This window comes from Aquarana catesbeiana, linkage group LG13 (genome assembly GCF_042186555.1).
Source record: "Aquarana catesbeiana isolate 2022-GZ linkage group LG13, ASM4218655v1, whole genome shotgun sequence".
Classification (NCBI taxonomy): Eukaryota; Metazoa; Chordata; class Amphibia; order Anura; family Ranidae; genus Aquarana; species Aquarana catesbeiana.
Window position 1 is genome coordinate 55,777,346 of NC_133336.1, and position 144,179 is coordinate 55,921,524.

Sequence of the window (144,179 nt, forward strand, 5' to 3'; positions counted from 1 at the left end):
ACAGCTGAAATAGGATAAAGTAATACTATCTATACTACACTGAACCCTTAAACCTATCTGTTGTTGTTATTATTATTATTATTATTATTATTATTGTATTTTCTTTCTTCTTTATGACTTGTACCAGTAATACCAGTGGTGCCATGGATGTTTTTGGCCCAGCATGGGTAGATTTAAACCCCCTCCCTTTTAGAATGTAAGCTCTACGAGCAGGGCCCTCCTGTACCTTTTGTATTGAATTGTACTGTAATTGTGTGTAATTGTAAAGCGTTGCGTAAACTGTTGGCGCTATATAAATCACGTATAATAATAAATAATAATTTCATGTCAACCATTCAGACAAGCTGTCTAAATAGCCAAAAAACAGAGGATGAAACTAAACTATTTTTGGAAAGGATGTTTAACCTCCTTAAGAAAAAGTCTCACCTGTATTGCTGGTTGCTATGGCAATAGTGTTTTTTACCTTTCTAGCTGATCTCTCATGTAGAGGGCCCCTAAATTTCCTTCTAAATCTAAACAGCCTTGTTGTCATAGCAACCGGATTGTTTACAAATCTGAGCTGTAAAACAGACAGCGGGAGAATGTTTGTGTTTTTTTTTTTTTTTTTTTTTTTTTACAGCTCAGATTTGTAAACAAGTAAACAACATGGTTGCTATGACAACAAGTTTGTGTTACCTTTTAGCTGACAAACCTTTTTAGGCTTGTAAACAAGTAAACAAACCGGTTACTATGACAACAGTGTTGTTTACCTTTCTAGCTGAGCTCTCATGTAGAGGCCCCCTATATTTCCTTCTAAATCTAAACAACCTTGTTGCCATAGCAACCGGATTGTTTACAAATCTGAGCTTACAACTCAGGTTTGTAAACAAAATGGTTGCTATGACAACAAGGTTGTTTACCTTTTTAGCTGACATCTCATGTATAGGGCCCCTATGTTCTCTAGAACAATTATACATACATGTAACCAATGGCAACCAATCAGAGGTTGAGTGAAGACATGGGAGTGTTTGCTATGAGGGTAGTGGCGAAGGGGGGCATCTTGTAAAGCCCCTGGATTGTTTATTATGGAAGAATACAGAGACTGAATCTACTCATTGCCTGGCTGTCAGTCTGATGCTTTCTGTCTGTTCTCCATCACTGATTGGGAAGAAGTTCTAAATGAACATGCAGTAATGCAGAAAGCATGGAAGCCAGAGCCAGCCAGGAGTATAGCATTTTCAGAAGGCGACCAGCAATGGCAGCCTACATATTTCTCTCAGTATGGGTTCCCTTGTAACCATTTGGGGGATTTCTAGTGGTCCCTGAAAACATTCATCCCTGGAAAGAGACTCTGCAATCCAAGATGGCCACTGTCTGTGGAGTAGATGCTTCTCCCGTTATTTATTGCTATGGGAGAGATTCTGCTCACTTCCTGCTTTCTGACCCCGGAGGAAGTGAGGGCTAAATCTCCACTATGGGGACCCCAGACAGTGATAAAGATCTAAACCACTTCCACTCTACTATTGTGACCAATCAGATTCTGGGATTACACCATGGAAACAGAAATACATTTATTATCCATTATGGTTGTATCCTTTCCATTGAAATCCACTTCCCCAAATGTATCATATCGATTGAATGGGTTGTCATCTATCGATCGATTATTCCTATTGGAGGAGATCGATCAGAAAATAATTTGATCATTTATCAAAGTGATTATCTCCACCATTAGGGTTTAACCTCTTCACCTTTGGAAGATTTACCCCCCTTCATGACCAGGCCATTTTTTGTGATATGGCATTCCTATAAGTGACAATTGCACAGTCGTGCGACGCTCTACACAAATATCATTCATCTAATTTTTCCCACAAATAGAACTTTCTATTGCTGGGATTTCATCGCCTATAAACAAAAAAAAATCTAGAAAAAAAACAATATTTTTAACTTTCTGCTAGAAAACATCCAATAAAAAATGTAAAAAATAAAATTTCTTCCTCTAAAAATGCCAATAATCATATATTGATCGATTGTGTTTACAAACTATGGGAGAGATTTATGGAATTTTTATTGTTTTTCATTTTTCTTACTAGTAATGGCAGCAATCAGCGATTGTTAGCGGGACTGTGACATTGCGGCGGACAATCTGACACTAAGTGACACTTTTTGGGGACCAGTGACTCCAATACAGTTATCAGTATTAGAAATATGCACTGTCACTGTACTAATGACAATAAGCAATTTCAGGACAGGAGAGGATCCAATACAATTGTGCAAGACTGAAGGGAGGGCTGGGGTGCTGCTTTAAGTCATTGGGGTTCACTAGAGACTCATTTACTGCCTAGCAACTGTGCAGCCCAATATGTCTGTATGGGAGTGCCGAGCAACTGTGCAGCCCAATATCTATGGGAGTGCCAAGCAACTGTGTAGCACAATACTTCTGTATAAGAATGCCGAGCAACTGTGCAGTAAAATATCTCTATGGGAGTCCCGAGCAACTGTGCAGCACAATACTTCTGTATGGGAGTGCCGAGCAACTGTGCGGCACAATACTTCTGTATGGAAGTGCTGAGCAACCGTGCATCACAATAACTCTGTATGGGAGTGCCGAGCAACTGTGCATCACAATATCTCTTTATGGGAGTGCCAAGCAACTGTGCATCACAATACTTCTGTGTGGGAGTGCTGAGCAACTGTGCATCACAATAACTCTGTATGGGAGTGCTGAGCAACTGTGCATCACAATATCTCTTTATGGGCGTGCCAAGCAACTGTGCAGCACAATAATTCTGTTTAAGAATTCCAAGCAACTGCAGCCCAATATCCCTATGGAAGTGCCGAGCAACTGTGCAGCACAATACTTACTGTATGGGAGTCCAAGCAACTGTGCAGTAAAATTTCTCTATGAGAGTGCCGAGTAACTGTGCAAAACAATACGTCTGTATAGGAGTGTCGAGCAACTGTGCAGGCCAATATCTATGGTAGTACTGAGCAACTGTGCAGCCCAATATCATCTGCATTGGTGTGCCGAGCAACTGTGCAGCACAATACTTCTGTATGGGAGTGCTGAGCAACTGTGCATCACTATATCTCTGTATGGGAGTGCCGATCAACTGTGCAGCCAAATATCTCTGTATGGGAGTGTCGAGCAACTGTGCAGCCCAATATCTCTGTATGGGAGTGCCGAGCAACTGTGCAGCCCAATATTTCTTAATGGGAGTGCTGAGCAACTGCAATAAAATATCTCTGAATGGGAGTGCCGAGCAACTGTACAGCTCAATATCTCTGTATGGGGTTTCCGAGCAACTGTGCAGCCCAACATCTCTGTATGGGATTGCTGAGAAACCATGTCTCAAAATATCTCTTATGGGAGTGCCGAGCAACTGTGCAGCACAATATCTCTGTATGGGAGTGTCCTTGGATGTATGGATTTCATAGGTTGTTACCAACATGTGGGGAACATTTCATGTCAGTAGGCTCCTATGGTAGGTTCATAGTTATCTCCAACCAGGACATAGCCAGGAAGGGATCACATGAACCCTCTGGTAGGTTCATAGTGATCTCCAACCAGGACGGGATCACATGGCTTCTATGGTTACAGAATTTGTTCACACCTGGCTAAATCGTTTGCATAGTACTGTAGAGATGACATTGTATATACAGATATGATGGGAAGGGGGGGTTGACACGTACCAGGTGAGGCAGTCATCTTGTGAGATGGCGGTGGCTGGGAATCGAACCCGGGTCAGCTGCTTAGAAAGCAGCTATGCTCACCACTGCACCACCAACGCGAGGTAGCATGTCTTTGGAGTGTGCGAGCAAACCAGAGTACTCGGAGGAAACCAACGCAAACACAGGGAGAACATGCAGACTCCATGCAGACAGTGTCCTGGTCAGAATATGAACCAAACACCCCAGTGCTGCAAGGCAGAAGTGCTATATACTAAGCCTTTGTGCTGCCCGATCTTAAAGCAGAACTTTACCTATAAAGAGAAGTTCCACTTTTCCTCCTTCCTCGTTTGGCTTTAAATTTCTTAAAGGACCTGGAGATACAGGTCCATGTTGTAGAGTTATGAATCTTTCATATTCTGTCCTGTAGGGGGAGTTTGTATGAACTGTTCTCATTCCACCAACCCTACAGATGAACTGTCCATGCCTCCCCCATATTCATGAAATTCTTCTTCTTCAATATTCTGTCATGTAGGGGGAGACTCTATGAACGATTCTCATTCCACCCACCCTACCCACGAGCGTCCATATTTCCCCTTAATTTTCCTTGGGTTACGATATTCTTAAGTGACCTAGAGATGCAGATCCTTTTTGTAGAGTGACCTGGAGCTACAGAGTCCTTCAGCTATTGTAGGCCTCAGTGGTCACTACGCCAATATTGGTCATGAGGAATGGGACAAATACGTGTCCTCTGGTCTGTATAGTGTCTCTACTCCATGGATAAGCTCTGTCTTAGCGGACATGAGCTAGCCATGGGTTTGACCTGAAATGTAGACAGGACAACTCAGCTGAATGTGGAAGCCTGGCTCTTCATAGATGGAAGAGATTCCATTCCCAGTATGGTGGATTGGGCAACAATGATGTCCTGATAGTCCATCATCATTGTCTATGATTGTCTGTGGAGCTGCTACCAGCTCCAACTACCATGCCCAGGTCTGCTGGCCGGTCTATAGTAGAGATAAATTCAGTCCATTCATAGAGAATTCAGTGAAGGTACACCAATCACATGGAGGGTAATCACATATCCACAGTTCGTTTAAACACAACCCATATACGTGAAGAGGGAGGAAGGGAGTGTGAAGAGAAATCCCAGCAACCGGTGAATCCAGGGGACAATAAGGATTGACCCTTACCAGACATGGTGGACCTCCTTAATAGCAAGGTCTTATGCGCGTGCAGATACAGCCCTCTGCGGGGACAGATGGATGGCGCCGTCTGAATCCTCCGATGTGTGCCGAGTTCCGACAGGAGGCAGTTCCAGCGTGTCAGTCTAGAGGAGGGCACTCGGTTCTCAGCTCCATCAGCATGACTCCATCGTCATGCTGATGGGGCACCAGCGCTACTTCTTTGACGCTCACCTAAAAGGTATTTCCTCGTTTGCAGCCATATTGGGATGACACCTACCACCTTATATCTGTTACAAGTTTTCATTCACAGAGTAAAATTGAAAAGAAAATTAAAGTTTGCTGCTCACCTTCAAAGAGGGAAGCACATGCAAAAAATGAAAAAAAAAAACATGGCCCCCACAAATCTGATACCAGAACCCCAACCAAGCATGTAGCCTGGCAGGCCAGGAAAGGGGGTATAAGCATGCACCCATCTCCACTTCTGAGCCATACTGGACCACATGCCCTTAACACGGGGAGTGGTAAGGGGGACCCGCCTCCCCCCTGACAAGGCAGCTCCCCGTGTCAAGGGCATGTGGCCTGGTATGGACGAGGAGAAGAGGGCGGTGCATGCTCCCCCCCCCTCCCCCCCTCTTCTGGCCTGCCAGGATGTATGCTCAGGAAGGGGTCTGGATTTTGGGTGGCCATGTTTTTATTTTTTAGATTTTTCATTTTTTCCATGGGGTTCCGCCTTTAATGGTGAGCAGCAATTTTTACAATTTTCTTAAAGCTATGCTATGTGTATGTGAAAACGTAACAAATATAAAGTAGGTGTAAAAAATGTGGCTGAAAAATTGGAAATACCTTTTAGGTGAGCTCAGTAGATGAAGCGTTGGTGCAGAGACCTGTCTTGATACAGCCATACCTGGTCCCTGTGAGGGTTCCTCAGACTTTTTGTTGAGTCTTTTTCTAGGAACAGCCAATTGTCCAACTACATTGATAGTTGATTCAGAAGCTGCAGAAAGGGAAATAGAGGGCTGATATTAATGCTAATATTCCTGCTGGCGGGAGTATGGGTGTAATATTCCTGCTGGGGGAGTATGTGTGTAATATTCCTACGGGGGGGCGAGTTATGGGTGTAATATTCCTGCTGGGAGGGTATTGGTGTAATATTCCTTCTGGGGGGAGTATTGGTGTAATATTCATGCTGGGGGGAGTATGGGTGTAATATTCCTGCTGGGGGGAGTATGGGTGTAATATTCCTGCTGGGGGGAATATCAGTGTAATATTCCTGCTGGGGGGGGGGAGTATGGGTTTAATATTCATGCTGGGGGGTTATGGGTGTAATATTCCTGCTGGGGGGAGTATGGGTGTAATATTCCTGCTGGGGGGTTATGGGTGTAATATTCCTGCTGGGGGGGGGATATGGGTGTAATATTCCTGATGGGGGGAGGTATGGGTGTAATATTCCTGTTGAGGGGTACGGATGTAATATTTCTGCTGGGGGGAGTATGGGTGTAATATTCCTGCTGGGGGGAGTATGGGTGTAATATTCCTGTTGGGGGGGTATGGGTGTAATATTCCTGCTGGGAGGAATATGGGTGTAATATTCCTGTTGGGGGGGTATGGGTGTAATATTCCTGTTGGGGGGGTATGGGTGTAATATTCCTGCTGGGGGAGTATTGGTGTAATATTCCTGTTGGGGGGGTATGGGTGTAATATTCCTGTGGGGAAGTATGGGTGTAATATTCTTGCTGAGGGAAGTATTGGTGTAATATTCCTGTTTGGGGGGTATGGGTGTAATATTCCTGCTGGGGGGAATATTGGTGTAATATTACTGTTAGGGGGGGTATGGGTGTAATATTCCTGCTAGGGGGAGTATGGGTGTAATATTCCTGTTGTGGTGGTATGGGTGTAATATTCATGTTGGGGGACGTCTGTGCAGGAAGTTCTTGTCATATGATGGACACGGCGAGGATCTGGTCACACCTAGGTGTTCCGGATTCCCAAATCGCTGCAAAACGTGGCACACGCTTGCGATCCCTTTACTTTCAACATCACCCCAATCGAGGCGTGATTTTGCCGCGATTGACCCCTGACAAAATTGCAGGACTGCTTTTGGGAAACAGGCATCCCACAATTTTGTTTGCGTGATTTTTCAGGTGACAATATTGTTGCGTGATTGGGGTGCCATTGAAAGTAACTGGATCACAATCGGGAATTGCAGTAATTCCGCCCGCGATCCGGAATGCCTAGGTGTGATCGCAGCATCTTCTATCAGTTGCTAAGTTCACCTTCTATAGATTCTGGGGGAACATTTTCTTCCTCAAACATTCCACACATTCGCTTCATTCTTTATTCCACCGCAAATATATACTCCGCATTGACCTTGTATAGCGCTTTTCTCTCTGAGGACTCCAAGTATTGGAGATGGCGGACCCGGGTCAGCTGCTGGGAAGGCAGCTATGCTCACCACTGCACCACCAATGCAAAGTAGCATGTCTTTGTAGTGTGGGAGGAAACCGGAGTACCCGGAGGAAACCCACGCAAACTCCATGCAGATAGTGTCCTGGTCAGAATCTGAAACAGCATCCCGTGTAGGCATTCCCATTGCTGTCAACTGGGGTGCAGTGGCTGTACCCAATGTGACATCTGTGTGGGTGCCGGTGCACGGCCCTGAACGCACCCAGGGTGCGTCCGCACAACTGCACCCACATGGATGTCCTTTTTGGGGTAAACACAGCCCCCACACAGGGTACAAATTCATACACCTCGTGTGAGTGAGGCCTTGGTCTTCTCCACAAAGGACCTCACTGGTGGGAAGAGTTCTCATTTCTCCAGCAGAGAAAGCCTAAAGAAAGCTGGAAAGACTCCTCCCGCCTCTGAAACAAAAAGAGTTCCAACCTCCCCTCATAGCCGGTCCACCACACGCCTCAAAAACACACCTGCCTTCAACCTCTCCTTATAGCCGGTCCAACACATGCCTCAAAAACATACCGGCCTTCAACCTCCCCTCATAGCCGGTCCAACACATGCCTCAAAAACATACCAGCCTCCAACCCTACCTCATAGCCGGTCCAACACACGCCTCAGAAACATACTGGCCTCCAACCTCCCCTCATAGCCGGTCCAACACATGCCTCAAAAACATACCGGCCTCCAACCTCCCCTCATAGCCGGTCCAACACATGCCTCAAAAACATACAGGCCTCCAACCTCCCCTCATAGCTGGTCCAACACACACCTCAAGAACTTACTGGCTTCCAAACTGCACAACATAATCAATTACTTAATGTAGATCGACATTCCATTCACACGGGGGTATGAATCCGTACCCCATGGGAGAGCCGTGTTTACCTGAATGGGGATGCACAGGTGTTCCCAGCATCCTGTGTAGGCAGTCCCATTGCTGTCAACTGGGGTGCAGAGGCTGTACCCAATGTGACATCTGTGTGGGTGCCGGTGCACTGCCCCGAACGCACCCAGGGTGCGTCCACGCAACTGCACCCACATGGATGTCCTTTTTGGGTAAACACAGCCCCAACACAGGGTACAGATTCATACACCTCGTGTGAGTGAGGCCTTGGACTTCTCCATAAAGGACCTCACTGGTGGGAAGAGTTCTCATTTCTCCAGCAGAGAAAGCCTAAAGAAAGCTGGAAAGACTCCTCCCGCCTCTGAAGACAAAAAGAGTTCCAACCTCCCCTCATAGCCAGTCCAACACACGCCTCAAAAACATACCGGCCTCCAACCTCCCCTCATAGCTGGTCCAACACATGCCTCAAAAACATACCGGCCTCCAACCTCCCCTCATAGCCGGTCCAACACACGCCTCAAAAACATACCAGCCTCCATCCACCCCTCATAGCCGGTCCAACACATGCCTCAAAAACATACCGGCCTCCAACCTCCCCTCATAGCCGGTCCAACACACGCCTCAAGAACTTACTGGCTTCCAAACTGCACAACATAATCAATTACTTAATGTAGATCGACAATACATCAATCAAACATAATCACCTGTAAAAAAGTACCTGAGATGTTGGTTGTAAACAGTCTGCTAGGCCCGGGGGGAACCGAACCATGTCTTCCAAAAACTGCCTCATATCCAAGAGTTGCCAAATGTAGACATTTAGCTTTAAGGTTAATCAAAAATATCACATTCTAAAGGGAAAGGTAGAACAAGGAGGAGGGGGAGTATGGCAGAGGGAGCGAGGGAGGAAAGTAGGGCACATCCAATACTTTCAACGTTATATTAAGGAAAAATACACATCCAGGTGTTCCCCACTATCAGAGACCGCCCCCTTGATTTTAAAAAGTCCTCGAAGGAGTCTCTGACAAAATGCAGTATTGAACTCATGACCCAATTGACCTCCCTATATCACGCCAACATGATTACCCTTGACGGCAAGATTGAAAGGTTAAACACTCAATTTCCAAAATTTTTCGGATCCATCTCCTTCGTCGATAAATGGAGGGAGATGAAGGAATGCCTAGAGGTCTTAAACAAAGAAATTATTGTGAAGAAACAAGGCAAGTTTGCCCAGGACAAACTTGTCTTCTCTGAAGGCTATGCCTATAAATGGGGCGGTAAACAACGCCCCAGGAGATCTAACACACGTACCTTGTGGTTACCTGCACAACCCTTTGGAGTCACTCTTGGAGGTCCTTGGGTTCCTTGGATTGCTCTGGAGATCTGCTGATCTAGGCATCCCTGCTTGATTGACTCGTTGCTGCTGACACCCAAGTCCACCACTTCTGGTGAGAGTACATATCCCTTACTTTCAGTGGAGGATATACTATCCCTGATGCTCTACATGCCTGCCAAAGCCATTGTACCCAATTTCTGAGTAACAACTACTCTGTGGTGGACTTTACAGATTCATCACAGGATTGTTTCACTGATTGGACTTTTTTCACTTGTGTTTTCACTTAGTGTAACTGGCCGCTTGTCAATTTAAACCTTTGTTCAGCACTGACTGACAGGTAGAACCTTTATTGCCTTGCTCTTGTTTCTACTGGGAATGTTTTAATCACCAGACACTTCCTGCTTCCTCTAGTTTTGGAGAAAGGGGCTTTCATTTAATTCAGCATTCACAGGCAATACAGCAGTACCTCGTGGGAAGGCGACAATTTATGGAAGTTTTCTAAAGTTTAAAGTTTGCACCCTTTGGCAAGCGGCACAAGGTATGCAGTAAAGGTGCATTGTCATTGTCAGTATAATATGTTTTTAGTCATAAATTGAGTCTATGCTGTTAAAAGATATGCTGTAGACAATCCACATGTTTGAACATATAGTCATGCTTCCTTAAATGTTTAATGTTAATTTAGATATATGTGTATAGATAATGGAACACCACTTTGTAACTCCACATTCGTAATTCTGTTGTAACCCCCTGTTTGGTAATCTCTGTAAACCAATGTATTGTATGTCATTTTACAGTTTTCACAGTGCTTATGGTGCAAATGGTGCTTAAGGTGTTAGAGAAGTCAAAGGGATTAACCTCTGTGGTGTTCAACCTTAATGCACACCTTTGAGGCGAAACAATAAAAGTACTGCACCCGTCAGAAGCTCTCCTCTCGTTATTTACTCAAGCCAATGGGGCCGCTACACTTAGTATATACATAATTGTTATATTTGAGATTGATTTCCATCACAAAGTCATCATTTGTATATTTGGTGCATAATCTTTTTCATTGTTTTTAGCGCTACATTCTTTACAATCTTTCACTTTGAATCTTTGTCACATTCTTATGTAGCAGCTTTTATATTAATTTTTTTTCACTTATTGGGTTAGCGCAGTAATATTTTTTATTTATATTCTTCACAGAGTTTACTATACTCCGCAACACCTAGCTAAAGCCGGCCATATTTAAAGCAATTTTGAATTTCAGGAAAGAAAATTGCTCAGTTTCCCCATCAACACAATCAGTGTTGATGGGGGAATCCCTTCTGCGAAGCTATTGTGTTCTCCAGAAGGGCGTGCGGGGTGCTGTTCCAGCCCAGGGAGTACACGCAGGGATTATTGTTAGCGGCTATAGCCACTGGCAATAATCGCATGAAAAATGTAACAGGCTGGTTGTACCCAAGTTGATCGATTGCTCATCTTGGGTACAATCAGCCTGCCCATACATGGTTCGAATCTTGACCAGTCACTGCTGAACCTGTTGAGATCGAACTGTCTATGGAATGCTTAACATACGAGTATACCTGACTTCCCACCTGTGTGAGAGATGCCTATCATCATCGGGTACGTTTTTGCATATAGTCTGGACATGTCTACTTTTGCTACCCTACTGGGATGCAGTGATCCAAACTATTAACATCTGTGGTCTCCGTCTATGGTCAGGTCCCAAATTATTCTTATTGGGTATCACTGACACCCTAGAGGTAGATAGATATGTTAAGTTGTTTGTTTTATATTCCTCCTTTTATACGAGAAGGGAAATACCCATTGCAAGAAAATCGTCCTCCCCACCCACTTTGTCGGCCTGGCGATCCTCCATCAATACTCCATTGCATTTGTATAAGCTTACTTATGAGAGCAGACAATGCCCTAGAAAATATGATAAGATCTGAAATGCATGGATTGATGCCTCAGGTTCATAGATTATTATGTGACCAATCCCCAAGCTGATCTTGAACTTGTTCTGACTCCATCCTTCTCTGACCCTCCCTTCCCCTTGTCCATCTCAGTTGCTCAGTCTATGGTAGATTGTACAAAACTATGTATCCTGAGGCTGTGCTGTGGGCTCGATCGACTGTACCCCCTGTGGATATGATGTATTGTCCCTGGTAGTTAATGCTTTATAAGTCTCTGTGTTGCTTCCTTGACTTACTGGTAAAATGAAAGTCGATGACTTTATTGTTCTAAAGTGCCTTCAATGTATGTGATATACAGCGGGTAAAATAAGAATTGAACACGTCACCATTTTTCTAGGTAAATATATTTCTAAAGGTGCTATTGACATGAAATTTACACCACGTGTCGGTATTGTAACAATCCAGAAGTGGAAAGAATATAATTTCACCATAAACTGACCACGACCAGGTGCTCCTTGCAAGATTTCTGACAGACGAATGAAAGATGAAAAGAATTATCAGAAGAGTTCTCTAAGAGCCAAGGACCACTTGTGGAGTGCTTCAGAAAGACCAGCAGGTACAGACTAGGGGGGTACCCTCAAGCACCGATGGCCTCCTCGGCACTCCTTCTCTCTAATGAAACATCCCACACTCTGTTTGAGTGCTTTTGTCATATACCGCTTTCTCCCAGTCTGAATATAGATATCAGATATTCAAACTGCTCCCAACAACAAACAAGACAATACTCGTTTGGTTGCTGAACATGGACTGTTTATTGAAAACACATGTACACAGATAATACTCTGGACAATCCCCCCCCCTTTGCATTCCGGGCGGGGTAGACAGTCTAATCAGCAGTGAGAGCTGTTGGAGGAATTCGCCCCCACCAATCTCACAGCTAATTTACATACACATCCCATAATATCCAAGGCAGACAGACACAATAGAACATTGGAATACAGCCACACCCAAACGACCCAGCAAAGAGTTCACAACAAAATGAGACAATATTCCAACCACCCCAAGCTGGCAGAGACCATCATAGCCTCCTTAATAATGTCCTTTTGCATTACATAACAGAATATCTTCCTAAAGGCTTGTAGCTCCCTCAAATGTCAGGGCCCATAGTTGGTAGGCAAGAAGCTAGCATTCAGTTCCCTCCAAAAGCCTCTGTCCTGGGTGAGTCTATCACATTCTCCATCTTCTGTGCAGCTGCTGGCATGACCTAAGAGTATTTAAGAAGTGCCTATCTGGATAATGGGTGTGAAGCTATGCAGATGGCAGCATGAATATTGGTACAGCCCAGTCCTAATCCCAGAGAGGCAGGCTCTGATGGCATGCTGGGAGAGTATATATATTCTGTGAGCAAAGTGAGCTCAGGGTCTTTTGCCAGAGTGGATTGGTCCAGCCTGGAGGGGTTCGCTGCCCTTCCCAGGCAAAGTTGCTGCTTTGTCTACTGAGGCCTCAGGTGGTGTGAGTACAGACGCTTAAAAGATCTTGGGGGCTTTTTGCTAACCCACTGGTGCTATAGAAAGTCAGCTGCGAGTCTATTTAAAGGGGATGCCGGCTGGTGTCCTGAAGAGCTTTGTCCAGATAATCTTCTACTTAAAGGGACTCTGCTCAGTTACTACTCAGAAAGAAATGCTTAGGTCCTCAAGTGTACATAGTTTGTTTTTTGAGTATCCAACCAAATTTCCTCATACTTATCCAAGTTCTCCAAAAATAAAAACAACACTCCTAGACTGGTATTTGAAGAATTTGAATGAGCCTGTGTGCCTGGCAGGGCAAAGCCTGTGGGGAGGGCCTGGACAGTAATTGTGTTGCTCCTACAGGAGTAGCTCTACATCTCTACAAAGCCTCCCCTAGATCTCCTTATACTCATATCTTATACACTCTACCTACCTTATACACTTACCTGCACTCCTTCCTTTGTCACAGCTGCCATTTAAATCAGTGACCGGGGGAACAGTGACTCCATTGGTTATGTGACAGTACTTTGCCGCTAGGCTCAAGCACTGTCATAGGGGAGGAAGTCACGTGCGTCCCCATACCCAAAATCACCAGGTAGTGTACACTGGTTGTGATGAAGAAAGGAGCTTCAGAGGAACGCTAGTGAAGTAAGTGAGAGAAAAACTTCTGTAGTGGCTGCGCAAATAGCAATAAAAACCTGACAGAGGTCCTAACTTCCCCAATTTATCTAAAAGTAAAAAAAAAGATTTTGCTAGGATTTGTTCTTTAATAGCACAGGTCTTTATCTGACACTGCAACACCACTTATTGAGGCACCAAAAATGTGTTACAAAAACCCGCATAAAAGAAGACAATAAATAAAATATAAATACACATAAAAATATTGATTATCACACATATAGTCTTTTGATTAATTATTTTGACCCTACTCCCAGTCAATGGGAATAATATCTGTCCTGACGTTTGTCTATTATACCGAGCCCACTGTGTGTCGAGCAATCCTTATCCAAAGGCAGGTCCCGGGAATTGTGGTTATGTGGGTAAGTACTGTTGTCGCTTTTGGTGTTAAGTGATAATTGTCTTCTCCAAATCCTCATGGCTCTACAGATGTCCTTCCTGACATTTTCACTGACTAAGACGTAAATAAAAGGATCAGCAATGCTGTTTACCGTCAAAAGACAAAGGAATATAGAATAGACAGTGTAAATCTTTTCTTCAAAATCACATAAGTTTTTGTCTTTTAAGAAATAAGCGACTCCTCGTATAAGCAACACCACATGATACGGAGCAAAACAGATCAAGAAGATGATGATGACGGCAATGGCTAAATACTTTACTTTGTTTTTTTGCTGACTGGTGAAGCTGCCGCTTGTCTCGATCCTCCTTTTGATGATGAAGTTGGTGTACATCAAGGTCAACAAAGGGACCAAGAAGCCAATAATGAACCTGGCAACATAAAAGTAAGCAATGTGTGATGGTACCGGCAAAGTTTCAAAGCAGGTGGTTTGGTTTCCTGTTTGGTCACCGTCACTGAGCCTGAATACTGGGGCGTGGATAAATGCCACCAAGCTGCAGATGGTGACAGTGACGCCGATGGCGATTTTCTGGCGCCGAACCCCTCTTGATTCCAAGGCATATTCCACGGCCATATAACGATCCACAGAGATACAACACAAGAGGAGAATGCTTATGTATATGTTGTTGAAGAATATAAAGCCTGTTATCTTGCATGCCAAGGGGCCCCATTGCCACTCATGACCATTTTTTACATAGAGAATCCAAAGTGGTAGAGTCCCAAGATACATGATTTCACTTAGGGATAGGCTGAACAGGTACACCGCCAGAACATTCTTCCTATATATTTGAAGAAGTGTCAACCACAAGGTCAAAATATTAGCTGGCAGGCCAATAGCCAGGACAATGCTGTACATGATAATCACAAAGAACTTGCTGTCATCATATGGTGGATTGCACTGTGGCTCAAAGATCGAGCTGTTGGATGAGTTCACCATTGTGAGGCTTAGATTCCCAGAACCATTCATCTTCAGGTACTGGAAAAGAAAGCATAACAGAAATCAATATTACAAAATCTGAAGCCTCTACAAATCCACTAGAGCTAAAGCCATAAGAAGATACCTCCCCTGTACTGAATACTAAACTGTGTGGTTAGTGCAAAAGCCTAGGGCCTCATGCATGCTGGGCCAAAAAAATTCGCCTATACAGGCGTTTGGCTTCTTTTCTTTCAGCACGTAGAAGCAACACTATGGGGGTGATTTACTAAAGCCAAATAGACTGTGCACTTTGCAAAGTGCAGTTGCTCCAGAGCTTAATATATGAGGCAAGGCTTCACTTTGCATAGAACACCCAATCATGTGCAAGGAAAATAATAGGAGCATTTTTGCTTGCACATGATTGGATGATGGAAGTGAGCTTCTGCTCATTTACTACGCTCTGGAACATCTGCACTTGCAGAGGGCAACTGCACTTTGCAAAGTGCACAGCATTTTTGCCTTTAGTAAATCAACCCCTATGTCAGCCTATGGGGTTGATTTACTAAAGGCAAATAGACTGTGCACTTTGCAAGTGCCGTTGATCCAGAGCTTAGTAGATGAGCAGAAACTCTGCTGACTTCCATTATCCAATTATGTGCAAGTAAAAATGCTGTTTTTCTTTATTTTCCTTGCACGTGATTGGGTATTCTTTGCAAAGTGAAGCTTTACCTCACTCTCTAAGCTCTGGAGCAACTGCACTTGCAGGAGGCAATTACAAAGTGCACAGTCTATTTGCCTTTAGTAAATCAACCCCTGTGTGTCCATGCAATTTGGGCATTTTCAAGCATATTTGTAGGGGAGCATTTATAGGCCAAACAAAACATCACCAGTGCATTTTTGAGAGGAGCTTTCAGACAGAAAACAAATGCTTGCTGAGCCTAAGCATGGCGTTTAGGTGCTTCAAGTGTTGTTAAGTGCAATGTTTTTCTAGTGTTTTGGGAAAAAAATGCTTTTATACACAAATGCTGGTAAATGTGTGTACAACACACTCCATAGGCATGTTTTTTATTCTGCTTTTTTTTTGCCAGCAGTTCTGGTATCTTTTCTGCCACCTAGTGTTCATAGATACTAAATGCATTGCACAAAATTTTAACACAATAAATATATGTTGTAATTTTCCAATATCTATAAATCCAGACCACCAGATGGCAGCATAAAATCATAAAGGGTTTGAATTTTATTAGTGATCCTGTTAGTTGCTTAACAAATTCCAAATGAAGGTCCCCTGCAAAAGAAGAGCAAGAGCTATTATACTCACTTCACTGGCAGCCTGTGTCTCCTAACTTCCTAACATATCTTGTCTGCAGCCTCTGTGACTCTTCTGCATTGGACATTTGTGGGAGTTTACATGTGTCCCCTGTGGTAAGTTGTCTAACCCCTACATTGCCACAGGATACAGCAGTAACGTAAGGGTTAATGATAGTACCATGGCGTGCAGAGGAGGACATAGACATCCAACTCTCTCGGAATTTTCAAACTCTAAAGAGGTTGTTAGAGGCTGCAGAGCTTAAATAAAAAGAGATGTCTGCCATGTTAAATTTTAGTTTTGATTATTACTGGTATACTTTTAAAAGTGTTGTAAACCCTCGTGTTTTTTCACCTTAATGCATTGTATGCATTAAGGTAAAAAAAAAAACACCTGGCAGTGACCGGCCCCCCAGCCCCCCCATTTTACTTACCTGAGCCCTAGAATTTCCCATGGCGGAGACACGCTCTTTCTCTGCCTGGGGTTCTTGGCTCTTGATTGGCTAGATTGATGGCAGCGTAGCCATTGGCTCCCGCTGCTGTCAATCTAATCAAATTACGCGGCGCCGGGGGGGGCGGGGCCGAGTCCAGCATTCTGCGTCTATGGATATCTAGTGTGCGGTGCCACACTGTGCAAAACTAACTGCACATTGGAGGTAAGTATGACATGTTTGTTATTTAAAAAAAAAAAAAAAACTCGAAGCTTTACAATCACTTTAAGTTTTATTAATTATTGTTATAATAAAGCTGAATCTTCATAGTAGTCTGGTTTAATGGCTTTTGGGAATATACAATATATTTCTTTTTATTTCTACTGAGATTTAGTGTGGTATATTAGAACTGATATATTGCCTAGAGTAGGGAAAATACCTATTAGAGAAACATTTCGCAACATGTATATCAATAACATTTATACCAGGCTTATTTAGAGCTGTATTATAGAGCAGAATGCTTCAACTTGGATAACAATCAAATACTATGAACGCCAAAGTGCTACCAGCAAAGTGTAGAAGTCAGTAGCAGTCAGTCAGGAGTTTGTCTGCTCATTGTTTAGACTGCTGCCTCTAAAAAGTAACATCTGATTGATTATGATGGGTTAGTGCACATTACTTATCACCAATTCAGACTGTGGTGCCTTGTCAAATTGCACCTTTCATTACAAATTTCAATACAAAGTGGCAGACAGACAGCCCCTATACCCAGTGTTCTCCTATATACCATTAATGCCTTCTAGTAAGACGCTAAAACCTGGCCTCCCTATGCATATCTATTGGTGTGGAGGTCAACCTCAAAGACCAATGAAGAGGCTCGGGAAGTGGGAGGGAGTGGAGCCATGAACACATTTTTGGGTTGGGTTTAGGGGCTTATGAGTTTCTCTGCAATAGTGGTCTCCAAACTGTGGCCCTTTGCTTGCCTGTATCCAGCTCTCGGGCACTATTTCTCCATATGACACTAATGATGGACCACCATTCCTTCCACAGACACCATCAATGGGACAATGGAGCACTATTCCTCCAAATGACATCATTAATGGGACACTGTACGTCCAACTGAACTATCCCCCCTTCAGTCCATCATGAATGCTGCTGCTAGACTCATCCACCTTACCAACCATTCAGTGTCCTCCACCCCTCTCTGCCAATCCCTCCACTGGCTTCCGCTCACGCAAGGAAACAAAATTCAAAGCACTAATAACAACTTTCAAAGCCATCCACAATTCTGCCCCCAGCAACATCACTAACCTGGTCTCAAAATATCAACCAAACCGCTCTCTTCGGTCCTCCCAAGACCTCCTGCTCTCTAGCTCCCTTGTCACCTCCTCCCATGCTCGCCTCCAGGACTTCTCTCAAACTTCTCCCATACTTTGGAACTCCTTACCCCAATCTGTCAGATCTGTCAACTCTCCTAATCTATCCATCTTTAGATGATCCCTGAAAACCCTTCTCTTAAAAGAAGCCTTTCCTGCTTCTAACTAATTCACTGTGTTTTTACTTTCTCCATCAGCTCATCCCCACAGTTATTACCTTTTGTATCACTCAACCCTCCCTCTTAGTTTGTAAACTTTAACAAGCAGGGCCCCCTGATTCCTCTTGTATCAAATTGTATTATAACTGTAATGTCTGCCTTCATTTTGTAAATGCTGCGCAAACTGTTGGGGCTATAGAAATCCTGTATTATAATTAGGGATGGGCTGAACCCCCCAGATTCGGTTCGCACTAGAACATACCGAACAGAAAACATTCGGCAGAACACACGAACACTGTTAAAGTCTATGGGACACGAACATTAATAATCAAAAGTGCTCATTTTAAAGGCTTATATGCAAGTTATTGTCATAAAAAGTGTTTGGGGACCCGGGTCCTGCCCCAGGGGACATGTATCAATGCAAAATTAAAAAAAAAAAAAACGCCTGTTTTTTCGGGAGCAGTGACTTTTTTAATGCTTAAAGTGAAACAATAAAAATTAAATATTCCTTTAAATATCGTGCCTGGGGGGTGTCTATAGTATGCCTGTAAAGTGGCACAGTTTTTCAGTGTTTAGAACAGTACCGCAGCAAAATGACATTTCAAAAGAAAAAATTGTCATTCAAAACTGCTCGCAGCTGTAATGAATTGTCGGGGCTCGGCAATATAGATAAAAATATTGAAAAAAAGAGCATTGGAACCCCCCCCCCCCAGTCCATTACCAGGCCCTTTGGGTCTGGTATGAATATTAAGGGGAACCCCAAACCAAAATTAGAAAAAAAAAAATGCGTGGGGGTTCCCCTAAAATCCATACCAGGCCCTTTGGGTCTGATATGGAAATTAAGGGGAACCCTGCGCCAAATTTTTTTTAAAAATGGCGTAGGGGTCCCCCCCAAAATCCATACCAGACTGGTATGGATTTTAAGGGGAACCCTGCTCCAAAATTTTTTTTAAAATGGCATACGTAATGGATGGTTACATAAACGGGTGGCCCCGCCCCCCTCTGATGCTAGGGGAAGCCATGGGGAAGTCCCCGTGCGTCAGAGGGGGGCGGGTCACCTGGGTACGTCACCATGTGGCCCCGCCCTCAGTTATATAAGAACTATCAAAGGCGCTGAAGCATCATACGAGGCGGATTGGTGGCGTTTTTTTTTTTTTTTTGGTCCGTCGGCGGAGCGATAGAAGAAGATGAATGGACTTCGTGGGACATTTTTATTTTTTAATTTTTTAATAAAGGACTTATCCCAAGCTGTGTTGTTTTTTTAAACATTTTGATACTTTTTTGTGAAATGGTACGGGTACAATGTACCTGTTACCATTTCACACAGGGAGGGAGGCCAGGATCTAGGGGCCCCCTTGTTAAAGGGGGCTTCCAGATTCCGATAACGGTTCAGATGTGAAGTTTGCAATTACAAAGCTGAACACTGCCAATTACCAGCTGTGGAAGTTTAAACTGGAAGTGTTTCTCACCAAGGATGACTTGTGGCAAGTGCTGAATACAGACAGACCCACAGACGGAGAGACGGAGGACTGGGATAGGAGAGACAGACAGGCAAAAGCAATTATACACATAAGAACAGAGAAAACGGGCAAAGGTATGTTGACTTCATTACAAAAGCTGCATGAGCGTTCGAGTCTAAACAGCAAACTGTTTTTGCTAAGAAAGTTGTACAAGATGAGACTACAAGAAGGTCAGCAGATGTGTGACCACGTGAATGCTATGCTAGAGATCATAGTGCAGCTACGTGCCATCAGAGAGGACATCAAAGATAATCATATTGTTGCCCTGCTCCCCTGCAGCCTTCCAGAGACATATACTGCTCCAATTAACGCTTTAGAAACCAGACCCAAGCCGGAACTAACACTGGAATATGTCAAGGGCAAATTAATCAACAAATATGAAGGAAGGAAAGAAAATATGCACCATAATGATAAAGCACTTAAGATGTACAAAGGCATAAAGCACAACAAAGAAGGCAGAGCCTGTTTTCGCTGTAAGAAGACCGGTCACTTAAAAAATGACTGTTCTATCTGGAAAGCAGAGCAGCGAAAGCTAGAGCTATTCACAAAAGAAAGAGTCAAAGCAATCTCAAAAGAAACTGCAAACACATCATGGAGTGGCACCTTGAACCACTTCAGCCCCGGAAGGATTTGCCCCCTTAATGACCAGGCCCTTTTTTTTGTGATACGGCACTGCGTCGCTTTAACTGACAATTGCGTGGTCATGTGACACTGTACCCAAACAAAATTTATGTCCTTTTTTTGCCACAATTAGAGCTTTCTTTTAGTGGTATTTGATCACCTTATTTTTTGCGCTTTAAACAAAAAAAGACCAACACTTTTTTCTATAATAAATATCCAAAAAAAATAAAAAAAACAAATTTCTTCATCAGTTTAAGCCAATATGTATTCTTCTACATATTTTTGGTAACAAAAAATCGCAATAAGCATATATTGATTGGTTTGCGCAAAAGTTATAGCATCTACAAAATAAGGAATAGATTTATGGCATTTTTATTAAAATTTTTAATTTTTTTTTACTAGTAATGGTGCCGAGCTGCGATTTTTAGCGGGACTGAGACATTGCGGCTGACAGATCGGACACTTTTGACACTTTTTTGGGACCAGTGACATTTTTTTTCCATGAAAGTTTTTATTGTGAACAGAAGATGTTACACAGTTTTTACAATCAATAGGTTGGTAGACAACATGTATCTTATTAACATGACATATGTTACTACAATATTGTGAGTCATTTATATATTCAACTTTAAGTCGTACAGACGTATAACAAAATAAGAAGGCCTCGAACTCGAGGTTTGCCACATCATCTGAGATCAGGAACCATTTTAGGTAGGATTATCACCTTGATTAAGGTTTCAGAGGTATGGGGTTAATTGGGGGAGTGTATGGGTGTAGTCACCTAAGGGTCAGTAGGTTTGTCCCTGAGCACGTGAGAATGTATCGGGCTTGTTACGTAGGGTCCGTCTGTGAGGTAGGTTAATCTCGTCGGTTCTTGAAATGTGAAGAGTAGATGGGGAATTAAACATCAAAGTTAGGGTAGTCATGGGAGTAGGTTTTTGGTTGTCTTTGTCAGTTCAGTTGGGGTGGGGATAAAAAGAGGGAGAAGGGCATAGAGATGAGGGGGAAAGGGGGGATGAGGTAAGAGATAGAGATAGATGGGGAAGGTAGGGGACTGGGGTACCTCCTCCCCGGTCTCCATCGGGTCTCAAGGGTAAAGATGTTTTCGTGTGTGGATCCCTGTCTGAAGGGGGGATCCCCCCGGGATCCGCAATGAAGCAGGAGTGAGCGAAACAGCGAGTTTTGGTGGGTAAGTGTATGTCTCACTAGGGTTTTCGGCTTCTTCGATCAGTCGCTATGGGAGGATTGGGGACAGTTTGGCTTCATAATGGAGGAATATCTCTCTGTGGTGCAGAAGTGGGTCCAACAGGCCCATGTTCGGGAGTATTTTGACGGCTTATCTTTTGCAATGTGGATTAATTCCTCCATTTCAGCAATTTTGTTTACACGGGAAAACCATTCAGATAGGGTTGGGCTACAGGGGGATTTCCATTTGGCTGAGATACATAATTTGGCTGCGTTGATCATGTGTATTCCCAGAGACTTTCTGTACATGTGGGTTGAAGTGGAAGAGTGGTGGAGAATGAGTCTGGTAGGAGTAAAGTCCATGGGGTATGTGGTTACCTGGGAGGTGATGTCATGAACCTGTTTCCAGAAAGTCTGGAGAAAAGGGCAGGACCCCCAGATGTGTAAAAATGTGCCTATATCATTGGAGCACCTCCAACATTTGTTTGACGTATCCGGATTAAATTTGTTTAGCAATTCAGGAGTACGGTACCATCGGGATAGGGTTTTGTAATTGTTTTCTTGTAACGTGACATTGAGGGAGCCCTTGTGTGCTATTGTGTAAATTCGTTCCCAGTTCTCTTCCGTTAGGTCTATTTGAAGTTCCCTTTCCCAGGCCTGGCAAGCTTTAGTATCTTTGGGGGAGATCAGGGCAAAGAGCATGGAGTGGGTATTTGCAATCAAGTGCTGTTGCGGTGTAGTTTGGGTGCATAGGTTTTCAAATGGGGTTAAGTTTCTAGAGACAGACGCGTGTCGGTGTAATGTTACCAGAAAATGGCGAATCTGGAGGTAAGTCCATAGCGGAAATGGTTCACCCCCTGTGTTTGTGGGGAGTGTATCGCGGTTTGTGAAATTACCATCTCTAAAGAAGTGTTGGGCTAGTATGTCTGAGTGTGGCCAGGTATCTTTAAGGAAGTTAGCGGACATTCCCGGGATAAAGGCTGGGTTAAGGCGGATCGGCGTAAGGGGTCCTGGATTAGAGGAGATTTGAAATTTTTTAGACACTTCCCTAAAGCTCCTGAGGGTAGCCTCTATAAGGGGGTGTTCTTTTAGGGTTTTGGGAATGTGACATTGGAGAATCCATGGGGTGCTTTTAATGGGCATGTGGGAGAATGAGCCTTCTAGTCTCACCCAGTCTTTAACTCTTTCGTGTACTGCCCAGTCTACAATTCTTCCCAGGTGGCAAGCTCTGTAATAATTCTGCAAATCTGGTAGCCCAATACCCCCTTTGCTTTTGGGTTTCGAGAGTTGGAAGTAGCTTATCCTAGGGCGTTTGTGTTTCCAAGGGACCAGTGACATTTATACAGCGATCAGAGCTAAAAATAGCTCTGAAGGGAAGGGGTTAACACTAAGGGGCGATCAAGGGGTTAACTATGTTCCCTGGGTGTGTTCTAACTGTAGGGGGGGTGGGCTACCTAGGACATGACAGAGATTGCTGTTCCCGATGACTGGGAAAAGAAGATCTGACATGGCAGAATGGGGAATCGCCTTGTTTACATAGGCAGTTCCCCGTTCTGCCTCTGTACACCACGATTGCAGGTCGCCTGCGGACATCGAGTGGCGCGTGCCCGCTAGCCTCCCTGCACAGACTGCCGTACACCTAAGGCGGTTTGCGCAGGAGAGCCGACCTGCTGCAATATAATGATGGCGGCTGGTTGCCAAGAGGTTAAAGTAACACAAAGCGGTAAGCCACGTGGCTGATGCATAGACTCAGGTGCGACAAGCCACGTGACTAGCGATGAGACCTTTTTTACAAACATTGATTACAGTGCAAAAGACAAAAAACCCTATGCTAGGCTTTGATTCATGCCACATTTCAAATGGAGTACCTTTAATGGCTCTTGAGGGTAGTCTGTTCTGTAGGTAGGTTGCAGTCATAACTGCTTCTCCCCAGTACTTGTGAGGTAGGTTGGCATTCGACAACATGCATCTGGCCATTTCTATAAGAGTGCGATTTTTCCTTTCTGCTACACCGTTTTGTTCAGGAGTGTATGGTGTGGTTGTCTGGTGTACTATTCCTTGTCTCTTAAGATATGAGGCCACTTCTTTGCTTATTTTTTCTCCTCCATTGTCAGTATGTATTATTCCTGGTTTGCGTTGGATCTTGTTGTTAGACATGGCAACAAACTCTTGAAGTTTCTCTGATGTTTCATTCTTGTGTTTCATCAGATAAGTAGTTGTGTACCTGGAATAATCATCAATGAAGGTCAGTAGATATCTGTTCCCGCCTGACGTGGGAGTTTTCATTGGACCGCATACATGACTGTGTATGAGCTGCAGGGGGTGGGTAGTTTTTCTTTGAGATGCCTGTGGAAGGGGGGCACGTGTGGCTTTTGCTTCAACACAGCACTTGCATTTCATGAGCACTTTGCAAGGCATTATTGTCAAATCTTCTGATAAGCCTCTCTTTATCATGTCCTGTATAGCTCCTGGACTTCTGTGTGCCAGCCGCCTGTGCCACAAGTGAATACATTTGTTGTGCAGGTCATTAGAGACTACATTGGCTTGCTGATCTGTGGTGATGAGCCTGCATAGGTGATCATCTAGTTTTCCTTTTGTGAGGAATCGCTTATCATTGTGAATTGTGCATTCATCACCCTGGAACTTAAAGCGGAGCGCCGCCGAAATTTTTTTTTTAAAAGTCAGCAGCTACAAATACTGCAGCTGCTGACTTTTAAAACATGGACACTTACCTGTTCAGGGCGCCCGCGATGTCGGCACCCGAGGCCGAAGCGTCTCTCCGTCCTCGGGTGCTGCCGCCTCCATCTTCGGTAAGGGAATCAGGAAGTGAAGCCGTGCCGCTTCACTTCCCAGTTCCCTACTGCGCATGCGTGAGTTGCGCAGCGCAATACGGATGGTCCCTGCTGCCTCTGGGACCCGTGTGTTTCCCAGCAGGCAGCGGGGAGGAAGCAGGAAGTGGCGTAAATAACCGCAGATTCTGCAGCTATCTATGCCGGAAGTGGGTACAGATACCTGTAATATACAGGTATCTGTACCCCCTCCCCCCTGAAAGGTGCCAACTGTGTCACCGGAGGGGGGGAGGAATCTGATGAGTGGAAGTTCCACTTTTGGGTGGAACTCCACTTTAACTGTGAGACCATTGTTTGCAAGACTTTTCACTGATAGAAGTCTGCCTTCTAGTTCTGGAACATATAACACTTTCTTTACAAGGATACTCTGCTTGCCTTGTGGTGTAATGCAGTTCAGGAAGCCCTGAATATTGTTAGAAATGTATGAGAAAATAAAGTAAATAAGCCTGAAAGAACACCTTTAGTTCAATGTTTTTTTAATCTAAATTATATGTGATGGATCAGAACACAATAGTCTAAGTTGGTGAAGTAAAATTTGAAAAATTTATACATAAAACTATATACCGGTATATAAAAAGCAGAAATAAAAAATGATAATTGGCATGCGTGTATGTATTCACCCCCTTTGTTATGAAGCCCATAAAAAGCTCTGGTGCAACCAATTACCTTTGATTACCTTCAGAAGTCACATAATTAATGAAATGATGTCCACCTGTGTGCAATCTAAGTGTCACATGATCTGTCATTACATATACACACCTTTTTGAAAGGCCCCAGAGGCTGCAACATCTAAGCAAGAGGCACCACTAACCAAACGCTGCCATGAAGACCAAGGGACTCTCCAAACAAGTAAGGGAGAATGTTGTTGAGAAGTACATGTAGCACCCTCTACCATAGATAGGTGCTAGAATGAGGATTTTGTAAGGGAAACAGTCAGTGCAGGTAAATTTGAGCAGGCCTATGCTTCAGGCTAGGCCTGCTTGTTTTGATCTGGGGGGCAGGTAGTGGTTAGTGCAGCAGTGGGTGTGACCACCTGTGCTTTAGTTCTGAGGCGCCTCCCCTGCTTCCAGGAAGAATGATCTGGAAGAGGGGCAGGGCCTAGGACTGGAGTGGCAGGCAGCTCATGTGAGAAGCCCTGACCAATCCCCAACTGGAATTGGCAGGGGGCAGGCCTCCCATATAAGCAGAGGTAACAGTCCACTGGGGGGAGTTGTCAGCCGGGAGACGTGGAGAATGGAGTACTAGGCAGCAGAAGGGGCCCATCTCCATCTAGGGGGGGTGCAAGGCCTAGCGGAGGAGCCCGGGAGAGCTGGGAGGGAGCTTCATCTCTACACGGTCATGGATGAAATATTCTGGAACAGAGGGGCTGGAGAAGCTGCCGGAACGTATGTCCAGTTAAAGTTCTCCATCATGGACTCGGGGCAGAAGAAGGTCGGTGAGTGGACCACAGTGGAGTTCTGGATGAGGCATGCCAGGGGAGCTGGGTGTGAGGCCAGAGGAGAGACTGTGGGGAGAGTGTCAAATCGCTGCGGCCTGAGGGCACAGGATTTGCAGGCCAGACTAGCTGGGAGCAGTAGTCCACCAATCAGCACATGCTACTAAATTACTAGGCTGCCGGGGAGGGGTACTGCGGACCTCTGGCCTAGTAACAGTGCAACCAATTCTAGCCAGCACCTGAGACTGTTCAGAGTGGTCTCTTTTGTCAAAAGAGGATGATGTGACAGGAAGAGTAGTGATCTACAGTGGAAGTTTGTGCAGGAGGGTGGAAGTCCTGGGAGCAACAGTCTGCAGGAGATATGCAGTGGAGGAGAAAAAGTCTGTTCACAAGAGCAAACCATCCAACTTGAAGGAGCTGGAGCAGTTTTGCAAGGAGGAATGGGCAGAAATCCCAGTGGTAAGATGTGGCAAGCTCATAGAGACTTATCCAAAGTGACTTAGAGCTGTGATAGCCGCAAAAGGTGGCTCTACAAAGTATTGACTTTAGGGGGGTAAATAGTTATGCACATTGACTTTTTCTGTTATGTTGTCCTATTTGTTGTTTGTCTCACAATAAAAAAAAAACATCTTCAAAGTTGTGGCCATGTTCTGTAAATTAAATGATGCAAATCCTCAAACAATCCATGTTAATTCCAGGTTGTGAGGCAACAAAACACAAAAAATGCGCTAGTCTGGAAGGTACTAAGTACCATCTGGTCAAAACCTTAAATGCAGATTCAAGACTGGTGACGCTAATGCCGCGTACACACGGTCGGACTTTTCATCTACAAAAGTCCAACGGACGCCGACGGACTAAAGCTGGCTGGTAATCCGATCGTGTGTGGGCTTCTCCGGACTTTCAGCAGACTTTTTCAGCCTCAAATCCGACGGACTTTAGATTTGAAACATGCTTCAAATCTTTACGTCGTAACTACGACGGACCCCGAAATCCGCTCGTCTGTGTGCTAGTCCGACGGACAAAAACCCATGCTAGGGCAGCTATTGGCTACTGGCTATGAACTTCCTTATTTTAGTCCGGTGTACGTCATCACGTACGAATCCGTCGGACTTTTGTGTGGTCGTGTGTAGGCAAGTCCGTTCGTTAGAAAGTCTGCTGCAAGTCCGCCGAAAGTCCGCCGGAAGTCCGCCGGAAGTCTGTCGGACAGGCTGTCGGACTTTTGTAGACGAAAAGTCCGACCGTGTGTACGCGGCATAATTGTGCAAGTAGCCCTAGTAATCCAGGTGTGTCTCCAGTCTTCAGGCTTTTTAGCTTTTATGTCTTCTTCCCATTTAGTAACATGTGTGCATTGTTGGTAATAGTAGTTGATTAAGGTTAGAATAAACCATAGAGATCAGCTTGGGTACTAAAGGGGTGTAGTTAGTGATATGAAAGTAGATATATGTTATTTTGCTCATAGTTTTATTTTAATTTTATTGTATTTGTGATTGAAGCAAGTTTTTAAATTCTTCATTAATTGTGGCTTTTTTAGTACAATTAAAGTGAAAAAAGAAAAAAAACACATCTGGGTGTCAGACATTTGTGTTTTATCATTAATAGAAATACCAAGAAAAGAAAAGAATATCAAAATCGCAACTGCTGAAGCAACGGTGCTGAAGAAACGGTGCTGTTGCAACCACAGCTTTGGGCGGGGCGTGGGGGGTTGGAGATTTATAGAGACACAGCAGACTATTATGACTATCTAAGGGACTTAGAATGCAGCAAATGTGAATGGCAGAGCAGCACAACAGAAAGCATAGGGGACTATTGACAACAATTTACTGGTAATTGAATGTGTTTAAAAATGACTGGGTCAGCATATGCAAAATGGGCCATATTGTAGGTATGGTGACCTGGATTTTCCAATGAAGAATAGAAAAGTCCAAGGCGGGGGAGGGGGGCCTTGATGCCCTGGGCGCTCTGGACTCATAGGAAGCAAGTTGAATGGCGCTGGGCCTCATTCAACCTGCAACAGGAACAATGCTGGATCAGTAAGTGGGTGAGTCTGCATGGGACAGGGTCAGAAATAGGTGCATTGAAGCCGTAGCTGCCTGGTCAACTTTGTTTATTGGTTGCCCAATTTGGACTTTAAAAGGGTTGAGTTTACCACCTTGAAGACCAAGCCTTTTCTGGCACTTTTTGTTTACAAGTTTAAACTAGTATTTTTTGCTAGAAAATTACTTAAAACCCCAAAAAGATCAAAAAGATAATCAAAGATTTACAACCCATTATAACAGAGGATGAAACTCTGAAAGGAATATTCCAACAACCCCCATTATTGGCTTTCAGACAACCACCCAACCTCAGACACAAACTAATCAGCAGGAAACTTCACTCTGATTATGAAGTCACAAATAATGGAAGCAAACCCTGCAATAAAAAAAAAAGCTGCAAACTATGCAACCAGATCAATCTATCCAAAAGTGTTACACACACAAATGGGACTTTCAATATCATGGGATCTTCCAACTGTACCTCTAGTAATGTTGTGTACCTCATCCAATGCAAAATGTGCAGCAAAGGATCTTATGTTGGTGAAACAGGACAGAAGTTAAAAAACATAAAGAAGACAGTTTATTCTTTTTGACACGAAAAATAATGGCCTGAATTTAGATATTGGTTTCCTTACACATTATGCTAAAGTTTTACGACCCCTCTGTGACTAGTATCCCCCCCCCCCCCCCCTGCATTCTATAGCTCTCCCTCTGTCTTATCTCACTAACTCTGCTGCTATCTTTATTACCATTGATTTGTAAGGAAACCAATATCTAATTTGTGTTTGTTTTTCTCTTTTTTTTTTTCTTTCTTCTTTAACATTCTTCAACAAAATTTGTGAATCAGTACTGCTTGGACTTTGAAGAAGGGGACATACCCTGAAAGCTTGTCCTGAAAAATGGTATGTTAGTGCAAATAAAAAAAGTATCACGGACAGTACTCAATTTTCTCTGTCACTTATAACCCCCAAACATTATATATATTTTTTTTTTGCAGAGACCTTAGGGAATAAAATGGCGATTGTTGCACAATTTTTTTGGAAAAATAAATTTTAGTGAATAAAAAAAACCCAAAAAACACAATATATATACCCCAATTTTTTGTATAATATGAGAGATTCTTACGCCAAGTAAATAGATACCTAACATGTCACGCTTTAAAATTGCACACGTTCCTGGAATAGTGGCAAACTACGGTACTTAAAAAATCTCCATAGGCGAGGCTCTAAATGCCTTTACAGGTTACCTTATCTTATTTATTTTATTTTTTAATTTTACACTGTCCCTTTAATCTATTTTTTTAATCACTTTTATTCATATTACAAGGCATGTAAACATGCCTTGTAAAAGAAATAAAGATAACAGGTTCTCTTTATGGAGAGATCTGGGGTGAAAAAGACCCCAGATCTCTCCTTTACCTTTAAAAGCAAAAGTTAAAAAAAAAAAAAAAAATTATTTTTAATCTTTTGCTTTAAAAAAAATAGTTTACTTCCACCCTGGACCAGAAGTGACGTTATGATGTCTTTCTGGTCCTCCAAGGCCATAGAGGCAATCATAGACAATCTAGTCTCTCACTGCCTCTGTGACCAGCTGGCCACACCCTTGGATCATTTGTCAGACGAGCCGGCAGGAACGGTAAATCCGAGAGACAGTGGTGAGCTTCAGAAAGCGATCCAGTGGCTAATGAGCCGCTTGGATCGCTTTCATGAGAAAGCCAGATGCCGGGTGAAAAAAATGATACCGGGGATATGGCTGATATCTTCAGCCATAACCCCGATAAACCACTTGCAAACCACAACGTATATATATGTATTGGGGTCGGCAAGTGGTTAAAGTCCAACTCCAAGCAATGTTTTGGATAAAGTGGGGAAGGGATAGAGAGTGATGGGGTTCTTACTGTCATTTGTGTCTTGCCTTCACCTGTTAGAACAGGAAGTTATAGGAAATGGCTCCAAAGGGGATACAGACAAAAAACATATTTAGTAGCAGGGAAGGGTCGGAACATCTGTTTTCTTTTTGCTGTCTGTGATTTTCTATCCCTCTGTGCCTTCAACAAATGCAATCTCCCTTACCCTTCACATATTGGACAGGAAGTGAGGAAAAATCTCCTCAATAGGGACACTGACAGAAAAACCTGACAAATTTTTCCTCTTCCTCATTCCATCTAAAAGTAAAGAAACAAGATTGGCGTTTTAAACTGTATCTTCAGCCTGTCTTGCCTCTTTAAAAAGATATACAGTATCAGCACTTAGCAGCCAAATTTGTCCTGGTTTTTCCTTTGGTGACATGACATGATGGACAGTGGCAGGAAGGAATCTGAAGTTGACACGATCGTTGGGCAAGGCAGTCAGCCTCAAAGTCCACGTTACTGCTGACACGTCGTTCAGTAAGCATGGTCAGGGACTATATATTTCGTTCACAGCACACTGGGTAACTCTGCTTGCAACTCAGAAGGATGAAGGACAGGCCTCAATGCTGCAGCTTGTTGTGCCACCACGTCTCCATACAGCTAGTGGTGATGATGCGAGATTTGTCAGCTCTACCCCCTCCTCCTCCTCCTCCATGCCCTTCTCTGTTGGATTGTCCTATGTACCACAAGTACCCCCTAAACATTCAAGGGGCTATTCAATGAGTCAGGCTAAAAGGTGCCATGCAGTGCTTCAGCTGGTGTGTCTAGGGGACAGGAACTACACCGGAGCAGAGATTATGGCACAAACCTCCTGTCCGCCCTTAGACAGGTAAAGTTGACACATGTGCCATGCCTGGCACATGTGCTCAATTCGGTGGTGCAGCATTTCTTAAAAAGGTACCCAGGGTTGGAAGATCTGCTAAAGCAGGCCAGAAGAGTCTGTAGCCATTTCAGGTGGTCATACACAGTCAGTGCTCGGTTGACTGAAATTCAGTGGGAATTCCACCTGCCCATAAACCGCCTGATTAGTTACATGCCCACCAGCTGGAACTCGACTTTGGCAGTGGCTGCACATGAAGTAAAGGGCCATCAACGAGTACCTGTGTGAGTATGGCACAACGACAGGCTCAGGGCGGCTCAGCTTTTTTTTCCCCAACGCCAATGGCTACACTGTACTGTACTGTACTGTTCCTGCTGGAGCGGACTCTGCATTGCATTATGGACAGGGCACTTGAGGCAGAGCAGTGGGAGGAAGAGGAGGACTTCCTTTCCTCTCAAGGCCCGCTTTATGCAGACACCATTCTTCCTAAGCCACAGAACACACAAGAGGAGAGGGAGGAGGAGGATTCTGGCAGTTTTAGAGGCATTGAAGCAGAGGAAGACATATGTCAAACATTCAGAGATGGTTTTCCATCCCCAGAACTCTTGGGAGTAGTACGTGACTAGGAGGAGGCAGTACCAGATACTATAATTCTTAGTGACTCCGCGGAGTTTGCTTCTCATGCCACCAAACTTGCGGTGCATGGGCTCCCTCATGCTTCAAAGCCTGCGAAAGGACCCACAAATACGTGGCATAAAGGAGAAAGATCACTCTTGGTTGGCAAGGGGAAAGTCTCAGAACTCATCCCATCCCCACAGAGGGTGCAAAAGATAAAATCTCTTGAGGACACCTTAAAGAGAAGCTTATCTAATGCTTTTCCAGACTGTAGGTTACAGTGTTGTGGAAAACGTTGTTTTGAGGCTTCTGTTGGTCAGGAGAGAGGAGCGGTGGAGAGGGGGTCCCCTAAGTGATGCATTTTACTATTTTTTTAGTCCTTGCCTCCCAGGGTTGTCAGCTTCCACATCCCATCGGCAGCTTCTGCATCATTCGGTGGACGATTATCTAGCAGTGAAAACTGGGTCATGAGAATAGACCACTGGCCAGAACTTGCCCAGTATGCAATTGAGCTGCTGGGCTGTCCTGCATCCAGCGTATTTTCCGAACGGCATTCAGTGCTGCTGGAGGTTTTGTTACTGATAATAGAACGTGTCTGTCCACAGACTCCATGGACGTTTATCAAAATGAATCAGTCCTGGATTACCAACAGCTATGAAGCCCCTAATGCCAACTAGGGATGAGCCCGCGGTTCGAGTCGAACGTAAGTTTGACTCGAACATCAGGTGTTCGTTTGTTCTAAAACCAACCGAAGATATGGGGCGTTCGTGGGAAATTCGAGCGCCGCGGAACGCCCCATAATGCACTGTGGAGATCGCAGTGCATTGCTGTGTGATGATTGGCCAAAGTATGAACTTGACCTGTGCTCTGCTGAGAGAGCCATAATTGGCCAAAGGCAGGGTGCCTTTGGCCAATCATGGCTCAGGGGGACCAAGACCATACCCCACACTATATAAGGCTGCTTACATAGCGTCCATGTATAGTGTGTGGACAGAGATAGATTGAGCTAGATTAGGCAGGCAGGTTAGTTAGTGGCAGTGTATTTGATTGCTAAATATATTTATATATATATATAGATATATATATCTATATATATATATCTATATAGATATATATATATACACCGTATTTATCGGCGTATAACACTCAGTTTTTTCCCCTTAAAATCGGGAAAATCGTGGGTGTGTGTTATACGCCGATCCGCACGGATCTCCGTTGATTGTGAGCGGAGTGGAACGAGCGCTGCTGATATACACATAGCCGAGTGTACTCGGCTAGGCTCCTCTCGGCTCCGCTCACAGTCACGCCCAGTCCCGCCATTGGACCTGTGTTATGTCCATCATAGGATGGGGCTGGGTGTGACTGTGAGCGGAGCCGAGCCTAGCCGAGTAAACTCGGCTATATGTATATCGGCGGCGCTCGCTTCGCTCTGCTCACAATCAGCAGAGGTCGGCAGGGATCGGTGAGAGGAGCCGAGAGGAGCCGAGATACACAGGACATCCGGCTCTGTGTATCTTGGCGGCGCCATATTTAAACTGACAATGACACTGACAAGGCTGCAAATGACACTGACAAGGCTGCAAATGACACTGACAAGGCTACAAATGACACTGGACAAGGCTGCAGATGGACACTGATAAGGCTGCATTGATGGGCATTTAAATGTAAGGGTTTTTTTTAAACTTCCTTCCTAAAAGTTTTTTTCCTTAAAATTCCCTCCTAAACTTGGGGTGCATGTTATGCAACGGTGCGTGTTATATGCCGATAAATACGGTATATACACATACAGTCTAGTGTGTGTGTGTATATATATATATATATATATATATATATATATGTGTGTATATATATATATATATATATATATATATATATATATATATATATGTATATACACATACTCTGCATTTAGCGATTTAGCGTAGGCTAGATATTCAGTATAGACTCTATATTCATCCAGTGCAGGCAGTGTATTTGATATATACAGTCCAGTGTATATTTTTAAAAAAAAATGGCGTGGGGGCCCCCCAAAATCCATACCAGACCCTTATCCGAGCATGCAACCTGGCAGGCCGCAGGAAAAGGGGGGATGAGAGAGCGCCCCCCCCTTCCTAAACCGTATCAGGCCACATGCCCTCAACATAGGGAGGGTGCTTTGAGGTCCCCCCAAAGCACCTTATCCTCATGTTGATGGAGAGAAGGGCCTCATTGTCAGGGCTGGCTCAGCCCTTCCTTCTCTGAGCTGGCCGCTCAGCTGTCGGCTAATTGCCAGCTCTCATCTTTCTCCACAGATAACCAGCTGTTGTGGATCTGCTCATCAGTCCTGCCTACTTAGAGATCTCCAGCTCACTTCATTCCTGCCTTCGCCCTGGTCACATCACAAGAAACCATCTCCTGCATTCCTGTTTAAAGACTGGCTTTGCTGACATCCCTTCTGGCCCCTTATCCTCCTTGCTGTTCCTCTACTTGGATCCCTGACTTCTGGCCTGGCTGATTACCTGATCTGGTTACTGAACTCTGGCTTGGCTGATTACCTGATCTGGTTACTGAACTCTGGCTTGGCTGACTACCCGATCCAGTTACTGGACTCTGGCTATGCTTTGACTACACTTACTCTATTTACCTTTTTATTTTTATTAATAAACAAGTGCGATTTTACTGTACTTCTGTCTCGGTCTGGTTCATGGTTTCTGACACTCATATCTACAACCCTTGCCCGGTGGTTGTGGGGGTCTGCGGGCAGGGGGCTTATTGGAATCTAGAATGTAACAAAGGGGCCCCCAGATCTTGCCCCCCCCATGTGAATGGGTAGGGGTACATTACCTCGGTGCCTGACCTCACAAATGCACTTCTGGAAGAATGGTCAAACATTCCCATAGATACAATCCTAAACCTTGTGGACAACCTCCCCAGAAGAGTTGAAGCTGTTATAGCTGCAAAGGGTGGGCCAACTCAATATTGAACCTTACAGACTAAGACTGGGATGCCATAAAAGTTCATGTGCATGTAAAGGCAGGCGACATAATACTTTTGTACTTTTGACAGTATAGTGTCTCGTACAAGCAATATCATAGTATACCATTAGTACCATTAGATATAATTAAAAATGTATTTATTTCCATTGAACACTATTCACATTAAAGCAAAGCGCCACAGTATGTTTAATATAGCGGGGAGATTTACTAAGTTTGAGCATGCAAAATCTGCTGCATCTCTGCATACTGTAGAAACCAATCAGCTTCCAGGTTTTATTGTCAAAGCTTAATCAAACAAGCTGAAGTTAGAAGCTGATTGGCTACCATGCACAGCTGCAAGAGATTCTAAGTGCTCCAGTTTTAGTAAATATCAAAAATGCACTAAAAACACACTACATGCTTTTCTGCAGCGTTTCCATTGAAATCTATTGAAATAAAAAAGCAAAAAAAAGCAGCGTTTTCTGTTTTAAAAAGTCCCCGACCCTTTCCAAAAACGCGAAGATACAAAAATGCATTGATGTGAATGTGTTCCATAGGAACCCATGTTAAAAAAAAGTCCTGTGTTTCTGCAAAATGCATGAAATAACACATTGGTATGAATGGAGCCTAAAAAAGGATCAGCCCTGCTGGAATTTATACATTTGGGAACTATACTTATTTAATTCTTTAAATAAATTTCTCTTTTTTGGTCTTTTCTTATACACTCCTAGGCAGAGAGGATACAGGAAGAATAATATATATTTTTTCTGCTATATTTATGTTTTGTATATTTCTTTATTTTTCAGCTGTGAGAACAGAAAGCTGTAGCTGACTACTGCTTTTATTGTTCTATCTGTAAAGGCAGAAGACTGTTGGTTTTGGCAATTTTTCAAGATTAGCAGTTCACATCTTTGTTTTTCACACGTTTAGGCAAAACTTTTGTGGTTGTGATGAACTGCCCAAATTAAACAATTTACACCTTCACTATATAGGAAAGCTGCAAAAACCTTCCTAAAACCAACATTGGTGCTGACAGTTAATACCTTTAAGAGAAAAAGAATATATGTACTGTATATATATATATATATATATATATATATATATATATATATATATTGTTACTATATAACATTTTAAAGTTTTTCACGTCTTCATCTATTTTTTGGTACAGTGTTACTTTTATGTGGTATAACTGAGACTGTTACTTTCCTCACTGAGCTGACTAAAATTTCCTCTTCCTTTTTTTTTGCCTCCCTACCTGCCCCTTCCTTTTTTTGCCACCCTACTTACCCCTTACTTTTTTTGCCTTCTTAATTTAAAGGGTAACTCCATCTTTGTGGGGAAAAAATAGCAAATCGTGTATACAATTGTAATTGAATGTTATTAAAAAATATACGTTTCTTTCTCAATCTGCAGCTCTGTAATTTTCTGTAGGGGGGGGGGATTGAACCACGGATAAGGGGGGATGAGAGGGACGGACAGGTAAAGGGAAGGAGGTGCATATATACCTGGTAATTAAGAGGTATAAACCACCTGTTGGGAGATCTTTAACCACTTGAGGTCCGGGCCATAGCCGAATGATGGCTACAGCGCGGACCTCAATCTCCGGGAGGACGTCATATGACGTCCTCCCCTATGCACGCGCACCGCGCGCACCCTGCAGGGCGCGCGGTGTGCGCGCTGTGATCACCGAGTCACGGAGACTCGGATGATCACAGATCCGAGTAAGGGGCCGGTCCTGGCCCCTTACCATGTGATCAGCTGTCAGCCAATGACAGCTGGTCACATGATGTAAACAAAAGCTCGGTGATCGGTTTCGTTTTCTCCTCACGCTGACAGCGTGAGGAGGAAAAAAAAGCCGATCACCGGCTCATGTCAAAGGGACATCGGTCCCGAAGAGGAAGGAGGCACAGATGCCTCATCTGTGCCTCCAAGTGCCATCTGCCAGTGCCCACAGTGCCCACAAGTGCCACATATTAAAACCCACAAGTGCCACATATTAAAACCCACAAGTGCCACCTATTAAAGCCCACAAGTGCCACCTATTAAAGCCCACAAGTGCCACCTATCAATGCCCACAAGTGCCACCTATTAGTGCCACCTAGCAGTGCTGCCATCAGTCAGTGCCCAATCAGTGCCCAACACTGCCACCCATCAGTGCCCCTAAACCGCCACCCATCAGTGCCCATCACTGCCACCTATCGGTGCCCATCAGTGCCGCCCCATCAGCGTACATCAACGAAGGAGAAAAATTAACTGTTTGCAAAAATTGATAACAAAATATAAAAAAAAATATAATTTTTTTTCAAAAATTCTGTCTTTTAAAATTTTTTTAACAAAAAATAAAAACCGTAGAGGTGATCAAATACCATCAAAAGAAAGCTCTATTTGTGGGAAAAAAATGATAAAAATTTCATTTGGGTACCGTGTTGTATGACCGCGCAATTGTCATTCAAAGTGCGACAGCGCTGAAAGCTGAAAATTGGTCTGGACAGGAGGGGGGTTTAAGTGCCCAGTAAGCAAGTGTTTAAAGATCTATTGGATAATTGTATACAAAACTCCAGGGGGGAAAAAAGAGAGCATGGCAGGCAGGAGAGGAGAGTGCAGGCGACGAGACCATATATAATGCACGGGTGTCATGAAAGGTGATGACTGGACTATATAGTCATCCTAGAACAACAGTAGATAATTATCGGCTGGAAGCTTATTGGACATGGGACCGGTGCCTAGTAAGGGGTCCCTCTGTCTGCGGCCAGGCCGGAGCCAATAGGCATCAGATAAGTCTGTGGAAGCAAAAATGAATGCAACGTTGGTACAAAGAGGTAAACCCACACAGACTGGCCACAGGGTCCCGGTCTTACCTTACTGCTGTCGGCCGTTCACGACCCCCCTGGAGAAGGACATCCACAATGCTCACTAGCGGGCCAAGGCTGGCTAAATGAGCTCCCCAACCCGGAAGCCGTGCACACGGCACCTTACGGCTGCGTGACATCAACGGGTCTGGCTCCCCACACTGCGCATGTGCGAGATACCGCGCTACTGAGCAAGCGCACGCCGTCTATGCTGAATGAGCTGGGGGGCTCAAAGCTCAGACAACACAAGAGAGGGGTGGTTTCTAAAGGAACCATCTTCACCAGGGGGGTCACAAGTCCGCCGCTGGGGAGAAAAAAAAGTAAACAGCCAGGAAAGAACTGGCTAAACGCACAGGGAAAGCAACAACTCAAGTTAGTTATATCAATAATACACAGAAATAATACAAAACAAAACATTCATTACAAGAAGAGATGTGGGGCGAATTAGTCCCAATTCTAAAGTAAAGCTTTATTAAAAATAAAAATAAAGAACAGTTTGGAAATTTGACTATGACTGATCTAGCTCCAGGACAGGTATGGATGGCCGGGTAACCCAAGGTGTCATAGGCCAGTGGAGAATTACCGCAGTGATTAGCAGGGGCCCACTTGTAAGACAGTCAACCACATTGATTGGTACTGGGTATGTGTCATTAAGACAATATTGCCGCCTTTGTCCGATTGTTTAATAACAAGTTCGGAACATATTTGTAAGGACTTAAGTACTTTAATTTGTCTAATGTTGACATTGGATGGAATCTCATGCCAGTGCTGATTCTTAAGGTCTCTGATAGCTTCATGCAGAAAGGCCCAAATGGCCAGGCGGGTCATGAGATCAGGAAATTTAAGGGATCTCAGTCAGAATTGTCTAGTCGAGCGAATCTGAGATGAGGAAGAAGTGGGAGCCATGGGTACAGAGGGGAGGGGGGAGGTGGAGAAGGAGCAATGTCCTCCGTTGCCTCTTCAGCTTAGAGAAGCACTAGGTCACAAAGTGCCCAAAACTCCTCCATAGTGTTTTGTTCGCTCCACAAGCCCACGCTTAAGGTTAAGCTGTCGTTGATCCTTGTCAAAGATAAACTTAAAAGTGAGGTTGCGGACAAAAAGGTAGAGATCCTTGATGGTCTCTGTGACGATAAGTGCATCAAGTGGACAAAAGCCCAAACCCAGCTGAAGTACTGAGGACTCATCCTCTGTCAGCTGGTAGGGAGGAGTCAAATTTATGATGTTGTGGTGGGTGTCGTGTTGGGTGATGGGAGTGGGGGGGTTGAGGACATATGTGTCCAGGTTGCCCTGTTATTTTTTGAGGTAAAACACAAACACACATAATGGAAGAAATATACCAAACATAATGTAAACAGGTAAAGTTCAGCAGTAACATTGGAAAGTTGCTTACCTAACAGGTCAATTGCCAAGTACAAGGCCCAGCCGTTCAAAAGGTTCCCCCCCGCGGCGGACAAGGGGGATTGTGCAGAATTAGGTCTAAATAAAGATAAGAGTAGATGTATACAAAGTGATGGGTCAGATAGGGAATAAAAAGTGCACCAGGGAACGGGGAAGGAGGGGGGGGGGGGGGGGAGGAAGAGGAAAAGGGGAGGAAAGGCAAGTGGGGGGAAGAGAAATGGGGGAAGGGGAAGGAAAAGCGGGGAAGGGGGGGTGGAAAAGGGGGGGTTTGTTAAGAAAAGAGGAAAGGAAGGAACAAAGGGAGGAAAAAAGGGGGGTAGGGAAGGAGCGGAAGAAAGGGAAGGGGGGGGAGAGTGGACCAGGGATAAGGGGGGATGAGAGGGGCGGACAGGTAAAGGGAAGTAGATGCATATACAGTGGGGATGGAAAGTATTCAGACCCCCTTAAATTTTTCACTCTTTGTTATATTGCAGCCATTAGCTAAAATCATTTAAGTTAATTTTTTTTCCTCATTAATGCACACACAGCACCCCATATTGACAGAAAAACACAGAATTGTTGACATTTTTGCAGATTTATTAAAAAAGAAAAACTGAAATATCACATGGTCCTAAGTATTCAGACCCTTTTGCTCAGTATTTAGTAGAAGCCCCCTTTTGATCTAATACAGCCATGAGTCTTTTTGGGAAAGATGCAACAAGTTTTTCACACCTGGATTTGGGGATCCTCTGCCATTCCTCCTTGCAGATCCTCTCCAGTTCTGTCAGGTTGGATGGAAACGTTGGTGGACAGTCATTTTTAGGTCTCTCCAGAGATGCTCAATTGGGTTTAAGTCAGGGCTCTGGCAGGGCCATTCAAGAACAGTCACAGAGTTGTTGTGAAGCCACTCCTTCGTTATTTTAGCTGTGTGCTTAGGGTCATTTTCTTGTTGGAAGGTAAACCTTTGGCCCAGTCTGAGGTCCTGAGCACTCTGGAGAAGGTTTTCGTCCAGGATATCCCTGTACTTGGCCGCATTCATCTTTCCCTCGATTGCAACCAGTCGTCCTGTCCCTGCAGCTGAAAAACACCCCCACAGCATGATGCTGCCACCACCATGCTTCACTATTGGGACTGTATTGGACAGGTGATGAGCAGTGCCTGGTTTTCTCCACACATACCGCTTAGAATTAAGGCCAAAAAGTTCTATCTTGGTCTCATCAGACCAGAGCATCTTATTTCTCACCATCTTGGAGTCCTTCAGGTGTTTCTTAGCAAACTCCGTGCAGGCTTTCATGTGTCTTGCACTGAGGAGAGGCTTAAAGCTCTGACTGGTGGAGGGCTGCAGTGATGGTTGACTTTCTACAACTTTCTCCCATCTCCCGACTTCATCTCTGGAGCTCAGCCACAGTGATCTTTGGGTTCTTCTTTACCTCTCTCACCAAGGCTCTTTTCCCCCGATAGCTCAGTTTGGCCGGACGGCCAGCTCTAGGAAGGGTTCTGGTTGTCCCAAACGTCTTCCATTGAAGGATTATGGAGGCAACTGTGCTCTTAGGAACCTTAAGAAAGCAGAAATTTTTTGTAACCTTGGCCAGATCTGTGCCTTGCCACAATTCTGTCTCTGAGCTCTTCAGGGAGTTCCTTTGACATGATTCTCATTTGCTCTGACATGCACTGTGAGCTGTAAGGTCTTATATAGTCAGGTGTGTGGCTTTCCTAATCAAGTCCAATCAGTATAATCAAACACAGCTGGACTCAAATGAAGGTGCAGAACCATCTCAAGGATGATTAGAAGAAATGGACAGCACCTGAGTTAAATCTATGAGTGTCACAGCAAAGGGTCTGAATACTTAGGACCATGTGATATTTCAGTTTTTCTTTTTTAATAAACCTGCAAAAATGTTAACAATTCTGTGTTTTTCTGTCAATATGGGGTGCTATGTGTACATTAATGAGGAAAAAAAATGAACTTAAATGATTCTAGCAAATGGCTGCAATATAACAAAAAGTGAAAAATTTACGGGGGTCTGAATACTTTTCGTCCCCACTGTATACCTGTAATTAAGCGGTATAACCCACCTGTTGGGAGATCTTTAAAGATCTATTGGATAATTGTATACAAAACACCAAGGGGGAAACCCCCCCCTTTTCCTCCCCCCCATTTCTCTTCCCCCACTCGCCTTTCCTCCCCCTTTTCCCCTTCCTTCCCCCTTTTTACCCCCCTTCCCCCTCCCCTCCTTCCCCCATTCCCTCTTCCACTTTTATTCCCTGTATGGGCAATATCTGACCCATCACTTTGTATACATCTACTCTTATCTTTATTTAGACCTAATTCCGCACAATCCTCCTTGTCCGTCGCGGGGGGAGCCTTTTGAATGGCTGGGCCTTATACTTGGCAATTGAACTTTTGGGTAAGAAACTTTCCAATGTTACTGCTGAACTTTCCCTGTTTACATTATGTTTGATATATTTCTTCCATTATGTGTTTTTGTGTTTTATCTGATCATTTGTCTTATAGATTACTCCTCCTGACAAAGCGGTGTTTGTAACGTGAAACTAGACTGGTTAATCTATGAGAAACATTCCATCAACAGATATCTCTTGGGGAAACCTTTGAGTATTTGTACATTGTTTATTCAAACCATTTTAATGTGATTTATGTATGTCTTTTGATATGTAATAAATGAATAAATTTTTATCTAAGAATTACTTTTTTGTTTATCAGTACTGAGATCCACCACAAACTTTGTGGGTTAAAGCATATGTTTGGCCAGCCTCAGCAACTGTCCTCAAGCTCTTACCCCTCCCCTTCTTCTCCCATATAATTTTTGGATGATGGTACTAATTTATGCCTAGGTTTAGGCCTTGTTACTTGAGGCTATACTCAAAAATTTTCTATATCTATCGGGTGGATAACACACCTTTCTCTCGCTTGCGGCTGAAGACGGACGTGTGGATTGTTCCACATACTATCAACACCTGCAGCTTCTGAGTGCCTCTTTTTTGTTGTGTTACACAATTTTGACCCATTCAACGCTTATTACCTCTTGAAATTTGCCTTCTGGCTAGTTCCTTTGGACAGGATGGACGCTGTCGGTACTGATTTGGCAGGATTTATGACCAATATACAGACCTCCTGTCTGAGTGGTCATAAAACAGATAAGGATGTCAAAGTATTTTTCAACAGGATGTCTCTAGTCTATTGAAGCGACAATCCCATTTACACTGGCACATTGAATATTTTAAACTATATATCACTGAAAACACTTGTCCTATGGGTTTAAGAGTCCAGATATTCCCTACTATCAAATATCCATCCCTGGATTTTAAAAAATCCTGGGAAAACACACTTAGTCATTGTAGCCTTGGAATTATGAGATCTCTCATCATACAGTATACTGAACGGCTCAATACCCAATATTCACATTTAACCAGTATCACCACCTTTTCAACTAAATGGAAGAAATTAAAGATCGGCTAGAATTGATCAACAAGAAGATAATAGTCAAAAAACAGGGCAAATTCAGTAAAGACAAACTAGCCTTCTCTGAAGGCTATCCCTATAAGTGGTCTGGAAAAAACCCCGGTAGAAGGGGACATCCACGAGGCAACTATACCTAGAATTTTAACCCACAAAGAAAATGCAGCGCTAACATATACAATCACAAAAGATAATAATACTGATTGTGTGACCAAATATAAGTGATTACACAATATGAGTGTAAAAACACAGATGAAATGTAAAAACAAAAATTGATTCAACATTTGAAAAACGCAGATAAATGTATAAATAATGTCCACCAATGTAAAAAAAAGGGAGTGTACAAAACAGGAGAGGAAGGGTTAAGCCAAAAAGTTCTGATGTAAATAGATGCTATCAGTAAGTTGACATCACTGAGGCGTCAAATAGGAGCATGAGGCGTCAATGGAAACCGTGACAGAAAGGGGAACTTAAGTCCTGCTTCACATACAGGATATTGAGCGTGGCCGTTTGACGGCTAACATGCCAGAGTGAGGTGTGACTCGCACGTTCTGTCATTCATCGGATACACGAACAATATAATAATTGATCAGTGCCTAGCCAGTTACATCGGTTTCTCGGCATGCTTTTTGTATTATATCAATTATTTTAACCTTCGTATCTAGGCTTTAATCATAATGTTTATTAACACTCATCGCCCGGTAGTGACGCATTTCTATGCGGAAACTTCCGGTCGGAATGTGATTCAATTTGGGGCCACATAGTTTATATAAGTGCGGTGTTTGTGGCAAGGACTCATACCCCAGATGGGTCGAGTCCTGCCAACATCATTACACTATTCCATGCCTCTGTAAGAGCCTTTATCTACATTTGAAATGTGAGAGTTCCTGTTTACCCTCTTTTTATTAAATCAATTGTATACCCACTGTATACCTGGTAATTAACCGGTATAACCCACCTGTTGGGAGATCTTTAAAGATCTATTGGATAATTGTATACAAAACACCAAGGGGGGAAATCCCCCCTTTTCCTTCCCCCCATTTCTCTTCCCCCACTCGCCTTTCCTCCCCCTTTTCCCCTTCCTTCCCCCTTTTTACCCCCCTTCCCCCTCCCCTCCTTCCCCCATTCCCTCGTGCACTTTTATTCCCTCTATGGGCAATATCTGACCCATCACTTTGTATACATCTACTCTTATCTTTATTTAGACCTAATTCCACACAATCCTCCTTGTCCGTCGCGGGGGGAGCCTTTTGAATGGCTGGGCCTTATACTTGGCAATTGAACTTTTGGGTAAGAAACTTTCCAATGTTACTGCTGAACTTTCCCTGTTTACATTATGTTTGATATATTTCTTCCATTATGTGTTTTTGTGTTTTATCTGATCATTTGTCTTATAGATTACTCCTCCTGACAAAGCGGTGTTTGTAACGTGAAACTAGTAGAAGACTGGTAATCTATAAGAAACATTCCATCAACAGATATCTCTTGGAGAAACCTTTGAGTATTTGTACATTGTTTATTCAAACCATTTTAATGTGATTTATGTATGTCTTTTGATATGTAATAAATGAATTAATTTTTTTATCTAAGAATTACTTTTTTGTTTATCAGTACTGAGATCCACCACAAACTTTGTGGGTTAAAGCATATGTTTGGCCAGCCTCAGCAACTGCCCTCACGCTCTTACCCCTCCCCTTCTTCTCCCATATAATTTTTGGATGATGGTACTAATTTATGCCTAGGTTTAGGCCTTGTTACTTGAGGCTATACTCAAAAATTCTCTATATCTATCGGGTGGATAACACACCTTTCTCTCGCTTGCGGCTGAAGACGGACGTGTGGATTGTTCCACATACTATCAACACCTGCAGCTTCTGAGTGCCTCTCTTTTTTGTTGTGTTACACAATTTTGACCCATTCAGTGCTTATTACCTCTTGAAATTTGCCTTCTGGCTAGTTCCTTTGGACAGGATGGACGCTCTTGGTACTGATTTGGCAGGATTTATGACCAATATGCAGACCTCCTGTCTGAGTGGTCATAAAACAGATGAGGATGTCAAAGTATTTTTCAACAGGATGTCTCTAGTCTATTGAAGCGACAATCCCATTTACACTGGCACATTGAATATTTTAAACTATATATCACTGAAAACACTTGTCCTATGGGTTTAAGAGTCCAGATATTCCCTACTATCAAATATCCATCCCTGGATTTTAAAAAATCCTGGGAAAACATACTTAGTCATTGTAGCCTTGGAATTATGAGATCTCTCATCATACAGTATACTGAACGGCTCAATACCCAATATTCACATTTAACCAGTATCACCGCCTTTTCAACTAAATGGAAGGAATTAAAGACCGGTTAGAATTGATCAACAAGAAGATAATAGTCAAAAAATAGGGCAAATTCAGTAAAGACAAACTAGCCTTCTCTGAAGGCTATCCCTATAAGTGGTCTGGAAAAAACCCCGGTAGAAGGGGACATCCACGAGGCAACTATACCTAGAATTTTAACCCACAAAGAAAATGCAGCGCTCACATATACAATCACAAAAGATAATAATACTGATTGTATGACCAAATATAAGTGATTACACAATATGAGTGTAAAAACACAGATGAAGTGTAAAAACAAAAATTGATTCAACATTTGAAAAACGCAGATAAATGTATAAATAATGTCCACCAATGTGAAAAAAAGGGAGTGTACAAAACAGGAGAGGAAGGGTTAAGCCAAAATGTTCTGATGTAAATAGATGCTATCAGTAAGTTGACATTACTGAGGCGTCAAATAGGAGCATGAGGCGTCAATGGAAACATGACAGAAAGGGGAACTTAAGTCCTGCTTCACATACAGGACATTGAGCGTGGCCGTTTGACGGCTAACATGCCAGAGTGAGGTGTGACTCGCACGTTCTGTCATTCATCGGATACACGGACAATATAATAATTGATCAGTGCCTAGCCAGTTACTTTGGTTTCTCTGCATGCTTTTTGTATTGTATCAATTATTTCAACCTTCGTATCTAGGCTTTAATCATAATGTTTATTAACACTCATCGCCCGGAAGTGACGCATTTCTATGCGGAAACTTCCGGTCGGAACGTGATTCAATTTGGGGCCACATAGTTTATATAAGTGCGGTGTTTGTGGCAAGGACTCATACCCCAGATGGGTCGAGTCCTGCCAACATCATTACACCATTCCATGCCTCTGTAAGAGCCTTTATCTACATTTGAAATGTGAGAGTTCCTGTTTACCCTCTTTTTATTTAATCAATTTTTAAACTATATCACACTATGTAGAATTTTTCTTTAATTTTTGGTTACATCGTGTGAGCACTTGGATACCCTTTGGTCCTCCTTCCCTCCATGTGAACTTCACACGTATGTTTCACTGTGAACTTGCTGATGACCAGTGCTGTCCAGACCTGGAACTGTGATCGTAGTGACCTGGATCTGTGATTGTCTTCACTCTAAACGGTGAATATCACCACAAGCCTGCATGACTTAAGAGGTATATGCCCCTTTAAGTCCACTATTTCCGGTAAGCCGCCCCCCCCTGGTAAGCATCCATTTACATCAGGACTTTTTGACTCAACCCTTCCTCTCCTGTTTTGTACACTCCAATTTTTTCACATTGGTGAACATTATTTATAGATTTATCTGTGTTTTTCAACTGTTGAATCAATTTTTGTTTTTACATTTCATCTGTGTTTTTACACTCATATTGTGTTATCACTTATATTTGGTCACCCAATCGGTATCATTATTTTTCGTGATTGTATATGTGAGCGCTGCATTTTCTTTGTGGGTTATTTTTTGCTATTTGTCTTTGGCTGTGCTGGCTGCTTTATATACTTTATTTTGAGCAACAGCACGGTATATTTTTTTGTTATACCCAGAATTTTGACACTGAAGTTGAATCTGACTCCCTGTCATCTTCCCTTTCTCAACAAAGTAATTTATGCTCTACAACTGCACTGTTCACTAATTCTTCACGTAAAAGATTACAATATGGTGGTGGGACTCCACCTGCTAACCCTAAAAGAGATAAGAAAGCTCCTAAAGCTCCTAAAACCCCACCAGCACTCCCAACATCCTCCACAGTAGGTAATCAGGCCCCAACTGATGGGACCGCTAATAACTCTACCCTACATGGAACCATCCCACAAATCCTGGGATCATCACTATTAACTCGCAAAAGCACTAAAGTTAATGAAGATCTTATTCTTTTAGATTTAAAAAAACAACAGGGTAACCTGGACACATATGTCCTCAAGCCCCCACTCCCATCACCCAACACCCCCAACACGACACCCACCACAACATCATAAATTTGACTCCCTGCCAGCTGACAGAGGATGAGTCCTCAGTACTTCAGCTGGGTTTGGGTTTTTGTCAACTTGATGCACTTATCGTCACAGAGACCATAAAGGATCTCTACCTTTTTGTCTGAAACCTCACTTTTAAGTTTATCTTTGACAAGGATCGAGGACAGCTTAACCTTGAGCGTGGGCTTGCGGAGTGAACAAAACACTTCTCTATGTCGAAGCCAGGGGCGAATCTGGGGGGGGGGGGGGGCAAGGGGCACTTGCCCCCCCCCCCCCCCCCCAGAAAACAGTACTGACTCCAAGGCTTTCTCCCTCCGCCACCTCACCAGATTTGCGTTACGAGGCATCATCTAAATGCAGCTGCAGGGACTTTATTTCTGCTTCCCCTGGCTCCCAGGTGGCCTAAAATATATTCCCTGGGCCCCATCAGTTCATTTAGAGAGGGCCAGTGGCGTCACTATGAGGGTCTGGATCAATGTGACACCAGGGCGCTGCTGCACGCTGGCAGAGTTGCAGCAGAGCGGTGCGAGTGTCACTTCACTTCCCTCTCAGGCGGAGAGATCTCCACCCTAGTCCCAGCTGGTGTGAGGTCACGATTCAGAGGCCGGGATTGAAGACAAGATGCTGCGATAGGACTTGTAGCCAGAGCTCAGTGCACTGCAAGTGAGTGATCACTTAGCTAAGGCATTGTTATGTTAATGAGCTACGGCAGGCATTGTTATGTTAATGAATTAACACCTTGTCTTACATGTGAAGTGGTTAACGCTTTGGGGGAGGGGGGTTAAATAATTTACAATGGTAATTGTAATATGGTACATGGAGGGGGTTAATGTACTCACTCATGTATTAGTGACCAGTGGCAATTAACCCCTTTGTGCTGCATTAATAACAGTGGCACCATCAGTGTTAATTAACCCCTTTTATGCTACAGCATGAAGGGGTTTATAAACACTGCCACTAATGCAGCACAAAGGGGTTAATTAATTGCCACTGGTCAGTAATACATCAGTGAGTACATTAACCCCCTCCATGTACCATATTACAATTACCAGTCATCGTCACTATAGTCATGATAATCAAACAGTACAGGTGCGTTGAGCCACAGCACCTGTATTGTGTGATTATCATGATAATAATGATAGTATAGAATGACAGAAAAATTCATCTTTAGGCTTCATTCACACAGGGCATGCTGCAGACATGCGTCTAACATGCAGGGCTGTCTTTTATTGGCTTGGGGATACATAAAGTGTTACATGCATCCCAATGCCAGCATCCCATTTATTTCTACTGAGACACACAGCCGCTATATCCCAATATGTCATGTGTGCGGATCCCAGAATGCATGCAAGGTTCATTCAAGGACCCGCACCAGCATGTCATATTGGGATATAGCGGCTGTGTGTCTCAGTAGAAATAAATGGGATGCCAGTGTTCTGTCAAGAAGTGCCCGGTATGTACTGCGCATGTGCTGTACGGAACATCACAACAGCTGATTTACCGATCAGCTGGGCTGACGTAACCACGGCGCATGCGCACATTGTAGGAGGTATCTCTCGATGGGAGATACCATTTCACAGGCACAATCTAAACCTATACAAACAGCAGGGGAGACCATAGTTCTCAGATTAGGCATCGCTGCTGGAGGGCGGCTAGTGGTTGTGTTGAAGAGCTGGTTTTGTCTGTTTTACAAGCCGACCTTTCACATAGGCAAAACCGCTCGTTCAACACGGCAAAACCACCCGTTCAACACAGCAAACCCGCCCTGCAACACAGACAAAGCCGAAGCATCGGCACACTGTAAAGCCGCCCCGCAACAGCGAGGCACAATGTGAGAACTATGGTCTCCCCCCCCCCCCGCTGTTTGTATAGGTTTCAGTTGTGGCCGTAAAATGGTATCTTCCATCGATTGATGCCTCCTACGATGTGCGTTAGCGCCCTGGTCACGTCACTCCAGCTGATCGGCAAATCAGCTGAAGTGCGGCTCCATCCTGCGCATGCGCAAGCACTATTCGATGGGGGACACTCCTCGACAGAACACTGGCATTGGGATGCATGTAACACTTTAAAACAGTGTCACTGTTTTAAACAAGGTTAGGACTGTATGATACGTTAAATACAGTTCTGTAAACAACACCTTAAGCTACTTTCACACTGTGGCGTATCTTTGCAGCGCTGTAGGAGCGGTGTGTACACAGAGTATCCCACACCCACCTAACAACCCCGTCAAATCATTCCCCGCATCTATTACCTTTTGTACCACCACCCCCTCCCTTTAGAATGTAAGCTCTACGAGCAGGGCCCTCCTGTCCCTTCTGTTTTGAACTGTACTGTAATTGTGCTGTCCCCCTCCACATTGTAAAGCACTGCGTAAACTGCTGGCGCTATATAAATCGTTAATAATAATAATAATAATAATAATAAAAAAGCGCCCCTGCCCATTGAAGACAATGGGGCAGCACCGCCGCACCGCCAAACCGCCAGCATTGCGCCACTGCAGCGGGCGGATTTAACCCCTTTTCAGCTGCTAGTGGGGGTTTAAACCGCCCCGCTAGTGGCTGAATAGCGCCGCTAAAAATAGCGCCACTTTACCGCTGACGCCCACCCACCCCAATGTGAAAGAAGCCTTATTTTCTGGCTGTGCCGCTGGTTGAAGGGGCAATGTAGGACATTGCTTCTTCTCCACTTCCCCCCTCCCCCTGTGTACGCACAGCTCCCACTTCTCCTCATCTCAGATTCGCTCGACTAGACAATTCCAACTGAATTCCCTTAAATTTCCTGATCTCATGACCTTTTGGCCATTTGGGCCTTTCTACATGAAGCTATCAGGAACCTTAAGAATCAGCACTGGCATGAGATTCCATCCAATGTCAACATTAGACAAATTAAAGCACTTAAGTCCTTACAAAAATGTTCCGAACTTGTTATTAAACAATCGGACAAAGGCGGCAATATTGTCTTAATGACACATACCCAGTACCAATCAATGTGCTTGACTGTCTTACAAGTGGGCCCCTGCTAACCACTGCGGTAATTCCCCACTGGCCTATGACACCTTGGGTTACCCGGCCATCCATACCTGTCCTGGAGCTAGATCAGTCATAGTCAAATTTCCAAACTGTTCTTTATTTTTATTTTCAATAAAGCTTTACTTTAGAATTGGCAATAATTCGCCCCACATCTTTTCGTGTAATGAATGTTTTATTTTGTATTATTTTTGTGTATTGATATAAATAACTGGAGTTGTTGCTTTCCCTGCATGTTTAGCCAGTTTTTTCCTGGCTGTTTACTCTTTTTCTCCTCAGCGGTGGACTTGTGACTCCCCTGGTGAAGATGGTTCCTTTAGAAACCACCCCTCTCTTGCGTTGTCTGAGCTTTGAGCACCCCAGCTCATTCAGTATAGATGGGGCGCGCTTGCACAGTAGCGCGGTATCTCGCACCTGCGCAGTGCCAGAATTGTTGACGTCACATGCCGCCGTTAGGTGGCGTGTGCAGAGTTACTGGGTTGGGGAGCTTATTTAGAGCTGTCGCTCATTTGGCCCGCTAGTGAGCATTGCGGATGTCCTTCTCCAGGGGGGTCGTGAACGGTAGACAGCAGTAAGATAAGACCGGCACCCTGTGGCCAGTCTGGGAGGGTTTACCTCCTTGTACCAATGTTGCATTCGTTTTTGCTTCCACAGACTTATCTGACGCCTATTGGCTCCGGCCTGGCCGCAGACAGAGGGACCCCTTACCAGGCACCGGTCCCATGTCCAATAAGCTTCCAGTCTACAATTATCTACTGGTGTTCTAGGACGACTATATAGTCCAGTCATCACCTTTCGTAACACCCCTGCATTATATGTGGTCTCTTCGCCTGCACTCTCCTGCCTGCCATGCTCTCTTTTTTCCCCCCTGGAGTTTTGTATTCAATTATCCAATAGATCTTTAAAGATCTCTCAACAGGTGGTTTATATCTCTTAATTACCAGGTATTATATGCACCTCCTTCCCTTTACCTGTCCGTCCCTCTCATCCACCCATATCCGTGGTCCACTCTTCCCACCCCCTTTCCCTTTCTTCCGCTCCTTCCCCCTTTTTTCCCCCCTTTTTTCCTTCCTTTCCTCTTTTCTTAACAACCCTCCCCTTCCAAATCCCCCCTTTTCCTTCCCCTTCCCCCATTTCCCTCCCCCCACTTGCCTTTCGTCCCCCTTTTCCCCTTCCTTCCACCTTTTTTCCCTCCCTTCCCCTTCCCCTCCCCTCCCCCCCTCCCCTCCTTTCCCATACTGCACTTTTTATTCCCTGTATGGGGGGCAATATCTGACCCATCACTTTGTATACATCTACTCTTATCTTTATTTAGACCTAATTCCACACAATCCTCCTTGTCCGCTGCGGGGGGGAGCCTTTTGAACAGCTGGACCTTGTACTTGGCAATTGACCTGTTGGGTAAGCAACTTTCCAATGTTACTGCTAAACGTTACCTGTTTACATTATGTTTGGTATATTTCTTCCATTATGTGTTTTTGTGTTTTATCTGATCATTTGTCTTATAGATTACTCCTCCCGACAAAGTGGTGTTTGTGCCGTGAAACTAGTAGAGGACTGGTTAATCTATGAGAAACATTCCATCAACAGATATCTCTTGGGGAAACCTATGACTATTTGTACATTGTTTATTCAAACCATTTTAATGTGATTTATGTATGTCTTTTTATATGTAATAAATGAATTCATTTTTATCTAAGAATTACTTTTTGGTTTATCAGTACCGAGATAGTCCACCACAAACTTTGTGGGTTAAAGCATATGTTTGGCCAGCCTCAGCAACTGTCCCCATGCTCTTACCCCTCCCCTTCTTCTCCCATATCATTTTTGGATGATGGTACTATTTTATGCCTAGGTTTAGGCCTGTGTTGAAAAGGTTGAGAGAGGCTGTACTGTTGGCTGGGAGGACAGGAAACCAGACATATAATATCAGTTACTTCCAGTTAATCATCACTGTTACTAATTCTGTCATTATGATTTAGGTAAGCCAAGTGGTAATAATGAAACTTACAAAAAGAGTACCAACAATTCAGTTAGAGATTCAGTTAGAGATGAGAGCTACACGTTGACTGTTTAACTGTATTAACCTCATAGTGCAACTGTGTTTTCAAGTATAGGTTGGCTTTTTAACAAATTTTACATTATTAAGGATGGTGTGATAAACTTTCCATATAATATTGCCATAAAGCCATCTAAAAAAAGCACAAAATATAATCACCAAATGCAGTCCTAATTTTACAATGCATAGAAAATAATACTCACTGGAGAGCTGCAGAGAGGAGTTGACATTTAGGCCTGGTTCATACCTATGCATTTTTAGTGCTTTTTGCATTTTGCAGATTTGCACTACAGAGAGTGTTCCATAGGAAACCATGTTGAATGGACTGTAGTGTGTCTCTGCAAAACTAAAAATTCACTAAAAAATGCATAGGTGTGAATCAGGCCTTAAGAGCTGCGGATTACCTTTACCTGTGGGAGAGTTATGAATACCTAGTTGCCTTAGGCTGGGTTCACACTATAGAATGCTCACAGCAGGAGTCCAGTGTGTCACTATTCACCATATCAGGTCCGATTTCAGCCTGAATTTTGGGCTGAATTTGGACCTGAAACGGACCAAAAGAAAGTTAGGCAGATCCAGTCGGTGTAAATCCATTGGACTTGGAACACTTCTTGGAACACTTCGTTGTGTTGTGATGAGACTAACATGGACTGTCTATGAAGATAGTTTACACTGTGGTGGACTTTTAATTTGATCTATTTGATACATTGTTTAAAGTTGGAATGAATGCATTTCCTAAATTGGATATTTTATATGTTTTGGCACTAAGGGCTGTGTATTGGGATTAGACTATTTGTTATAATCATTCTGTGGGGAATTTTAACACATTGTTTGGCAATATCATTTATTTGTACGCTAAGCACATTTGATTTTGTTGTTGTGTGGTGTACACTTTTAGCATGGAGTGGGTAATATAACTTAATAATATGGATTGGACAGCAGCTACAGTGCCTTGAAAAAGTATTCATACCTCTTGAAATGTTCCACATTTTGTCATGTTACAACCAAAAATGTAAATGTATTTTATTGGGATTTTATGTGACAGACCAACACAAAGTGGCACATAATTGTGAAGTGGAAGGAAAATGATAAATGGTTTTCAAATTTTTTCAAAAATATCCCAAGCTTTGAACTTCTCCTGGAGCACTGTTCAATCCATTATCTGAAAATGGAAAGAGTATGGCACAACTGCAAACCTACCAAGACATGGCCGTCCACCTAAACTGACAGGCCGGGCAAGGAGAGCATTAATCACAGAAGCAGCCAAGAGGCCCATGGTAACTCTAGAGGACCTGCAGAGATCCACAGCTCAGGTGGGAGAATCTGTCCACAGGACAACACCACAAATCTGGCCTTTATGGAAGAATGGCAAGAAGAAAGCCATTGTTAAAAGAAAGCCATAAGAAGTCCCGTTTGCAGTTTGTGGGGAAGCCATGTGAGGGACACAGCAAACATGTGGAAAGTGCTCTGGTCAGATGAGACTAAAATTTAACTTTTTGGCCTAACAGCAAAACGCTATGTGTGGGGTAAAACTAACACTGCACATTTCTCTGAACACACCATCCCCACTGTATAACATGGTGGTGGCAGCATCATGTTGTGGGGATGCTTTTCTTCAGCAGGGACAGGGAAACTGATCAGAGTTGATGGGAAGATGGATGGAATCAAACACAGAGGCAAAGCTGGTAGAGACATCCCCAAAAAGACTTACAGCTGTAATTGCAGTGAAAGGTGGTTCTACATTGACTCAGGGGGGCTCAATACAAATCCACGCCACACTTTTCACATATTTATTTGTAAAAAATTTGGAAAACCATTTATCATTTTCCTTCCACTTGACAATTATGTCAAACTTTGAGTTGGTCTATAACATAAAATCCCAATAAAACACATTTACGTTTTTGGCTGTAACGTGACAAAATGTGGAAAATTTCAAAGGGTGTGAAAACCTTTTCAAGGCACTGTAAAAGCAACCACTGACTTCAAGTCTACCACAAAGTAAATTGAAAGAAAAAAAGCCTCCAATATTAGAAAATAACAAAAAAAAAAAGACAGGAAAGGTGTTGGCAATCACAATTACAGAACAGTTTTCAAACTGACCCTAATTTTTTCCTATGCAGTATGGCACCTTTTCCTATGTTTTCCCTACAATTCAGTGATGCTATGGGTGCTCTGTGTCCTTCCTTTTATAAGCGAGAAGGATGAATTATCCAAAAGCTCCTTTATTGGACTTTAAAAGCCTGCTGGTCATAACTCAAAGTCCATGCAGTGCATTTAAACATTTCCCGGGTGAATCTGCACATAAACTTACCAGGACCACCAATTTCTAACCTGGTAGCAGTGAACACAAATCTCATCTTATGTATGCTTAATAATAAGCCGAACTGTCCTGCGTTCAGTTTTCCAGGGATCCCACACCACATTGAAATAAACGGGAGCTAAATATGTCAAATTAGAAATGCCCATATCTGAGCTAATAGGCAAGGGGGTGTCAAAATAATAGCATGGGCACTGCCCTGGGGAACATGTGCCAATGCAATAAATAAACAATAAAAAAAACATTTGGCCAGGAGCAGTGATTTTTTTAGCACTGACATCTGCAAAAAAAGAAAAGTTTTAAAATTGCTGGCAAATGACTTTGACAGCTGTCATTGACAGCTTCTTTGTTTTTTAAGAAACTGACAATGAATGTAATTTGGTGGCAATTTAAACTGTTTCATATTTTTCTTTGTAAATGTCATTTATACAACAAGAATGAAAAATCAAAAATGTGTGGAGTCTCACCCAAAATGCATACCAGAGCCTTCGAATCTGGTATGGATTTTAAGGGGGACTCCACACAAAACAATGTGTGTGGGGTCCCCCTAAAAATGTATGCCATGCCCTCAATCTGAAAATACAGCCTGGCTAGCTAGTAAAGGAAGGGGGGCAAGTGTACAGCCCTCCTCTTCTGAGACATAGCAGGCCACAAGCCTTAAACATGGGGGTATCTTACCGGGGAACAGGAGGACCCGCTGGCAAAGCACCTTGTCCCTATGTTAATGAGGACAAGGGCCTCTTCTCCAGATACTTTGCTAAGTGGTTGTGGGGGGCTTATCAGAATCTGGAAGCCCTCTTTTACAATAGGGGGGCACCCAGATACCATCCACTCCCTGCGAATTAGTATGAGGTACATAGTACACTTACTGATTCACATAAAAAAAAAAAGTGTAACCTAGAAATAAAGGAACCCAAGTGTCTGATAAGTCCTTTATAAAGAAGTATTCTCCTAAAATTCCCAGCCATGTAAGTGAATGCACCCGGTGACATCACTGGTTGTTAAAAGAGAAGTATGTGGTTGGGAAAAAACATTTGTGTTCACCTAGGCTCTGCACTAAGGACTAACAAACAACCACTCCAGCACTCAAAGGACACACACCAGACCAAGTTATGTAACTCTGTGGAGTCTATGCTTTTTCCAGGGTAATACTTCAAAGATGCAGCCCTCCTCCTCTGGGGGAATCCAAAATGGAGCTACAAAAAAAATGCACACAGGAGGGCGCAAATGCCTAGCGCATTACCTAAGATTTATTTGTGCGAGAAAAACAAAAAGCCAAATGAATTCTTAGAGACAATGACAGTAACAAGCATAACTTGACTAATACACAGCATTGTCTGCAAGCTGACCCCTGAAGGAAGGGGTGCATCCCCGAAATGCGTCAACTTGCTGGTCAATGAATGAACTCTTTGTTATGCTTGTTATTTCTGTTGTCTGTGGGTATCCATTTGGCTTTTTGGTTTGTTGTACAAATAAATCTTGGGTAATGCACTGGGCGTTTGCGCCCTCCTCTGTGCATTTCTCTTAGTGTGTACACTAAGAACTGAGCGATCAAACACCACTGAACGCTCAGTTCTGCCCTCTGCTCTGAGCAGAAAGCTGGAACTGTCAATCACCAGTTCTCTGCTCTGCCCCACCTGTGCTTAGTGGAGTGTTGGGTTGTGGAGGGGGCGGAGTGGCTGACTCAGTCTCTCAGCGGGTCATTGAGAGACTGAGCCAGCGGTTGATCCAGGCATCTGAGTGGATCTTGACTGAAAGTCGGGATCATGCCAGAGCCTGGACCGGTTGAGTGACGTCAGCCTACAGCGGGCTTTAGCCTGCTGTCAACTGAAAACGGGTCACAGGAGACCAGTACTAACTGCACTCCTGTGATCCATAGGAGAAATAGGGCCAGAAAAGTTTTGGCTTAATTCTCCCTTAAGGACTCTGCAGTGCCTCCACCTGCCATTGTCTTTAACAGCCATTGAGAGTGGGAAGCTGTGACGTATAATAGCAGTAGTAATACTGCTATTATACCTGATGTTTCAGAGGACATATGCCCTAAAATGTTTTGTCTTGTGAGCTCTTACATCAGTAGTAATAGAGGTCAGTCCAACCAAACATGATATTTTAGCAATCAGTGGATCTTAGCAGTCTGAGTCATTTGTTACAAAATATCTCAAAGGTACTAGGTGGAGCCATTGGGTTGGTATAATTTCACATTAATATTGAACTTCTACATACAGTTATTTGAGGTAAAAAATCTATATTCTAGATATACTGTAGGTTAGTGGTCTCCAAACTGCGGCCCGGAGGCCATATGTGACCCTATACTTGCTTTTATTCAGCCCTTGGGGCACTATTCCTCCCACTGATACCAATGATGGGGCACTATTCCTCCTACTGACACCAACGATGGGACACTATTCCTCCCACTGACACCAATGGTGGGACACTAGTCCTCCCACTGACACCAACGATGGGGCACTATTTCTCCCACTGACACCATCAATGGGGCTCTATTCCTCCTACTGACACCGATGATGGGGGCACTATTCCTTCCCTTAATACCATAGAGGAAATGCTGTTGACTCCCACTGACACCAGCACAGCCCCCTAAAGTTCAAAGGACAGTAAACTGGCCCTTGGTTTACAAAAGTTTGGAGACCCCTGCTGTAGGTGATAAATCCTGGCATATTGTAAGTCTCGGATTCTTTAAAGCAGAACTTCACTGAAAAACTGAAGTTCTGCTCATCCTCCTCCTCCCTACCCTTCTATTGCCAATAATGAAAACATTTTTGGGGGGACCAGATACCTTTTTCTGTAGGTACCCGCTCCCAGTTCCACTGGAATTGTCTAGGTGATCTCCACAGAAGTTCACCCCCCTCCCTCCCTGCCCACAACCTCCTTGGACACTTCCCCGGTCCCAGGAGGCTGTGAGACCATTCACTCACTGGGGAGCTTGCTGTGGAGCAGCAGGGAGTCACAGCCAGCTTCCCACAGTAAACTTGGGGAGCCTGCAGAGTGCAGACCAGTGAAGAACTGGCCTGGTGAAGACAGTGCTGGATCCCTGGACTGGTAAGTGTCTTTTTATTAAAAGTCAGCAGCTATAGTATTTGTAGATGCTGACTTTTAATTTTTTTGGTTCAATTTGTATTGGGTTTTAGGTATAAGCAGTACAGTATCACATACATTGTACATTGAAAAAATCTGAAAGATTGCCAGTGCTACATTTGCATTTTAGAAAAAACAAAGTCCAAATGCATCAGTCAAAAGATATACAATCTGCGTTAACCACGCGGAAGGCATTTAGTGGTTGAAACAAGTAGTTCAATTTGACGGTCTTAATTAAAAAAAAGGTAAGGAAAAAAGGGAAAGAAAAAAAAGGGAGGGGGATGGTTTTGTGGATAGATCCATTGACTCTGTCAAAGGGTCAAAAGGTCCTGGTCAAACCCCGCAAGAAGGTAGTGAAAAGTCTATGGCCTCCAAAGTACATGGAGCTTCTTGAATCTATCAGTGAGTTTTGTGTGAATTTTTTTTGTTTAGGAGGATGTTATTGATCCTAGATGTTTTTTTGACCAGAGATAGCGTAGGGGGTTGCTATGCTTTTGCGATTGTTTGTTTTGTTGCTGTAAAAACATACAGTAGCAATCTGAAGGTTTATTTGTTTAAGCCTGGGGGCTTGATATTCAAGAGAGCAGCAGAATTCAAAGGGGTGTCTAAAAGTTCCCAAATCATCTGATATTAAGGAGACCAGCAGCTGTTTACTACAGAAGACATTCACAAGATGTAAAAAAGTGTACCAATCTGTCCACAGTTGCAAAAGCAATGTGGCGGGCATCCTAGATTGTAGCAAGACACTTAAGAAGGAACAAGATATCACCTAGTTAAAACTTTGTAATTCGTCTCCACTTCCAAAACATTAGTAGAACAGGATTTAGTGGTTTTCCAAATTTGGGCCCAATCACGAGCATCTAACCCAATTTCTAGATCTGATGACCATTTCTGAGTGTAAGTGAGAGGATGTTGTGATGAGGGTTCCATGAGTTGTGAGTAGAGAAAGGAGATCAGACCGAGGGCATGTGGATCTGAAGCACATTTGGATTCAAAAGATGTCTTTTTGAGTCCTTCCGGGTATCATGTACTGGTTTGCAAGTGGTGTTTTATCTGTAGAGATAGAAAGAGTTCACTGTGTGGCAGCTCTTTTTCTTGATGTAATTGTGCAAAGGGTTTTACCCCTTTTTTAGTTAGGAGGTATCCTAACTGTAAGGTTTTTATTGACCCATTTGTGATATGTCCAGGGGGTTAAGAGGCCCTGGGGAAATGCAGGGTTATAAGTAAAGTCCATAATAGATTTATGCAGAGCAATTATGTTGGCAGAAAACTTAACTGACTTTTCATTTTTTTTTAAAGTGACTAAATGCCATAAAAAAACAAAACAAGGAATTAAACTAAGCCCAGTGCTTGCAAACTAACCTCCTAGGGGTGTATTTATGAAAAAAATGCATAGCAAATCATCTAGTGAAGGGCATGTATGTTCATTCTGTGCAAATGTGGCTAAAAACATATGTTATTAGGCTATTTCCTGTGCTGGGAAATTTCCGCATTTGCCCCCTAGATGGTGCTAAGTATCATAGGAAAATCCTATGATACTTAACACCGTCTAGTGGACAAATTTGATATTTTCTGTTTTAAATCAAAGAAATACTTTCGTCCAAAACAGGACATAGCCTAATATCATTTGTTTTTAGCCCCATTTGCAAAAAGCAAATGTATAAGCACTTTCCCCGGGCCAATTGCTATGCACATTTTTCTATAGAAACTCCTATGTGTTGCCTATACTATTTATTAAGCAGATGGTGGGCTAGAAAGAAACTATCTCATGGTTTGTAGCGCTTGCAAAGTAAATTTTTTTTTCATTTTAAAATAACAATATTTTATACTTACCTACTCTGTGCAATAGTATTGCACAGAGAAGGCCCAATCCTTTTCTTCTGAGGTCCCCTGCCTGCACTCCTGGTTCCTCCTCTTCTTGATGTTCCACATAAGAAGTCGCTTCCTTCTGTGGCACACCTGCAGGCTCGATCCTGAGCCTAACTGCCTGCGTCCATAGACACAGACAGTGAGGCTCGGCCCCGCCCCCTGCTCCCTTCTCACAAGATTTGACTGACAGCAGCGAGAGCCAATGGCTCCCACTGCTCTCATCAAAGCCTGTGACAGAGGGAGAAAAGGGGAGAGCCATTACAGACAGGCCCAGCACTGGACTGAGATCGGACCCAGGTAAGTATAATTGGAGTGAGAGGCGATGCACATACTGAAACATTTTTTTTACCTTAATGCATGCAATGCATTAAGGTAAAAAAGGTTTACGCTTTACAACCACTGTGACTCTCCAGCATCTACTTAAACATGAAATACCAGTTTTAAATAGACTGACCCTTCCTTTGATAATCCTTCTGCTTTTTTTGTTGGTAGCCATTGTGTCTGTGTTCAGCTGTCCACAGCTATCAACAGTTGACAGTGGAATGTCCTCATAGACATAACATTCCACGTGTCTAGCAATCCATGTGGCAACAAGGAAACTTTGAGCATTTCAAGCTAAACACAATGAATATGTAAGAAGCCTTTACAGGCATAATGGAACAAGAGAAATACCCAATGATACATACCTAATGATACCCAATGAATACCTAACACCTTACCTACTAAAAGTTTACATGAACTCAAAAATTGAAGATCTGCTTTCTTTTAGGGAACATCTAGAAATGTTATTTTGTTCTTGTGATTCTAGTGATTCTGATTTCAAAGGAACAATAATAAAAAAAAAACAAACAAAAAAACAAACATGTTGTACTTATTAGCTCTTATTAGCTCTGTGCAATGGTTTCGCACAGAGCAGCCCAGATTCTCTTCTTTTTGGGTCCCCTGCCAGCAATCCTGGCTCCTCCCCCCTGCCACATGCCCCCAATAACAAGCCTCTTGTAAAGGGAGCACTTGAGCAGCCTCACTCCCGAGCTTCGCTCCTGTGAATAGACATTGTCCATTCACACACAGAGTGTGGCTCGGCCCCACCCCCACTCTCTCCTCATTGGCTCACTGGCTGTGATTGACAGCAGCAGGAGTCAATGGCTCCCACTGCTGTGTGAACAAGTGAGGAGAGAGAGACCCAGGAGAGCTGCTGCTCTCCTGCACATCACTGGATCGAGATGGGGCTCAGGTAATTATAAGTTTTATAAGGTAGAAAAAAAACCTTCTACCTTTAGAATCACTTTAAGCAGCCTTGAATTCCCCTTTGAAAATAGCAGTGCACTTCCTATCATGTAATTGGGCCTAGGTATTCCTGTTGCATAAATGCATAGTTGTATATCTGCAGGTGAGATCTAAGGCATTGTTTCCTATGACTGCTAGTCTCATGAGATGAAGAGTGAGATTTGGTGAAGTCCCTACTGTGCCATTGATTGTTTTTCTTGATTGAGGGGAAGCTGTGGAAGCTGTACCTGAGATCATGCAGTGCAAGGGTCTCCCTGCTTCTGCTTCATTAAATCTGTGGATCTATGCTTTCTGTTCCCTTTTGCTGCTTCTTGGTCATTATCACAGTAATTATTATACAATCAATTGTCAATGGAAAAGCCCTAACAAAATCTTTCCTTTACCAAGATGGCTGACTTCACAGAGAGACACAGTGCAGTAAAAGGCACAGTAATTCAGTAATGGGGAAAGGATCAGCTGCTTGGAGCCTACAGGCAATACTGGTGACTAGTCATTTTTGCTCTGTTTGCCTTTTTTAAACACAGCTTCCACAGTTTAGGTCCTCTGTATATCTTTTTGAAATGTAGCAGAAATAACTAGAGCCAAAAGTTGCTCTCGTGCCCCGTACACATGATCGGAAATTCCCCCAGCAAAAGGCTGATGTGAGCTTTTGGTCGGAAATTCCGACCATGTGGATGCTCCGTCGGACTTTTGCTGGCGGAATTCCCGCCAGCAAAAGATTGAGAGCAGGTTCTCTATTTTTCGGTCGGAAAAAGTTCCGATGGGAAATTTCGATCGTCTGTACCAATTCCGACGCACAAAATTCCTACACATGCTCGGAAACAATTTGACGCATGCTCGGAAGCATTGAACTTCATTTTCTCGGCGCGTCGTAGTGTTGTACGTCACCGCGTTTTGACGGTCGAAAGTTCAGAGAACTTTTGTGTGACCGTGTGTATGCAAGCCAAGCTTGAGCGGAATTCCGTCGGAAAAAACATCCAAGTTTTTTCCGATGGAAAATCCGCTCGTGTGTACAGGGCATTAGTGTATCTCAAACCTCATTTTTATCTTGTGCATTTTGGGAACAATTACTACTTATGAGTAATGTGGTGAAGAAATCGTTTTTATTGTGTTGTATACAGTATCGTTCTTAAGAGGAACAAGTCATAAGCATACCTCCCAACTTTCTGAGATGGGAACAAGGGACACCTATTAGCAAAAGTATTCAGGCATAGGATACACCCCCTGCCCCCCTGCCACACCCCCTTAAAGGAATATTGTCAAAAAAAATGTATTAAACTCACAAGTGATTTTTTTTTACCACTACTATTAATTTATACTGGCTTTTTAAAGCTACAAATGTAGCAATTTAGAAATTGGATAAACGTTTTATCACTGGGAAACACTTTTTGAAAAACAATTAATGCATTTTATATACAACTATATAGATCAGACCAAATTGAGGGACAAATAAGGAGGAATGAAGGACAAAAGGACTTTGTTCCAAATCAGGGACAGTCCCTTGAAATCAGGGACAGTTAGGAGCTGTGCAAAGGTTATACTGTTGCAGGACTATGAAGAGGCAAAAATCTGTTAAAACTGAACTTAAGAAATACAAAAAGACAGCTGTGTAATCATTAACCACTTGCCCACTGGGCACTTAAACCCCCTTCCTAACCAGACCAATTTTCAGCTTTTAGTGCTCTCACACATTGAATGACAATTACTCAGTCATGCAGCACTGTACCCATTTTTTTTGTCCTTTTTTTCCACACAAATAGAGCTTTTTTTTTGGTGGTATTTGATCGCCACTGGGTTTTTTATTTTTTGCGCTATAAATGAAAAAAGACCAAAAATTTTGTAAAAAAAAATGCTTTCTTCGTTACGGTTATAAAATTTTGCAAATTAGTAATTTTTCTTCATAAATTGTGGCCAAAATTTATACTGCTACAAAATTTATACTGCTACTTTGGTAAAGATAACCAAAATAACTGTATATTATTTGGTCTTTGTGAAAGTTATAGAGTCTACAGGCTATGGTGCCAATCTCTGAAAATTGATCACACCCGATGTACTGACGGCTGATCTCATTTCTTGATACACTAACAAGCCGCGTGATGTCACTTCCCCTCCGCCGGGTGGACCACCGGAGAGGCTTTTGCCCCCCTGGTGAAGCCTCTCCGGTGGTCCACCCAGCGGAGAGGAAGTGACGTCACGCGGCGCCCGGCTTGGAGGGAGCACACGTGGTTGTGGGGAGTATACTGTGGAGCCTGAGATATGGATGGTATGATGGATCCACGCAGCTCCATACCAGGAAGCCGGTTCTGTGGTTGTATTAGTCTGCCTATATAGAGTCTGCTATCTGGTAAGCAGGACTTTCATGTGGTTTGCTGCACTTTGGATATTCCTTTCTATTTATCATCCGGTGGATAGTTATATGTTCATTTCTATTTAATTTCTGCTAAGCAGCTTTGGATACCCCCTTTTTCCATTTATCATCTGGTGGTCAATCACATGCTTCTTTGTTTTTTAACATCTGGTATAACCTTCGTGGATCCAAATCGGTCTACAAGTGCGATTTGTCCAGGATATATCGGGATTGGTTCCCCAAAGGCCAAGGCTGGGTTTATAGCCACCTGTTTCACTTGGCTTGCTATCTGGTAAGCATTTCATCTAACAGGAATTTGCGTTACCTGAACCTCTACCATCAGCTATTGAATATCGAGGAATTTTTTGTATTCACATTTTTCTTGTTGTTGGACATTTAATCACAAGGACTTTATTCATATTTTTTATTTTATTTGATGTATTATATTATCATATCCTCCACAAAGTCCAGCTCCGATCTGCCCTAGGGCCCCACAGCCACGCTCCAGTACTGGGCTTCCATTTTGCCTTCCACAGTCCACACGCCTCTGTTCTCATTGGCTGGGGAGAGGCTGTGAGCCATTTCCTGAATGGAGAGGAGCACGAGGTGAGAACAGCCCAGGATGGGGAAGTGTCTGTGCTGTGTGCTGGCAACATGGAATGGTAACCAAGCTCAGCGAGTTAAGAGGAGGAGAGTGCCATCCGGTAGCCACAATGGGACCGATGTCACTGGTGAGGTATGACACCGCTCAGTGTCTTCTAGTCACTATCTGGGATTCTCTGTACCCCCCCCCCCACCCGGAGATGTCCGCTTACCCCACTTCCCTGATAACTGGGAAAAGATACGCACCTCCGAGAGGTGACCTTCCCCCAACACCTGCCAACACTGACAGAGAAATCTTCAGAAATTGCTAAAACAAATCCCTTAACACCTCCTGAGGGGCCCCTGAGGGTTGGCAGGCTCCATATTTCGTGTCACATAGCTTTGCCCCCCCAGATCCAAGTTGTGTCGCCCCCAAAGCCCCCTGACTACTCCCTCCACCCTGGATGCTATGCCTGCTGCTGAGCTTCTTTCCCAGTACAGCACTCTATACTGCTCCTCCTCCGCAGGGCTGAAATCACATTCCTTTACAACACAGCCAGTCAGCCATGATCTGCACAGGGTGTATCTGCCTACTGCAACTACACTGCCTTTCCAACCATCAGATTTCACAGGTCAGAACGGCAACATAAAAGCCAGATACACCCTGTAAAGGCTAATAGACTGTGTGTAAAGAATGTGATTTCAGCTCTGTGTAGTGGGGGGGGGGGGGGGGGGGCTGTTTACAGTGCTGGAATGGGAAAGGAGCTCTGCCAAATGACCTGCCAGGGGTCCCTGTCCTCTGATTCTCCAGGGGTGATTCCTGTCCTCTGATTCTCCAGGGGTGAACCCTCTAATGTAAGGAGGAACTCTGGGAACTCTAAACTCTTAAACCACTTTGAGTATCTTGGTGTGCGGTGGGTGTATCTGCACACATGGTTGAAGTGGTGGGTAGTAGTGGAGTAGTGAGGGGGGAGCCCAGGTCAACTTTTGCATCAGGGCCCACAAGCTTCAAGCTATGCCTCTGCTCTCATACCCAGGTTAACCTGAATCCTAACGGTCCAGTGATGGTGAAAAGCCTGTAGTAAGATACCATTAGCATTATCAAAATGTGTTGTCACAACATCTGGTCAGAAGTGGTCTGAATCTACAATCAAGAACTATGAGTAACCACAAAAAGCCTATATCCTCTTTACTAGCTATAGGACAATGCTAGCCCTCAGCTGCAGTGGTTAAATCTGAACTCTAGGCAAACCGCTGAATACACAGAAGAAATACAAATATGTAAACTGTCTTATCTGCCAAATAATCTGAAATTCTATCCAACCACTTATTTTGGATGCACACACCAAAGCAGGGCCCTGCTTTCTTTGTAAGGCCTCTCACACACAGATGATTGCAGACATAAAATATGCCTAGCATAAAATTCCTGCCATTTCCTTGCACCCAAAGTGCCGCTGGTGGGGCGTAGAAGTGACTGTAAACACAGATGCTTCTGTGCAACGGCATTTACCTGCATACACATGTACAATGTCTTTTCCGATAGTTTCCCACAGAAGAATCAGCATTTACATGTGTACAGGGGCGTACCGCCTTTGGCGGTATGCCCTACCTGCAGCACTTTGGGCAAGGGAAAATTATGCAAATTTCATGCTGGGCATAGTTAATGCCTGCTATAAACAAACCTGTAACAGCGCAAAAGACAGCCAGTAAATTCTGGAATGCCAATCAAGTCCAAAGTCCAAGCTGAAAATTACATTATGTCCACACAGGCTGTATTACTGGTAAGCTCAGCGGGCCTCAATAACTTAGTGCAGCTCCTCAGCAGATAGAGGTAATATCTGTAGCAATGCAAAGAAACACAAGAGGGCACTCCTAAATGCAGTAAGTAAGATCAATTTATAAATAAAAAGCAAATAAATCACTCACAAGTAGTAGAATAAAAAAAAATGTCATAAGCTCTGTTTTTGTCATCCAGAAACCCGGGCAGTGCAAAGATGTTAAAGAGAAGAAACTGCCAATAACAGAGGATATACCAGCTCTGGAGCTGATCTGACAGCATGTGAACTTGGCCGATGACGTCACACTCCGGGAGGCATGAAAGAGGTGTGGCTATACATTTCAAGGTGGTGACGCCTCTTTCTCAACTTAGAAGCACCCTCTTGTGTTTCTTTGCATAGCTTATGCCTGCAAATGGCCGTGTGCATTAAAGGGGTTGTAAACATACGTGTCTTTTCACCTTAATGCATTCTATGCCCGCAGTATAACCCCCTAAAGCTGAGGCCGCATATCTGCGAACACTCGGCGGGAAGGGGATAAAGTCAGTCCTGTAATTATTGAAAAGAATGAAAGATCGATAAAGCAGCATTTTCATAGCACCAAAAATGTACTCTACACAGTCACTGCTCCCAAGGAGCTTACAATCTAAGGTCTCTATCCCACATGCATGTGCCAATTTCATTGGTGTATAGGAGGAAAATCATGTAAGCGCAGGTAGAATGATCAAACGCCATGCAAGTAGTGTCCTGGTTTGAATGTGAACCAGTGAACCACATTCTGCATGGCCGATGTGCTAGCCACTAAGCCACTGTGCTACTCTGTTTCCCCTATGGGGACACACAGTTTAAAAAATGTTTTTCAAATTTTAATGCAAGAGATGGAACTATGAACGATGGATCCCAGTCAATCTCAGAAGCAAGCAAGAGAGGTGATTACACTATATTGTCAAGAGTATTGGGACACCTGCCTTTACATGCACATGAACTTTAATGGCTTCCCAGTCTTAGTCAGTAGGGTTCAATATTGAGTTGGCCCACCCTTTGCAGCTATAACAGCTTCAACTCTTCTGGAAAGGCTGTCCACAAGGTTTAGGAGTGTGTCTATGAGAAGGCCTGGCTCACAGCCTCTGCTCCGTTCAATCGGGTTGAGGTGCAGGCCAGTAACAAACAAATGGCCACTGTCCCCACCTATAACTGGCCTTCACAGCAAGGTGCACATGGAAGGGCAAACGCATGAAAGACAAAAACAGAACATTCCATAGCTCAACTCACCAACCAGTCTGCTGAGTAACCGAATTAACCTGTCCAACAGTTTGCATTAAAAACAGGGGTTTAGTTAGCACACATTTGCAAATGCATGCGTAAGCTGCAAGGCCTCTTCACGGCACCCTGTGTATGCTTGCAGTCCTAATGCTACTGAATTTATGAGCATCTCCACACTTGGAGCACATGCATTCTAATGGATAAATGAGGGGCAGGTCGGCCTGGAGGTAGCCCAATCCCCCTTAAAGGAACAGGAGCACACTGGACACCCAGCACATAGCACAATAGCAGCAAAGGTGCCCAGTGTGTCCCCGGGCCATATTTACACCAGTTAGGGCCATCTTTAAGGCAGGGCAAAAGGGGAAGCTGCCCTGGGCCCCATCATTGTTGTGGGGCCCAAAGCAGCTGCCTCATACTTGCCAACTATCCCAGTTTAAATTCACTTGTCTCAGTGTAAAGTCATGTTACTAATGTTGCCCAGCTCTGCCCTATTGTTGTGTACAGATGACTCACCTGTACACCCTGTGTTTACATGTATATAACCGTCATTGATATGTAAATAGCGGTGGCATTAATATGTAAATAGCCGCAGACCGTGGGATTGATATGTAAACAGAGTATATGAATATGAATGGCACATTCATATTTATATCATGCCCCCTGAGGTCATATCCACCATCACTTCTGCTGAATGCTGCCCACTGGGGAGGTTAAGGGGCACGCTTGAAAGTCCTGCCTACAACTGTGGTCATTAATCCTAACATCAGCCTGTTCTGCAAAGGTAAGCAAATTGGAGATGGAACCCTTTTGCAAAATAACATGGTGCCACAGCACTGTGAATTTTGATGGCTGTGATTACGCACATATCAGCAGATGCGTGAGGGTGTCATTAACAATTAAGGAAACTGCTGTGTATCTATAGGGGCAGCACGTTTCTGTGGTGTCAGGAAAGTGATTCTGCATGTGTTCCCGACACACACAAATGTAAGCGCAAGAAATATGTATACAGGCTAAATGTCTTAGTTACATTGGTGGTCAGTGTAAATCTTCTCGTTACATTGGGGCTTAGTGTACAATCCTTCCATTCACACTAGTGGCCAGTGTGAAGGTCCCCTTTACATTGGTGGTCAGTGTACATTCTTCATTACATTGGTGATCAGTGTACATTTCCCTTTACATTGGTGGGCAGTGCAGAATTGCCCTTACACTGGTGGTCAGTGTAAATACCCCTTTACATGGGTGGTCAGTGTAGAAGTGTCACCTTACATTGGTGGTCAGTACAAATCTCCTCAACAATGGTTGTCAGTGTATATTCCCCCTTGCATGCAGGTCATTGTATATTCCCCTTATGTTGGTGGTTGGTGTAAATGCTCCTTTTACATTGGTGTCAGTGTAGAAATCCCTCTTTATATTGGTGGGTGGCGTAAAATCCCCCGTTGCATGGTGGTCAGTGCAAATTCCCCCTCACATTGGTGGTCAGTGTAAATTAGGGATGAGCTTCGAGTTCGAGTCGAACATTGGCTGTTCGCAAGTTCGCCGAACAGCGAACAATTTGGGATGTTCGCGGCAAATTCGAATGCCGCGGAACACCCTTTAAAAGTCTATGGGAGAAATCAAAAGTGCTAATTTTAAAGGCTTATATGCAACTTATTGTCATAAAAAGTGTTTGGGGACCTGGGTCCTGCCCCAGGGGACATGGATCAATGTAAAAAAAAGTTTTAAAAACGGACGTTTTTTCAGGAGCAGTGATTTTAATAATGCTTAAAGTCAAACAATAAAAGTGTAATATCCCTTTAAATTTCGTAGCTGGGGGGGTGTCTATAGTATGCCTGTAAAGGGGCGCATGTTTCCTGTGTTTAGAACAGTCTGACAGCAAAATGACATTTCAAAGGAAAAAAGCCATTTAAAACTACTTGCGGCTATTGCATTGCCGGTCCGACAATACACATAAAAGTTCATTGATAAAATCGGCATGGGAATTCCCCACAGGGGAACCCCGAAACAAAATTAAAAAAAAAATGACGTGGGGGTCCCCCTAAATTCCATACCAGGCCCTTCAGGTCTGGTATTGATTTTAAGGGGAACCCCGCGCCAAAAAAAAAAACGTCGTGGGGTCCCCCCAAAAATCCATACCAGACCCTTATCCGAGCACGCAACCTGGCAGGCCGCAGGAAAAGAGGGGGGACGAGAGAGCCGCCCTCCCCCTCCTGAACCGTACCAGGCCACATGCCCTCAACATTGGGAGGGTGCTTTGGGGTAGCCCCCCAAAACACCTTGTCCCCATGTTGATGAGGACAAGGGCCTCATCCCCACAACCCTGGCCGGTGGTTGTGGGGGTCTGTGGGCGGGGGGCTTATCAGAATCTGGAAGCCCCCTTTAACAAGGGGACCCCCAGATTCTGGCCCCCCCCTGTGTGAAATGGTAAGGAGGTACAAAAGTACCCCTACCATTTCACTAAAAAACTGTCAAAAATGTTAAAAATGACAAGAGACAGTTTTTGACAATTCCTTTATTTAAATGCTTCTTCTTTCTTCTATCTTCCTTCATCTTCTTCTTCTTCTTCTGGTTCTTCTGGCTCTTCTGGTTCTTCTTCCGGCGTTCTCGTCCAGCATCTCCTCCGCGGCGTCTTCTATCTTCTTCTCCTCGGGCCGCTCCGCACCCATGGCATGGGGGGAGGCTCCCGCTCTTCTCTTCATCTTCTTCATCTTCTTCTTCATCTTCTTCTTTTCTTCTCTTCTTCTCTTCTTCTCTTCTTCTCTTCTTCGTTTTCTTCTCCAGGCCGCTCCGCACTCATGCTGGCATGGACGGAGGCTCCCGCTGTGTGACGGCATCTCCTCGTCTGATGGTTCTTAAATAACGGGGGGGCGGGGCCACCCGGTGACCCCGCCCCCCTCTGACGCACGGGACATGACGGGACTTCCCTGTGGCATTCCCCGTGACGTCACAGGGAAGTCCCGTCAGGTCACCGTGCATCAGAGGGGGGCAGGGTCACCGGGTGGCCCCGCCCCCCGTTATTTAAGAACTGTCAGACGAGGAGACGCGTCAGACGAGGAGACGCATCACACAGCGGGAGCCTCCCTCCATGCCATCATGGATGTGGAGCGGCCCGGAGAAGAAAATGAAGAAGAGAAGAAAATAAGAAGAAGAGAAGAAGATGAAGAAGAAGATAAAGAGAAGAGCGGGAGCCTCCCCCCATGCCATGGGTGCGGAGCGAACCGAGGAGAAGAAGATAGAAGACGCCGCGTGGAGATGCTGGACGAGAACGCCGGAGGAAGAACCAGAAGAGCCAGAAGAACCAGAAGAAGAAGATGAAGGAAGATAGAAGAAAGAAGAAGCATTTAAATAAAGGAATTGTCAAAAACTGTCTCTTGTCATTTTTAACATTTTTGACAGTTTTTTAGTGAAATGGTAGGGGTACTCCCTTCCCATTTCACACAGGGGGGGGCGGGATCTGGGGGTCCCCTTGTTAAAGTGGGCTTCCAGATTCCAATAAGCCCCCTGCCCGCAGACCCCCACAACCACCGGCCAGGGTTGTGGGGATGAGGCCCTTGTCCTCATCAACATGGGGACAAGGTGTTTTGGGGGGCTACCCCAAAGCACCCTCCCAATGTTGAGGGCATGTGGCCTGGTATGGTTCAGGAGGGGGGGGCGCACTCTCGTCCCCCCTCTTTTCCTGCGGCCTGCCTGGTTGCATGCTCGGATAAGGGTCTGGTATGGATTTTTGGGGGGACCCCACGCCGGTTTTTTTTTTTTTTGGCGCGGGGTTCCCCTTAAAATCTGTACCAGACCTGAAGGGTCTGGTATGGAGTTTAGGGGGACCCCCACGTCATTTTTTTTTTAAATTTTGGCCGGGGTTCCCCTTAATATCCATACCAGACCTGAAGGGCCTGGTATGGAATTTAGGGGGACCCCCACATCATTTTTTTTTTTAATTTTGGTTCGGGGTTCCCCTGTGGGGAATTCCCATGCCGTTTTTATCAATGAACTTCTATGTGTATTGTCGGACCGGCAATGCAATAGCCACGAGTAGTTTTAAATGGCTTTTTTCCTTCGAAATGTCATTTTGCTGTTAGACTGTTCTAAACACAGGAAACATGCGCCCTTTTACAGGTATACTATAGACACCCCCCAGCTACGAAATTTAAAGGGATATTACACTTTTATTGTTTGACTTTAAGCAATATTAAAATCACTGCTCCTGAAAAAACGGCCGTTTTTAAAACTTTTTTTTGCATTGATCCATGTCCCCTGGGGCAGGACCCAGGTCCCCAAACACTTTTTATGACAATAACTTGCATATAAGCCTTTAAAATTAGCACTTTTGATTATTCATGTTCGTGTCCCATAGACTTTAACGGCGTTCGCGTGTTCGAACAAACTTTTTTCCTGTTCGCATGTTCTGATGCGAACCGAACAGGGGGGTGTTTGGCTCATCCCTAGTGTAAATCCCCCCTCACATTGATGGTCAGTGTAGAATCCCCCACTATATACTTGCCAAAGATTTCCAGCTTTGCTCTACATGATTCAAGGCTTGCCACAGTGTACTGCCTCCTAACTAATCCCATCCCCCCACCATTGCCACTGATCCCATCAACCCCCCAGCATTGCCAGTGATCACACACACATCTCCCCCAGCATTGCAACTGATCCCAGGATCCCTAGGAGTTTTCTGTCTATTGATGGGTCCCCTCACCTCCCCAGTCCATGGTGTGCAGGCAGTGAGGGGATGATGTGCTTGATCCTTTAGCAACCAATCAGTAAGCAGTAATAATGTGCACTAACCTCTTGCAACCAATCATTGAGCAGTAAGGATGTGCAGTAACATCTTGCAACCAATTAATGAGTGGTAACGATGTCCAGTAACCTCTAGAAACCAACCAATCAGTGAGTAGTATTGATGTACAGTAATCTCTAGCAACCAATCAACAAGCAGAAGTCATGTGCTGTAACCTCTAGCAAATACAGGCATACCCCACTTTTAAGTACCCAATGGGGTTTATTTACTAAAGCTGGAAAGTGCAAAATCAGGCTCACTTCTGCATAGAAACCAATGAGCTTCTAACCCCAGCTTGTTCAATTAAGCTTTGGTAATAAAACCCGGAAGCTCATTGGTTTCTATGCAGAAGTGAGCCTAATTTTGCACTTTCCAGCTTTAGTAAATAAACCCTATTGTGTACTTAAAAGTGGGGTATGCCTGTAATCAGTGAGCTGTAATAATACACTGTAACCTCTGGTGATCAATTGCAATCACTGCCTGATTTGATTCAGTGAACTGAGTCTAGATGCTATTTATTGCATGTCTCAGAGCAGGTGCAGAGCAAAATGACATGGAAGTGGGGCCCAAGAAAATGTTTGCCCAGGGTCCAATCAATATTAAAGATGTCCCTGCCACCAGTAACAAACAAATGGCCCCTGCCCCCACCTATAACTGGCCTTCACAGCAAGGAGCACATGGAAGGGCAAACGCATGAAAGACAAGGTGCAGGCCAGTCAAGTTCCTCCACCCCAAACTCGCTCATCCATGTCTTTATGGGCCTTGCTTTGTGCACTGGTCCAAATCATTTGGTGGAAGGGGGATTATGGTGTGGTGTTCTTCAGGGGTTGGGCTTGGCCCCTTAGTTCCAGTGAAGGGAACTATTAAGACGTCAGCATACCAAGATATTTTGGACAATTTCATGCTCCCAACTTTGTGGGAACAGTTTGGGGGTGGCCCCTTCCTGTTCCAACATGACTGCGCACCAGTGCACAAGGCAAGGTCTATAAAGACATGGATGAGCAAGTTTGGGGCGAAGGAACTTGACTGGCCTGCACAGAGTGCTGACCTCAACCCGATAGAACAACTTTGGGATGAATTAGAGTGGAGACTGCAAGCCAGGCCTTCTCATCCAACATCAGTGCCTGACCTCACAAATGCGCTTCTGGAGGAATGGTCAAACATTCCCATAGACACACTCTACTCTAAACCTTCTGGACAGCCTTCCCAGAAGAGTTGAAGCTGTTATAGCTGCAAAGGGTGGGCCAACTCAGTATTGAACCCTATGGACTAAGACTGGGATGCCATTAAAGTTCATGTGCGTGTAAAGGCAGGCGTCCCAATACATTTGGAGGTGAGGAAAACACCGCGCTAACTGTGATTGAAAATGTTGTGAAGAGCAGCTACATAAAGTATGACAAGTACATTAAACAAAACGGTGACAGGAATGTAGCGCGTGACAAAAAAAACATGAAATTATGATAATAATGAAAAACACCAATGAATAAATGGGTGAAAGTCAATGCACCAGATGCATATAAAATAATCAAAGTGTCCATATCGGAACGTGGACAATTGAAAGTCCCACTGTGTCTAAACAGACTGCACAATAATTGAATAGTGTGAATCCTGGAATGATGGAAATGGATATGCAGATCCGTCCATAACGAAAAATGTAAGAAGGCAACAAATATCAACAGCTGGGTGTTAGGTGTATGCTCTTACCAGATTTGGTGGACTCTAGTGTCAGAAACATAGAGTCGTCAAGGCAGTGTGCCACATATGGCAGGTATATAGATGTCCAAATGGATGGAACCTCCAGACGAAATCCAGGGGCACTCCTCAGGGCTTTCAGATCCAACACAGCTGCAGGAACCTCAGAATGGAATCTAGGACAGTGGATGAAGCCAGGTGGGGTATCGACTCACGCCAGGAGATGGTATCCAAGGATGTTTGTAAACACCTCCAGGTCCATCGCCACTTTCAGAACTCAGGAACAAAAATCTTGAGGAGTGGGGTATAGCCAAGTAGAATGTCCACTCGTACCAGGAATTTCTCCTCCCACCCACACTGTTGAATGCTACTCTGATCACTATAAATGGTCCCCCAAAGTCCTCTCTTCCAGAATTGTCATCTTCATGGTGCCTTATACTGGTTCCTCTGGACGACCGCCAGGTCACTATTGTCTTGATCAGTATTCACCAGAGCTCCTGATGGTGAAGATGGATTTTGCTGGGTGTTAAGTCGTGGTCCTCAGGATTGCCCCACTGTATGGTAAACAGGCTTTGTGTGTGCTGTCATATTGGAAAAGGGCTTTCTAAACAGGACTATCCCCCAGAGGCAAAAATGTCAACAGAAACATTGGAATGAGCGGGATGCCTCCTGGGAGTAAAGACAGCTGCAGGTGGAAGTTCAAGCCGACCAGTAGTGGTAAACACTGTGTCTCTGATCCAAGATGGAGAGCTTGGATCAGCATGGCCCCGCCCACTCTGTTGTCACTTCCGGTTGCCTGTATCCCATGCTTGCCTTGACAGCACAGCTCTCCATCTTGGATGCGAGTAGAGAAGAGCCGATTGGCTGCTCTTCTGACAGGGGGGTCTGTGCTGATTGTTTATCAGCTCAGCCCCCCCTCGGATGCCCACCCCGGACCACCAGGATGCTGCCGGGACCACCGGGGATGCCACCCTAGGCCACCAGGAATATGCCAATCAGTGCCCAGACAGCTGCCAATCAGTGGCAATTAAAAATGCCTGCCAGTGCCACCAGTGATGCCTATCAGTGCAGTCTATCAATGTCAGCCATCAGTGCCCATCAGTGCCACCTTTCAGTGCCCATCAGTGCCGCCTATCAGTGCCCAGTAATGACGTCTATCAGTGCCACCCATAAGTACCCACCAGTGCCACCTATGAGTGCCCATCAGTGCCGCCTATCAATGCACATCAGTGCTGCATATCAGTGTCACCCACCAGTGCCGCCTATCAGTGCCCATCAGTGCTGTGGAGATGGGACCCCATGTCACAGGTGCACATGAGCAGTGTATGCCTGATTTTGGTAGGCTTGCTAATTGCACACCTGTGCGCTGGCTTCATAATCATTCCAGGGATAGAGGTCAGTGCTCATCCTTAGAGACAGCTCCGCCCAGCAGACAGGAGGTCTGGCCTAGGAGTCAGGAGGGAGCCAATGCAGCACAAGGCTGCAAGCACAGAGGTGCTGAACGTCAGGTCTGGGGAAGACAGACTAAGGCAGTGATGGCGAACTTTGGCACCCCAGATGTTTTGGAACAACATTTCCCATGATGCTCCACTACACTGCAGAATGCATGAGCATCATGGGAAATGTAGTTCCAAAACATCTGGGGTGCCAAGGTTCACCATCACTGGACTAAGGCCTAAGGTGTAAGGCCTGAGCAGGAGTGCTGCGTTTTTAGCCAGGAAGGCTGAATGCTGGTTGTTCTCAAGCAGGACTGTAATGCTGAATACCCCTGCGAGGGAATTTGCTGTTTATTTTTGAACTTTCTGTTTCTTTTGAATAAAAATGGGCTGCCATGCCCTTGAAAATGCGGTCGGGACTGATGGGATTTCTTTAACTTGGACGCACCACTAGAGCGTAATCACCCCAGATCATCACAGTGCTCATCAGTGCCACCTCATCAGTGGCATCTCATTGGTGCCACCTCATCGGTGCCGCCTTATCAGTGCCCATCAGTGCAGCTTATCATTGCCCATCAGTGAAGGAGGAAACTTACTTATTTACAAAATTTTATAACAGAAACAAAGAAAACTTTTTTTTTTCCAAAGTTTTCGGTCTTTTTTTATTCGTTTAGCAAAAAAATAAAAACCGCAGAGATGATCAAATACCACCAAAAGAAAGCTCTATTTGTGGGAACAAAATGATAAAAATTTAGTTTGGGTACAGTGTAGCATGACCGTGCAATTGTCATTTAAAAATTGACAGCGCTGAAAGCTGGAAATTGGCTTGGGTAGGAAGGGGGTGTAAGTGCCTGGTATTGAAGTGGTTAAGGCCCTTTCATCAGACAGGACAATGGCAGTTGGCAGGGTAAGGCCTCTAGTAAGTGAAAATATTTTCAGACAAGCACACAGAGGAGGGATGTCATTGGATGTGATTAACAGCAGCCCGAGCCAATGGCTGTACTGCTTTCAATCCATCCACTCTAGCCAATCAACAGCCAGGCTGAGCGGCGTAGAGGACATCGGGGGTGAGCGCAGCAGGTGAACGGGTTCATGTAAGTAAAACGGGGGGGGCCGGTATTGTCGGATGTTTTTTCACCATAATGCTTAGGATGCATTAAGGTGAAAAAACGTGAACCTTTACAACCCCTTTAACTTTGCCTGTGCTCCCTGGCCACTCCTTCTTATGTCACAGCTGGTGTTAAAATTAGCAATGTCAATGACCTGGAGGAGCAGTTGTGTCACTCCTTTGGTTAGGTGACGGTGCTCAGGCCTAATATTAGCTGCTAGACATAAGCCTATCACAGGGTTTCAGGTCACACGTTCCCCTATAATGCAGTTTAGAGTCATCTGCTGCAATGGAGGAAGAAGTAGCAAAGGGAGTGCAAGTACAGTGAGTATAAGGGGTTGGGGGGGCCGGGGGGGTGCAAACTTAGAGACACGCATAGCAAGACGACAGCATTTCTTTGAGCAAGACATTTGCCTTGGGGCCAGTTCACACCACATGCAGTCCAGGGCATTTTTGTTCTGCATCAAAAACACATGGAAAGTAGGTTATATGGTTTCCAATGGCATAGTTCACACCAGTGCAGTCAGTTACAGGGCTTTCCAGTTCCAGAAAAAAAAAGTAGAACATGCTGCATTTTTCCTGCACTGGACTTTACTGGAACACAGTAAAATACATCAAAAACGCACTGAAATGCACTGGAACGCATCAAAAACGCACTGGGCCCTAGTATAGTGGAAAAAAACAGGAAAAAGGAGGAAAAAGCACCTGGAATTCATCTGGAAACACATCAAAAACGCACCAGAACGCATCAAAAACGCGTTAGAAACGTGCATGCAGAAACGCACCTGGAAGAGATCTGTAGTGGATTTTTGTGGTGTGAACCAGCCCTAAATGTTTCCTAAGTTTCTATCTACTAACTGTAATAAATAATAAAAGCACTAAGGCAGTTCTAGTAAAATTACTGTAATCCATAACTCAATAACACAATTAACGTTTAAAAAAAAAGAATTGTGACAGCAACACGAAGAAAAACAGAAGAATATATTTTTAAACACATGAGAAATTAGATGTTCTCAGGGGAGAGTAGAAAATTGTTTTCACATATGTGGGGGAATTTGCACACATGTGACACATTTTTTCTGAACTTCTCTGGTCTGTCTGTTAAGATACAATAGCAAGAAATCCCCAACCATGACTTGCATATTGTTGAAAGACATCTGAAGGTAAAATACAAAGGATAATACCAAAAAGGGAATAGAAACGTTAATAAATCATTAAGCTTAGATTGCACCACTTTTACAACTGATGTTTTTGTTGTTAATTTTTTTGCAGCAATAATATCAATTGTGTTACAAAAACAAAACAAAACAGCAATCATAGTACTACTACACAGTACAAGTAAAACAATAGTAGGAATCATACTATCAGCATTCAGCTTCAGCTATTGGGCTCTGTAGACAACATGATTTTATTTGCAGCATTTTTTATTTGCAGCAAGGTATTTCTAATCTTGACCAAACTAGATAAAAAATATACACAAAATTACAATACGATAATAATATAATAATGGTTATAATGCAGGAATTATTACTGGTCTGTCTGTTAAGATACAATAGCAATAAATCCCCAACCATGACTTACATACTGTATGAAGACATCTGAAGGTAAAATACCATAAAGGGCAGGGGTAGGAAACCTTAAAGAGGTGGAGATCTACCTAAACAATATGGGAGAAGTCAAAGATCACTGGGCACAGTGTCGCCTTCTCACACCTGATTTAAAAATGTAATTGCCTTACTACCGTGTCACAATCGCATGCAATGCAGGCAATCATGGGTTTAAATCAAGTGGTGAGGAGGCAACATATCGCCTCCTCATCACCTGTCAAAAACACTCAGATCGCTTTTCAGAGGAGCAGCAGTGCCTGCTGTACTTGTGAATGAGCACTTAGTTGCATTTGGCAGTGGCACCCTTAGGGCTCATTCACATGTAAAGTTGGGGGGTGGTAAAACCCTATGGTTGAGTCACGGTTCAGTGTGAAAGCAGCCCTATACTATTATCCCAGTGTATTGCTTCACACTGACATGAAGATCTCTTTTTTCCTGCTGCTGGCACCATTCTGGAGACCACCAGCCAGGATAAGAGATGAGGTGCAGTTGGTATTACTCCTCATGGGACAGGAGCCAGCACTACAAAGGAGGCATCGGCTTATGCGGTGCTTGCTCCCTACTACAGATCTAACTTTACAAGTAGTCCCTCTGCCATAGGCGTGCGCACAGGGTGTGCCAGGTGTGCCTGGGCATACCCTAAACACCCCATGTGGTGCAAATTCCCCGTTTGGACTCCTGGTTTTTCAGCAAAGCCCCCTGACGGGGCTCTTAAAAAAATTAAATAAAATCGTAAAAAATAGGAAAAAAATTAAATCATAAAAATTAAAAACTCCTGACACCGGTCACTCCCCTACTGACACCAATCTCTGCCCTACTGACACTGTCAGTTAATATACACATGCACACACACACACACACACGCATATGTGTTTTTAGCTTTGGGGTGCACACCCTAATGCAATAGGCTGTGCACACCTATGCCCTCTGCATTGCACTTTGATGCTCTAGAATATCGGGTCAGTAAGCCCAGACTGAGATCTACCAGTCACCCATCTTTGATCTACTGGTAGATCGTGATCTACAAGTTGCTGACCCCCGATATAGGCAATAGAAATGTTAATGAATCACTAAGCTAACATTGCGCCACTTTTACAACTGTTAGTCAACTGATGTTTTTGTTGTTTTTTTTTTTTTCAGTAATAGTAACAATTGTGTTACGGAAAAAAAAAGCAGCAATCATAGTACTACTACACAGTCCAAATATAACAATAGTAGCAATCATACTATCGGCATTATTTCTGCTGCTGCTTTTACTATTTTAATACTGATACAATAGTGTACTATTAATATTTCTGAAATGTATGCACAAGAAAAAAGTAAGACACTGTGGTGCAGATGAAAAAAATATTTATTATTACAAAGAACAATAAGGTACCCACAGCAGCCAGTAAGGGTTAACCTTTCACTGCTCTGAGTAGGGTAAACTAAAATCGAATAGGGGGATACAAATTGTGGCACCGTCAGTGCTCTATGCACTGCTTTTAGAAAAAAAAAAATATGTGAATACAAATGCACAAATATCTTTTAGTAATATTTATTATAAACCTGTGCAATGTAAACTTAAAAACATAGAAGCAACCAAGCTTACTGTACTTTGCACATTATCATTGGTTAAATAGATGAATTAGGTTAATTAAATAAATAATCGTTACATAAATGTGTTTGTGCACGGCTGCAATCCTGTATACTGGGCAGCACATTATTAGACAGTGTATGTTGAATCCCATGTGGTCTGTGTATAGAGTTCTCTAGGGCGTCAAGTGCACATCAAAGAGGAAAGATAAGAGTAGCTGATGAAATGCATTCTACACCCATCTATAGCAACTATATGAAATAAAAATGAATGTTTTTTAGGAGACGTACCTATTTTGGAACATGAAGCATTTCCAGCCTTCTTTTTTCTAAATTCTTTAAGCAGAGTTCTTCAGAACCGTTCTTGCTCTTCTCGAATCCGTTAACATAACAGGAAGTTTCAGAGTGAACCAGACGTATTGAACTGTAGTGAATCACAAAAGAGAATGAATAGTACTTTCCACTTTTCTCATCTGTGGAACTCTTAAGTCTGATTTTCTCTGATCTCTGCTAGCTAACTTTCCAGCACACGTTTTGTCTTGAAGTTGTAACACTGAAAGCGAACCCAAGGCAGAATTGCTGCCAATTTGAATTTTTTTTCAAATTGAAATGGGAAGGGAAATTGTGTTCATGCTTTGACTAAAGGAATTTTTCATAGATAAAAAAAAATAGAAAAAGAGAAAAAAGAAAAAAATTAGTGTGGTATAAGTGAAAGTCCCTAACTGTCTAAACTCTTATTTATCTTTGAAAGGGAACTATAGTTTTCTTTTTTTTTAATTATTTATTTATTTTTTTTAGCTACTTGTAACAGGGTGTTTATGGGGACCGTTGGTTGTGGCACTTCCCACCACAGCCCACCTCTCCAAGGTTCTCTGCCAAGGGAGGCAGGGTGGGACTGTGTCCCAAGAAACACTTGGAGCACACACAATCACATAATTGCTGTGGTGCTCTGTGCACTAAGGGCAACCCAGAAAAGGACTGCCTTATCCTCTTTAGTGGGCTCCCAGTGGCCATTTTGGAGAAGCCTGTGTCTATTTTTAGGCACAAAATTCTCGCGGGGTGCTGCCATATTATACAAGACTGCAAGTGTGAAATTAGTTAAGACAGGTAACCCTCAATTAGGAAAATAGATAAAAACAGAAACATTTGTTTCTTTTTTTAGCCAGTCTGCCCACGCCACCAGCCTATAGTAAATGTTCTGCGGGCGGTCTGGAAGTGGTTACATGAGAAATGTGTAAATATATGTTAAATATGTAAAAATATTAACAAACAAAACATTTAAAATAAAAAATAATAGTTAATTGTCACGTCTATCCCAACGCAGGTGGTCAGACACTATAGCTGGATACTGTGCTCTTCACCTATAGCAGGCCTACCGATACTCAGTTGCCCCCAGGCTTTATACACAATGCTATAGTGCCTGACCACCACGCCATGGCAAGTGCGAACAGATACTTGCGGTTGGCAGACAGGCAGAGTGGTTCTATGACAGTCCAGGTAAAAGGCAGGCTGAGTTCAGGGAATAGTCGAAAATCCAGTCCAAGGTCATACACAGAGAAATCCAATCTAGCAGGGCAGACAGACAGGGGGCTTGCTCAGGAATTACACACATATCACTCTCTATCACAGGCATGAGACTAAAGGTTTGGCTTGCTTATAACAGGTTTGGTTTCCTCCCAGCGACTGACCACATCAATTACCTTGCAAGTGGACAAAGACAGGGAGAATGCCATAGCCAAAACCTGTATGCTGTCCACAAGGTCTGGTTGGTTAGCAGGAGACATGCCACAGGAGTGAAGTCGGATAGCTGAAACACAAGCAGAATGCAGAGAGGTTTGAAAGAAAGGTTGAAAGCCCCACCTGGCCGAATCAGGCAGTCTATCCAAAGGATAGATTGAACTTCTTAGACAGGTTTGAATGGATGTAGTAGCAGTAGGGTGATGCCAGGTTACAGAAAGTCCTCAATAAGAAAAAGCAGGAGTCATAATTGGCATTGGCTGGACTGGAATAACTGGCACAGAGGTCGACTGGACCGCATTGGCAGGTGTCGAGACTGACTGGACCACGTCGGCAGGAGTTGAGACTTACTTGACCGCATCGGCAGGAGTTGAGACTGACTGGACCACGTCAGCAGGTATAGAGACTGCAGAACTTGAGGACAAGTTAGCCTGGATGTGCCTCCATAGGGAATTTAGGGACAGGCATGGTAGGGGTAATCCAGAGGGCTTGACTTCTGAGGGTCTAGGTTGAGCACAGGTTTTGCCAGCTTCTATGTAGGAACAAGAGTCCTTATAGAGAGAGGGCCACCAAAGCCCACGAGAAATCAAAGAAAACGTTTTAGTAATCCATGGGAACCTGGCCATCTTAGCGACATGTGCTTCTGAAAGCACTTTAAGCCTCAGGTGGAGGGGAACAAACAGCTTTCCAGGGGGTAGATTGGGCAGGACACAGGACTGAGCCTTTAAAACAGTCCAGAAGGTCAGGAGAAAAGGCCCCCATTACTTGTGCTGGAGGTAAGATATTGTGAAACTTAAAAGAAGTTTCAAAACAGGGATCAAGGCTGCGAGCCAGTGGGTAAGTTTGGCTTCTAGGAGGAAGAGATTCAAACTGTGGCAATTGGCTGGAGAGGTGGCCTGTAGAGAATTCAATAAACTTGTCACCGTCTTTTGCTTTACTAGAGTCATGTAAAAGCAAATGGCTATGCAAACTGGAGTCACACTTGGAAAAAGTGTCATGATCAGGATCCGAATAGGACTGTAATAAAGGCACATGACTATTACTGGCCACACAAGAGTTACAAATGGGCAACTGGCCAGCAGTTTTAATGCAGTTCTGGATGCGGGTCTTGGGACCAGGACCTAATCTCCCCTGTAGCCCACTCTATGTGCGGGTTATGAAGTTTAAGTCAGTGATACCCCAAGATAAGGGGTTAAGCAGGAGATGTTATCAAGTGGAAGCTGATTGTCTCCTTATGAAATTCCCCAATGGTCAGAGTATAGGTACAGTACACAAGGTGACCAGGCCCATGGACAAGGGAGAGTCATCAACAGCTAAGAAAAGGGTCTGTGCACCTTAGTCACGGGAATCTATAGAAAGTGTGCTAGGTCCCTATTAAGGAAATTGCTAGCAGCACCAGAATCTATGAAAGCTGAGAGGTGATGAGAAAACTTGGCAGAACTAAATTGTTCAGGAGCAAATAGTTTATCTCCGAGGGAAACTGACACAGTATAGTCTATAGAAGCATACCCCACCCGCACTAGACTCTTGACATTTCTGGGCTTGTTAGGGGAGCTGGCGACAAAGTGGCAGTGGTTGCCACAATATAAGCTGAGTCCCTGAGTTCTTCTAGCCATTTCCCCAGAGTGTAAATGGGTAGCACCAATTTGCATGGGCTCATCCTCCAGCAGAGGTTGAGAGGGCTCAGGAAGGTTTGATGAAGAATAAGAAGTAGGCAGCATACTGGGGGGGGGGCAAAGAAACAAACCTCTCTGTACGCCTTTCTCGTAAACACCTGTCTATACGGATGGCTACTTGCATGGCTTAATTTAACGACTTTGGTTCAGAGTAGTGTACTAAGGAGTCTTTGATGGAGTCTGATAAGCCTAACCTGAACTGGCTTCTTATAGCTGAGTTATTCCACCCTGAGTCAGGTGCCCAGCGGAGGAAATCAGAACAGCATTGTTCAGCATTATAGAGTAAACCTAGGGCCTTGAAAAAGCTTCAACTGACCCTCTGGCTGGGTCATCTGCGGGGAGACGAAAAGCCCAAGACTGGGGATCCGCCTGCAACCATATAATAATCAGGCTGATACGCTGTGCTTCAGAACCAGAAGAGTGTGGCTTAAGCTTAAATTATAGCATACAACTATTTTTAAAATTGGAAAACATATGGGGGATCACCAGAAAAACGATCAGGCGGGTTAACTTTGGGCTCTGGCTCCTGTGTTACTGCTGGAGGTACGTTTACATGCACAGACAGTTCCTGGACTTGGTGTGTCAGTTTGCAAATTTCCTCAGGAAATAAACGAGTCTATGTAGAGTCCATCTTCACAGAAATAGTTTTTGTTAAAGGCTTGTGATAATGTCACATCTAGCCCAACGCAGGTGGTCAGACACTATAGCTGGCTACTGTGTCCTTCACCTATATCAGACCCCTTTCTCGTAAGCAAGCAGTGCTATGGGTATTTGGTTGCCCACAGGACTTATACGCATGTTATAGTGCCTAGCTACCATACCAGGGCAGATGCAAACTGAGCAAACAGGTACTTGCAGTTGGCAGACAGGCAGAGTGGTTCTATGATAGTCCAGGTAAAAGGCAGGCTGAGTTCAGGGAATAGTCCAAAATCCGGTCCAAGGTCATTGTGACGGGAGTCACTTTTGGTAGGGTGACCGAGAACTCTATTATGATCTGTACTAGTTGGACTCTCTTTACAGCCACACTGGAACATTGTACATATGTATATATTTTGTGTTGTCTCATGCTGTTGGACTCTTTTGCTGAGATCATTTGGGGTGTGGTTGTATTCGATTGCTTTATTGTCTCTGTCTGCCCTGGCTGTGGGGGGGATTCCTCCAACAGCTCTCCTTGCTGATCGGACAGTTTACCCCGCCCTGAATTCCCAAGGGGGGGGGGGGGGTGATGGTCCCGAGTTGGACATCTGTTGTGTACATGTGTGATAATAAATCAGTTTGATGTTGTTGTTCACCCTACACTGTGTTAAGGCTGGTGACTGGGTGGGTTAAAAGATCTTGGATCGTGTGGTACTGGACAGAGAAAGCATTTACGGCGGACATAGTCCTGTTGAGGACAAGGGTTCATCACAGTCATACACAGGGAGATCCAATCTAGCAGAGCAGGGCAGACAGACAGGGGGCTTGTTTAGGAGTTGATCCAGAATTACACACATATCACTCTCTATCACAAGCATGAGACTGAAGGTTTGTCTTGCTTATAACAGGTTTGGTTTCCACCCAGAGACTGACCACATCAATCTTCAATCAATCATAGCTAAAACCTGGATGCTGGAATAAGGAGCAGGAGCGCTAGAATAAGGAGCAGGAGCGCTAGACCTGGATGCTGGAATAAGGAGCAGGAGCGCTTTCCACCCAGAGACTGACCACATCAATCTTCAATCAATCATAGCTAAAACCTGGATGCTGGAATAAGGAGCAGGAGCGCTAGACGCTCCTGACATTAATAGAATAGAAACAAACAAAAAATCAGCAGGAAAATAATAGTTGAAGAGAGAAAGAGACTAATGCCGCGTACACACGATCGGAATTTCCGTCAGAAAAAACTTGATGGTTTTTCCGACGGAATTCCGCTCAAGCTTGCTTTGCATACACACGGCACACAAAAGTTCTCTGAACTTTCGACTGTCAAGAACGCGGTGATGTACAACATGACGAGCCGAGAAAATGAAGTTCAATGCTTCCGAACATGCGTCAAAGTGTTTCCGAGCATGCCTGATTTTTGCGCATCCGAATTGCATACAGACTAACACGTTTTCGGCTAGGAACTTTTCCCGACTGAAAAATAGAGAACATGCTCTCAATCTTTTGCTGGCTGGAATTCCACCAGCAAAAGACCGATGGAGCATACTCACGGTCACATTTTCCGACAAAAAGCTCTCATCGGAGTTTTGCTGGCGGCATTTCCGATCGAGTGTACGCGGCATAAGGAGTTAATCAGAGCTGATTGGAGTAAACTAAGGGTTAATAAGAGGTTAAACAAAGGAACATTTTTTACTTGCCAGGTTGCTTTAACTGACATCATTTGCATATCTAAATTCATCACAAACTGTTGGTACTGTATAAATCCTGTATAATAATAATAATCCCTTTGATCTGCAAATGAATGAACAGAATGATACAAATGTAACAATATTTTACTCTACCCCTGCCATCACCTTCTCCAAGTGTACAGTAATGCCGACTTAATTCAAAATCAACAATTACCGTATAGTTGGATGGGGGGGGGGGCAAAGAAGCAGAGCAGAGAGACTGGACGTACTACACATGTCCTGTGTACAATGATGAAGCTTTTTTGGCTATGTGCAACCCAAAGTTTGCAACTAGTTGTGCCACCTTGTTGGAAATGCTGTGGAAATACGTGCACTAGAATTTTCTGTGTATTGAACTTGTGGAAATGGAAGAACTGTTTCCAAAATGATCTCTTCTGGAAATTCTGTGCTGTGCTAGACTATATTTCATTTTCTGCTCGGCACAAAACCTGCTTTCTGCATAATTTGTGACTGCACACAAGTAGAGATAGATTTCTGTTAGAACCAAACATATAGTTAAGCGTTTCTTGAAGCTTAAAGAGAATTGTGAAACAAATGTTTGAAAATGTGTGTGGTTAGTGGAACAGGACTGTGCAATGCATAACTGTTGATGAAACATGCAATGATGTAAAGCAATTAAAATGGAAGTAAAGGCTACATTTTTGTCTGCTTAAATAACACTGCTTCCCTTTCCTCTTACCTATGCTCTATACTGCTTGTAAAAAAGATGTGTGAACACCCTTTTTCAATTCACTCCAGTGTCTTTACATTTTGTAAAACCCCCTGTGTCGTGGAGCAGCTGCTGCAGGGAAGAAGAGGGAACGCAGACATTAGATAGGCAATGGAAGCTGGCTGGTGATGTCACTGCTACAACAATTCAGCCTCATTGTCGAATGACATGACACAGGGGAGTCTGAGCTTCTGCATCACATGACCGCACTGCAACAAGCAGCATTTTGAAGCAGAAACTGTACATTCAGCATACCCATACATGGTTAGAATTTTGACTGATCCCCGCTGGACAAGGTTTGAACCATTAATGGGTGGCTTAAGTAATCAACTCATGACAGCCTGCACTGAAGCAGAAGCAACAAGGGCAAAAGTTTATTGCATTGTGAGGGAAACTGACATTGCAACACAAGCTTCTCAAGCAGCAGCACAAGCTTTCAGAACACTTGCACAGTCAGAGACTCAAGCTGCCCAGGTTTGTGTGCAGACAGAGGAGCATGCTGCCCAAACACTTGAGCAGGCAGGGGCTCAAGCCACCCAGGCACATTGTCAGGTACTCACCAAGGCTGAGATGCTGAGAGCGGCTCCCCTTGCAGCTGAGTGCACTCTACCCCTGAAGGGAGGCACTGGTCACCAGCAGGTAGAAGAGGCTTGCGTGGAGATCTCCTGTAGGATGGATGAACTGTGCAGGGCGGACTTGACACTGGACTGGTGGAGAAGCCCGGCCGGGGCTCTGACACCTTGATCCGGAAATGGAGACTGGAGCAGAGTCTTGAGGGGGAGGCTAAGGGTCAAACACAGAGATCAGGCAGTGGAGAAGTCCTTTAGGCAAGCCAGGGTCATACACAGAGATCAAGCAATAGAGAAGTCCTTAAGCAAGCCGAGGGTCAAACACAGAGATCAGCCAAATAGAGAAGTCCTTTAAGCAAGCTGAGGGTCAAGTGCTGGAGAGATTCAGAGGAGGTCAGGGTCAATCCGGGTCATAACAGGCATGCACAGGTACACAGAGCTTGGAACAGGAACACTGGAAACTGAAAAGACAAACCAGCAATTAAGCAAGGGGCTGAACTGCCTTTTATAGGCCCACCAGGGGATCTCACGCTATGCGCACTATGGTACGCACGCGCCGATACGCTGCATCGTGCACCCGTATGCACTGGCCCGCTGTATCACGCACCCGTATGCGCCGTAGCGCTACTCTGCCATGCAGGCGCACAGGGTAGCACCGATACTGGCAAGTTCGGTTTCTGCCATTTCTCTGACAGTGCCCCCTCAAGAGGCAGCCTCCGGATGCCCAACCTGGCCAGCATTCCTGGGTATCTTCTGTGAAAGTCTTGTACCAAACGAGGAGCGTGTACATTGCTTGAAGATTCCCAGGAATTATCTTCTGGGGGGTACCCTTTCCATTTAATGAGATATTGGATCTGTCCCCCCTTTTTTTACAGTCCATTATTGCCTTCACTTCAAACTCATTTTCACCTTCAATTTCAACTGGTGGAGGCGGTAATTCTTCTCTTTCTGAAAAAGGGCTGGGGACCACTGGCTTCAGTAAAAATGCATGGAACACAGGATGTATTTTGTAAGAACTGGGTAGAGCTAGTTTGAAGGCCACAGGATTAACCATTCTCTTTATTTCGAAGGGGCCAGTGAATTTTGGGCCCCATTTTTCGTAATGGACATTTGAGATTGATGGCGGATAGCCATACCTTGTCTCCACTTTTGAAGTTTGGGTTACTCCTTCTCCTCCTTTCATAATATTCCTTATAACTGTTTTGGGCTTTCTTCGTGGCTTCCTGGATCTGCAAAAAATTTGTTTGGATGAAGTTTATCCGGTCTTGTACCGCAGGAGCTGAGACTTCGGGAATAGCATCTGGCAGAAAGGAGGGGTGAAAACCATAATTGGCCTAAAAGGGAGTTTGGTTGATGGCAGAATGTATGGAATTGTTGTAAGAAAATTCCGCACAGGGGAGAAGGGAAGTCCAGTTATCTTGGGAGCAAGAACAGAAGCAGCGGAGATATTGTTCTAAAGTCTGATTAGTTCTTTCTGTTTGGCCATTGCTTTGAGGGTGGTATGCTGAAGAGAGGAAGATCTTGATTTCTAAGGATTTACAGAGGTCCTTTCAGAACTTGGAGGTGAATTGGATTCCCCTGTCAGACACGATGTTGTGGGGGACACCATGAAGTCTTACCACTTCTTTAATTAATATATTTGCTGTATCCAGGGCAGAAGGAGTGCCCATCATGGGCAGGAAGTGCGCCATCTTTGAGAGGCAATCGAGTACTACCAGAATGGTGGTGAACTTTTCAGAGGGGGGCAGGTCGACGATAAAGTCCATAGAGACTTCCCTCCAGGGTTGTTCAGGAACAGGTAAGGGTATTAGTAGACCCCAAGCCTTAGTGTTTGACCCCTTGCTGCATTGGCAGGTAATACAGCATTGAACTTAGTCCTTATCCCTTTCATGACTAAGCCTATTTTTGAAATTTGGTGTTTACAAGTTAAAATCCGTATTTTTTGCTAGAAAATTACTTAGAGTTCCCAAACATTATATATATTTTTTTAGCAGAGAATCTAGAGAATAAAATGGTGATTGTTGCAATATTTTTTATCACACGGTATTTGTGCAGCGGTGTTTTAAATGCAAATTTTTGGAAAAGGGACACTTTCATGAATTTAAAAAAATCCAAACAGTAAAGTTACCCCAATTTTTTTGTATAATGTGAAAGATGATGTTACGCCGAGTAAATAGATACCAAACATGTCACCCTTTATAATTGCACGCACTCGTGGAATGGCGACAAACTACGGTACCTATGAATTTCCATAGGCGACGCTTTAAAAATTTTTTACGGTTACCAGGTTTGAGCTACAGAGGAGGTCTAGTGCTAGAATTATTGCTCTCGCTCTGACGATCGCGGCGATAGCTCACATGTGTGGTTTGAACACCGTTTACATATGCGGGCGCGACTTCCGTATGTGTTTTCTTCGCTGCGCGAGCTCGCGGGGACAGGGGCACTTTAAAAAAATTTTTTTTTTTTTATTTATTTATTTTATTTATTTTTTTACTTTAAAATTGTGTTTAAAAAAAAATTTTTGTTTTTTTTACTTTTATTGCTGTCACAAGGAATGTAAACATCCCTTGTGACAGTAATAGGTGGTGACAGGTACTCTTTATGGAGGGATGGGGGGTCTAAAAGACCCCCCATCCCTCCTTTACACTTCAAAGTATTCAGATCGCCGAAAACGGCGATTCTGAATACTGTGTACTTTTTTAAATTCGGCGCCATTGGCAGCCGAGTAAACGGGAAGTGACGTCATGACGTCGCTTCCGCGTTTACAACAAGAAGGCTGGAACGAAGCTGCTCACAGCTTCGCTCCAAGCCCGCCCCCAGCCAGCGAAGATTCCCGATTGGACACCGGGCCTCCCGATCGCACGGGAGGCCCGGTAACAGCGGCGGGAGGAGGCGGGAGGGGGGGGTTGTCCCCTCCCGCTCCTCCGATATAACAACCGAGCGGCTTTTAGCCGCATCGGTTGTTATACACGGGTAGCCGATCGCCCGCTGGAAACAACGGTACCGGGATGATGCCTGCAGCTGCGGGCATCATCCCGGTATAACCCCGGAAAGCCGAGTACGCATATGTGCGTACGGTCGGCGGGAAGGGGTTACAGTACCGTCTCCAACCCGACCACCAGAAGGAACGAGGAACTCAGATGAATTCAGAGGTTTTTTGTATTCCAAAGTGTCCTGCCATTTTATGGTTATGGAAGGTTTTTAAGATTTGAAGTCTTACTTGTGGTGGAACGAATGCTTTGTTCTGGGCCCACAGCAAACCAACTCTTTTTTCTAAGGAAGACACTTCTGGTTCAGTGTACTGGCTGGAGGTCTGTTTAATGGCAGTTTTAAGATCAGGCTGGATGAGACGGAGAAAGTTGTGTGGGGATAAGATGGTACCAGGTTCTGTCGACTGGATGGTTTCTGGGAACATTCGGGAGAGTGCGTCCGCTTTCCCATTCTTTGAGCCAGGTTGGTAAGAGATGTGGAAGTTGAACCTGGAGAAAAATTATGCCCATCGGGCTTGTCGGGGTCTAAGACATTTGGCTGTTCTGAGATACTGCAGGTTCTTGTGATCTGTGAAGATCATGACTGGCTGGGACGCACCCTCCAATAAGTATCTCCACTCTTCCAGAGAAAATTTTATGGCTAATAGTTCCTGGTCAGCTACGTCGTAGTTCTTCTCAGGTGGGCTTAGTTTACGAGAAGCAAAAGCTACTAGGTGGAGAATCGCCTTCTGACCACGACTCTGGGACAAAATTGCTCTTGTCGCTGACTCTGAGGCATCTACTTGCAGTACATAAGGTTAGGCTGGATTAGGGTATTGAAGTATGGGAGCAGAGGTGAAAAGATTTTTTAATCTATTGAAAGCTTCCCGGGCTTCCTGGGACCATTGGAACCGGTTCTGCTGGCGAGTCAACTGGGTGATGGGAGAGATAATTGAAGAGAATCCTTTAATAAATCTGCGGTAAAAATTGGCAAAGCCAATAAATTGCTGGATTCCTTTTTTATCCGAGGGGGCTGGCCACTCCTGGATAGCTTTTACCTTTTGCGGGTCCATTGCGACCCCTTCTGTGGAAATGATGAGCCCAAGAAACTGGATGGTTGTTTTTTCGAACTCACATTTCTCTCCTTTCAAGAACAGTCCGTGTTTCCTGAGGATTGTGAGCACCTTCTTTACTTGAGTTTGGTGCAATTCTACTGTGGTGGAAAAGATCAAGATGTCATCAAGATAGACAATCACAAAGTTGTCCAGGTACTCTCGGAAAATGTAATTTACTAGATGCTGAAACTTGGCTGGGGCGTTGCAAAGCCCAAAGGGCATCACTAAGTATTCAAAGTGTCCAAACCTGGATCTGAAGGCTGTCTTCCATTCGTCCCCAGCACATATCCGAACAAGGTTGTATGCACCCCGTAGATCCAGTTTGGTGAACATTCGGGCAAGTGGACTATTGCGGTACATATAAAGGAGATATGACTATAAAGTACAAATCATTAGTAAAATTTCACAATATTTATTTATACAAAAAATATAACAAAAAACATACATTAAAAAGGTTCAGATAACATGATATTTCAACATGTTTCGCGGATTTACCGCTTCATCAGGACAATACATCTGTAAATATAAAAATACACAGATAAGTACCATATAGGGGATTATACATAATCATGGACCGGGAAAAAATGAAATGGGGTAATAAGACTACCTACCCGAGCATATTACCCCATTTCATTTTTTCCCAGTCCATGATTATGTATAATCCCCTATATGGTACTTATCTGTGTATTTTTATATTTACAGATGTATTGTCCTGATGAAGCGGTAAATTCATGAAACATGTTGAAATATCATGTCATCTGAACCTTTTTAATGTATATGTTTTTTGTTTTTTTTTTGTATAAATAAATATTGTGGAATTTTACTAATGATTTGTACTTTATAGTCATATCTCCTTTATATGTACCGCAATAGTCCACTTGCCCTTTTTGTCCCTGGTGAGTTTAGGGTGGGACCCATACTCCCAAATGATCCTTCTCAACCTATTTGGATGATGGTACATGTTTATTGTTATATACCCGACTTTTGTATTGTAAGGCCACACATTTTCTTGGTGAACATTCGGGCAGTTCGGAAACGTTGAAAAAATTCTGGGATGAGAGGGAGCGAATAACGGTTCTTAATAGTAATTTTATTGAGTTCCCTTTAGTCCACACAAGGTCTTAAAGAGCCATCTTTTTTTTCAACAAAGAAGATACCCACTCCAGCCTGGGGAAGAGGAAGGGCGGATGAACCCTTTTTCGAGATTCTCATCGATGTAGGAACGGAGAGCTTCAAACTCGGTCTCAGACAGTGGGAATTTGCGGCCAAAGGGAATCTCAGATCCAGGTAAAAGATCAATAGAGCAGTCATAAGGCCGATGAGGTGGTAAACTGTCGGCTTTCTTTTTATCAAAAATGTCCAAGAATTCGTGATAAACTGAGGGGACATACTAGAGATTGTCCACTACTGGCTGTATGGTCAGAAAGGAGGCAGTATTATTGGAAACTGGCACAAAGCAATGCTGGGAGCAGTAAACAGAGGAGAAGGAAAATTCTCCTTTATTCCAATTAATCTGAGGGTCATGGGCTTGCAACCATCGAAATCTCAAGATGATGGGGAACATGGGTGAGCATATGATGTCAAAGCAAAGACATTCTTGATGGCCAGAGTCTGTAGAGGTAAGAATGGGTCTGGTTTCTTGGGTGACAGGTCCCGAGCAGGGTAGAGATCCATCTGCCAGGTGTATCTGGAGATTTTTTTTTTTTACTCAAAAGGGAATATGCAGTTTTTGGGCCAGGGATGCATCCAGGAAACAGTTGCATGCCCCGGAGTCTTCCACCACCTGTAATGAGACCGGGAGGACAAGATGAGATTGAACCGAACCAGCAACTTGGAAGTTCATGGTGTACTGCGGGCAAAACTTACTGGGTCTCATGGGACAGTTGCGCAAGAAATGGCCTGCTCCTTCACAGTAAAGGCAGAGATTGGCTTGATGCCGGCATTGTCTCTCATCAGGAGTGAGTGGAGACCGAACCAAACCCAGTTGCATGGGTTCACTGTCAGTAGAGGAAGAAGGAACAGGAGAGGGTGAATGAACTGGAGGAATCCGAGGTAGCATCCAGGTAGGCCATGAGGACCGGAAGCGTTCAGAGCAGCGTTCTCGCAGGCGTCTGTCTAATTAAATGGCCAGTTGGATTAGGTCTTCCAGGGAGGTAGGAGTGTCCACCTGAGCCAGCTCGTCCTTAAGTGTTTCAGAAAGACCCTGGCGGTACTGGTATTTGGGAGCAGCCTCATTCCAACCTGTATCCCCGGACCAGTTTCGGAACTTGACAGTGTAGTCCTCCACTGGTCTTTTCCCCTGGGTCAAGGTGTGCAGGATGGTTTCTGGTCTTTTCCCCTGGGTCAAGGTGTGCAGGATGGAATTTCTTTTCCAGCAACACACATGGTAATTATTTTCAGTTCACTATGGCCCCCTCACACCGTCACTCTTCCCCCCACACATTTGTCCCCTTTTTTTGTTGTCGTGGTGGTTTTTTGTTGTTATGGTTTGGCTGTCGGGTTTTCCTTTTCATATCTCACACATTTTTTACACTCATCACCTGTCACTTCAACCTCACACATACATTGCTCACATTCATTATCACTCACTAGCACCATCACCTACGCCATTTTTTTAAAATTTTTTTAATCCAATAGTGTCTTGTATTCCCTCCCATGCTTTTCTCCCCCTCTTCCCCTCCCCCCTTTTTCCAGCCCCTTATCCCTCCCTGGTTGATTTCCTTTCTTTCTTCTTCCCTCACTTTTTGTCCCAGACCCTTTTTTCCTCCCCATTTTTCCTCCCCATTGTTCCTCCCTCCCTCCAGTTAACTCCAGACACATTGGCTATAACATGAGATATTTAATACATATAGAGTAGAAACATACCAATAACATAGATATACACACTTACCATTTAAACCAAGCTCTCTTCAGTCTTCCACCCTATTACCTTTGTTACTTTTTGATACTCGATCACCAATAGTATACAATACCTCCATTGTAGGTACTGCCCACCCCTCTCCACCACCCCCCCAGGCCCCTGGGATTGCCCCATATGTGTGACTCCTCGCAAGACACGCACAGGCAGTTTGACTCCCCCCGGGGACTGTGCGGACCGGCTGAGTCGGACCAAGCAGGGAGGATTCCCTCTTTTGAGGCTATCCAATACGACCTAATCCACTTTGATCGGTAACTATATGTGAACATGTCTAATACTGCTGTTTTCTTCTTTTTTATTTCATTTATATATTTATTCAGTCCATGAATGAACTTCAATTCTTACAAATATTTTTACAGTTCACAACAATCTTCTGAAGATGACCCAGTGGGGTCGAAACGCATCAGAATTCATATATACAGGACTCATACATACGAATTATGTACTAATTTACCTCAAAGTCTTGTATAATATTGTGACTGTCACGCCAGTGATATTGCTTCCATTTTATTTTTATTTTTTTGTACCACAATTGATGTCTCATCGACTGTATTTATAGTTTTCTTTGATATTTTATCATTATTAAAATTCCATTTATGCAATCTCATGCAGTACTTTTTTACCCTCTTTTTTGCTGCTAAAAAACCCCACGGGGAACAATTTCGTATTTCATAACATTAACCGGGGTGCGCAGCCATTTTCTTCTCAATGAGTGTCTTTCTATTTCTATTTTTTCTATTGGGTGGTTAAACACCCCTTCCCCCCTTCTCTGACACTCGAGTTAAGATACGAGACGTGAACTTTTACGCTGCCCAAAATTGGAATCCACTTACTATAATCACTGTAAATCATTTTTAAACACCCCAACAAGACAAAAAGTCTGTGGGTGTAGATTGAATCCACCAGATGTCAATCAGGATGACTCCCACCTATACTTATATAACAATAATATTAACTACCCAGATACTTTTGGTGAAGTGCAATGTGGATGTCCTGTGGCATTTTAAAAAGCTCACGTCTCTTAAATATTTTCTACCATTATCATTTAATTTTATGTATACCTATTTTCACTGTAATTACATCTTGAATACCGGTTATTGTTAACATTTATGCAACGAACATTGATGTAATGGTTCTCTAATATTTTTTATTTATTCATTTTTTATGGCTTTTATTGGATTATTGGTCATTGAATATCGATTACTGATGACGCTCACATATAGATACCAAACTCAAATACAATGTTATCCTGGCCATTTTTCTTCCCTCCGGCGTTACGCAATTGCGGCGGAGCCGGGATCTTCCTCCGGGACGCCGGGGGAGCCACACATGGACTGCCGCAGCTGCGGTGCGATCCCTGCCGGGGAGGGTTAATGTGGGGAGTGGATCCAGGGCACCTGCATATCATTGAGGTTAATTATCTATGGTAGGTTTTCCCTTCATAATGGAATGGAACTCTTTGGGGATCTATTGCATTCCCCAATGCTCCATCGGAATGTCCAAACAGTGGTTGTACTCTTTGAGAACTGGTAAGTTTATTTCTACATATACATTTGACTCCATGGCTCGTATCTCTTACCATGGATGCCTTTTTTCCTTTTTACTTTCCTACACCATGAATGATTCAATTCATCCATGAACACACGATTTTTGACACTATAGATTCTTTTACACAGCATACATATTCACCCGCAAGAGTTGCGGTGTGAATTTATACACATACATATTTTCTTTCCTTGCTGGAATTTCTTTTCCAGCAACACACATGGTAATTATTTTCAGTTCACTATGGCCCCCTCACACATTTGTCCCCTTTTTTTGTTGTCGTGGTGTTTTTTTGTTGTTATGGTTTGGCTGTCGGGTTTTCCTTTTCATATCTCACACATTTTTTATACTCATCACCTGTCACTTCAACCTCACGCATACATTGCTCACATTCATTATCACACACTAGCACCATCACCTATGCCATTTTTTTTTTTTTTTTAAATCAAATAATGTCTGGTATTCCCTCCTATGCTTTCCTCCCCCTCTTCCCCTCCCCCCTTTTTCCAGTGTGACTCCTCGCAAGACACGCACAGGCAGTTTGACTCCCCCCGGGGACTGTGCGGACCAAGCAGGGGGGATTCCCTCTTTTGAGGCTATCCAATACGACCTAATCCACTTTGATCGGTAACTATATGTGAATATGTCCAACACTGCTGTTTTCTTCTTTTTTATTTCATTTATATATTTATTCAGTCCATGAATGAACTCCAATTCTTACAAATATTTTTACAGTTCACATCAATCCTCTGAAGATGACCCAGTGGGGTCGAAACGCGTCAGTTTAATACATACAGGACTCATACATACGAATTATGTACTAATTTACCTCAATGTCTTGTATAATATTGTGACTGTCACGCCAGTGATGTTGCTTCCATTTTATTTTTATTTTTTTGTACCACAATTGATGTCTCATCGACTGTATTTATAGTTTTCTTTGATATTTTATCATTATTAAAATTCCATTTATGCAATCTCATGCAGTACTTTTTTTACCCTCTTTTTTGCTGCTAAAAAACCCCACGGGGAACAATTTCGTATTTCAGGATGGTTTCGGCGGTGGCCGTGCGCTGAGGGTCGTCATATAGTTGGGCCATAGACTCAAAGAAAGTTTCCACAGAGTTTAGAAGGGAACTCTTCTGTTCAAGGAGTTTATGGGCCCATGCTTGAGGTTCTTCAGACAGTAAAGAAATAATGAACCCCACTTTTACGGTTTCAGTATGAAAAGTCCAGGGCTGAAGAGCCAGATACAACAGACAGGCGTTCTTAAACACCTTGAATTGATTCCGTTTCCCAGAAAATCGCTCTGGAGTGGGGACCCTAGGTTCAGGGAGGGTCATTACCACTGCAGGAGCTGGATTGGCTCGATCTTGTGAGGAGGATGCCCCACTGGCGGATGCTGGAACTGTATCTGCAGGAGCAAGAGAAACTGTCAGGTGTTGGAGACGGCCTTCAATTTGAGAATAGCCCTCTTGAAGTCTCTGGACCACCTGTGTAAGGGCTGTAACCTGCTGGCACAGAGCCTCAAGGGGAGAACTAGCTCTGTCGGCCTCTGACATGTCTGGTTTGTACTGTCAGGTACTCACCAAGGCCAAGATGCTGAGAGCTGCTCCCCTTGCAGCTGAGTGCACTCTACCCTTGAAGGTGGCACAGAGGGTATAGGGCACAGAGAGGCACAGGTCACCAGCAGGTAGAAGAGGCTTGCGTGGAGATCTCCTGTAGGATGGATGAACCGTGCAGGGCGGACTTGACACTGGACTGGATGAGAAGCCTGGCCGGGGCACTGACATCTTTATCCGGAAATGGAGACTGGAGCAGAGTCTTGAGGAGGAGACCGAGGGTCAAACACAGAGATCAGGCAGTGGAGAAGTCCTTTAGGCAAGCCTAAAGTCCTTTAGGTAAGCCGGGGTCATACACAGAGATCAAGCAATATAGAAGTCCTTAAGCAAGTCGGGGGTCAAACACAGGGATCAGGCAATAGAGAAGTCTTTAAGCAAGCCGAGGGTCAAACACAGAGATTAGGCAAATAGAGAAGTCCTTTAAACAAGCCGAGGGTCAAGTGCTGGAGAGATTCAGAGGAGGTCAGGGTCAATCCGGGTCACAACAGGCAGGCAAAGGTACACAGTATGCAAGTATAGGCGCAAAAAAAAATATATATATATACATACATGAATGGTTGGAGGAAAAAGGAAGTATCACATATGAAACCAAAAAGATGTATATAAAGATATTGGAAATATATGTGAAGAAATGGTAAATGTGGTGAATGAAAAAACCACATGAAGGATATATATGTAGGTATGATAACATTTATATCACAGTCATAATAGTATAAAGGAAAAATCCAAGGATCCAAAGGATGATAAATCCACAAATAGGGCTGCCTTCACCGAGAACCGAAACCAGATTCCAAAATCCTGAGAAGAAACAAAAGAGAGAGGCGCCTCTGGGTGTAGACTTAAAACAATTTTATTCATAAAAATAGTGGCGGTCAAACTCACATTTTAGAAGTCATCAAAAGGCATGTAAATGTGAACAGGTCATAGAAACATCATTCATCATAGGGTGTACATCAGATCAGTCTAAAACCCTTTTGCCGCTGGCTGGAGGCTCTGACCGTGTGTGGAGAGAGGCACCAAAACCGTAACTAAGGGGAATGGCCAGAATCAATGACAATCAGAAGTGTTTGCAGTGAAGTATAAAGCAGAATGGTAATCAGAAGCACAAGCGAAATGGAAGGCATAAAGAATGATCAAAATAACTGATGTATAAAGGATTAAAGTGAAGATTAGATGTTAAAAAATTAAAAAATGTATTAAAAAATATATTAAAAAATTAATCAATTAGTATATATATGTATATACTGTGAAATAATATGTAGTATGGAACATTAAGTAGTTATGATGGGAAAAGAAGGGGGGGGATGGGGAGGGGGGAAAGGAAAGAGGGGGAGGGGGAAAAGGTATGTATATATGTATATGTATAATGTATAATAGTAAAAAACAATGGGTAATAATGATGGGAAAAAGAAGGGGGGGGGACGGGACGATTTTTTAATCATATAAAAAATATATATATAAAAAAAGGATTTATATATATTAAAATGATAATGATGATAAAAATTATATATGAATGTGTGTGCATGTGTGCGTATAACAAAGCCCGATGAGGGACCTAAAATAGACATACAGGTCCTATGTGGGTAAGAAAAGGGGGGGGAAAGGGGGAGGTGCTTCTGATTACCATTCTGCTTTATACTTCACTGCTGACACTTCTGATCGTCATTGATTCTGGCCATTCCCCTTAGTTCCAGTTTTGTCCCTCCTTTTCCTTCCGCTTAGACCTATCATCACATTCCTTGTCCCGGCCCTTCCTTCCATCTCCTATTTTTATAGCACCCAATCCCATCCATCTACAGCCTGATGAAGGGGCGCGGCTGTCACGTCACCGCAGCTCGTACGCCCTGCAACGCGTCGCTCGACCAGTGACGTCATCCCTCCTCGCCAGTTGTTTTCCTTCTGCGCTCTGAGCCTCGATTTGTGTCCTGTCACCGCTGCGGCCGGCCATACATCTCAGCAGTGCCTCTCTCCACACACGGGCAGAGCCTCCAGCCAGCGGCAAAAGGGTTTTAGACTGATCTGATGTACACCCTATGATGGATGGTGTTTCTATGACCTGCTCACATTTACATGCCTTTTGATGACTTCTAAAATGTGAGTTTGACCGCCAATATTTTTTATGAATAAAATTGTTTTAAGTCTACACCCAGAGGCGCCTCTCTCTTTTGTTTCTTCTCAGGCAAAGGTACACAGAGCTTGGAACAAGAACACTGGAAGCTGAAAAGAAAACCACCAATTAAGCAAGGGGCTGAACTGCCTTTTATAGGCCCGCCAGGGGGTTCTCACGTTGTGCGAGCTATGGTGCTCGTGCGCCTGCGCCGATCTGCTGCATCGTGCACCTGTACACGTCAGCCCGCTGTATCGTGCACCTGTATGCGCCGTAGCGCTTCTCTGCCAAGCAGGCGCACAGGGAAGCGCCGATACTGGCAAGTCTGGTTTCTGCCATTTCTCTGACACACATGAGGATGCAGAATTGCAAGCTGCCCAGGCACTGTGCAGGCAGAGGCACAAGCTGCCCAGCCAGAAGCACATGCCACTCAGGCATAAGTGCAGGCAGAAGCACAACTAAAAGTCAAAGTCTTGGCTAAGCTCAGAATTCCACCGTTCTTAACATTCTTTGAACCTGCAAGACGTTACTTGCAATTTGCCCCAAACCAAAATAATATCCTCACAATTGCACAGGATGCTTTAAATGCAGTAGTACTCCAGCCTTTATTGAATTTGCCAGCACTAGAAGCTACAGCAGATAACCACACAGGTCACCCTGACACATTGGACACTTCTCTGCCTACTGAGTTACTAACATCCTCTGTGGTGGTTCATGTGCCATTGTAGATCTTCTCAAGTTCAGCCCACCAAAAGCCCTCAAAACCTCCTGAGATTGGGGGGGCGTGGCTAGCCGGCGGAGTGAATGGACACTAGTTAACACAGCTCCTCTCCGCCACGGGCCTTTAGGGGGATAAAAGTGACTGGAAGCCTCGTTTCCCACACCCGACTACCCCGCACGAACCGGGGGAACCCCCGAGATGCCATCTCACAAGAGGAAGGAAGGCAGTTAGCCGAGTAAGCTGCCTGACTATTTTATACAGCAGCGCCGTTACATGAACCAAGATGGCGGCAGCGGCAGGCAAGGAGAGCATACACGCGGCTCTCACACACAGCACAACGTGGCGCCAGGAAGGATACCAGGCCGCACCGCTGACAAGCCAGGGAAAGGAAACTTCTCCTCACCACCATCTGTGTCATCCAGCCCAGCTCAAAGCAGGCAGAAGATGGACAATCCTATAGCAGAAACCCTGGAGGTAAGCCTGGATTCATCCCTGGATGATACCAGGGAGCTGCAAGACTCACTCACTGACTTTCCCACTACCAATATGCCAGTAATGGATACTACATTAAAAGATATGTTAGTATCCTTGAGGTCTACTCTGCATACTGACATTCTTGCACTGACCCAGCAATTCAAATCAGACATCTTCACAGTAAACAAAAGAGTCTCCCATGTGGAGGCAAAAATGGGAGAATTTGCCTCTACTTTCAATGACCTAGTGAATGCTCACAATGATAGAGATGACGAACTACTGCAGATGAAACTTACGCTGGCAAATTTAAAACACAGGTCCAGGAGGCATAACATTAAAATTAGGGGGATCCCTGAGAAGGTTAACCCCCCCGACCTAAAAGAATACTTTGTCACTGTCATGGAAGCTGTTCTCCCTGATGCACCCATGGAGGATCTGATAATAGATCGTATACACAAGCTACCAAGGCCCAAACACATTGCCTCCCATCTCCCCAGAGACACTATTGTAAGAATCCACTTTTACCACACGAAGGACTACTTCATGGCGGCCACCAGACACCGTGAATCGCTACCTCCTGACTTGCAGGATTTGTCCTTTTTCGCCAACCTGTCGGCCTTTACTATGCAACAACGCAGACAACTGGCTACAATAACAAAACCCCTGCACAACCACAAGATCACTGGCTGTACCCTGCGAAACTACTAGTGACAAAGGATGGCACCACACATTTAATAACCAACATAAAAGAGGGCCTCCGCCTCATGCGAGAATGGCAAATCATTGATCCGGGAGCCATAGATGAAAATGACACCAGCCCTCTAGTACAATCTCGCTACAACTCTGATGCCGAAACAGGCTGAACTCCTTACTTGTGTTTAGCACACCTATCCTTCCCCTGAAGGCCCACTAAATCTCTCAGTTACCCCTTAAGTTGAGCGGTTGTTCTTACCGCACAGATTCTCCTTAGAATCGCAAGTTCCTTTACTGTTATTTTTCTTTTTGTCTCTCACATAACTGTTCATTCAAAGGCTATTCAAGGGACCTTACCATCTCTATGTTTTGAAAAGACGGTCTATGCCTCAACTTCTAAACGTTCAACTACCTACAGAGATCGACTCAACCATATTTCCAGTGAAAGGTAAATCTACATCCCACCGACACACCTCTATACACTCCATAAACTGATCTCATCAAAGATACAGAATGCCGCTTAAAATTACCTCTTTTAATGTTAAAGGCTTAAACAGTCCTCATAAGAGGCGAATAGCATGGAAAGAGGCAATTAAACTTCAAAGATATGTAATCTGCTTCCAAGAGACCCATTTTGTCTCCCACAAGCCACCCACTTTCCAACAACGTAGATTTCCCCATGTATTTCGAGCTAATGGCCCATCCAAAAAAAGGGGAGTGGCAATAGCTGTCAAGGCCTCTATTCAATTCAAAAGTCTAGACCTATACCTTCACGAATTAGGTAGATACATAATCCTCATATGTGAACTAAATTGCACCAAATACACATTGGTTAATGTGTACCTCCCTAATACAAAGCAACTACCTTTTCTGAAAGAAATCTGGAAAAAAGTCTCCACAATCTGCCAAGGAACTGTACTCATGTGTGGAGACTTTAACATAATACCCAACAAGGATCTGGATTTATCCAGTGACACTAGGCACCAACAACGCAGAGCAACGTTGGATCGATTCATGTCCTCTTCAGGTCTTCATGACGTGTGGAGATGCCAACACTCATCAGAAAAAGACTATACGTTCTTCTCCAGTGTTCATCACACATATTCCTGTATAGACTTGTTTCTGGTAAATTCTGATAAATTTGTTTTATGGCAAGTTGTGAAGTCAGAGATACATTGTATTACGTGGTCAGACCACGCACCAATCTCCATGAGTGTGGGAGATCGTCATACCGAAACCAGGGCAAACAGATTGCGTAATGACATTTATACCCTGTCTCAACCTAACAACCAAGACCAAATTAAAAAAGCACTTAAGGAATTTCTACATTAGGGGACTGCTTATACAAATGAGTGCAAAATTAAGGAGACAACGGTCTGAGTGGCTTACTGAATTACTAACGAAAATTAGTCACTTAGAAAACCTTAATAAACAAAAAACAACACAAAATATCAGAGAGGCACTGTTCGTTACCAGACAGGAATTTCGAACCCATCTGGTGGCCCAACATGACCACCAGGTGCGTTCCTTAAAGGCTCTATCCTACAGGTATGGGAACAAGGCGGGGAAATTACTAGCCAACCAATTGAAAGGAAAGATAATTAAACAAAAAATCCCCTACCTTGTAAACCCCCAAAACCAAATCAAAAGTTACAAACCCCAAAGAAATAGCAGATGCCTTTAGCGACTACTCTGAAACATTGTATAATTTTAACAAAGACCCGACCACCTTCCAACCCACTACGGACATAATTTCAGACTTTCTATCCTCAGTGAATCTGCCCACTGTATCTCAAACTGACCTGGACCATTTAAATCAATCTCTCACAATACAGGAAATAGAAAATACAATTAAAAGCCTCCCCCACAACAAATCCCCTGGACCTGATGGATATTCTTCTGAATACTAGCAATTGTTCAGTCCCATCTTATCACCGTATCTTCATCAAGTCTTTGAAGCAGCACAGGCCACTGCAAGTTTTCCTCCAGAAATGCTCACAGCCACAATATTTACCCTTCCCAAACCTGGCAAGGAACCTAACTTGCCACAAAACTTTAGGCCAATATCCCTTCTAAACGTCGATGTTAAATTATACGCTAAGTTACTTGCACACAGACTAATGGACCTGCTACATAAATTGATAAATTACGACCAAGAGGCCTTTGTATTGGGTCGCCAGACTACAGACGCCACCAGAAGGATGTTAAACCTCCTACATTTGGTGGGGAAAAGAAGGGAGCCTTCTCTGCTTCTAACATTGGATGCAGAGAAGGCTTTCGATAGAGTACACTGGGGGTATCTTGGTGAGGTCTTGGGGAAGTTTGGACTGCCCGGCCCAATACTAGCATTATACTCCTCTCCCTCAGCATTTGTTTTCACAGAAGGAATGTTTTCGAAAACATTCCAAATCACAAATAGGACAAGGCAGGGATTCCCTCTGTCCCCTTTAATTTTTGCCTTAATTATGGAATCCCTAGCGGAGAAAATTTGGTCAGATCCAAATATCCAGGGCATCTTAGCTCATAAACACCAGCATACAATATCACTGCTTGCAGATGATGTCATCCTCTCCATGTCAAACCTGGCCACTTCACTTCCTGCTGCCCATGATATTTTGCAACTGTTTAGTAAAGTGTCCTATTACAAGGTCAGTGCTACCAAATCAAATATATTGGGCATACATATAAACAAAAACCTGGAAATATTCCTTAAAAGAGTCCTCCCTTGGACCAAAGAAAACATCACATACTTAGGCATCTAACTTACCTACCCCCTCACAAATGTATATCATGTCAACTACACTCCACTAGCTAACGCATTTAAACAAGAACTTTCTAAGATCCAGAAATACTACCTAACCTGGTCTGGTCGTCTGGCAGCATATAAAATGCTAATACTACCGAAGTTAATTTACTACTTCAGAGCACTGCCAATCCCACTACCCACCCCCTTTTTGACGACTATGCAAAAACAATTATCGAAATTTGTGTGGGCGGGGAAAAGAGCCAGATGTTCGCCTCACATACAGAGCAAGCATAAATCTTTAGGGGGTATGAGCTTACCAGTGCTAAAAGACTACTATATAGCAGCTATCTTAGACCAACTTAAAAATTGGTTTGCCAAACCCACCACCAAACCCTGGTGCCAAATAGAACTTGCGTGGCTAAATAAAAATTCCCCACTTTCACTTCTTATGGCCTCCAATTTACCTAAAGACAGTGACCTAGCAGACCATCCAACAATTCAAGCAATACGTCAGGCCTGGACTGACCTAAACCCAACGGGGAACGCATTCTACCCGACAACCAATGTCCCTATCCCTTTAGACACCATACGGTGGATAGTCCCTAACGTACGGCTAGACAACTGGATAGAGGCCAAAATACTAAGTCTAGTAGACATCGTAATAGGGGACAAAATAACGCCCTTTATAGCTATTCAACACAAGTACAAGATTCCAAACACAGAAATATTTACATATACCCAGATCTCCTCTTTTTATCAAAATACAAAGGCCACTCATAAACCGATCTCAGAAAAAAAATTGGAACTTCATTCATTCTTGCAACCCCAAATTGAAAGGTATCACTCTAATTTATAACGCACTGAATTCGAAAGACGTATTCACAAAGTATAATCCCTTACTAAAATGGGAAAAAGAAATGGGTAAGGAATTCACGGAACTCCAATGGGTGGGTGCAATAAAATGCTATCATCAGTATTCTAGGTGGACTAACTACGAAGAACTTTCCCAAAAACTTATGCTGAGGTGGTATTTCACTCCCTATATAGTCGCTAAGTTTTCAAAGGATAATTCAAACCTTTGCTGGAGGGGGTGCAGGCAGGTAGGCACCCTGTCACATATGGTGTGGTCCTGTATCAATCTCCGCAAATTTTGGTCAGAAATATTTAATCTGATCTCAAAAGTGCCAGGAGTCCTTTCAAAACCGAACATTGAACAGGCCATACTCAACATCAATATGTCATCATTCCCAAAAGCAGTGAGGTCTATTGCCACACACATCTTGCTAGCTGCGAGATCAGCAATAATGTACAGATGGAAGACTATGGATGTCCCTAGTGTAAGGAATGTAAGAGCCAAAATAAATATGATAGCTGAATACGAAAGAATAATGGCATACAAAGATGATAACACCTCTAACTATGAGTCCAACTGGTCCCCTTGGAAAGCCTTCTCTTCTTCCTCTTACGGTGTGTAAGTACCTAAATTTTTGTAAACAACGATATGTAATAATTTCTTCCTTTATAAGTATTTTCAACTACAGGTATTCATTTCTGATACTCCTTTTAATGTAAATGATCAATATTAACGTAGCAGAAGTACGGTTTGAGAGAGGATTACCCTTCTGAGGCGCAGCTTGATCCCATGGGGGGGGGGGGGGGGGGGGGCACGGAGGGGGATCCTTCTTTATTTATAATACCCTTTAGATGTAACGCTCTATTAACTTCAAGGAATTTGACCTAAAGTACAGCAATGGGATGTGTCTAATACTCTGTAGATATAAGATACTGGAATATAAATCATATCTGTATCATAACAACATTACTAAAAATATTATGACTGTTACTCTTCTTTATAAATGTTCAATAAAAATGATTGAATCAAAACCTCCTGAGACTCGTTAAACAGTTCTCGAGACCCACAACATGAGACTTCAGATGGAAAACCTTCACCTGGGCTGAACCTGAATCTGCTACTTTATTCCCTTACCCCTACACCTTTATATCAGGTATCAGATACCAAAACCTCCAGCAATTGTGAAGGAGCACAAGAAAAATGCTGAAAGAACTGATACACCAGACCTTGCAAGATATATACCTCACAGACAACTAATTAACACTAGTCTCGTGAAGTTCGACAATCGATTGAAGAACTTGAAGAGTTGAAGGTACACATTCAAGTCAGTAGTCTGGGATCTCAGCATTTCACCTACAGTATGCAAGAGCTTAATCTGCTGATCAGATGGTTAGATCTTCAGCCATCAGACTGTGTTAAGAGACATAAAACGATTCATGTCCATGAACCAGACAAAGACCTTAATCTTGAATGGGAAAGATTGGGGCAGACTTAAAGCAGCCCTAAGGTAATATAACTTGCCTTATTCAAAAAATGACAGGATTTTCCTAGATTGTCGATTACAGGCAACCAGACGTTCCAGGAACTGAGTGATCGTATTCTTCTTGAGCTGAAATTTGCCACGTAGACCCAAATCTACTAGATCTTAAATTTGTAGACACTGCACACAATGTTAACCCAGTTATAGCAAACAAACCGTATAATATCCAAGAAAAATTGGCAATAATGGGTTCAACATAGAAGGAAGAACTCCTTTCTATCTTTCTACCTTTCTCTTTCTTTTCATCAAAGACTGAGCTATAAACAATACAAACTTCCCAATTTTCAGCTAGCTCTTTCCAACTATAGGAAGAGAAAACATTACTACTAAGTACAGAGACTCTAGGAACATTGTATCTGTTAGGTCAGGTGATACTTCCAGTACCAGTAGCAGCAGCAAACAAAAACAAAATATCCCAAACTCCTACTGTTTCATTCAAAACAAACCACATCCTTTCAGAAAGTGTAATGCTTTCAAAGGAAAGCTCCTTAAAGAATGCAAGGAGTTTCTAAGGAACCATGATGTCTGCTTCAGATGCTGTGCCCCTACTGAGCATTTTGCTAGAGAATGCAAGGCTGCAGTAAAGTGCTTAGAATGTGATGACAGGCACCCATCATCCTTACATCTAGCCCCCGTAAACAAGACTACATCCAGCCTACACAGTCACCTCCAATGATCATATCTAAATATAGTGAGCTATAGTGATCTCACAAAGGACTTGTGAGCAAAATTGTGTTGAATTGAAATTTTCGAGGGGTTAAGCTGTCTGTGGATGGTGCCAAGTCACCAGGTGACTATACTGTCTGGAAAGACAGGGTCTATGGAGGTATGCCAATGCATAAAGCAGAATTTGAAACAGAGCACACATCCCTGTGAGTACATTCATTATAGGTTACCAGACAAAGCAGCTGAAATTTTAATGCAACATAAAAAAAGAAACATGGAAACCATGCACAGCTAAATTGTGGGAACTGACTTTTTTTTTTAAAATTCCTTTATTTTGACACTGAGCAAATGCAGACAGTTACATAATCTGTTGTAAAACAATGTAAGAGACAGGCAAGTGTGATACAGGTAAATGATTGCAAACAGTTATGTCAAAAAAGAAACCAACAAGATCGACAGATCTGGTTATTAAAACAAGCACCACAGTTAAAGTATGTGGGGGTGGTCCCCCGAATTATCAATACTGTCAATGGATGAGATCTGAGCGGCGCTCTAGGTTCTGAATTGTTTGGCTTATGTCTAACTTCCTTGTCTACTAGTCATTGTCACTCAGTGGGATACAATGTTTTTTCTATAGTTGGTAGCAAGGGGGCAAAAAGACTGTAAAACCCATACCTGGGACATATTGAACAGGTAATGATCTACAAGATTTCCTTTATATCTGGGCCGTGGAGAAACCCAAGTATGAGGATGCATAATATAGAGACTAGTGTCCCCCTGGGTAGGAGAGAAATGTAACGGGGTAGGAGGGGGTGGGGAAATACAGAAGGAAGGGGGGAACAGGAGGGGAAGTAGAGGGGAAGAAGTGAATTAGTACAGAGGAAACGAAAAAAGAAAGAATGTAGAGGTGCAATATAACAGGGTAAAGGGTGGTGCCCTCTGCCTGAGAGATGGTGCCAACCCGCGGAGTTAGCTAGATTGTGTCATTTCCTGAAAATAGGCTTCCGTGTAAATAAAGTGCTGCCAGGGTCTCCAGGTCTCTCGAAAGGTCTCCTCTCTATTGTGCAGGGTGGCAGTAAGATCCTCCATATCCCTTAATTCGTTTACTTTAGCAAACCACATGGATAGTGTCGGTGGTCTCTCCGATCTCCAGCAAAGAGGGATGCAGGCCTTTGCGGCATTCAGAAGTTGGATGGTGAGAGAGGTCTTATATTTCTTAATGGGTCGTTCTGATAGATGGAGCAAGCAGGCTGCAGGATCGTCTTCCAGGGAAACACCGGTAAGATGTCCGACCGTGTGTGTCACTCCGTGCCAGAATGGGGCAAGCTTGGAACAAGACCAGAAGATGTGTAGCATCGTCCCCTCCTCAGAGCCACAGCGCCAACATAAGCCGGGCACCTGAGGGAAGAAACGATGCAAGATGGCAGGGACTCTGTACCAGCGTGTCATGATTTTGTAACAGGTTTCCTGAACCCTAGTGGCAATTGAGGATTTCTGGGCGAAGTAGAGAATTTTTTGTCTCTGCACCCCAGTGAATTGGACTCCCAGCTCCGCCTCCCATTTGGAGAGGAACTGAGGAACGTACCCTTCCTCTGGTTGGGTTAAGGATGAGTACATCAGTGAGAGACAATGTCGAATCGGTTCCCTACGCTGGCAAATGAGTTCCAGTTCAGTGAGATTACGGGTAATGCCTGGTTTCCTCAGACAGCTGCGCAGAAAGTTCCGCAGCTGGAGGCCACTCCAAAAGTCTAGGGGGGGGTCTGTCACCAATGCTCCAGCTTCTAAGGAAAGTTGGCCATTGGGTCCCAAAAAAAATCGTGTAGGCGGCATTTAGTGCCCATTGCCAGTCGCTTAAGTTGTGGATTCTGAATTCCAGGTAAGAATTCCGGGTTACCTATAATCGGAACCATGGGAGATGGCTGCGGGGACACTGAAGAGCGCCGAAAAGCATCTCTAACCACTGTTAGGGTGCTGCCCAAGGTAGGGTGCTCCACTAGATCCTTTGGGAGTGGTGAGGCAATCCAGGGCCAACTCATGGCCGACCCCCCAGAGTCTTCCTCCTCCATGGCGACCCAGTGCTTCGCCTCTGCATGACAGTGCCAGTCCACCATCCTAGTTAAGTGAACTGCTCTGTAATAAGCCTTTATGTCCGGCAGACCAACCCCACCCCTGCTTTTTGTTAGATAAAGAAGTTGGAGTCTAACACGAGGTTTGTGGTGGGACCAGACAAAAGCCCGAAACATGGAGTTGATTTGTTTAAAGAATGCTGGCGGTAGTCGGATGGGAAGCGCCTGTAACAGGTATAGCACCCTTGGTAGCAAAGTCATTTTGAGAGCGCTACATCTGCCAAACCATGTCAGCGTCAAAGAGTGCCAAGTCAGTTTTAAGGCGTAGAAGTAAAGGGGTATAATTAGCCGAGTACAGTTCAGCCGGATCTGAGGTGATGTCGACTCCTAGATAACGTATATGCTTGGTTGCCCATTTCAATGGGAAGGACGCGCGTAAACGTTGGACATTTCCCTTATCTACCGTTATGTTGAGAATGGAGGATTTTGTCAGATTGATCTGAAACGATGAGAGATTACCGTATTCTTGAAGGGATCCAAGCAGGTTAGGGAGAGAGGTAAGGGGTTCTGTTAGAAAGAAAATTAGGTCATCTGCAAAAGCAGCCACCTTGTGGGGGCCCGAGGGCTTCGGATAGCCTAGAATGTCTGGGTTTGCCCTTATCATGCACAGAAGAGGTTCTAGGGACAGGATAAAGATCAGAGGGGAGAGGGGGCATCCCTGACGCGTGCCATTCCGGATGTCGAAAAAGTCTGACCTCTTCTCGTTTACCCTAACCGACGCGGTGGGGTGCGTGTATAGGGAAAGGATCCACCGTAGCATGGAGGAACGAAGGCCTATGTGCTCTAGAGTTGCCCGGATGAAGGACCAGTCAACACGATCAAAGGCCTTCTCCGCATCAGTTGACAGCAGGAGAAGGGCCCGTTTGGTGATCCTCGCCGAGTGTATCAGGTTGATGACTCTTATAGTATTGTCCCTTGGTTCACGTAGCAGTACAAAACCAGCCTGGTCTCTATGAATCAGATTCGGAATGTGGGGGAGCAGTCTATTGGCTAAAATTTTTGCGAAGAGCTTGAGATCCGAATTCAGAAGGGCAATTGGGCGATAGCTCCCACAAAGTCGTGGGTCTTTACCTTCTTTCGGGATGAGGGATATGTAGGCCCTACGGGTGTCTATGGGGAATAGGTTCCCCTCCGTAAGGGTGTTGAGGGCAGAAACTAAGGGCTTCGCCAGTAAGTCAAAGAAGGTTTTGTAGTACACTGGGGTTAGACCATCGGGGCCAGGGGCCTTTTTTGGTTTCGAGGAGGCCAAAGCAACTCCCAGTTCTTCTACAGTCAAGGGTTCGTCCAGTTCCTCCCTTACCTCTTCAGGTAGTGATGGCATGCCTGAGGCAGCTATATAAGATTGAGGGGTATGCCTGCCCTCCCCAGGGGAACCCGTGAGTTGCAATCTGTCTAGGTTGTAGAGGCCTGTATAGAAGGAGCGGAACTCCTCCGCCATTTCTGAGGAGGTATTTAGCTTCTGTCCTGTAGACGACTGTATGTGTGGGATGTATGTTTTCGTGCGAGGGCCCTGCAGGGCTCTGGCCAAAAGTGACCCTGGTTTGTTTGAATACTCAAACATAGTACGACGTGCCCATGCTAGTTTCTGTTTGGTCTTCTGGAAGAGGAGAGTGCAAAGCTCCTCCCGAGCCCTCTGTAGATCCCGCAAGGTTGTACGAGCAAGGCTAGCCTTATGTACACTTTCCAGCTTACGAATCAGTGCAATTAGTTCCTCCGTGCGTTTCAATCTGTCCCGTTTAAGTCGGGCCCCTATTTTGATTAATATCCCTCTCACTACCGTCTTGTGGGCCTCCCATATCACAAGGGGGTTGGGGACTGATCCCTCGTTGACGGAGAAGTACTCCCGCAGCGCTCTCAGTAGCTCCGCACGTGTTTCCTCCGATTGAAGCAATGCTTCGTTTAGTCGCCAAGAGGGAGGAAACTGAATCACTGGCCCCAACTGGAGGACCAAGTGAATGGGGGCATGGTCCGAGAAGGATATGACATCAATGGATGTAGAGACTACCTTGGCAAGATCTTTATGTGACAGCAATATGTAATCTAACCGCGAGTAGGTGTGGTGCACCTGGGAGTAAAATGTATAGTCTCTATCTTGGTTATGGAGCAGCCGCCAAGGGTCAACAAGTTGTAGGGTGTGCAAGTCCGCCTTGAGATGCCTCAGGCAGGAGTAAGACAGATGGGAGGCTCCCCGCGAGACGTCCATGGCTGGATCCATGGCGAAGTTAAGGTCTCCGCCGAGAATAAGCATCCCCTCCGAGAACTCCAGGAGCTCCGAAAGAAGCTTCCGTAGAAATTGGGGGTGGTTAACATTGGGAAAGTAAACGTTTGCGAAGGTAACCCGCAGATCGGACACTCTTCCCTTTAGGAGACGAAAACGACCCTGCTCGTCCGCTCGCTGTGCCTCAAACACCCAAGGAACCGACCTGGCCAAGATAATACTAACCCCCTTCGATTTGGAGACCGGAGAGACACTATGATATGCTACCGGGAAGGCCCCGTTAGTCAGCCTGGGTATGGAGTCTGCACGGAAGTGCGTTTCCTGTAGAAAAGCGACATGTGTTTTGCCCCTGCGCAGGTCAGTCAAAAGCTGCGAGCGCTTCTCTGGCACATTAAGGCCACGCACGTTTAGCGAGGTAATCTTTAGGTGGCCCATCATGCCTTCTGGCAGGGAAATGGAAGTCAATATGCGTGTGGGAAAGTCCCAACAGCAGACACCCCTACAGGCAGAGGGTAAGAATTTGAGAAAATAGACCAGAGGGGAGGGAGAGGAGGGAGAGGGAAAGGGGAGGGGAGGAAGGATGGGGTAGGGGGAGTAAACGGTTTCTGTCTTAGACTGACTATGGGCCCCTGGTGTACACTAAGGTGTCTACACAGGGGTCCGCCCTAATGTGGGGGTGAGAAGAGCGTTGTAATCTACTCTAAAGTAAATAGAGTTTAGGCAGTGATTTAAATAGACAAAATATGTGGAGATGTGAGGGGGTAGCGCCTCTGAGAATTATAGAGTGTCTAACTTAAGAACCATAACAGCTGAGAAAACCCTTCAGTGGTTGGTACCTGCATCATGGCTGACAAAAACATCCTCTGCCGCGACCACTAGATGAAGGTGCTCCCAGGAGGCTCATGGACGTCAGACCGATCCCCCCTGCCAACACAGGCAATAGCCATTACCAGTGGGGTCCGCCCCGACGCCTCACGGCCAGGCCCGCAACACCAGCATCAAGAGTCCTCCACCTTCCCACCCGGGGGTACCGGGGCGAATCATGAAAGGCGAGGTTACTACCAGTAGCGTAAATATAATACAGTGTAGTGATAAAACAATGTAGTAGAAGAGCAGTAAGAAATTAAACAACAAAACATAACATATCTTAAAAGGTACGTCATCAACTATTGTCACGTCCCTGGGATTGTTACCCACTACGGCCCTGAGCCTCCCTCCCCCTCCTAATGCATGACAACCTGCACATACTTCAGAACGAAGCTAGGGAGGGTGAGGGGTCCCAGGGGTGCCCCGTATAACTACTAAGTTGTTTAGCAAATAGGGGGGGTACATAACCAAACATGAGGCCAAATGGAAGGTAGGCAAATAAACAGACCAGGCCCTCAGGACACTTATCTGGGAGTAGAGGGCCAATTTTTCCAGGCGGTGATAAAGTTCTGCGTATCCATCTTGAGGTGCCATGGCTGGGGTCTAAGTCACTGATCTCCCTGTTGCATCCGTCTCCCTCATCCATCACTGGTAGTGGGCCTGTGCGATGGAGGCGTAGTGCCAGACAAGGCTTGGCACGAGTCCGCGACAGTCCGGCCCCTTAATGATTAAGCTGGTGGGTAATGGCCGACATCCCTTAATTCCGGAGTGGGAGTTGTAGGTATATCCGAGGGTCATTATTCCTGAGGTTACACAAGGTAGGGTAGTCTAGACCGGCCCAAGAAAGACACTCAGGAACCCAGCTTTACAAGCCACTTGGAAAGTATGTTTTAATGATCTTGGAGGTTCAGTGGGGTGATGTAACATGAGCGTTCATCTGGTCTTACCGGGTCTTGAGGGAAGATAGGAAGTTACGCTTCGGCGGACCTCGGGTGAGGTCTAGCAGACTCTCGACTGGTTGCTCGTGAGCGTGGTCTACGGGAACGCTGTGGCCTGGGCAGAGGTGGGCCCAAGGCCTCCAGTGACAACAGGTAGTCAAACCAATTGGGGACACTAACAGGGGGTTTGGCTAGGAAGCTGAATAGGTCTGGAAGTTGGTCTGGAGAGCGTAGGTAGAATTCTACTCCCTGCCTTCGCACAATTAGGTGGAAAGGGTGGCCCCAGCGGTACGTCGCCTCTGCCGCCCGGATGACCTCCAGCAGCGGTCTCATAAGGCCTCGCATTGCCCTTGTTTGCCTGGAAATATCCGGGTAGATCCGGATCAATGCGCCATCAAAGTCAATGGGGCCGCGCTCCCAGGCCAACCGCATGATTTCCTCCTTTATGGTGAAGAAGTGTACCCTACACAGAACATCCCGTGGGAGGTCTGTGGCATCAGGATCTTGAGATGCTGCGGGGGGAGTCCTGGGGCCTGGGATGCGGTGGACCCTGTCCAGCTCCAGTTCCGCTGCCGGTGGTTTTCCAAGGACCTGGTTCAGGATGGCCGCCACCGTTGCACGGAGATCTGATCCCATGGTGGCTTCAGGGATGCCGCGGAGGCGCAAATTATTACGTCTGCTCCTGTTCTCGCCGTCATCCAGCTTAAGTTGTATGTCCACAAGATGGCGGCGAAAGCCACGCTGTTCCTGTTCTATAGCGGCAATCCGGGCGTCCGATGTGGATGCTGAGGTCTCTAAAACAGTGACCCTTTCATCTACCGTGTTTACCTGCTGGCGCAAGTCATGTAGTTCCCTGGAGAGTGCATTGACAATGGATGCTGCCATTTCCTGTAGATCTTGTCTTGTAGGCAGACCAGACACAATGTCTCTTAGGGATTCCTCCATGTTACCGCCTGTCTCCCTTGTATGGCTGCAGCTAAGTTGAGTGTCAGTGGTGGGGATCACAGGGGATAGAATAGGAGATGCTGACCTGTCATCTGAAGCGGGACGGTCTCCTCCTGGATTCGTTGTGGGAACTGACTTTAGAGAAGAATACCTGGGGGCTTAGTAATAGGACCTTTATTTCTACAGCTAGATACTCTGATTAGAAAGTTAATAGTAGCTGTCACAGCTTGAAGTTGGGACCCCAATTCCAAACATAAATCACATGCTATTAAACTGCAGAAATGTTGAAATACTTTGAAACAGAACTACAGGTTGGGCAATTGGTTTAATTGAAAGGCTTAAATGTATCATTTAAAACAATTTTGCTCCTACCTAGGATGCAGGAAAAGAATATGAATTTGACAATCTTGATATGATTGATTACATAAAAATAATTGCCTAAAAAATAAGTTGATGGAAGGCTAACTCAAATGAGTTATGTCATACACCAGATTTCTAGATTTTTTTTGTAGTTTCATGGGTCTTTAGGCAGTAATGCCTTTAGAAAAATGTTTTTTTGAAGGTCAAATAGTTAAATATAAGGTTCTAGTGTTTTCAGTTATTTGGAATTGTATTGTAATTACATTGGTTTTTATGTAAATTTGTTGTCATTGGTATTATTATGAATATTGCAGATCTACTCCAAATAAAGGATAAAAACAGGTTTGCCAATATGGTGTTTTTGGACTACATGCATCCTTTGCACCCTTGTCTTTAAATGCACTTATTTTTTTTTTAAATCTTTTGTGGATTGTAGAAAGAAACTAGAATACTAAAAATGCACAGGGAAACCAGTTAACACATACAGTATCTCCCAAAAGTAAATACACCCCTCACATTTTTGTAAATATTTTATTATATCTTTTCGTTTGACAACACTGAAGAAATGACACTTTGCTACAATGTAAAGTAGTGAGTGTACAGCTTGTATAACAGTGTAAATTTGCTGTCCCCTCAAAATAACTCAACACACAGACATTAATGTCTAAACCTCTGGCAACAAAAGTGAGTAAACCCCTAAGTGAAAATGTCCAAATTGGGCCCAAAGTGTCAATATTTTGTGTGGCCACCATTATTTTCCAGCACTGCCTTAACCCTCTTGGGCATGGAGTTCACCAGAGCTTCATGGGTTGCCACTGGTGTCCTCTTCCACTCCTCCATGATGACACCACGGAGCTGGTTGGTGTTAGAGAACTTGCGCTCCTCCACCTTCCGTTTGAGGATGTCCCACAGATGCTCAGTAGGGTTTAGGTTTGGAGACATGCTAGGCCAGTCTATCACCTTTATCCTCAGCTTCTTTAGCAAGACAGTGGTTGTCTTGGAGGTGTGTTTGGAGTCGTTATCATGTTGGAATATTGCCCTGCGGCCCAGTCTCCAAAGGGAGGGGATCATTCTCTGCTTCAGTATGTCACAGTACATGTTGGCATTCATGATCTCCTCAATGAACTGTAGCTCCACTGTGCCGGCAGCACTCATGGAGGCCCAGACCATGACACTCCCACCACCATGCTTGACTGTAGGCAAGACACACTTGTCTTTGTACTCCTCACCTGGTTTCTGCCACACACGCTTGACACCATCTGAACCAAATAAGTTTATCTTGGTCTCATCAGACCACAAGACATGGTCCCAGTAATTCATGTCCTTATTCTGCTTGTCTTCAGCAAACTGCGGGCTTTCTTGTGCATTACCTTTAGAAGAGGCTTCCTTCTGGAACGACAGACCAAATGAATGCAGTGTGCGGCGTATGGTCTGAGCACTGACAGGCTGACCCCCCACCCCTTCAACCTCTGCAGCAATACTGGCAGCACTCACCATGGCGAGGCCTGTTTTGAGTGGAACTTGTTCTGTTAAACCGCTGTATGGTCTTGGCAACCATGCTGCAGCTCAGTCTCAGGGTCTTGGCAATCTTTTTATAGCCTAGGCCATCTTTATGTAGAGCAACAATTCTTTTTTTCACATCCTCAGAAAGTTCTTTGCCATGAGGTGCCATGTTGAACTTTCAGTAAACAGTATGAGAGAGTGAGAGCGATAACACCAAATTAAACACACCTGCTCCCTATTCACACCTGAGACCTTGTAACACTAACAAGTCACATGACACCGAGGAGAGAAAATGGCTAATTGGGCCCAATTTGGACATTTTCACTTAGGGGTGTACTCACTTTTGTTGCCAGTGGTTTAGACATTAATGGCTGTGTGTTGAGTTATTTTGAGGGGACAGCAAGTTGACACTGTTATACAAGCTGTACACTCTCTACTTTACATTGTAGCAAAGTGTCATTTCTTCAGTGTTGTCACATAAAAAGAATAAAATATTGACAAAAATGTGAGGTGTGTAATCACTTTTGGGAGAAACTGTATGTACTATGAGATGTAGAAGATGTAGAGCCAGAAGGCAAGATTGCTGACCACTTCCCATTCTGCTACTCAGTAGTAGAAAAGCTGCTCTTTATAGTTATTCAATTCAATTTGGTCATCTTTTTTCATGAGCTTGATGTGCCACACCTACAGCGAAGTTCAGATTCTGAAAACCAGGAGTCAGAGGAGCATAAACCCTAAAACCTAAGACCTAACACCATAAAACCTGTGGGAATCAATGGTGGAGAAGGATCAGCGTGTTTTGGTAGATCATAAGCTTAATAATAGCATGCAATACTAGGCTGTGGTTTCCAAAGTGAGCACAGTCCTTTCTTGTATTAGGGGGGTATGGACTGCAGAGAGAGAGATATCTTTTTTCCTCTGTACAAATCACTAGACCTCATCTGGAATATGCAGGAAAATGTGGAATAGACTCCCCCAAGAGCTGGTTCTGGCCAGCTCAGTAGATTGCTTTTAAAAAGGCATGGTCTCTTTCCTAAATGTACATAATGCCTATATATCAAGAATAATGTACAAGTGAATATGAGAGATGACATCACTAAGGGAGCTAGGGAGGAGGTGGAATCCTTATGGGTTGAGCTCCAAAGGGATGAAGCTAATGGGAAAATAATACTGGGAGTATGCTATAGGCCCCCTAACCTGAGGGAGGAAGGGGAGACAGATCTTCTATCACAATTTGGATTAGCAGCAAGGATGGGAAGTGTTATCATTATGGGGGATTTTAATTATCCAGACATAGACTGGGCGGAGGGAACCGTGCATTCATCTAAAGCTCGCTAGTTCCTAAATGTCTTGCAGGACAATTTTATCATATGGTAGACGCACCAACTAGAAATAAAGCGTTACTGGATCTACTGATTACCAACAATACAGACCTGATCACGGTTGTGGGCAATTTAGGTAACAGTGATCACAGGTCAATTGGCTTCAAAATAAATCACACAAATAGGAAACATAAGGGGAATACAAAGACACTGCATTTCAAAAGACCCAACTTCCCTAAACTACAAACCTTGCTAGAAGGCATAAATTGGGATAAAATCCTAGGAACAAAGAACACGGAGGAGAGATAGGTTTTCTTTAGGAGCATATTAAATAAAGGCATTAGCCAATACATCCCATTGGGTAATAAATTTAAAAGAGCGAACAAAAGTCCTGGATGGCTTAACTCCAATGTAAAAATGCACATTAAAACAAAGGAGAAGGCCTTCAAAAAATACAAGGTTGAGGGATCATTATCAGCATTCAGACTTTATAAAGAATGCAACAAGAAATGTAAAGGGTGCAATAAGGACAGCTAAGAAAGAACATGAAAGACACATAGCGGAAGAGAGCAAAAAATATCTGAAGAAATTCTTTAAGTATGTAAACAGTAAAAAAGGGAGGACAGACCATATTGGTCCCATAAAGAATGAGGAAGGACATCTGGTTACGAAGTATGAGTAGATGGCGAAGGTATTGAATTTATTATTCCCCTCAGTCTTCACAAGGTACCCGAGGGTACTTAGGAAACTCAGTCAAGTAATTGACAGACAATTGTTCCTAATTTTTACTGACAGTCTACTGACTGGAATGGTACCAGCTGATTGGAGAAAAGCCAATGTAGCACCAATATTTAAAAAGTGCCCAAAATACATCCCTGGGAATTACAGACCAGTTAGCTTAACATCAATAGTATATAAACTCTTGGAGGGGATGATAAGGGACTATATACAAGATTTTAGTAATGAGAACGGTATCATTAGCAGTAATCGGCATGGATTCATGAAGAATTGTTCTTGCCAAACCAATCTATTAACCTTCTATGAGGAGGTGAGCTGCCATCTAGATAAAGGAAGGCCCGTAGACATGGTGTATCTGGATTTTGCAAAAGCATTTGACACAGTTCCCCATAAACGTTTACTGTACAAAATAAGGTCCGTTGGCATGGACCATAGGGTGAGTACATGGATTGAAAACTGGCTACAAGGGTGATTTCAGAGGGTGGTGATAAATGGGGAGTACATGGAATGGTCAGGGGTGGGTAGTGGGGTCCCCCAGGGTTCTGTGCTGGGACTAATCCTGTTTAATTTGTTCATAAACGACCTGGAGGATGGGGTAAACCGTTCAATCCCTGTATTTGCAGACAATACTAAGCTAAGCAGGGCAATAACTTCTCCGCAGGATGTGGAAATCTTGCAAAAAGATCTGAACAAATTAATGGGGTGGGCAACTACATGGCAAATGAGGTTCAATGTAGAAAAAAAATGTAAAATAATGCATTTGGATGGCAAATATATGAATGCAATCTACTCACTGGGGGGGAACCTCTGGGGGGAATCTAGGATGGAAAAGGACCTGGGGGTCCTAGTGGATGATAGGCTCAGCAATGGCATGCAATGCCAAGCTGCTGCTAACAAAGCGAACAGGATATTGGCATGCATTAAAAAGGGGATTAATTTCAGAGATAAAACGATAATTCTCCCGCTCTACAAGACTCTGGTCTAGCCGCACCTAGAGTATGTTGTCCAGTTCTGGGCACCAGTCCTCAGGAAGGATGTACTGGAAATGGAGCGAGTACAAAGAAGGGCAACAAAGCTAATAAAGAGTCCTGAGGATATTAGTTAAGATGAGGAAAGGTTGCGAGCACTGAACTTATTCTCTCTGGAGAAGAAACGCTTGAGAGGGGATATGATTTCAATATACAAATACCATATTGGTGACACACTGGCAGGGCCGGATTAACATAGGGGCTGATGGAGCTGCAGCTCCAGGCCCCTGCCTTAAAATCGGCCCTCCCAGTCAGCAGTATAAGCCTGATTTCTCCTTTCCATAAACTTCTATGGGACAGGAGAAGCTGTGTGTAAATGGAGGGGTGTCTGGCTGCATCTGTGTTGGCTCACTGTGTTTATTACAGTGTTAAAGTGCACAGTTCCCCCCCTACACAAATGGCTCTGCCTTCCCCCTCCCCTCTCCCCTTTCTCTCTGTGTGCAGTGAAGGAGCCGTGTGGGCTGGGAAATTATGAACAGAGCAGCCGGCAGATAGAAGGTGAACAGATATGTGAGTGATAAGCTTCCCATCCAAGTGTGAGCTCAGTGACTGGACTCTTATCTCCCTTCTCTCCCCCTCTTTTACCTTTATCTTCAGCAATGGCTGTTATAACTGCAGTCAATATGTAGACTCGGCTCCTTGTGCTTTTAGGTGGGTTCACACTGCTTTGCTTGGTGTATCCACAGTTTTCCTGCGTTTTACCCACAGTCCTATTGATTTCTATTAGGTTGCATGTTTTTTCTGAAAGCGCACCAAAATCAATAGGACTGCAAGCTAAAACTGCAGATACACAAGCAGTGCGCCCAAACTGCAGCAAACCAGTGTGAGCCCAAAGGCTTGCACACACAACCCTCTATAGAACTTGGTCTGATCAATACTCCTGGCATTCATTTTACACACAACCATACCATCCCAGATCAGGAGGGGTGGGGGCTTCAGGGATTTGTTTGACTATGCAGGCCCTGTCCCTTCTACCCATCCTGGAAGAGTCCTGGAGGAAGTGGCAGGCTGCTGGTGGCAAGTGGCACTCTATATCTGGTGAAAGGCTGCTGGTGGCAAGTGGCACACTATATCTGGTGAAAGGCTGCTGGTGGCAAATGGCACACTATATCTGGTGAAAGGCTGCTGGTGGCAAGTGGCACACTGTATCTGGTGGCAAGTGGCACACTGTATCTGGTGGCAGGCTGCTGGTGGCAAGTGGCACACTGTATCTGGTGGCAAGCTGCTGGTGGCAAGTGGCACACTATCTGGTGGAAGGCTGCTGGTGGTAAGTGACACACTGTATCTGGTGGTAGGCTGTGGTTGGCAAGTGGCACACTGTATCTGGTGGCAGGCTGCTGGTGGCAAGTGGCACACTGTATCTGGTGGTTGGCAAGTGGCACACTGTATCTGGTGGCAGGCTGCTGGTGGCAAGTGGCACACTGTATCTGGTGGCAGGCTTCTAGTGGCAAGTGGCACACTGTATCTGGTGGCAGGCTGCTGGTGGCAAGTGGCACACTGTATCTGGTGGCAGGCTGCTGGTGGCAAGTGGCACACTGTATCTGGTGGTAGGCTGTGGTTGGCAAGTGGCACACTATCTGGTGGCAGGCTGCTGGTGGCAAGTAGCACACTGTATCTGGTGGCAAGTGGCACACTGTATCTGGTGGCAGGCTGCTGGTGGCAAGTGGCACACTGTATCTGGTGGCAAGCTGCTGGTGGCAAGTGGCACACTATCTGGTGGAAGGCTGCTGGTGGTAAGTGACACACTGTATCTGGTGGTAGGCTGTGGTTGGCAAGTGGCACACTGTATCTGGTGGCAGGCTGCTGGTGGCAAGTGGCACACTGTATCTGGTGGCAGGCTGCTGTTGGCAAGTGGCACACTGTATCTGGTGGCAAGTGGCACACTGTATCTGGTGAAAGGCTGCTGGTGGCAAGTGGCACACTGTATCTGGTGGAAGGCTGCTGGTGGCAAGTGGCACACTGTATCTGGTGGCAAGTGGCACACTGTATCTGGTGGCAGGCTGCTGGTGGCAAGTGGCACACTGTATCTGGTGGCAAGCTGCTGGTGGCAAGTGGCACACTATCTGGTGGAAGGCTGCTGTTGGTAAGTGACACACTGTATCTGGTGGTAGGCTGTGGTTGGCAAGTGGCACACTGTATCTGGTGACAGGCTGCTGGTGGCAAGTGGCACACTGTATCTGGTGGTAGGCTGTGGTTGGCAAGTGGCACACTGTATCTGGTGGCAGGCTGCTGGTGGCAAGTGGCACACTGTATCTGGTGGCAGGCTTCTAGTGGCAAGTGGCACACTGTATCTGGTGGCAGGCTGCTGGTGGCAAGTGGCACACTGTATCTGGTGGCAGGCTGCTGGTGGCAAGTGGCACACTGTATCTAGTGGTAGGCTGTGGTTGGCAAGTGGCACACTATTTGGTGGCAGGCTGCTGGTGGCAAGTAGCACACTGTATCTGGTGGCAAGTGGCACACTGTATCTGGTGGCAGGCTGCTGGTGGCAAGTGGCACACTGTATCTGGTGGCAAGTGGCACACTGTATCTGGTGGCAGGCTGCTGGTGGCAAGTGGCACACTGTATCTGGTGGCAAGCTGCTGGTGGCAAGTGGCACACTATCTGGTGGAAGGCTGCTGGTGGTAAGTGACACACTGTATCTGGTGGTAGGCTGTGGTTGGCAAGTGGCACACTGTATCTGGTGGCAGGCTGCTGGTGGCAAGTGGCACACTATCTGGTGGAAGGCTGCTGGTGGTAAGTGACACACTGTATCTGGTGGTAGGCTGTGGTTGGCAAGTGGCACACTGTATCTGGTGGCAGGCTGCTGGTGGCAAGTGGCACACTGTATCTGGTGGCAGGCTGCCGGTGGCAAGTGGCACACTGTATCTGGTGGTAGGCTGTGGTTGGCAAGTGGCACAATGTATCTGGTGGTAGGCTGCTGGTGGCAAGTGGCACACTGTATCTGATGGCAGGCTGCTGGTGGCAAGTGGCACACTATCTGGTGGAAGGCTGCTGGTGGTAAGTGACACACTGTATCTGGTGGTAGGCTGTGGTTGGCAAGTGGCACACTGTATCTGATGGAAGGCTGCTGGTGGCAAGTGGCACACTGTATCTGGTGGCAGGGAGCTGGTGGCAAGTGGCACACTGTATCTGGTGGCAGGGAGCTGGTGGCAAGTGGCACACTGTATCTGGTGGCAAGTGGCACAATGTATCTGGTGGCAGGCTGCTGGTGGCAAGTGGTACACTGTATCTGGTGGCAAGTGGCACAATGTATCTGGTGACAGGCTGCTGGTGGCAAGTGACACACTGTATCTGGTGGCAGGCTGCTGGTGGCAAGTGGCACACTGTATCTGGTGGCAATTGGCACAATGTATCTGGTGGCAAGTGGCACAATGTATCTGGTGACAGGCTGCTGGTGGCAAGTGACACACTGTATCTGGTGGCAGGCTGCTGGTGGCAAGTGGCACACTGTATCTGGTGGCAAGTGGCACAATGTATCTGGTGGCAAGTGGCACACTGTATCTAGTGGCAGGCTGCTGGTGGCAAGTGGCACACTGTATCTGGTGACAGGCTGTCGGTAGCAAGTGGTACACTGTATCTGGTGACAGGCTGTGGTTGGCAAGTGGCGCACTGTATCTGGTGAAAGGCTGCTGTTGGCAAGTGGCATACTGTATCTGGTGGCTGGCTGCTAGTGGCAAGTGGCACACTGTATCTGGTGGCAGGCTGCTGGTGGCAATTGGCACATTGTATCTGGTGGCAGGCTGTGGGTAGCAAGTGGCACACTGTATCTGGTTGCAAGTGGCACACTGTATCTGGTGGCAAGTGGCACACTGTATCTGGTGGCAAGTGGCACACTGTATCTGGTGGCAGGCTGCTGGTGGCAAGTGACATGCTGCATCTAGCGGCAGGCAACTGTGGAAAGTGATACGCTACATCTGGTGGCAGGCTATGGGTGGCAAGTGACAAGCTGCATCTGGTGGCAAGTGACAAGCTCAGGTCCCACTAATTCTGCACGATGGTGAGTTGAACTATTTCACTATATATTACAATGTAGTAACTGAAATAATGGAATTTGATCATCCTGACACCATATCAAGCATGGTGTCAGGATGATTGATTTTAAGTACTAACACCAGCCATTTGCCTGACAAATCACCTCCACTGCCGATTTCCCTGCCAACCCCGAGACTACATCCTCCACCCTCATCTTTTTTTTGGAAAAGGGGGATGTCCCTAAATGACAGTTTGGAAATGTGGTCTCCCTATGTTGCTGCTGGTGAGAGACCGCATAGCAGGTGGTATTGGTGGTGTTGCTGCTGCTCAGAGGCTGCACGGCTGGTATTACTGGTGAGAGTATATTTAATTCGTTTTAGCGAAAAATTGTTTGCATTTTCATTTTGTTTCCATAAAAAGGCCCACCGAAATTCTCAGCACCAGGCCCATGATGCTCTTAATCTGGCCCTGCACACTGGCCACAATAGGGATAAAGCTTTTTCGCAGAAGGGAGTTTAACAAGACTTGTGGCCACTCATTAACCTCCCTGGCGGTATGATTATTTCAGATTTTAGGTGCTGAAAGCGGTACCAGTATTTTGCACAGAAATTTGGCGTTTTATATTGTAGGCCTGTAATTCTTAGGAATAGTTCACTTAAATCTGTCCAAACAAGAGTCTAGTAGACATCCCGGGTATGATAAAGTTTGAGAAACGAAATAAAAAATTATAATATAATAAATAACTATAAATAATTAAAACACATAATAATATAATAATAATAAAAATTATATAATAATGTAATCAAATCAAAAACACTGAAATTTGCTCAGTTGCAGAATTTTAGCTTTTATTACTTTTAGTGTTTGATGACGGATCTCCCCACAAATCACTATCGCTCAATTCTGCAAGTGATTATAATTTATTATCGCTTTTTTCTAGCTGGTCTAAAACCACTTTTGATGTAAAGAGACAGTTTTGGTTGCTATGGACAATCTCCAGTTTCCTGGCAGAAAGAACAGTTTTATATATATAAACCTGCATGCAGGACACTGGGCAGACCACTAGGGACAAAGGGGATGTGTAGTTATTTGATACAGTACTGTAATCTGTAAGATTACAGTATGCTGTATCTATACTGTGTGTTTCACTTTTGAATTTACCGCCGCACTCCGTCCCCGTGCGTCGCAACGCTCGCAGGGAACGGAGCTCGGCACTGTGAATCGAGCGAGACACAGCGGCTCGCCGATCACAGCGGGGAGACATCGCAGGATCCAGGGGACAAGGTAAGTAAACTCTTCCTGGATCCTGCGATGCAAGCCCGAGTCTGGCTCGGGGATACCGCTTTTGGTATGTAAAATCCACCCCGAGCCAGACTCGGGAATACCACCAGGGGGGTTAAAATGAGAAGAAATGAGGTTTAACCCTAAACTACGTAGAGGGTTCTTTACTGTAAGAGCGGCAAGGTTGTTGAATTCCCTTCCACAGGCAGTTGTCTCAGCGGGGGGCATCGATAGTTTCAAGAAACTATTAGATAAGCACCTGAAGGACCACAAAATACATATACATATATACACTGTAATACTGACATATAATCACACACATGGGTTGGACTTGATGGACTTGTCTCTTTTTTCAACCTCACCTACTATGTAACTATGTAACTGGATACTAACATTTCTAGGTAAAGTTGATCCAGGAAATATCCCATTTCCTCTCGGGGGATCAGGAGAATTTTTTCCCCCTGCTGGAGCAAATTGGTTCATGCTTTGTTGGGGTATTTTGCATTCCTCTGGATCAACAGCAGGTAAAGGATTGTGTATATAGGATTGTATGCTTTTGTTTTTTTTTTTTAGGATATTTATTATTTATTTATTTTTGTTTCCCTTTTTTTGGTTGACTTGTGTCTTTTTTGAATGAGACTAACTACTGTATGTACTTATGTAACTATGTAGCCTCCTAAAACCAGTGTTAATTTTGTCGACAAAATGAACATAATTTGAGTTGACTAAAATACAACTAAAACTAAAAAAATTCCGATGACTAAAATACTACTAAAACTAAAATGGCATTTTTCGTCAAAAGACATGACTAATGGCGCGTACACATGGTCGGACTTTTCTACCGGACTTGTCCGACGGACGCCGACGGACCAAATCCGGCGGACAATCCGATCATGTGTGGGCTTCACCGGACCATCAGCGGACTTTTCCAGTCGCAAATCTGACGGACTTTAGATTTGGAACATGCTTCAAATCTTTACGTCGTAACTCCGCCGGACCCAGAAATCCGCTCGTCTGTATGCTAGTCCGACGGACAAAAACCCACGCTAGGGCAGCTATTGGCTACTGGCTATCAACTTCCTTATTTTAGTCCGGTGTACGTCATCACGTATGAATCCGTCGGACTTTTGTGTGATCGCGTGTAGGCAAGTCCAGTCGTTAGAAAGTCTGTTGAAAGTCCGCCAAAAGTCCGTCGAAAGTCTGTCGAAAGTCTGTCGGATGGGCTGTCGGACTTTTGTAGCTGAAAAGTCCGACCGTGTGTGCGCGGCATTACACTAAATCCAAATTTGATGTCAAAATTAACACTGCACTACCACAAAAGAATAAATAGGAGGCATCTGCTGAAAGAAATAAAATTAAGAAAAAGGCTTTTCTTATTTTTTTCTTAATATTTAATGGTGATAATATATTCAGGTAATATGTGCAATGGCATTACAGCCAATAGAGTTTAGATTTCTTTCATTTTTTTTATAATTTAAAGTTGCACTTCTGTTTGTGAAAAAGCATCATTTTTATTTGTTTATGGTTTTATCTATAAAGATGTTATATATCGCAACGGCTAAATCTGTGTCTGTAGTGCATGTTCAAATTTTAATACCATAAATAATAACATGTTATTCGATTTTTACTTGAGGAGGAAATCAGGAGTTTGGCAATTCTAGAGAAATTCTTAAATAATGCATTACAATTTAACTAAACCCATTAGATTTTAGTCAACTATAATGTACTGAAGATTTTAGTAAACTAAAATAAAACTAAAGCTAAAACAATTTATATGACTAAAATACAACTAAAACTAAAATGGCATTTTAGTCAAAAGACTATGACTAAAACTAAATCAAAATTTGACGTCAAAATGAACACTGTCTAAAACCTAGACCTAATTTTAAATTCGTCATTTAAGGTTAGCCCTAATGCTGACTTAACTACTTATTTAACACTATAGTTAACCAAACTCCTTAATGCTAGCCATACATGGCTCAAATGTTGACCATTTCCTGCTGAAAGAGCTGAAATTTGAGTTGTAGGTTGCCTTGTGGCTCAACAAACTTTGGTTACAAAATTGAATAAGCCAGGTGGAAAATTGTTGGCTCGACAGTGAAAATCAATAAGACGCAGTTAAGGTTGGGGTATTCGGAAAGTGAAGTAGGACAGATTTCTCCATCCACACTTTTTTTTTTATTCGGCCCCATGGGCTCTCGATCTCCCTATCCTCATCCAACATAATGTGACTGGGAGAATCACGTGGTTTCTCTTGTTCAGCCTGTGGAGCTGGGTTACATTTTACTCTTTTGTCCTTTAAATAAAAAGGCTCTGAGAGTAAAGCAGTGCAACCAACTACACCAGAAGACCATGTTTTCTGTGAAATTGTGTAAGAGTAGAGAGAGTGGAAAATTTGGAAATTTATAGTCACATGTTCAGTGTCCTTTATGTCAACTCAAGACTTTCTAAAGTGCAGAGAGTTCATTGGTTTCCAGAAAGGTATCCTGGTCAATGCAATAAGCTATCTGAAAAAAGGCAATGACGTTGGTAGACAGAATCAGCTTAAAAGTGAAAAGAAGATCTTATCTTAAAGAAGCAATCTCACCAGTCTGCCATATACCACCTTTTACCACACATAGAGGAAAAATGTTAAATGTGAAGTTTGAGGTTTCTCTTTCCTGTTTTGAATCACACTTGTACCTTACATACACTGAATGCTTATTTCCTTCAAGCGACTGAGAATTTGCAATTATGACTAATTTAAAAACGTACATCTTCAGTTATAGTTATGGCAAATTTCCACTGTCCTAAATTATGTAATCCACATAGTCAACGTGGTGCAAAGTAATTATTTATTTCTGGAGGAAAACAGGTTAACCTACAGATATTTAAAGGCTTCTTCATTAAGAGCTGTGAAAATGTGAAGTAGACTATCTCAGGAAGTAATATTGGCCAGCTCAGTTGATTGTTTTAAAAGAGCTGCATGCATTCCTAAATGTACAAAATATAACTAGATAGTTATAAGTAAGAACACCAGAGATTTTGGATCCAGGAAATATCCAGTTGCCTTCACAGGATCAGGAAGGAATTTTTTCCCCCCGCTGTAGCAAATTGGACCATGCTTTATAGGGTTTTTTTTTCTCCTTCTTGTGGATCAACTGTAGTTGTCAGGGCTGGGTACAGCCCTTCCTTCTCAAAGCTAGCTCCTATCTCTCCACAGTGACTCACCTGTTGATGATATCCTGCCCGTCAGTCCTACCTACTTAAGCCGTCCAGCTCAGATCATCTCTGCCTTTGCCTTTGTAACATCTCTAGAGACTCTCTCCTGTGTTCCTGTTAAAGACTTGCTTGGCTGACATTCCTTCTGGCTCCAGATCCTGCTTGCTGTACTAATACGCTCATCTCTGGCTCCCTGACATTTTGGTTTGTCTGACTATCCATTCCAGTTCCTGAACTCTGTCTATGTTTTGACTACGTTTACTCTGTTGACTTTTTTATTATTATTATTATTAAACAATTGTACTGAATTGTACTTCTGGATGGATAAAACCATTGCCCCTTGATTTTAAGGTGGCCAACCATATGATCAAATGCCAAGTGATCGCTACTTGAAGTAAAGTTTACACTCACTGGCCACTTTATTAGTGTCATAACTCTGCAGTAGTGTTCTTGTCTGTCTGCTCACCTTTCTGTTGTGTTCAGCTTAGAGACCAGTCGCTGTTCACCTGTATGCTTAAGTAATCTTCCCTCAAGCATGGCTCCACCCCAGCCTCTAATTAGGAACACTATACTGTATTACCTGTGCACTGCTGATCAATATTGTGTGTTTGTCTTTCGTGTGCTCATTGCTATGTGTCCTACGTCTGATCCTGTTTACCGACCTTGGCTTGTTCTGCACTGAGAACTGCGCTTTAGTGCTCATATGGACCAGCCCTAAAAGGGATAAGGAAGTGAAATTTCATGCAATTACGCAAACCAAGTTTTCTCCAGAAAAAGTAAAAAAATGTTTCCTGCCTTCTCTTTTATTGTCCACTCCTCTCCTCATACAACCTTTATCCAAACATTACCAAAAGACCAACAAAAATCAAATTCATTAAACTATAAAGCATGTAGCATGGGTTTTAAGTGAACCCGTGTAATTCAGTCAAAGGCTCTTCACCTTTTGCAGGTTCTTGTTTCGGGAAAATATTTTTAATATAACAGGAATGCCCAGATGAGAAGATCCTTACACATTGTGCTGTTTACTTGTGGAGATTTTGGTACAAATCCAACAAAGAGGTGCTATTCTTTAAAGGGGAATTATACCCATAACAACCTAATAAAAAATATTGTTTTTCAGCAAGGAACATACATTCCAGATTAAAAATTATGCTACCAAAATTAGTATGTGCTATAAAGTGCCTCCAGCATTACTCCTATTATTTTCTTGCTGCAGGTTGCCATTTTGCTGAAGTCCAGAGCCCCTGAGCAGCAGTAAATCTTTATACCGTCAGCAGATTGACCTCTAGTGGCTAAGATTTTTGCCACAATGCCAAAAATGGAGAGCAACTGAGCATGTGCAGAGCAGAGTGAGACAGTGTATTACTGGATTTTAAACAGTATAGGCACTTATTTTAATATTTTACAAAGCTATTCCCGCAAAAGGGGCCAGCCTTAAGTGATCTATCAGGACTTAATTTTCTGACTTAAGTTGAACATTAACAAGTTAAAGCTCCAGTGGTATGGCGCATCCTGCCTTCACCAATTAAACAACAAAGAATTCTTCATGGTAAAAGTTATGGTTATCAGGAGGGGAACCTTAATACCCACATTTGGCATGGAACAAAAAGTCCAGTGTTTTGGCCCATCTCTGTTAGGGAGGAGGCTCTCCATTTCCCTGAAAATGCTGCCTGTCTTATAGCTTACATGATGATGCAGATGATTTTCACCCACCAAGACCTTCCTTTCTCCCGCAAGATCTGCTTCACTCTCCCCCTTGGGCTTCACCTATCTCTCTATGTATACTGCCCAGTAAAAAATCTAGAGTGGTAGGAGGGGCTATCTAGGAACCTCCTGGGTGGTATCTCCCTAAAAGAAATAATCCACAAACAATTTAAAGAAAGTTGGGGACATATAGTGGCACCAATGAAAAATTCATCCTAGCCTACACCATGAAAATACCATAGAGCCCTACATAAGTAACACCAATACATCTAGTGGTATCAGAGAAAACTATGAGAGACAACCTACCAGGGTCTTCAGATATGTGAGTGTTATGTTCTACATTCATTGGCCTTCAATGCTGATATAAATGGTTGACATTAAGTGAACTTTTTATCTATTTGTTTCATCTAATCTTCCCTGCATGCTACTTCTCTGATGGTTCCTTTTGAAGCACAGTGGTTCATTTAAATTTTTCGTATAATTGTTTGTCCAATGTATGAGGTGCATTTGCTAAATTTCTTGGGTCTGTTTTGAAATATAAATGGTTATTAAACTCAGATAAAGGAAAACACGTACATGCTTTAACACTTCTGCTCTCTTTAACCACATAGTTAAAACAACACAGAACTTTTTTAACATAGCGTTCAGGTATGCATTTACTTTCCCACACATTGCCATTGATTCCTGGGTTTAATACCCTTCAGGTAGTTAAGATGTTCTAGTATTTATGTGGCTTTCTCTGTGTGCTCCACCACTTAAAAAGATTATAGAGGGTAATTGTCTTCTAAACAATCATCTCTGTGAATGTGGGTTTTTTTGTCTGTGGCATTAACAATATGTATATATATAAAAAGAATGATTGATAGCTCAGAACAAGTAACTCAATGGAGAAGTCTAATTCAGATGTGATGGTTCAGAGAAAGGAAAGACCACACACAGAGAAGGGGGATCTATGGCATGTGCTGCAGAGTATGCATGCAACAGGGACAGGTGTGTATACAGTGGCTATAGAAAAGAATCACCCCCCTTTAAAATAATCACATTTTGTTGCTTTGCAGCCTGAAAGGAAGACAGACACGGTTTTTGTTTTATCCAGCTGTATTTGATAGTGCAACATATAACAGTGAAAGATATAACGGCAAAATGTCAGAATTTTCATTTTGTTGGACCGCCTTTTGCTTTAATTACAGCCTTTAGTCTGTTGGGATATGTCTCTACTAACTATGCACATCTAGACTTTACAATATTTGCCCGCTCTTCTTTTCAGAACTGTTCAAGTACAGTTAAATTTAATGGTGACTGTTTGTGGACTGCAGTCTACAAGGCATTCAACAGATTTTCAATGGGATTTAAGTCTGGGCTCTGACTAAGCCATACAAGGATATTCACCTTTTTCTCCTTCAACCACTATGTTCTAGTTCTCCCCATTAACCTCTCACCATTGTTACTTCTGACTTATAAAGGATACATTAGCCCGTCCCATAGTACCCTCCAAAGGGCCCAAAGCAGCCAGACCATCTGTGTTCCCAAAAATATTCTCAAATGTTTCCCAGTGCCTCCCTGCATTGTCTTCGTGACCTCTAGTGTTCCCAGTGTCTGTCCGGTCTCCCCAACTCCTGGGGGTCTCAGTGATCCCAGTGTTCCTCAGTGATTTCAGTCTGCATCTAGCCTTGTGTACTCCAGCCTGTGACTCTAATGCCTCCTACACACGATCGGACATTCCGACAACAAAATCCATGTTTTTTTTTCCGACGGATGTTGGCTCAAACTTGTCTTGCATACACACGGTCACACAAAGTTGGTCCGAAATTCCGAACGTCAAGAACGCGGTGACGTACAAGACGTACGACGAGCTGAGAAGAATGAAGCTCAATTGCCAGTGCTGCTCTTCTGCTTGATTCCGAGCATGCGTGGAACTTTGTGCGTCGGAATTGTGTACACACGATCAGAATTTACACAAACAGATTTTGTTGTCGGAAAATTTGAGAACCAGATCTCAAATTTTGTGCGACGGAAATTCTGATGGAAACTGTCCGAAGGAGCCTACACACAGTCGGAATTTCTGACAAAAGGCTCCCATTGAACATTTTCCATCGGAAAATCCGACCGTGTGTACGGGGCATAAGTCTGATCCTCATGATTCCCAGTGTGTAGCCTTTTCCAATGACCCTGTGCAAACCGGCCAGCATCCAGTCTTCCCTCACTACCGTTCTCCCTCTGCACTCCAGTCAGTTACCTGCTTCTTTGCACCAGTGTATATCCCTGTGAGCTACATTCAGCCTCTTCCTGCTGGGATGCAAATCAGCGTTCCTGGTTTAATTTTCTTCTGGTTTGAGCTTTTTATTTATAATATAAGTATGATACCATTCACAAATGTTTTTAACGACTTCAGCCCCAGAAGATTTGGCTGCTGAATGACCAGGCCATTTTTTGGGTTTCGGCACTGCGTCAATTTAACTGACAATTGCGCGGTCGTGCGACGCTGTGCCCAAACAAATTTGACGTCCTTTTCTTCCCACAAATAGAGATTTCTTTTGGTGGTATTTGATTATCTCTGTGGTTTTTATTTTTTGCGCTATAAAGAAAAAAAGAGCAACAATTTTGAAAAAAACACAATATTTTGTACTTTTTGCTATAATAAATATCCCCATTTTTTTTAAAAAAAGCAAATTTTTTCTCAGTTTAGGCCGATATGTATTCTTCTACATATTTTTGGTAATAAAAATCACAATAAGCGTATATTGATTGGTTTGCGCAAAAGTTATAGCATCTACAAAATAGGGGATAGATTTATAGCATTTTTTTAATTATTTTTTTTTTACTAGTATTGGCGGCGATCTGCGATTTTTTTATCGTGACTGCGACATTATGGTGGACACATCGGACAATTTTGACACATTTTTGGGACCATTGGCATTTATAAAGCAAGCAGTGCTATAAAAATGCATTGATTACTATAAAAATGTCACTGGCAGTGAAGGGGTTAACACTAGGGGGCGATCAAGGGGTTAATTGTGTTCCCTGCGACGTGTTCTAACTGAAGGGAGGATGGGACTTGCTAGGGGAAAAGATAGATCGGTGTTCATACTTTGTATGAACAAACGATCAGTCTCTTCTCCCCTCAGAGAATCGAGATCTCTGTCTTTACACACAGAAATCCCGGTTCTTACCGTGTCACGAGCGATCGCGGGAGCCCGGCGGTCTTCGCAACTGCCGGGCACTCGCATCAGCTCCTAGTGGCCACACAAAGAAGCGGCATAACATGACGGCGATTCGCGCAGCCGTGCCATGTTGCTGCAGTACAACTGCGGCGGCTGGTCGGTAAGCGGTTAATAACATTACTACACTACAGTGGGTATAGAAAAGAATCACCTCCCTTTAAAATAATCACAGTTTGTTGCTTTGCAGCCTGAAGTGAAGACAGACATAGTTTTTGTTTTATCCAGCTGTATATGCTAGTGCAACTAACATCCAAGCAAAAGATATAACACCAACATGTCATGAAAAATATAAAAAATTCAAAAACAGAATTATTGAGTTGGAAAAAGGACCCCCCTTGGGTCAGTATTTTGTTGGACCACAGTTTGCCTTAATTACAGCCTTTAGTCTGTTGGGATATGTCTCTACTAACTTTGCACATCCAGACTTTGCAATATTTGCCCACTCTTCCTTGCAGAACTGCTCAAGTTCAGTTTAATTTGATGGTGATGATTTGTGGACTGTAGTCTTCAAGTCATTCCACAGATTTTCAGTGGGGTTTAAGTCTGGGCTTTGACTAGGCCATGTAAGCACATTCACATTTTTCTCCTTCAACCGCTGTTTGGTCATTATTGCTGTGTGCTTTGGGTCATTGTCATGTTGGAAGGTAAACCTTCTTCCCATTGATAACTTTCTGGCAGAGGGCAGCAGATTTTCCTCAAGAATTTAACGGTATTTTGCCCCATTCATTTTTCCTTCTATCCTGACAAGTGCTCCAGTCTCTGCTGCAGAGAAACACCCCCATAACAGGATATTACCACCTCCAGGTTTTACAGTAGGAATGGTGTTATTTGGATGGTGAGTTGTATTGGATTTCCTCCAGACATATCGTTTAGTGTTGAGGCCAAATAATTCAATTTTAGTCTCCTCTGATGATAACACCTTTTTCCATATGGCCTCAACAACAAACGATATGTCTGGCGGAAATCCAATACAGCTCACCATCCAAATAACATCATTCCTACAGTAAAGCATGGAGGTGGTAATATCATGTTATGGGGGTGTTTCTCTGCAGCAGGGACTGCAGCACTTTTCAGGATAGCAGAAAAATGAATGGGGCAAAATACCCTCGAATTCTTGAGAAAAATTTGCTGCCTTCTACCAGAAAGTTGTCAATGTGAAGAAGGTTTACCTTCCAACATGACAATGACCCAAAGCAATACAGTAAAAATGACCACACAGTGGTTGAAGGAGAAAAGGGTAATTGGCCTTGCATGGCCTAGTCCAGGGATCTTCAAACTGCGGCCCTCCAGCTGTTGCAGAACTACACATCCCATGAGGCATTGTAAAACTCTGACATTCGCAGACATGACTAGTCATGATGGGAATTGTAGTTCCTGAACAACTGGAGGGCCGCAGTTCTGTGTTGTTTTAGTTATGTGGTAGTTTAAAGACCCCTGGCCTATTCAGAGCCCAGACTTAAACTCCATTGAAAATCTGCGGAATGACTTGAAGACTGCAGTCCTTAAACGGTCACCATCACATTTAACTGAACTTCAGCAGTTCTGCAAAGAAGAGCGGGCAAATATTGCAAAGTCTACATGTTAGTAAAGACATATCCCAACAGACTAAAGGCTGTAATTAAAGCAAAAGGCGCTCCAACAAAATACTGAAATAAGGGGGGTGATCCTTTTTCCAATTCAGTGATTCTGATTTTGAAATTTTTCTATTTTTTTCTGACATGTTGGTGTTATATCTTTCACTTGGATGTTATACATTAATGCTGCCTACACACGATCGAAAATTCCGCCAGCAAAAGTCAGATGAAAGCTTTTGGTCGGAAAATGCGAAATTCCGATCGCCTGTACTAATTCCGACGCGCAAAATTCCTACGCATGCTCGGAAACAATTTGATGCATGCACGGAAGCATTGAACTTTATTTTCTCGGCTCGTCGTAGTGTTGTACCTCACCGCGTTCTTGATGGTCGAAAGTTCAGCGAAATTTTGTGTGACCGTGTGTATGCAAGTCAAGCTTGAGCGGAATTCCGTCGGAAAAAACATCCAAGATTTTTCCGACGGAAAATCCGCTCGTGTGTACGTGGCCTTAGTTGCACTAGTAAATACAGCTGGATAAAGCAAAAATGGTGTCTGTCTTCATTTAAAGCTGCAAAGCAACAAAATGTGATTATTTTAAAGAGGGGTGATTCTTTTCTATACCCACTGTATATGCATAGTTGTCTCTTTGATGGAGCAGTCACGGGGTTCAGACTGTGTGACACAGTGGGTAGAGACAGTCTGGGGAAGGTGCAGTATGGAGTCATCAAAGTGGGTAAACATTTGCGGCCATATACATTTTAACCTTGTGTTAATGTGCCTTGTGTTAAACAATCCATTTACTTGAATGGGCAGCCATGCACTACAATGTAGTGAAAATTAGACATGCAACATGTTTTCTAATGCAACACACCACAACATATGGTATGAGTATTTCCATATGTTGTGGTGCGCTGCATGGATGCGTTGTAATAATGTGTTGGAGTGCCAATCAAATGTATGATGCCATGTGCTACGGTTGCATGCATTTTACCAAGCATAACGCAATACATAGGTATCAGTGGGCCCATATCTCTGTGACTGGGCTTACACTAGATTTGCCGTTTGCAAGAACTGCCTAATTAGCATCTCTGAAGCAATAAAACAGGGATTAGAGCCCTGGACTACATCTCACTCAGCAGACTGACTTATCAAAGTACTCTCGCATTTGATGCTGATCCTTACATTAGATATGGAGCTCTGCTCCATGCGCAAAAGTAGCTATGGTAAGCCCAGCCGTTCCCAGAAAGTGTAGGAAGCATATGCATGGCACATAAGATAGGGTACTGTGACCAGTCCTAAAAAATCTCAGCCAGTGATGGTGAAATCCGTATCTGCTGCCCCACTTGATGATGGTGAGTGTACGGCGTGCATCTCAGGACTTAGGATCCACCTTTCTGGCCCCCAACCCCCTGAAAGAACACCTGGCACCCTTTAAAAAAAAAGGTGGTGGGCAGATCCAAAATTGCAGAAGGCATAACAGCATGACGCTGCTCTCTGCTGCGGCATTTTTTCATAGGAAGTGTACTCAGTGATGCTGGGCCTTATTTAAATCTAAAGGGGAGGCGCTGCATTAATGGATACAAAGGGCAGCACCAAAGAGGAGGTAAATAAGCTGCTTATTTATTTTTATTTTATTTTATTTTTGCAATTTTATTTTTCCCAAGCTGGAATTGGGCTTTGAACCCTGTCCATTGACACATCCCACAGCATTCCCCAGTCACTTCTTGTGCTGTTAAAACAGATACAAAATTATGCTGAAAAAAGTGTACATTAATGAACATTAAATGTAAATAGTTGACCTTTTCAAGTAAAGTGTACTCTTCTAACGCCTACATTTATGAGAAGCATTCCTCAGAAAAATAAAGTTTTCCATGGTAGGCATCTACACAGAATTGATAAAAACAAATATTTGAGGAACTTACCAGTATAATAATTGCACAATATACTAACTTTCTCACCAGTTCAGTGAAACTGGGAGCTTATTGCATCATGTAAATCAGAAGAACATAAAACTTATACTGTAAAACAACGCAAAACAGAGGCGAACTACATACTAACTTAATAAACAAGCACATTTACAATACCCACAAAAAAACTAAATAGTCATACTACTTAAAATATAATTCACCAAAGCATAATATAGTAAAATTGTATAATATATCAAATGTACATAGTGTTGCGCAATCCGTATATAGATGTATAGATAGTTATAATGTGCAGTTTGTTCTACAAAAACCAAGGTAATAAATTGCAGTAATCAAACATAAATTAAATCAACGTCTCAGGAATCACACGTGCTTCAGCATAGACTTAACTAAAATAGAGTGTCCAAGTGCAATTAAACGTGTAATCCACTTCTGTGATCTGCGCCCATTCCAGGTGAGACCAATAACCGTTTGCCTCCACCAAAACACCTTTGTGCTCACAGAACTCTCATCTCACTCGAGAATATCAGAAGCCTTATGGTAGAGTTCCAATGTTGTGATCTGGTTATCCTTCGTGGGGTATCCTCCTTCCTTATCCCCCTGATGGGTGCTTGGCTAGAGGGTCTTGTTTCCCTTAAGGTGTAAAATATATTCTAAATATATACTCACGCTAATGGTGTGCAAAATATCATGAATTGAAAAACCTTATAGTAATAATAAATGCAGCCACTATACACAAGGTGCTAATCACTTGAACAAATACAAATATATACAATACAGCGTTAGCAAACACACCATAATTAAAAATAATATAAACATAAAAGTTCATATAAAGTGACTGAAGTGCTCCAATCCAAAAGTGCAGAAAGTGTAAAGTGCTTCAGAAATGTTCAAGGTGTACCACAGCACCCCCTCCTGTGTCCCCACTCACTGGATCAAGAGGACCAGCTTTTCAGTCTAGGGGTCAATTCAGACTTAATAGTGATGGCCAGGAATGGCAGGTTTGGCATCAGATCATCAGACAGAACGTCCTTGTAAAGATGCTCAGCCAGACAAACAGGTACCCAGAATGAAAAAGGAATGGACTAATAGTGAAGTACCACTAAAATAAGGATTAATTGTGCATGGAAATTGATACTTAGAAGAAGTAAGATAAAAACAGGCATAAACATGGTGCTGAGAATACCAAAACGCCGTTCATGGCGTGCGTTCCACGAAACCGGAAGTGACGTCAATAGGAACCAGAAATTATGTCTACGCGTTTCACCCTCCCACAGGGTGTCATCAGGGACCTCATTTCAGGTTGACTGAGCCGTCTTAAAATACAGGAGGAGAAACACTTCCCCTTAAAAGGACCAATCAAATTGGCATTGCGGCCATTTTGTTGTGGGGTAAAAAAGTTGCTCCTGTGGATAGAGCACGAACCACAGGGGAGACAAAATCGCCATATTGCTGGTTGGATAAAATTCCAATAATGCTTCCAAACAACTTGACGTTAATTCTGGTTTAACACAATATAACAATGACACTAATACCATTTAAAAATTATAAAAAAATTAACTCAATGAATTAACATAAATACAACGATAAATATAAAAAATGTACCACAACAAAAATAGAAATTAAAAAATATGAATAAAATAATTAACTGAAAATAAATAAATAAATAAATAAATAAATAAACAAATAAGAAATGAAAATGAAAATAAAAATAAAAATTAAAATAAAAATAAACAAAAATGAAAATAAAAATAAATGTGAAAATAAACATAAAAATAAAAATAAACTAAAATAAAAGTAAAAAAAATAAATAAAATAAAATAAAGAAATAAAAATAAAAATTAAAATAAAAATAAACAAAAAGAAATGAATCAGAAAGAAGGAAACGAAAAGAAAAAAGAGGACACATGTGTGATAATAAAAATAATAACACACTACCAATTAGACAAAAAACAGTTTAGATCCAATTCGATGTTCAACCCTAAATGGTTAATCGTTCTAAGCCGATGGATCCACTGGGTCTCATTATGAGAGATCGCTCTCTTGAAGTTACCTCCTCTCCAATGTCCTTCAATTCTGTCTATGCCACAAAAAATCAAACCACTTGGGTCCCTTCCATGAAATAGTCTAAAATGATTGGACAAACTGTGATGTTTGAATCCCTTTTTCTAGCCTATTTACATATTCACGTAATCTAACTCCCAATGCTCTGGTGGTCCTTCCCACGTACTGTAGTCCACATGGACAAGACAAAAGGTACGTGATGTGGGTGGTTCCACACATGATGAACTTGTTGATTTTAAAGGACTCACCAGAGGAGTGGGCTATAAAGTCTGTAGTCTTTCTCACCCTGTGTTTAGACGTTTTGCACATTGCACATCTCCCACAGCTAAAAAAACCCACCTGATCCAAAAAGGTGCAAGTTTTTTTAGGGGGGTCAACGACATTAGGTGCAAGTTTTAACCGTAAAGTGGGTGGTTTAGTATAAATAAACTGTGGTCTACTAGGTAAGGGTTTAGCAAGATCGTTATCTTTTAATAACAAATGCCAATATTTACAAATAATATTTTCTACTTGTTTATGTTGACGGGTGAAGCCTGTCATGAAAGCGACTCCAAAGTCTCTCTTACTGGCCTCCTTCTTTTTAAACAGATTGTCTCTATTCATACTTCTTACTATTGACAAAGTTTTATTCAGCTCTCGTGGGGTATAGCCTTTTTCTACAAATCTTTCGAATAGAACTTTAGCCTGTGTATCAAAATCCTCAATTCTAGCACAATTGCGCTTGACTCTCATGAACTGACTTTTGGGAATTGCGCTGAGCCATCTGGGGTGATGACAGCTCCCCAGGGGGATATAACCATTTCTGTCCACTTCCTTAAAATAAGTTTTAGTGGACAGTTGATGATTATCTTTAAAAATAACTAAGTCCAGAAAATTGATACTTTGGTTGTCAAAAGTTGCTGAGAAGGAAATTCCATAACTGTTCTCACCAATTTTTGCCAAAAAAAGTGAAAAAGACTCCTTTGATCCTGCCAAAATAATAATGATGTCGTCAATGTAACGCTTATAAAACTTAAGCTGGGGTATATTTCCACTAAAGATGGCATCTTTCTCCCAGTGGTTCATGAATAAATTAGCCACTGAAGGGGAATATTTAGCTCCCATGGCTACCACTTTCTTTTGCCTAAAAAAATGCTTATCATGCCAAAAGAAATTGTGGCTCATGGCCAAATCTAGGGCATGAACCAAAAAATCCTTTTGTTTGTTTTTCATTTTGGTACTGTTCAAAGCCCACACGACAGCCTCAATGGCATGTTTCTGTTGGATATTAGTATACAAGGAATTGACATCAATGCTAGCCAACAAAAGACCTTCATTGACCTCTACCTGCTGTAATAGTTCCATAAGATTCCTGCTATCCTAAAGATAAGCTGGACAACTCTGTGCCAAAGGCTGTAAGAACCAGTCCAAATATTCACCAATTCTAGCAAAGAGTCCACCCCACTCACAATGGGTCTGCCAGGTGGTTTGGATGGGTTCTAATGGATCTTGGGTAGTTGGTAAATAACTGGTACCCTCTGAGCATTGGGCACCAGGTATCTGGCTTATTTTTTAGTGACAATGTTTCAGGAAAGGTCTCCTCCACTGGTAATATAGATCATTTGACATGCAGTATTGAGGTCCACCAGCAGGTGTCTCCTGGCAGTTTGGAGCTGTCAGAAGAGCTTTTTCCTGCTGATATTCTGTCACCTTTGGGCCGCAGTACTGGTGTCCACCAGCGGAGGAATGGCAGTATGGAGCAGGTATTCCCCTCTGCAGACAGGTGTCACCTGACCTTAATCAGCAGAGCTGCAGTATAAATACCCGGCAAGTGCACACTTATGTTACCCTGGTATTGTCCTTGAGCCCTGACCTGCAGCCTGCTCCTCTGATCCTGAAACCTGATTCCTGAACCTGAACCTGAACCTGAAGCCTGATTCCTGATTCCTGGAACCTGTTGATCCTGTTTCCTGTCTGTTACCTGAACCCTGGACCCTGAGCCTTGTACCTGAAACATCCCTCCTGTGATCCATCCATCCTCTCTTGTCCTGTTTGTTTCCCTTCCCAGCTACTGATCTCCTGTTTATGACCCTGGCCTGGCTTGACTACGATTCTGGTACTCCCTTTTGCTACATATGCAGGTTGTGTATTATCATTGTTTGGTTGTTCACTCTGTATTGGTGGTGTGTTCACATGTATATGCATTTACCTTAATAAACTTACCTTCACCTATTTATGTCTGGTTCACTCTGTCGCAGTCACACAGTTCTGGTCACATCTGGTTTATGACACAATGCCTTCATCGTGGGCATTTTTGACCAAACGTCTCAGCTTAGCTTTAAATTTATTGGTAGGATTACCTCCCAATTTATCATATGTTTCAGCATTATAGACAAGTCTATTAAGTTTTACTAAATAGTCAGATTTATTGAGGATGACCAGTCCCCTCCCCCCTTTATTGGCACCTCTAATGAAGATCTGTTTATTTTTTTCCAAAGATTTAATACCCCCTTCTATATCTGTTTTGCGCCTACTAGGTTTAATTACCGTAATAAACCATCTAGATCTTGTTGAACCAAGGTTCTAAAAACCTCAGAAAAATGACTATTGGGATTTCTAGGGTTAAACACCGAATTGTTCCTCAAATTTGTATGACTGTAGTAAGTAGGGATAGGCTATCTGTTCGAGTCGAACATGAGTTTGACTCGAACATTGGCTGTTCGCCCGTTTACCAAACATCGAACAATTTGAGATGTTCGTGGCAAATTCTAAAAGCCGCGGAACACCCTTTAAAATACTATGGGAGAAATCTAAAGTGCTAATTTTAAAGTTTAATATGCAAGTTATTGTCATAAAAAGTGTTTGGGGACCTGTGTCCTGCCCCAGGGAACATGTATCAATGCAAAAAAAGTTTTAAAAATGGCCGTTTTTTCGGGAGCAGTGATTTTAATAATGCTGTAAAAATAAAATTTAAATATTCCTTTAAATTTCGTACCTGGGGGTGTCTATAGTATACCTGTAAAGTAGCGCATGTTTCCCCGTGTTTAGAACAGTCCAAGAGCAAAATTACATTTCTAAAGGAAAAAGTCATTTAAAAGTGCTAGCGCTAGTGCCGGTTATTAATTAATTGTCAGCCCTGACAATACACATAAAAGTAATTGAAAGTGAAAAATTTTTTAAAAATGCGTGGGGGTCCCCCAAAATTCCATTACCAGGCCCTTTACGTCTGGTATGGATATTAAGGGGAACTCCGCGCCACAATAAAAAAAATGGCGTGGGGTTTCCCCCAAAAATCCATACCAGACCCTTCAGGCCTGGTATGGATTTTAAGGGGAACTCTGCGCCAAAATTTAAAAAAAAATGGCATGGGGTTCCCCCAAAAATCCACACCAGACCCTTATCCGAGCTCGCAACCTGGCAGGCCACAGGAAAAGAGGGGGGGACGAGAGAGCAACCCCCCCTCCTGAACCGTACCAGGCCACATGCCCTCAACATGGGGAGGATGTCCCCATGTTGATGGGGACCAGGGCCTCATCCCTACAATCCTTGCCCGGTGGTTGTGGGGGTCTGCGGGCGGGGGGCTTATCGGAATCTGGAAGCCCCCTTTAACAAAGAGGACACCCAGATCCCGCCCTCCCATGTGAATTGGTAAGGGGTACATTGTACCCCTACCATTTCACAAAAAGAAAGTGTCAAATGGTTAAAAAAAACACAAAAGACGGCTTGGGACAAGTCCTTTATTAAAAATTAAAAAATAAAGAATAAAAAAGAGATTCCAGCGATGTAATCCAATAAATCCATGCTCCTACTCCAGCAATGCAATCCAATTCTCGGTCTTCAGCGATGGATGATCTCCAGCGACTCCAGATAGGAACACGCACAGGATCCTTCCTCCACCGGAGGCACCCAGCCAATGACGCGGCGCTAGCTTGACAGCTCTTATCAGCTCATCACGTGACCCCGTCCTCCTCTGACAAGGGGAAATGCCGGGGTTTCCCAGTGACATGTACGGGTGACCCCGCCCCCTCTGATGCAACGCAGGATTCCCTGCTAGATATGCTAGCTGAGCCACTATTTTAATACTACACATTTTTATCTGTTCAATTGAAACGATTTTTTACCACAATAATCGCTTTATTGGATGTTGGAAGATACATTCTGTGAATAAATCTTTTATCCGTTTGTTGGATTTACACCATGTGGAGGCTCTTTTTTTCTTTTACTTTACATTTTGTAAACCTTCATTATTATTGAGAGGACAGTGGATGATGATCGAGGCACCCAATACCTCCGGTTAAAACGGCGAACATAAGAGTCGAGCACTCAGGTTCAGTGCACTCCGTTTGGTGAGTACAGTTCTGTGTGCTACTTCATTTTGGAACATTCTATCGATTTGGATCGGATCCACATCCACCGCATGTCTGTACAAGCTCGTTTGACTCACGGCTAACGGCCTGTGAGTCCACCACCGTCGGTAAGAGTACCTCAGCTTTCTCCTCATTTTATACATAAATATGAAGGCATCCTTTAGAATGTTGGTCCAATATCAAGAAGTAATATAGAGACCCGGATGGAAAAACAATATTATTATATATTTATCCGTATGAACTCTCTTTGCAGATATATTAACATGGACTATATATGTGATAACACTCCTATTTGTATTATTGACTCCGATATTTCTTTTTGAGTCATAGGCACTTTATTACATTGTTCTAATTATCACTATTATTCAGGTTTTCATTTATATGTCACTAAGTGACCATTTATGTTAGCTTGAGAGAGTTAACTTATTGGTGGTGAATACACGGCCTTCCCTTTTCTATTCACACACGTTTTTTGTTTTTTTTTAGGGTTTATGCGATTTTGTGTGCCCCACGATCGTTTATATATTTTTGTGCTGTCAGAGTGGATCACACCCATACACTACTATGCTTATTTACAGCATGTCTTCTATTTTTCCTTAATTGAAAACTTTATTTATATGTGTGCAATTTTCTGCGACTTTGAGTTACATTTTTGCCATATACATCTCATCGTTTAACGTTTATATATTCACTATATTTGCATTTCACATTTTCATTATATGTGTGATTTTTAATTCAGGCATAGTTGCATTTTTGCAATTATATATGTTTTTTATCACATATACACTGTTTTATTCTCTCCGAATCCCAGAGTGTTACATTATCATCTAAGGCACAATTTGCATTCAGATTCATATTCTGACATGCTTTTGTGAATTATACATATCACTAGCGCTACACAATTATTTACATTTTACCATACAATTAGTCTGATTGTTGTGTTGGCTGCTCACTTTTAGGGTAGGCGCGGTATTATCACTACATTTTTAATATGCAAGTTATTGTCCTAAAAAGGGTTTGGGGACCCAGATGCTGCCCCAGGGGACATGTATCAATGGAAAAAAAAGTTTTAAAAACTGAAGTTTTTTCGGGAACAGTTATTTTAATGATGCTTAAAGTGAAAAAATAAAAGTGAAATATTCCTTTAAATATCGTACCTGGGGGGTGTCAATAGTATGCCTGTAAGGTGGCGCGTGTTTCCCGTGCTTAGAACAGTCCCTGCACAAAATGACATTTCTAAAGGAATAAAAGTAATTTAAAACTGCTTGCGGCTTTAATGTAATGTCGGGTCCTGGCAATATGGATGAAAATCAGTGAGACAAATAGCATGGGTACCCCCGCCCATTACCAGGCCCTTTGGGTCTTGTATGGATATTAAGGGGAACCCCGCACCCAAATTAAAAAAAGAAAGGGCGTTGGGCCCCCAGGCCCTATATACTCTGAACAGCAGTATACAGGTGGTGAAAAAGACAGGGACTGTAGGTTTGTTATGTAGAATCTGTTTGTAATTTGGAACAGGTACATTTTGTAAGTGTAGCTCCAGCCAAAAAATCTATTTTAAAGCTTTTTGGAAGACATAGGGAATGGTTATCACCCCTGTAACATTTGTTTTGCTGTCTGTGCCCCTGTTCAGAAGATTTCACCTCACTTTCTGTCCCAATGACAATTGGATTTTGGAAATTTTTATGTTTTTAAGGGAAACAAGGATTGGTGATAAATCAGTGGAGGAGACACCTTTTTCCCATATTAACTCTTACAGGAGACAATTTCCCTTCCTAGGGGTAGATTTCCTCTCACTTCCTGTTGTCTCCGTCCGTTTGTAAGTAGGAGTCATTTGTAAGTCGGATTTTTGAAAATAGGGGACCGCTTGTATATACTATATGGCCTGCCCTATACACTCTGTTGAAAATTGGGCCTTAGGTGTTGGTGGTATCAGAACACTGTAAGCCCTCACAGTTACTCTTGCTGGGCAATGGAACGGACCCTGCTGTGAAATATTATATCAAGAATTGTAATTACATGCCCCTGTTAAACAGGGGCAGAAAAATTGGGCCTTAGGCGCTGGTGGTGGTGGTGGCACAACACTGTAAAGCCTCACAGATACTTTTGTTGAGCGCAAGAACAGGCACTGCTCTGAAATATTAGATCAAAAATTGTAATTACACGCCCCTGTTAAACAGGGGCAGAAAAATTGGGCCTTAGCCACTGGTGGTGGTGCCACAACACTGCAACCCCTCACAGATATTCTTGTTGAGCACAGGAACGGGCCCTGTTGTGAAATATTATAATAAGAATTGTAATTCCATGCCCCTGTTGAACAGGGGCAGAAAAATTGGGCCTTTGGTGGTGCCACAACTCTGTAAGCCCTCACAGTTACTCTTGCTGGGCACAGGAACGGGCCCTGCTGTGAAATAGCAGATCAAAAATTGTAATTACACGCCCCTGTTAAACAGGGGCAGAAAAATTGGGTCTTAAGCAGTGGTGGTGGTGCCACAACACTGAAACCCCTCACAGATACTCTTGTTGAGCGCAGGAACGAGCCCTGCTGGTAAATATTTGATCAAAAATTATAATTACACGCCCCTGTTGAACAGGGGCAGAAAAATTGGGCCTTAGGCAGTGGTGGTGGTGCCACAACACTGCAACCCCTCACAGATACTCTTGTTGAGTGCAGAAATGAGCCCTGCTGCAAAATATTACAGCAAAAATTGTAATTATACCCGTCTGAAAGAACGTTGGTTGCAGGACAGGCCAGTAGCTCAATTGCATACTGTGCAAGGTCTGGCCAGTGATCCATCTTCAAGACTCAGTAACCCAGTGGTTTTTCGCCAGACGCTGGCGATGGTTGCTAGAATCGATCAGACTTTGGGGCTGCGGACTAAAAAATTGTCTGAACGCATCAGTCAGGCGGCCACCTTCTCCACCGCTCCTTCTGTGACTGACCGAAGCCTCAGCAACATGTTGTTCAGGAGGACCAGGAAATTGTAACCTCCCAGGCTCTGGAAACGCTTTGCACAAACATTTCTGCAAGGCCTCCCGAAGATGTTTCATCTTCTCCTCCCTCTGCGATGGCTGGATAAGTTCTGCCACTTTACCCTTGTAACATGAAGGGTTGCCAGAAAGTACTGATCCCTCTCCTTGATACCACGAATCCAGGGGTCCTTTCGCAGGCTTTGCAGGATCAGGGAGACCATGCAGCGTAGGTTTGCTGAGGCATTCAGTCCAGAGTCCTCTGGGTCACTAAGGACAACCTGATCCGCAGCCACCTCCTGCCAGCCACGTACAAGTCCATGGGATTCTGGGGCCTGAAAACGATCCCTTGAAGACTGCTGCTGATGCTGAGTGCCAGGCTCTACCTCCATGCTGACACAATCCTCCTCCTCCTCTTCCTGTGTGATAGGCGGGCCTGCACGAATACTGTCTGGATAAAGGGGGCCTTGAGAGGTAAGGAAGTCCTCTTCCTCTCTCTGTTCTGCCTCAAGTGCCCTGTCCATTATTCCATGCAGCGTATGCTCCAACAGGTAGACAAGAGGGACAGTATCACTAATGCATGCACTGTCACTGCTCACCATCTTCCTGGCCTCCTCAAATGCTGACAGGACAGTGCATGCATCCTTGATCATGAGCCACTGGCGTGGTGAAAAAAAGCCAAGCCCCCCTGACCCTGTCCTGGTGCCTTACTCGCACAGGTAGTCATTGACGGCCCTCTGCTGCGTATGCAGCCGCTGCAGCATTGCCAACGTTGAGTTCCACCTGGTGGGCATGTCACAGATGAGGCGGTTCTTGGGCAGGTTGCATTCCTTTTGGAGGTCAGCCAGCTGGGCACTGGCATTATATGACCGGCGGAAATGCCCACAGACTTTCCTGGCCTGCCTCAGG

General features: G+C 43.8%; 1 protein-coding gene and 1 non-coding gene across 2 annotated transcripts; both read right to left on the bottom strand.

Annotated features, from left to right (window-relative positions):
- Window positions 1-3,695: 3,695 nt before the first annotated feature.
- On the bottom strand, window positions 3,696-3,767 carry TRNAR-UCU (transfer RNA arginine (anticodon UCU)). The gene has a single exon. It is a non-coding gene; the product is annotated as a tRNA-Arg (tRNA).
- Window positions 3,768-12,153: 8,386 nt separating this feature from the next.
- GPR132 (G protein-coupled receptor 132) lies at window positions 12,154-78,785 on the bottom strand. Its single transcript, XM_073610460.1, has 2 exons — window positions 78,210-78,785; window positions 12,154-14,914 (listed from the first exon to the last, which is right to left on the bottom strand). The coding sequence occupies exon 2, from the start codon at window positions 14,903-14,905 to the stop codon at window positions 13,799-13,801; it is 1,107 nt and encodes a 368-aa protein (XP_073466561.1). The 5' UTR covers window positions 14,906-14,914; window positions 78,210-78,785; the 3' UTR covers window positions 12,154-13,798.
- Window positions 78,786-144,179: the final 65,394 nt, after the last annotated feature.

What these genes read in the sequence shown, in the direction of transcription:
- GPR132 (XM_073610460.1), bottom strand. Translation starts at nt 14,905, where the DNA reads ATGAATGGTTCTGGGAATCTAAGCCTCACAATGGTGAACTCATCCAAC.